This window comes from Myxocyprinus asiaticus, chromosome 26 (genome assembly GCF_019703515.2).
Source record: "Myxocyprinus asiaticus isolate MX2 ecotype Aquarium Trade chromosome 26, UBuf_Myxa_2, whole genome shotgun sequence".
Taxonomy (NCBI): Eukaryota; Metazoa; Chordata; class Actinopteri; order Cypriniformes; family Catostomidae; genus Myxocyprinus; species Myxocyprinus asiaticus.
In genome coordinates, this window is record NC_059369.1 from 3728205 (window position 1) to 3852500 (window position 124296).

The 124296-nt window shown below is 38.2% G+C and overlaps 5 protein-coding genes across 13 annotated transcripts in view; 2 read left to right on the forward strand and 3 right to left on the reverse strand.

Moving 5' to 3' along the window:
- Positions 1 to 213: 213 nt before the first annotated feature.
- Positions 214 to 63712, forward strand: LOC127417329 (golgin subfamily B member 1-like). Of its 7 annotated transcripts, none has more exons than XM_051657278.1 (28): positions 214 to 422; positions 1424 to 1487; positions 1850 to 2005; positions 3777 to 3920; positions 4469 to 4597; positions 5863 to 6012; positions 6094 to 6261; positions 6362 to 6484; positions 6560 to 6673; positions 9402 to 9684; positions 11725 to 11840; positions 11932 to 12058; positions 12143 to 12234; positions 14687 to 14844; positions 23270 to 23420; positions 26255 to 26378; positions 28717 to 28850; positions 37249 to 37290; positions 37537 to 37646; positions 37782 to 37950; positions 38704 to 38808; positions 38967 to 44810; positions 47139 to 47261; positions 47370 to 47522; positions 55629 to 55729; positions 55810 to 55923; positions 60184 to 60301; positions 62428 to 63712. In XM_051657278.1, the coding sequence occupies exons 2-28, from the start codon at positions 1443 to 1445 to the stop codon at positions 62584 to 62586; spliced, it is 9252 nt and encodes a 3083-aa protein (XP_051513238.1). In that variant the 5' UTR covers positions 214 to 422; positions 1424 to 1442; the 3' UTR covers positions 62587 to 63712. The 7 variants fall into 7 exon arrangements, 5 of the variants coding, with proteins under 5 accessions (XP_051513238.1, XP_051513240.1, XP_051513239.1 ...); XM_051657280.1 differs by having other exon boundaries at positions 55632 to 55729; XM_051657279.1 differs by having other exon boundaries at positions 47142 to 47261.
- Positions 63713 to 86609: 22897 nt separating this feature from the next.
- LOC127417337 (protein phosphatase 1 regulatory subunit 3E) lies at positions 86610 to 88549 on the reverse strand. The gene has a single exon (XM_051657303.1). It carries the CDS (start codon positions 88401 to 88403, stop codon positions 87483 to 87485), a length of 921 nt encoding a protein of 306 aa, XP_051513263.1. The 5' UTR covers positions 88404 to 88549; the 3' UTR covers positions 86610 to 87482.
- A 3508-nt stretch (positions 88550 to 92057) lies between these two features.
- LOC127416697 (uncharacterized) lies at positions 92058 to 93859 on the forward strand. Its single transcript, XM_051656207.1, has one exon. The coding sequence runs from the start codon at positions 92058 to 92060 to the stop codon at positions 93024 to 93026; it is 969 nt and encodes a 322-aa protein (XP_051512167.1). The 3' UTR covers positions 93027 to 93859.
- A 3228-nt stretch (positions 93860 to 97087) lies between these two features.
- atmin (ATM interactor) lies at positions 97088 to 110029 on the reverse strand. Of its 2 annotated transcripts, none has more exons than XM_051657297.1 (4): positions 109767 to 110029; positions 104321 to 104446; positions 101084 to 101292; positions 97088 to 100871 (listed from the first exon to the last, which is right to left on the reverse strand). In XM_051657297.1, exons 1-4 carry the CDS (start codon positions 109983 to 109985, stop codon positions 99128 to 99130), a joined length of 2298 nt encoding a protein of 765 aa, XP_051513257.1. In that variant the 5' UTR covers positions 109986 to 110029; the 3' UTR covers positions 97088 to 99127. The 2 variants fall into 2 exon arrangements, with proteins under 2 accessions (XP_051513257.1, XP_051513259.1); XM_051657299.1 differs by having other exon boundaries at positions 101093 to 101292; positions 109767 to 110028.
- Positions 110030 to 114890: 4861 nt separating this feature from the next.
- LOC127417335 (centromere protein N-like) overlaps positions 114891 to 124296 on the reverse strand; it is a 10300-nt gene continuing 894 nt past the window's right edge. Inside the window, exons 3-11 of one of the 2 annotated variants that reach the window (XR_007893257.1) lie at positions 124093 to 124152; positions 123939 to 124012; positions 123567 to 123740; positions 123215 to 123316; positions 121613 to 121667; positions 118725 to 118834; positions 118442 to 118565; positions 116330 to 116653; positions 115294 to 115420 (exon numbers count right to left, since the gene is read on the reverse strand). Coding sequence is in view for 1 of the 2 variants with exons in the window: in XM_051657301.1 (XP_051513261.1) it covers positions 115299 to 115420; positions 118442 to 118565; positions 118725 to 118834; positions 121613 to 121667; positions 123215 to 123316; positions 123567 to 123740; positions 123939 to 124012; positions 124093 to 124152 (821 nt within the window). In the remaining variant the exon portion in view is untranslated. Of the gene's footprint in view, positions 115421 to 116329; positions 116654 to 118441; positions 118566 to 118724; positions 118835 to 121612; positions 121668 to 123214; positions 123317 to 123566; positions 123741 to 123938; positions 124013 to 124092; positions 124153 to 124296 lie in introns of both variants that reach the window. The other variant, XM_051657301.1, reaches the window with a different exon arrangement.

Sequence of the window (124296 nt, forward strand, 5' to 3'; positions counted from 1 at the left end):
GTTTCTTCAAATCAGATTTCCACTTTGTTTTCAGTGTAATTTAACAACACTTCACTCTAGGATATTTTTAGGAAATTTCCAAAGCAAGAATAAATAATGATTTGATAAATTACTTGTTTTTGTTTGTTTTGTCCATATACAATCCAGTCCAGTAGGCGGAAATGCACCTCTTACGTTGGTTTGCCAACCGCCATTACAAGACCAGAAGAAGAAGAGGAAGTGCATGCGCAGAACGTACGCGTTTATCTTCCTGCATAGATAAAGCTTATTCACATTCATTAACTGAGAATAAAGTTACAGTATCTCCAGTGCGGAATGCAACAAATGTGTTAGACATGTTAAACATGTAAGAGTGAGCATATCGCCTTTGTGTGCTGTGGTCGAAATGCGACGCGATATATGTCCGTGTTATTGAAAGACAGGTAAGATTGTGTAAACATCTGAACACCCCTGACGTGTTTCATCATTTAATATTATTAGTCACGTCGGTCTGAACATTTTCACTTTTAAATGTATAAGGTCGTATTTTTTTATCTTCTCAAGCTAATGCACAGTTAAGAACATCTTTATATGTTTAATCTCGTGTTTAACCCGTTTTCTTAGTGTCTTAGTTAATTATATATATATATATATATATATATATATATATATATATATATATATATATATATATATGGTTCTTGAACAGAAAGTTGTAAAGGTAATGCCATGGTGTTTTGGAGGTCACATACCATGGTATTATTTGAAGTACCCTGGAATACCATGGTATATTAATGGTAATTTTTCAGTGCCTTGTTTGACCAGACTTATTGATATAGTTGACGTTGAGTAACAATATTTTTTAGATATTAAAAATAATTTTTTTTCTGACTGAACACAGACAGCATTATGCCCCCCAGAATTATAGCTCATGTTCATTGTAAAGTAATAGTTAACCTAAAAAATGAAAATTCTCTCATCATCCTTATGCCATCCCAGATGTGTATGACTTTCTTTCTTCAGCAGAACACAAATGAAGATTTTTAAAAGAATATTTCAGTTCTGTAGGTCCATACAATGCAAGTGAATGGTGAACAGACCTTTTTAGCTCCAAAAATCACATAAATTAAACATTAGAAACATTAAAGTAATCCATAAGACTTTAGTGGTTTAATCCATGTCTTCAGAAGTGAAATCATAGATGTGGGTGAGAAACAGATCAATATTTAAGTCCTTTTTTATTATCAGTGTCCACTTTCACTTTTACATTCCTCTCTTGTTTTTGTCGATTTGCATTCTTCGTACATATCGCTACCTACTGGCTGGTCTGAGGTGGACATTTATGGTAAAAAAGGACTATAAATATGTTTCTCACCCACACCTATCATATCACTTCAGGAGAACCTCATGATACTAAAACTGTTGCTGTGATATCTTGTCATAGGCCATAGGCTCTGTCAACAATGCTGAAGTGGTTTTCGGCAGATGAGGGCGGCTCTGCCCATGGAGTGAGTATTAATCAATTGTTTAAATGTCTTGTAATGTAGAGGATTTTCTGTGATGTATGCTGCCTCATTCTGGGAAACCAGCCTAACATGTTTAGTGTGGGACTGACAAGCAGCGTAGTGCTTCTTTTTTTATCAGGAATAGGTCAGGAAATGCCGGGTTTTTTTTTTTTTTTTTTTTTTTTGCTTTGTGCGCTGTAATAATTGACATAATCTTTTAGGGGGCATGGCGCTTCTTAGTTAGAAAAACCTTGACCAACATTTATGGAGGGCAAAGGAAATGTTTCTGTTGCATGTCAAAACAAAGTCAGAAAATGCCATGCTTGAGCTGAACACTTCATATTAAATGTTCATATCCGTCTCAGGCCCCTGGCTCTCCGCTGGTGGATGTGAGCGTCAATGCCCCAACGCTCTCTGAGGTCACTGAGCGGCTAATGCAGATGGAGGAACTGGTGACTCAGTTAAAAGAGCTGATCAGGGAGAAAGATGCAACACTCTGCAGCAAAGATGAACAACTTAAGGTACTTTTTCACAAAAAAAGTGGTGACTGAGACTAAACGTTTTGTTTAACATCTCCTTTTTTGTTCCATGGCAGAGAAAAATCTCAAAACAGACAGACACAAAACAGACAGAAAACAGACTCAAGGGTAACCAGTGATGAAAGACATTTCATTTTTGAATGAACTGCCCTTTAACTATCTGTTCAAGTATTTGTTAAAGGTATCTGCCAAGAAAAAATATATAATATAATAATATATTATTCAGCACATGCTAGACCTTATTCACAGATTATTAAATCTTTGATTTTTAATGGGAATGACAACGAGGCGGTGAGGGATAGACGTACAGTCTCTTCAATGAGCTGTATTGCAGTTTAAAGTGTTTTTGGATCGTTTTTGGATCGTTCCACGGACAAAACATTGAAAATATACCTTTCCAAGTACATTCAGTAGACAAGAAACTCCGGAAAACATGAGTTGTGGAAAATCAGATGGGATCTTGGAGCTTTTTACAGATTTATACCGTTCGTGCCATTGAAGAGATGTGAGTCTATCCCTCACAGCCTTGTTTCCATTCCCATTAAAAATCAAATATGAGGGGGCCTGGGTAGCTCAGTGGCATCACCCCTGGAGTTCGCGAGTTCGAATCCCAGGGCGTGCTGAGTGACTCCAGCCAGGTCTCCTAAGCAACCAAATTGGCCCAGTTGCTAGGGAGAGTAGAGTCACATGGGGTAACCTCCTCGTGGTCGCTGTAATGTGGTTTGTTCTCAGTGGGGCGCGTGGTGAGTTGAGCATGGTTGCCGCGGTGGATGCCGTGAATCCTCCACACGCGCTGTGTCTCTGTGGCAACGCGCTCAACAAGCCACGTGATAAGATGCACGGATTGACGGTCTCAGACGCGGAGGCAACTGGGATTCGTCCTCCGCCACCCAGACTGAGGCGAGTCACTACGCCACCATGAGGACTAAAAAGAACATTGGGAACTGGGCATTTCAAATTGGGAGAAAATATAAATAAAAAATCAAATATGGCGTAGTGTGAATAAGATCTATTGCGTCAAATCTTGCTGGAAAACAAGTGACTAAAGAGAAGGGTCAGAATATAGGCTACATACTTTAGGCTACATGCATTCATAATGAATTCATTTAGAGTTTTAATGTTGTATTATATTATTTAAAAAAGAAAACACATAAATGCACAATATACAAAACATGTCCAGAGACATCCAAGTAGCCTCAGTGGGTTTGTAATTACCTGCTAATTAACTATTTAATGTGATTTTGTTTTTTTGTTTTTTTTTTTATAGCGAATTTTTCTTTTATTTGGCCTTAAAAGTCTTAAAAAGTCTTACATTTTGTTCTTTCGAACCTGCAGATACCCTGTGTAAGCAAATTCAGTTACATTATAACTGAAATATTCCCATATGAATTGATATGGAAATGAATCGGAATCTAAATGAGAGCTTGTGAATGTGAATCAAATCGAATCGGGAAATCTGTATCAATACCCAGCCCATGTGTTAACATGACTCTAGTGAGTGATTTTATCCCACTAATCTTGTCTGTGTAAAGTTACATCCAATATTTCAACTTAATGCCAATAAACCCTGTAATTCTGTGATTTACACACAATCTGCATAGGATACCAAGAAGGGAAGTAATGTATCTTGCACTGGTGTTGCTTCATTTATCAAAGTCAAGCTATTCTCACTTATTTAAGTTTGTTGTTGAAGAGAATTAAGCTTTAAGATGTTGAAAGAGAGAATGATTTCAAATGAACATTTTCCCCTCAGGTGGAGAGGGAGTCATATGAATTGAAGCTTTCCAAGATACGACTGCAAAACAAAGCAAAAGTCACCTCACTCAACTCCCAACTTGAGGAATTACGGAAAAATCAAGAGCGCAAAGAGCAGGGCAGTCCTGCTCGTTTCAAACAGGTGAAACCGGTGAAGCAAACGGAAAAGAGGCGAGGCCAGGACATGAGCATTAGTCATTGTAAAAGTGTCTAATAGTAGTTCTACAGCAAGAGATGCTTTATTTTTTTATGTATTTAAATGGGTGGCATTTACATGTATGTATGTACATATCATATATTGATTGTGAATTGGACAATGTATGTTTGTTTTTGAGAGCAACTAACAAGCATAATGCAATAGAAAGACATGTTGTTTTGCCTTTATTTCACAGTACTCCCTCATTTTGTCTCATCACATTCAAATTGCAAGCTCACAACTCGGGTAAAATATCATTTCTTTTGCTGTAGTGCATAAGGTTCAGTAGCAGCGAAGCTGATTTAAAGGGATGTTTCGCCCCAGATCTGCTGATTTAAAAGAATAGTTCACCCCAAAATTACCATTCTGTCATTATTTTCTCATCAATACACCGGATTTCAGAGCAGTTATCATGGGTCAGCTCCTCTGTGTTCTTACTGGTTCTTGATGCCAATTTTGAAATGTTTCATGATGAGCTGATTTTGATTCTTTAGAGTGGCACTGGAGAAGCCGGTGATTCAGAATCGGCTGCTGCCAACCGTGGGAAAATTCTCCGGTTTAGAAAGAAGGTGGAGGATCTAGAGCAGCAGGTTGCTCAGAGAGACCAAGAACTGAAGCAAAAGGTAAAGGCCATTCACGGTTCTTAATCTACTAATCCTTCATGAGTGCTAAACGTAATCCTTTTTACCTCAATTAATCCTATGTTGTGCCTAGTGCTGCAACAACTAATCGCTAAAATCGATTAGAATCGATAATAAAAAACATCAACAATAAATGTCATTATCAATTAGTTGGGTAGTTGTGAAAATTGCTTTTCCATGATAACTCGTTTGAAAAATGATGGACAAGTTGAAGCAGCAAAAACCAACGCACGAGGGCACTTTATAAACACTTCAAAGATGATCATAAGCAGTCAGTTTAATGTGCCACGTTTACCGCGTCAGGTCTGTTGACAGAGTGATTGTGCTATTTGTTGCGCTTGAGAGTTGTTTCTCTCCAGCGCATAGCTTTGATTTTGCAGGTATTTTCTATGTTTTGTATACATGTATGAAATTTATAGATGTTGAGTTCAAAATCAGGCCGTATTTCCATTTCACAAAAGTGTCTGTCTTTACCACGAGCGAGTCTCCGCTAAACAAGCTCGCTCATCCACATCAATCAAACCGATCGCAATGGAGAAAGGGAGCACAATCAGTTGGATTAAAGTGTGCTTTGTGGTTTAGTAATCATGCAACATCATACCGTGATTTCAGTTTCAATGTACTCAGTTGTGCAGCTTTCATGGATATCACACTGATGTCTCAGAGGTCAAAGAGTGCCAGTTTTACAGTGTTTTAAAACCTGGATAAGCATACACTTCCATTCAAAATGTATTAATTTATGAATTAATTTCTAGGATACATTTATAATATTAATTGAAATCAGTGACAGTGTACAAGCATATGTATCTCACATAATTATGTGATTTTTAGCTGAGCAGAATGAATAATATTTCTATTCTGGTGTCACTATTGCCATGTGCTGGGCTGATTTTTAGTCCCACTCCATCCCCGATGGATCATTTTACACGTTAATGAACAGAACATTTTGCTACGTTTTACAAGTAAAGGAAAGGCACTATTTTGCCTTTGTCCTAAATGTAATAATAATAGTAATCATGATTCAGACTTTGTGAGTATAGAATTGTGAATTCAAATCGTAAATCAGACCAAATCCTTAAGCCCTGTATTATTTCTGTTTTTTAAAAATCACATTTGAATAAAAATCTGATTAATTAGTTAATCGAAGAAATAATTGAAGATTAGTCGATTATCAGATTAATCATTAGTTGCAGCCCTAGTCGTGCCATATTGGTGTTTGTGTAACAGATTTGCAATATTTTTTCTAGATCCAGGAGCTGGAGGCCCAGAGAGAGCGAGGTTCTGCTATGGATGCCATGTTGGCTGACAGAGCCAAACTTCTTACTGAGAAGGAAGCCTACATTGTGCACCTGCAGATGGCTTTATCTGGGGAACAGCCAGTTCCACAACAAAGCAATGTAAAGAACTAGATAGATCCTAATGAATGTCAATCACATGGCATGTTTGAATCCCCTACTAATAGTGCATTTTTTAAACAGGAAGGGTCTGTGAATGAGCTGAAGTTAATGGTGCTGAGCCTAACAAAGAATGTTGGTGATGGGGAGGAAAGGTGCAGCCTACTCCAGGAGCAGGTGGACAGCCTCCGAGAGCTCCTAATGTCTGAGAAAACCCAGTTTGAGGAAAAGGAGAACATGTACAAGTCCAATGTAAACAGTGTTTGTGTCTTTTTAAAATGCCACTGATTTATTTGTATTTTATTTTTCACTTGATGGTCAGTCTTAAGCAGAATTTTGTTGTGCTTTCTAGATCCAAACATTCAAAGATATCATTTTACAAAAAGACAACACACTAATGGAGATCAGGCAGACACACGAACAGGAGCTGTTCAAGCTTGTAGCAAAGTCAGACGCTAGCGCTGACCTCGAGCAGGTAAATCACACATCTCTAGAAAATGTCCAGCTGTTATTGTTCTACACAAACTGAACAATCCTTTTTCCTTCTCAGCTCCTGACTGCTCTCAAACAGAAACTCCATGAGAAGGAGGAAGTTCTTCTGGGTAAAACACAAGTGATTGATGTCCTGCAGGTGGAGGTGGATGGTAGAGACCAGCAGATAAAGGTGAAACACACACCACAGACAGTATTCAACTTCTCTGTCAGTCTCAACGGCAGACAGCATTCGTAAATATTATGATGATGCAATCATGAAAACTGAAATTTGGTCAGGTTTGATTTAATTGTTTTAGTATGAATCATAACTGCATTTAAATAATTTCACTGGAGGGTTAAATCAAATGGCACAAGTAGATTGGGCATCTGGATTTGGTGGATTTTTATAACTGAACAAAATGTAAAGATTGTATTTTGGATAAAAAAGGAATGTGTAATACTTTGGGTATTATGTTGTATTATATTGTATTTTCCAGAAAGTAAGATTCTACACTTTGGTTTGCATTCACAGTTCTGCGAGCACACAGCCAAAATACCTTAGTTTCTGAAATAATTGTACATTTCTTAAATAGAAGCAATGTAATTCATGGATTCAAAAAGTATTTATTAAATTGTGGTAGCATTGAAAACGAGTTCATCAAAGGATGTGAACATGTTGAGATTCAGGTATGTATTATTTATTTTACAAACTTCTCGAAGACTGTAAACACTTTGTCTCCGTGGTGCTGTGAATATCCTCTGTTTGTTTTGAGTGACCTGTCTATACAAACACAGTGACATTGACCAATACTGTGAGGTGTGGGTGGGACTACCTCTTTGTTTGACCAACGACAGATGGGGGGCGTATTCGGAAAGCTGTTTTGAAAACAACGTTTAGTTTTGCCATTCCATCTGGTGGCACTAGTGTTGCAGAAATTACGTACTTCAGCATTAACTTTCTGATAAATTAGAAGTGTTCAGTTTTCGTAACTTAGGAAATCTGATCATTTACTATACACGATACTGTCAAACATATGGTCAAAACATCATACAGATTGGAACGGTCTCGAGTAGAATACAACAAATACTGTTTCACTCACAGATGAATATTGAAGAAAAAAAGCACAGTTTATAAGTTGTAAACATGCATGGCTTTTGTTGCATTTCTGGTTGTAACAACATGAAACAAACAGAATATAAAAACGGCTGATGCTCCTGATTTTTCACATTGTATGGAAGGAGGAGCACAAAACTGATGTCACCTTCACCTCTGCTGGTAAGCACAGAAACAACAACACGGTCTTCCTTCAAAGTAAGGCTTGATAAAAAAAATGATTGGGCTTCTGCCAAAATAAAGGCTTGAGACTGTATAGCAATGTTGCTTGCTAAATTATTTTGTGGGCTGTCCATTTAATACGTGTGATTAATTATAGAAAAAATAACACGCTAAGAACGCAATTAATCTTGACAGGTATGTACATTCTGTAATAAAAGTACTGATTTTACTACCATATGAGCAATTCAGGCTTGAAGTACATCTGTTTTTACGAGCTGCGTCAATAGATGGCTGTGGGCCTCAACAAACCTCACAAGCAGCGCAGCCAGAGAATGAGAAGCGCTCACTTTGGAGGAAGCACAACAGAATACAGGAATCTTAAGAAGCAATTTTCAAAGTTTCCACTACTTGACGCAACATCTTAAAAATGTGCCATTTATGGTGCTGAATGCTCCAAACGTGTCCGTCTAATTAACAACAGCGTAGATGAATGCAAGAATGCGTCCTGTGAGAACTGGACACATTGATGAACTCAGTGCAAAACAGATTGCTGTTAACTGTAGGCTTGTTCAATGATATGAGAATAAAACAAACAATATATTGATTTCATAAGCCACTTTTTTATTGTCTAATCAATGCCACAATAATGCAGTTTATTTCAAACTGAATTTCGATCCATATTATATATTTATTATAGGCCCTGCATATTATATGTATAAATATTTGAGTTATGCATTGTTTGTATGAATTACCTTTATTTGTGTGACTTTCTCAGCAAATAATCGTAAAAAAAATGCAATTAATTGCGATTAATTTTATTCATTTGATTAAAATTTGTAATCCATTGACAGCCCTAATTATTACAGAAATATGTTGCTATTGTAAATTTGTATTGTGTATTGGAATATAATAATAATGTTAATAATAATAATTTAAAGAATGGATCTTAAAAGAGGACTCAAGTGTAAACACCCTACAGAGTATCTCTTTTTAATGGAAGTAAAGCATGGGCAAAACATGACAAATTTCTGGTCAAAAGGAATCATCTAGTTTTTCATTCTAACAAATTGTTGAACATGAGAGTGACTGTTTAATGTAATTTTATGTTGTTTTTTTTCCCCTTCTTTTAGATTTGATATCTAAACAGTGGCAACAGTATTTTTTTTTTTGGTTCAAATATTGCAGCCCTGTAATTATAAAAAAAAAAAATTTCAAACAGAAGAATGATCGTGATCAAGCTTGATTAAAAGTTTGAGCAAAACAATCATGATTATCATTTTATCGTGCAGCCCTAGCGTAGAGTCTCTGACTCAGGGGTGGACCAGTCGCAGCTGTTGTGGTCTACTTATTTGCGATGCATAGTTACATTTTTGGTGAGGTGCTCACAAGTCTATGCGTAGCCTACAAGTATAAACCAGCCTGAAGTCGCAGGACTTTTTGGATAAAAAAATACAATAAAAACTCACTCAACCTGTATTCCAAAAAAAGGAAAACATAATCAATTATTAAATTCCTTAATAGATTTTTACACACCTATTTAATAATTTTTGATAAAAGTGTTTAAACTCTAAAGGGTGTGGTGCTCACAGTTTTCCGATGTGATGTGTTCTGAATGTCAGTCTTCTCTGTGTTTGTTTGGTAGGAGTTAACAGAGGGAATGCAACACTTGCAGAGAGAGAGAGAGAACCTTCAGTCAAAGCTGGAGGCAGAGCGGCACATCGCTCGGGCCCGGCTTAGAGATCTGATGGAGAAACATGAGGCTGAGCTGCAAAGGGCTGCTGAGAAACACAACAGTGAGATGTCAGAGAAAGAGCAGGCACTGCGCAGACAGCTGGAGACCCTGCAGCGATCAACTGCACTGCCCTCAGACGTACCTGCAAACCCGCCCACCTGCATCACAGCTCAAAGAATCACAGAGCTGGAAGGTAGGCAATGACATCACGTTATGTGTGTCCATGTGTGCTTACAGAATGGAGCCTACAGTGTGACCTCCCTGTCCTACAACAGTGATTTGGGATTTTGTAAATTGTTTAGATACCTATTCATAGTGGATTATTTAAAGGAATAATTCTCCCAGAAATGAAAATGACCATAATTTACTACCTTTCATGTTGCTCCAAACTTGTATGACTTTATTCGGGTCACAGAAGGAGATTTTATTTAATGTATTGATAATCACTTGGTTACCCAATTATGCATGTGTTTATGAATGTCAGAGGAGGAATTTCACCAATTCACTGAATTGTAGGGAGTTGGTCATGAATAATCTGAAGGATTTGTGATATTCAGCCTAACCTTTAGAGCCTGAAAGACACAGATGTAATGAAATGACTTTTATTTACAAAAAGATAAGCAAGAAAAACAAACAACTACTAAATGGTACTACTATGCTAAAATGTTCTACAAATGGATAAGAATTCAATGAAGCTGTCAGCTGAGGACACGTGAGGTGTTTATTTCTCAAACTAGAGACTCTGATGTACTTATCCTCTTGTTTAGTTGTACATCTGGTCTTCCACATCTCTTTCTGTCCTTGTTAGAGCCAGTTGTCCTTTGTCTTTGAAGACTGTAGTGTACACCTTTGTATGAAATCTTCAGTTTTTTGGCAATTTCAAGCATTGTATAGCCTTCATTCCTCAAAACAATGATTGACTGACGAGTTTCTAGAGAAAGCTGTTTCTTTTTTGCCATTTTTGACCTAATATTGACCTTAAGACATGCCAGTCTATTGCATACTGTGGATCTCAAAAACAAACACAAAGACAATGTTAAGCTTCATTTAATGAACCAAATAGCTTTCAACTGTGTTTGATATAATGGCAAGTGATTTTCTAGTACCAAATTATCAATTTAGCATGATTACTCAAGGATAAGGTGTTGGAGTGATGGCTGCTGGAAATGGGGTCATGTCTAGATTTGATCAAAAATGACTTTTTTCAAATAGTGATGGTGCTGTTTTTTTACATCAGTAATGTCCTGATCATTTAACATGGTGTAATTCAGAAAAACAAGTGGTGAAAGTTATTTATTAAATGCGCCCCTGCGGTGTTCAGAGATTTAACACAGATCCACACATACTGGTCTGATAAGCTTCTGAGTTTCTTCTTCCACTTTACATTTTCTTTCCACAATAAAAACAGATCCTCACCCATTGGTTTGCACTCCATCTAAAACTGAATACTAATAGAGTAGAATTCAATGAGAATCAAAATATTACAAGTATTGCCTCACTTGGCTTTGTTTGAAAGCGTAGACGCCATGATATCTCCTTCTATCATCCAACACCTTGATGACACGCTCATCCACAGCATCCAGTTGTAACTGCGAGATTTGGTGAAAGATTCAGAGGGAAAGTGCAGCATAATTCCGCATTGCCTGCAGCAGGCAAATGCACAAAAAAAAAACAAATCAATTTGCGATATTCGAGTAGTGTTTTTAATAGTTAGCTAGCTGGTACAGAACAAGAACTTGATTAGTTGATTACTCGCGCACATCCCTAATATTTATGTGCAAATATTTATTATTTCTTTATTATACATGAGAATATGTATTTATTTAGTACTAAAAACAACTCAAGTTCCCGTGTGAGCCAGGACTACTTTTGGGATACTATGAGCCCTTTTAAAGCTTTAAAGTGAGTCACTGCCATCAACTGCCAATGTGTTGAATGGATGGGCCGCAATATTAAATATGAAAAATTAACTTTTGTGTTTCACATAAGAAATCATATGGGTTTGGAACTATTCTTTTAAGGCCACAGGGTGTAACATTGCCCTACTAGCGGCATCGAACCAAATTGCAAAAATGACCTTTAGCATTGATAACCATGGTTACATAGCCAGGCTGACTCTACGTTTTAATAGGAGGGTGTCTATTGATTTGGCACGTCAGTATTTTCTATTAAAGATGGAATTGTTGGCTGTGTTTTTATGTTTCCTGTCAATCTGTCCCTCTGTTTGATTTAGCCCATGCAAAACTGAAAGCAGACGAGGCCAGTAAAGCAGAAGCTAAGTTCTTAAAGATGAAAGCGTGGTCCAAGTCTCGTATCAGGCAGCTCGAGGAGGAGCTCAGGAAAGTTCAGGCAAGTGAAAGTATCATAGCAAGAATCATTTTTCCTCAGGTTCACAGAGGTGAATTTCTGGCTGATAAACTTTCTCTGTTTTTGAATTTAGTCTGGGATTTGTACCAATATGTCCCCTGACGTCACGTCCCTGCGCAGTCGTGTTACAGAACTGGAAGAGGAGCGAGAAGAAATGTTTTGCAAACTGGAACTGTATGAAGAGATGAAGGCTAAAAATGGTAAATAAAAAAGAAGCCAGTTAGTTTGAAATGTCATTTATTTGCATAGTGTCAAATGTTAAGATTTTGTTTGGCTGTTGATAGATGAACTGCAAAAGCAGCTCGTGGAGTATGAGGATCAGCAGAGGAAGATGCAGGCCGACCTGGAGCAGGTGACCAAGAGAGCAGCATCACAGGTCAATGACATCTTCTATTCCGACTGTATTATAAAGCAATATAAACCACACAGCCATGTGAACAGTGATTTTATCACGGGAAGGGGTATTCCATGGCATGACGCAAAGTAAAGTGCCTAAAACTAGGGCTGCAACAGTACATGTATCTGTGCCGAACTGATGGGATACAGGGTTTATATATATATATATATATATATATATATATATATATTGTGGAGCAAAATGGAAGTATGCAAAACCAAAGATTAGGAGAACATGGCACAAAAAGGCATCAGCTGCTCGATGTCCCCTTTCTGTCTTACATAATCCACATGTGTCTCTTGACCTTAGTGTTTCAAGCATACACAAATGCTCTTTAAACACTTTAGTTTAGTGCGGGCACTCTTGAGCGGAGTCTCACTATTCACACAGTTAAGAAAGCGTGCTCTTGCATATTTGTAGTGCTTCTGTTAATGATGGATCGCTGGGTGAAATGTAAATAAACTTTTTAATTTGACACGCAAATGGCAATGCAATAAAACTACGACTCCTGTTTATAATCAGCAAAGCAGTCTACAGTGCAAGCACACAACATTAGAGCGATCTAGGTTTGCCACGTCTCATCATGCTGCTTACTTGCAATATAGGATCTGCTTGATCATAAATGGCTCAGTCAGGTATGTTCTCTGTGTAATCACTGATTCTTGAGAAGGGACAAAACATGTTTAAAATCTATAATATTATTTCCATCTTAACCATGTGTTATACACTGTAGACAGTTTGTTTTTTTCCTCTGTTAAAGCCGACTCTGTAACCTAAACTAAAATGCCAAAATCATCCCACATTTCTAACAGAAATCATCATAACGGGAATGACGGAGTTGACATGTTGAAGCTGTGACCGCAGAGAATTAAACATTGTTTGTTTAAAATATGAAAAAATATAAAACTTACCAGACCACGTGTCCTACTGTTGCATCCACCATGAGCAGGAAATGGCAAAGGGATGCTCAGGGTTTTAGCTGACCGTGACATTGTCTGATTTATTCAGGATTATAAAAAGATCTGATGGAGTTGACACAAAGTGAGGACACAACATTGATAGGCAGTTTGTTTAGGGAAAATATCATTTAAAGTTTTCTTAATGTATTGTTTGATGTCTTACAGATCCCTACCTTTCATTTGATATTTATGAATTTGTTGCATTTTTAAACACTTTGTTAGGCAATTTAACATTTTGACCTCTTGCTGAGGACCGGTTAAGTTACATGTGCTTCCAAGTATAGAGCATGCACTTTAAAAAAATTCTAATTATTAAAATATATATAAGTTATAAATTGCCTTGCACATGTATACACATTTCCTTTAGATTGATCTTTTTCAGTGTTTTTATTTTTATGAATTTCTTAATTTTTAACATAAAGATGACTGTAATTAAGACATGTTTTGTCCCTTATCTCAAGAATCAGGATTCACGTAAAAAATCCATATGCATATTTTAAAAAAATTGCATCTTTTTATATATGTATTATTATCTATCTTCAAGTATAATACAGAATAACTGGTTTAGCAGCAAAGTCCTTTCTCTCAGGATCTGTTGCTGCTTTTGACACATTTTGTCAGCTTCTCACAAGTGACTGAAGGAAGGGCCATGATGCTGGCTGTATACTTCAATTGTGACTCCAAAACCAAGGTCCATACCAGACTGAATTTTGTGTATGGTTGCAGCCCTACCTAAAACCCCCTTACATGCTTTAAAATCACTGTAACTCACAGCCTTGAGGGGCTTATTCCCTTTATGAAGACATCAGTGTTCAATAAATTGTTACATATATTGTAATAATTATGGAAATAAACTGTTCTTCCGCCAGTTAATATAGTTCATTATCGTTGTTTGGCTGTTTGCCTTTGTCCACGCATTTTAGCAATGTGTGCATCACATATATTTTACTGCATTTTCAATTGCGGCTTATGCTATCAGAATTTAGATAGTGATACTCTTTTAGTACAGTAAATGACAGGCGAGGACTGTCCGCTGCTGCTTCCAAATATCCATACTTCTCTATACAGTATGCCAAAAACAGTATGCCAATGCATGTCAAGAAAATCTGAGCTGTGGACCGTGCTAATGACAAAATGTGCATCATGCATACTGTGCATGTTCCGATCAGCAACACGGACAATGTGGACTTTGGCCTTAAGGGGCATTGTTAGGATTTTAACTGGGGTTAAAAAACTGTTCCCTTCCTCTTGCTATTCTAACTACCAGTACATGATATACATTTCTGTTATAATACATATAACATTCAAATAGTTTTGTCTAGTGGAACAATCCTCTTCTGTTTTTGTACATTAGTGACTACACAAATGATGGTCAAATAGCACTTTAAAAGTGAACTATATTATTCCACCAGACCCACCGATGTCATATGAAATGAATTTGATTATGAATATATGTGTATTCCCAATGGCAGGCGAGTGAGACCGGCAGCATGGATGATTTTCAGAGTCAGGTGATGGAGTGGCAGGAGATGGTTACCATGGTGATGGAGTCAGAGGGGGTTCGGGATCAGGGTCACGAGAAGCATGCCATGGCCTTCAGAATGAGCCACATCGAAGAGGAGAGAGAGGGTGAGGATGACACTTTTAAATATTATATATTCACAAATATTTCAAACAGAAGAATATAGCTATAAAGTCACAGCAGCAGACCTGTAATTTCCACAACTTTTATTAACTTGGAAGCATGAAACTTGCTTCATATTTGCATAATGTTAAACTACTTTTGAACATTTGGTCTGATTTTTACTTAATTTATTCTCTGGGAAATTAAATTATACAGACACTGAGTACAAGTTTAAAGAGCCATATAGGTGCTTCTCTAGTTATTGGAATTATGACAAAAGTAGACTTTATAGTTCACCCAAAATAAAAAATTCTGTCATCATTTGCTCACCCTCATTTTGTTCCTTACCTGTATGACTTTATTTCTTCTGTGGAACACAAAAGGAGCCTTTAGTCTTTCATTGCATCCTTTTTCCATACAATGAAAGTGAATAGGGACAGAGGCTGTCATTCTTCCTCATATCTCCTTTTGCGTTCCATCGAAGAAAGAAAGTCAGATGTGTTTGGAACCACTTTAGGGTGAGTAAATGAGGACAGAATTTTCAGCTTTAGTGAATTGTCTCTTTAATACCACCAGAGAGGTCCGTGTAAAAGCAACTTGGCTTTCCATTTTGCACAAATGTTTGGTTTATTTTTTGATTGCTTTTGTTTTGTAACACTTCTCTCCCGCCAATCGGTTCCGAGCCCCTCCTCATCCCCACCTCCTCCTCTGCTCCTGTTCCGTGTGATGGGTGCAGCTACTGAGAACAGTTTCCCATCAGTTTTGTGCATGCAGGTTCCGTTCCCTCCAGCGTCTGCCTCCATCTGTACTGCCTGTAGTTTCCCGCAGCTCTTCATCTCATCCTGAGGAAACTCTGGCAGTACAGATGAGGCCAGCACATGGCATCCTCTCCTTCATCTGTGGTCTCTTTCTGTTTTATCATAATATTTCCTCCTCTTCCAATTCCCTGGACAAGACTTGTAACAACTGACCTGCAGTATTAACTCTCTGCATGACGTGTCTCTGTTGTGTCAGTACTTTTAATGTCCAACCTTTTCACCTCTATGAATGCATGAAAGTATCAGATTGAAGTTTTCACCGGCCTACTGATGCCCACTTAACCTCAGCAACTGTTCTAACAGGGTAAAATGATGATGAAACCAGCAAACATGAGAAATGTCAGTGTCATTTACCTTCTGATTGTTTTTTCTAATATAGTCTAAACACATTTTACTCTAATGCAAGGGTCGGCAACCTCGGGCATGTGGAAGGTTAATCATTTGTATGACATAAGAAAGAAAAAGAGCAACATTAATTTATTTGCGGATTTCTTGCCATTTCACTGGGTCACACAAATATGGAATGCTATCCAGTGAGTCACATAGCACAGTTCAGTTAGCGCAGCGCAGTTGGGTACTACGGTCTTACTTAATCTCACAGTATTGCTGATACAGTGTCACAATTTGATCTGATTTTGTTGTTGATTTTTTGCTCTCAAAAAGCGAAGGGATGTTAGCACAAGAAATGTTTTGAAATTTGAGGGAGATTGTGCAAATTATGGAGTTATATGGCACAGTGATTAACAAGAACAAGTAATTTTGGCTTATTTACCAGTAAAAATATCCTTAAAACAAGAAATAATTATTTGAGAGGCAGAATAACAAAGGTATTAATGAGTCTTGTTTTCTGAGAAATCTAAAGAAAATTTAGTGGGGTTTATGCATAAAACAAGAAGAAAATATTTGACAATGGGTTAAGAAAAATGGGTTTTTTTCTTGTTATAAGCATAAACATTACAAATTTTGTTAGATTGCTGTGGAAACAAGACAAAATATCTTTACTTCTATATATTTACTTCTCAAGTAAATTTATCTTGCTTTAAGAATGTTTACAGTTTAAGTCAGAAGTTTACATACACTTAGGTTGTCATTAAAACTCATTTTTTAACCACTCCACAGATTTAATATTAGAAAACTATAGTTTTGGCAAGTTGTTTAGGGCATCCGCTTTGTGCATGACACAAGTAATTTTTCCAGCAATTGTTAACAAACAGAGTGTTTCACTTTTAATTGACTATATCACAATTCCAGTGGATCAGAAGTTTACATACACCAAGTTAACTGTGCCTTTAAGCAGCTTGGAAATTTCCAGAAAATTATCTCAAGCCTTTAGACAATTAGACAATTAGCTTCTGATAGGAGGTGTACTGAATTGGAGGTGTACCTGTATATGTATTTTAAGGCCTACCTTCCAACTCAGTGCCTCTTTGCTTGACATCATGGGAAAATCAAAAGAAATCAGCCAAGACCTCAGAAAAAATTTGTTGAACCTCCACAAGTCTGGTTCATCCTTGAGAGCAATTTTCAAATGCCTGAAGGTACCATGTTCATCTGTACAAACAATAGTATGCAAGTATAAACACCATAGGACCACATAGCCATCATACCACTCAGGAAGGAGACACAATCTGTCTCCTAGAGATGAACGTAGTTTGGTGCAAAAAGTGCAAATTAATCCCAGAAGAACAGCAAAGGACCTTGTGAAGATTCTGGAGGAAACAGGTAGACAAGTATCTATATCCACAGTAAAATGAGTTCTATATTGACATAACCTGAAAGGCTGCTCTGTAAGGAAGAAACCAATGCTCCATAACTGCCATAAAAAACCCAGACTACAGTTTGCAAGTGAACATTGAGACAAAGATCTTACTTTTTGGAGAAATGTCTTCTGGTCTGATGAAACGTTTTGGCCATAATGACCATCGTTATGTTTGGAGGAAAAAGGGTGAGGCTTGCAAGCCAAAGAACACCATCCCAATTGTGAAGTATGGGGGAAAGTTGTGGCAAAATGCCTTAAGGACAACAAAGTCAAGGTATTGGAGTAGCCATCACAAAGAACTGACCTCAGTCCGATAGAAAATTTGTGGGCAGAACTGAAAAAGCGTGTGTGAACATGGAGGCCTACAAACCTGACTCAGTTACACCAGTTCTGTCTGGAGGAATGGGCCAATATTCCAGCAACTTATTGTGAGAAGCTTGTGAAAGGCTACCCAAAACGTTTGACTCGAGTTAAATAATTTAAAGGCAAAGCTACCAAATAGTAACAAAGTTTATGTAAACTTCTGACCCACTGAGAATGTGATGAAAGAAATAAAAGCTGAAATAAATCATTCTCTCTACTAGTATTCTGACATTTCACATTCTTGTAATAAAGTAGTGATCTTAACTGACCTAAGACAGGGAATGTTTTCTACGATTAAATGTCAGGAATTGTAAAAAACTGAGTTTAAATGTATTTGGCTGAGGTGTATGTAAACTTCAACTGTAGATATTTCTACTGAAAACAAAAATACTCTAATAAAAAGATTTAATGAAAAAAAAAAATAATAAAGACTTAATGTGAAAATGTTTGCCGACCTCTGCTCAAATAAAATTTAACTGCCCATGTCTCATTAAAATGCCTCTCTAATGACGACTCTAATGAAGCTCTCGTTCAGTGAATTGGCAGCTGGTGTATTTAATGGTTTCAGCATCATTTTCTTATACTTTGCATGTCAAACTACTGGTTTTCTTTTGCAAATCTGGATAATGGGGATAATGCACCCAAAAATAAAACTTGCCATCATTTACTCACCCTCATGTCATCCTGTATGACCCTATTTCTTCCATGCAACACAAAAGGACAAGATTAGGAGAATGTTTACACTGTTCTTTTTCCATGCAATGAAAGCATACAGTGAGCAGAGGCTGTCAAACTGCAAAATGATGATAAACACTTTACAGGCACCATAAAGGTAGTCCACATGACCCATCTCCTATAATATTTACAAAATAGATTTGCGTGAAGAACAGACCAAAAGTTTATCTTACGCCATAGCTAGGGCTGCACAATTGATCAAAAATAATTCATATTACAATCAAGGCTGCCGCAATTAACTAAGTGGGAAAAATGTCAATTACAGAATTCCTTTAGGTGTTCTCCAGACATATCAAAATGTTCTATTTACAGTGTGTTTTTCAGAGACATGTTCATTGCATTGATGAATCAGACTGTTTTGATTAGTCTAGCCCCAATCTGACTTTTTGACATTTTCTGTTCTGATTTTGTTGGAAAATCTACTAGGGATGTGCATTTTCATCAAATTTTGTAGTCGAGTGCTCTAACCCACACAAATCGAGATTAAAATTTAAATATAAGTTAAAGATAAGTATGACACGTGTGAAAGCTAACTATGCTTTTCTTTTGGGATAAAATGAAATAATATGCATTATTAAAAATAAACTAAAAAGGCTTAGACAGAAACCAATACTGATGGCATGAGGGTAATGCACATATATAAACACTGAGTCTATATAAAGGCTATCACATTTTTAGCATTTTACATGTTATTGTTAAGAAAAACAAGTAGTGAAAGTTGGATTTTTATAAAATGGGCTCTGTCGATGTAAAGAGCCTTAACCCACATACACACATACTGGTATGTGCAATATGATGCATTTTTAATGTTTCACATGAACAAAGTTCTCAGCTTGTTTTGGATGTGTATACTAAATAAAGAATATGGTATGCAGTTGCCCTAAACAAAATATATTTTTTAATGTAAATTATATTAGTCAAAATTAAATATTAATAATATTGCGATTATTAATTACAGTCGATTATATATATATTATTAATCGTGATTAATAAAAAAGATTTGTAGTTAATCACGATTAATCGCAGATTTTGAAAATGCTGAAATTTGACACCATATGTACAGTTGTGCTCAAAAGTTTGCATACCCTTGGAGAATTGGTAATCTATGTACCATTTTTAAAGAAAACATGAGTGAGCAGGCAAAACACATTTCTTTTATTTCTTATGGGATTCATATTCAACTGTAGGTTATAACAGAATGGTACAATCATAAAACAAAACATGGCAACAAAGGAAAAAATGAAATGACCCCTGTTCAAAAGTCTGCATACCCTTAGTTCTTAATACTGGGTATTGCCCCCTTTAGCATCAATGACAGCGTGCAGTCTTTTGTAATAGTTGTCTATGAGGCCCCAAATTCTTGCAGGTGGTATAGCTGCCCATTCGTCTTGGCAAAATGCATCCAGGTCATGCAAAGTCTTTGGTCGTCTTGCATGAACCACACGTTTGAGATCTCCCCAGAGTGGCTCGATGATATTAAGATCAGGAGACTGTGATGACCACTCCAGAACCTTCATCTTTTTCTGCTGTAACCACTGGAGGGTCAACTTGGCCTTGTGCTTAGGGTCATTGTTGTGCTGCAAAGTCCAAGAGCGTCCCATGCACAGCTTTTGTGCAGAAGAATGCAAATTGTCTGCCAGTATTTTCTGATAACATGCTGCATTCATCTTGCCATAAATTTTCACAAGATTCCCCGTGCCTTTGGAGCTCTCACACACCCCCAAAACATCAGTGAGCCACCACAATGCTTCACAGTGGGGATGATATTCTTTTCACTATAGGCCTTGTTGACCCTCTCCAAACATAGCGCTTATGGTTGTGACAATAAAGCTCTATTTTGGTCTCATCACTCCAAATTATAGTGTGCCAGAAGCTGTGAGGCGTGTCAAGGTGTTGTCAGGCATATTGTAACCAGGCTTTTTTTGTGGCATTGGTGCAGTAAAGGCTTCTTTTTGGCAACTCGACCATGTAGCTCATTTTTTTTCAAGTATCGTCGTATTGTGCTCCTTGAAACAACCACATCGTCTTTTTCCAGAGCAGCCTGTATTTCTCCTGAGGTTACCTATGGGTTTTTCTTTGTATCCCGAACAATTCTTCTGGCAGTTGTGGCTGAAATCTTTCTTGGTCTACCTGACCTTGGCTTGGTATCAAGAGATCTCTGAATTTTCCACTTTTTAATAAGTGATTGAACAGTACTGACTGGCATTTTCAATGCTTTGGATATCTTTTTGTGTCCTTTTCCATCTTTATAAAGTTCCATTACCTTGTTACACAGGTCTTTTGACAGTTCTTTTCTGCTCCCCATGGCTCAGTATCTAGCCTGCTCAGTGCATCCACGTGAGAGCTAACAAACTCATTGACTATTTATACACAGACACTAATAGCAATTTAAAAAGCCACAGGTGTGGGAAATTAACCTTTAATTGCCATTTAAATCTGTGTGTGTCACCTTGTGTGTCTGTAGCAAGGCCAAACATTCAAGACTGTCAACTTTTGATCAGGGCCATTTGGGTGATTTCTGTTATTATTATGATTTAAAAAAGAGCCAAACAACTATGTGATAATAAATGACTTCATATGATCACTATCCTTAAGTAAAAGACAGTTGTTTTGCATGATCAGTCATATTTTCAAAATCAATGCCACAATTTCTGCCAGGGTATGCAAACTTTTGAGCACAGCTGTACTTCTTTTCCTGTCAAAATGCATTTATTTCCATATTAGCAAAGAAAACAAAACAATATGGAACAATATAATGCCTTATTAACATTTTCCAAACAAAGCCTTCCACAGTATGAAGATCGAAATGCACTAAAATATAGCACCAATTCAAGTAACATTAAACATTTACCAAAGTCTAAGTGGGAGGTTGACACATTGAAAGAATTAGTCTCCATAGGTTGAGTTTTCATTCATATTTTTATTCATTTCATATTTCTATATTTATAATTTTACATTTAAAATATTCATAACATTATTTATGCATTTGCAACTGCTGTGTACATTTATGTGCATTTATCCCTGCTCTGTGAAAATACACCTAAATTACACTTCAGATGCAGCTTCTGTGACACCTTTGCTGTGTAATGGTGGCTTTAGCCCCCTTAGGTTTAGTATTTATTGCAATGGGCATTAAATCCCTTAAACTCTCATCCTCCACAATATTAATCTGCCGGTAGACTGTGGTTATCCGCTTTCCTACAGCAATCGTGAAGCTGCATTTGTGATTCGCATCAGGGCGGCAACGCCACCGCTGCTTTGAACTCCACATGAAAAGTGCTTGCAGACAAAAACATCTCATTCTGCGTTTTGGTGATAGTTAAGACTTGCCGTGCTTCTGTGGTAATTAAAATGCGCCTTACATTGGCTGAAAAATACTTGATTTCTATCACAAGTCCCATGTTTTGTACGTCAGTAGCATTAAGAGGTCCTTTCTCCATCATTTTATCATGGACAGAGAAGCGCTCTTGTGGTGTGTACATCAGTGTATTAACTCCAGACGGACTCATTACAAAGGTTCCGCCTCCCCAATAAGTGTGTTTGCTGGTTCATGCTGCATTAACGGTAAATGCGTTAATCGTGTTTAAGAAAAATTAGCATGTTAAACTTTTAATCGCATGCGTTAACGTGTTAATTCTGACAGCTCTAATTAATATTTGTTATTAATAATTAAGAACAATATCAAGGGGAAAAAAATCGACGATCGATTTATAATCGTGTAGCCCAAGTCATAGCTATCATTGACACCAAACAGCATTGTTTCTTGCGTGTCTCATGACTAATCTCAGTGGCCAAATTTTGAAAAACAAATGAGATTTGAGAGCTGCGGCAAATGGCAGGATTTTCAGTGAATTCTGGGAATATAGCACAATAGTCTTATGAACTATTAAGATGCTTTCTTGTAACATTGCAACCCCTGCTGCTCTCTATATGCTTACATTGTACATTTTTATTATGTTCAACGAAAGAAAGAAAATCATACAGGTTTGGAGCAACATGCAAGGGAGTAAAGTTTTGGGGGAACTAATCCTGGCTGGTGAACTTGAGATTTTCATTTTCTGTTCATGATTGTTCTCTCCATTAACAATGAGAACCTGTTTATTCCTGATCATAGTTCAGTGTTCATTGATCACTGTAATCCTGATGCTTTCCTTTCACTGCATGTTTAAACCTTTTTCCTGAACACAAAACAGATGGGACTGATTCCTTTTTCCTGTGCAGTGGCACAAAATTGTTGAGTTGATTTTGTGCTTTCTAAACTCCCTTAGAACAATCTGAGCCAAAAAAAATATATATCGTGGCACCCCGTCACATGAAATAATGTAACCCTCTCCTTTACCGTAGGATCTAAACTTGCTCGCTTGTGAATTGGTTAAGGCAATTTGATAATGCTGTCAACCTGAAAATGAGGTTGAAATGAAACCCTGCAGTGGATTGTGGGGTATTCTGATCTGGAGCAAGTGTGCATGGCTTTGTGTGAACTGCAAGTATTTTAGTCCACAATCATGCTGTTGACTTGAAAAACAAGTTTGCAATGTGTGCTCCTTACTGCTGCTTTCCGCACCCCGTTCACCACTTTCTCTGACCTGCACTAGAATTACCTCTCATTTTCTCTCTCTCTCTCTCTCTCTCTCTCTCTCTCTCTCTCTCTCTCTCTCTCTCTCTCTCTCTCTCTCTCTCTTCCACCCTGATTTTGTACCCTGTACTCCATTGCTCTAAATGTATTTGATCCATTCCCACTATCTTGTGGCACAAAACTGATTGAGGATGACTGGTTGTTTCCTGGCTGCTCCGATCCAGCATTAGCCAAACGGCAACAGGACGTAGAGGAGGAGTTGGCCCAGGCCCATGGTCTCCACCCACAGAAAAGCAGGAAGCCCAAACATTTCACTCCACGCAGCTTGCAGGTATGAACTTCAGTATACTACATAAATGATAGAGTCCTTCTTACCACTGTTCATTATTTCTTCTTGTGCTGTGTTGCAAAGTAGAATTAAAGGAATTGTTCACCCAGAAATTAAAATGTTGTCGTTATTGGCTCACCCACATTATTCCACACCCGTATAACTTCCTTCCATGGAATACAAATCCAAATGAGGCGACACTTCAATAAAATAAAATCTCATTGGTTGATGAGGTTAGATGTTATTGATGTGCCACCATATTTAATTTGTGTGCTGTTTAGGAACTGATGAATGATTTGATTGGATTTCATTTGAAGGTGAATTGCACCTTGAATTTTGGCCTGTTCATCACAAGAAGTGAATGTGTGGTTTCAGAAGACTTGGAAAATAGTGCACAAGTTGCATCGACTACTTTATCTGTGGTTTTATGGTGTTTTTTTTTTTACCTTTATGGAGCTTGACAGCACAGAGGCACTATGTAAGGGATAATGTAAGTCAGCTGGTTGTTATCGCAAAATAAATCCTGACATGTCTCACTCATTATCCAGCCTATTACAGGACTACTTACCAAATAAATAAATACATGGACATAAAATATTGATTTGCGCTGAAATTACGTAATTATGTGAGAACAAATAAATCGCTTAACAGCTGAAATCCACCTCTGGTTTGCGTCAGAGTTCTGCTGGTGTTTATTTTTTTAATTAATGATCGTCTGACTGCTCATTATGCTTCTTATTATAAGACTGCTTGCCAGATAAATAAATACACATGAAACATTGATTTGAGTTTAAATTATTTTATGAGTTTACTTGTAGAGATCGCACAGTGATCCGAGGAGCAGGTATGATGGCTCGCAATACCCGGATGAGCAGTTTGATACGTGGATGTGCGGTTGTTACTGAGAAATATCAGACAGCTAGATGGTGCCATTGACCAATCAGAATAGAGTATTCCAGAGAGGTGTGTAATAATCACTTTTATAATAGGTTGTATTTGAAGATTTTGAAGATCTTTTTTGGGTGAACTATTCCCTCAGTCAGATATGAAGTCTCATTTATTCACACTCATGTAATTTAGAACTTGCACGCTTGCTTATGTGGAACACAAAATGAGTTGTGAAGAATGTTCATGTTGTTCCTTTCATTTATAAAGCACACAACGTTTGTCAGATCTGATCGTTATTCCATGGATTTGATTCAGTGTAAAAAGTAAGGAATAAAACGTGTTTTATAAAGGCAGAAATTGACATGAATATAGTCTTATACGTGCCCCAACTGACAAGCATGCATACGGATGTTTTTTTGTGCTCATGCTTTGGTGTGCCATTGTGCCGCACTTACTTGATTTTTTGAAGACTTAGTGATGCAAACATGAATAAGTTAATACATGCATGATGTAAATGCATAATTTTGGAAATATACCGTAACAGAATATTTATTTATAGGCCTACCTGCACGTTTCCATAATAAGTTCATTTTGAGACCTACAAGATAACAGACAAGTATTGTATTACATACAGTATGTAATATGTCAAGTACATATTTTTGGAGTGAGGAGGAGAGAGAATAGTTTACAGCCCTTAAAACAGAGCTAAATCAGTAAACTGAAAGGTGAATGCAGCACAACATTTTAAACTCACCTGCATATTTTACTAATTTAACCTTCAGCCTCTTGTCTGATGTTGTTGAGGACATAAATAAAATGTACGATTTGACTAAAATGCAGTGTAATCAATGGTAAGAGCAAGCAGAAGAGAATAGCAGGAAAAGAATGTGTGTCTTAGTTTAAACAGGATATGATTAAAGGCCGATTTATACTTCTGTGTCGAACCTGAGTTACATTTATAGTTCTGCGTTGGTGTGTCTGTGTCATTCTGCGAGTACACAGCCAAGTGCTAGTATATTCAGAAAATGCCTTCATTTCTGAAATAATTATACATTTTATAATTGAACAAAAGCAATGTAATTCATGGATTCAAAAGTATTTATGAAATTATTGTATGTGAATATATTGAAATTTAGGTACATATTATTTATTTGCCTGTAAATGTTGTCTGCTATGCAGAGAGAAAATAAATCAGGAATATACTGTTTGCTCTTGAGTCGATTATATCATAAATATTTTTTTGGCATTCTTTTGACACTTGCTGAAAAAAGCAAATAAATTCATTAAAAAAACATGCCCCCGGGTGCAAATACAATGTGATACTATGCAGAGATCTTAAAATAATCTTGGTGAAAATGCGACGCTACCCCAAATATGTTTTATCATCCTAGGGGACAGTCTCGGCTTCAAAGTGGACCAATCATGACTGTTGAGGTCGGTGTAGATGTCACATACTGTTGCATCTTTAAAGAGGTGCACATCAGGCTATGGCGTAATGTGTAGCCTATGATGTAGGTTTGACGCAGAAGTATAAATCAGCCTTAAAATGTAGAGTAATGTTTCCCAACTTCCTTTGACATACCCCCACAGCACCATCAGTTACCCCTGGAACATGCTTAAATACCAGTGGGTCATTGATGTAGTCAAGGGGTGCTCACACTTCTATTGCATAAGATCTCATTTTTCATAATGCTATTATAGTAAGATCTACCTTGCACAATTTAATATACATTGTATTCAGCATTGTCATGATACCAAAAATGGCATATTCTTGTTATTGTTGTTTGATAAACAGCATAGACAATGACAGGTCTATTTGGCTGCATTTATACTGCAAGTCCTAATGCACAGATCCAATATTTTGATATAAATCAGCTTTAAAAAAAAAAAAAAAAAAAAAAAAAAAAAGATGAAATGGATGTGTATATTCTTTCTATTTCTTTCTACAGGAAGACTTGGAGTTTCATAATAGGCAGTCTTTCCCAGACCCGAAAGATTCCACTGGTTGTGATGTTTTCATGGATGGAGAGAATATGGGTGGATGGTGGCCAAAGCATGGTGCTGCAGATACAGGTGTGAAACCTGCTAGACACACTGTACATGCTGAAGATGTTTGCTGTGGGGCAGTCTTTGATTGTCATTTATTAAAAACTCAGTGTAAGCTGTAGTGCAGTGGACGATAGTACAGGGTTCATACAAGGTGCTTGAAGTACTTGAATTTGGCCTTGACAATTTTTACCAAGAGGTGCTTAAAAAGTGCTTGAATTATAGAGAATCGCTAAATACGTTGCTTAAATCATTTAATAAGTTAAATGTATTTTTTTATTTTCAGAAAAACACTTATACAATCCTGTTACAGCCAAACACCAGATCCCCCTCTTCCCGCTTCTTGCACTCACACGGCTCATGTCATGAATCATGGAGAATAAAGGATTTCTTTGAATATTTTTTGCATACTCTCTGTGTGCTGTATGCTTATTCAGAACCACTTACATAAAAAATAAATAAACACTGGATGATTTTCATGACTGTCGGTTCCGTGAACGGTTCTCAAACATACTGTACATTCTTTTGTTGGTGCAGACGAAACATCGTACTAACACAGTGTTTGGAGAAGCGCTATTCAGTTGCGTGTGCAGCAAGAAACATACAACGTGACCAGTAGAGTCAAAATGATGAACAAATGAGATGGTTCTTTTTAACCATATGGGCAGAGGTCCAGTCCACTGCTGAATCAGCGCATAGATGACGCTGTCGCGTGGCAACTGTTACCTTTGGCAGCACTGTTCAGAATGGACCAATCACAATTAATTGTCACTGGTTGAGGATTTAAACAAATATATTTTATAGATTCTGCTGTGGAGGATTTCACAAGTATGAATCCGTGCAACTATCAGTTTTAATTACAAATTACTCTCCAGAGTAAAAAAAATTCTCCAATGAGATGTAAAACATTCTGAGATTTGAATGTGGATCAATGGAGGATTCAGTTTTGTGATTCATCTAGCACCCCCTTATTTCACAAAACAGGTTGTTTCTGACAACATTTGGGCCAATATCAAAATACGTTGACAAACCTTGACTTTTATAGTCATAAAAAAAAAACTATCAACTAGTGAATCTAACCTTCAATAATGTGAAATGGCTTGACTCTGTTTTAAACATTATTTAGAAAATATATCAGAATTTTTCAATTGTCCCCTTTATAGATACATAACTTCTATTTACATTTACATATTTGTTTGTGTTTTTTTTCTCATTTTTAATACAAGCATTAGTGCAAGGCCGAACAAGTATGCAAAAAAGCAAAACAAAGTAATTATTAATAATTTAAAAATAATTTTTGTCCCTCAGTTTCATGCCATTGTTGTTATCAATGTTAAAACGTAAAAAAAAAAAAAATGTTTTAACATTTTTTTTTTAAATACAAAAAGTTTTGGAAAATAATTTAAGGTCACAGTTCAGAGGCTGACCCAATTATTCACTTTTGTTGGAAAGCAAAGTACATTTTAAGGGAGCACACTACAATTGCACATCAATTTCATCATGAATGAACCAGGAATTGTTACTGTGAGAATGTGTAGTTAAAGATGCACATTGAAATATGTTGTACTTGTAATAAGTGGTGTTTTATACAAATAAAGTGAATGAATAAAAGAATTAGTTTAAATGACATCTCGAGCATAGTCTTTGAAAACAAATAAAAATGTGCTTGAAAAGTCCTTGAAAATCCTTGAATTCAACTTTGAAGCATCTCTACAAACCCTGATCGTATTATGGATGTTACTGATTAATCAACAAGCAGTTAATTCTTGTTAATAATTTAATCAGTTAAGCTTGTCGATTACTGAATAATCAATTTCAGCAGAAGTGCATTTGTAATTATTCGAGCAGTGTCAGAAAACACTGTCTATACAATCATTTGAAGCTAGATTGTCACACTGTCACATCTATATTGTCACGTTTTCTACAAATATTGTTATTAACGGTAATAAACTAATGGAAAATTAAAGTCATTAAATGCATGCTGAACAGCCTACATTAAAATACAGTAAACTAAAAATGTATTTAACGGGAAATAAATACTAATTCATGCGTTTCTTAAGTATATGTTTTAATTGTAGTTAAAAATAGGTTATATGTACATGGTTTAGGGGTACTCCACAGATGTTTGTGGTATTAAAGTTAACAGTTAATCAGTTAATTGATCAAATTGTTGAATTTAAGAACAATCAACTGTATAGCCAAAAAATTGAATCTGAAAATTAGCATCCCTGCTACGAATATATATGTAGACATAGAAAACTGAACCCAGTGACAATATTATAATAGTATGTGGTAAAACATCTCTTTGAATATATTTGGAGGTTATTAGTGTAGATGCTGTATGCTGTTTTTTTTATTTGTTTAGATGGCTTACGATCGGTTGTCGAGGAGCTTGAACTAGAGAGAAACCAACTGCAGGAGCAGATTCTGGGACTTGAGGAGCGATGCCAAGATCTAGAGGACCGACTGCAACTTCAGGCTCGTATTGAATTGTTACAGGTACACTCAAACTCTGTTTGGATTGTATGTATTAATGCATTATGCAATTTCATCATCAACATTTATATGCAAAATTCACATAATGGCATAGTAACTTTTCATTCTGAAAGCATGCCAATTGACCCTTTGCTAAGCCCCGTCCCCTTTTGTTACTATTTCCAGGTCTGACATGCAGAACTAACATTAACATTTTCTCTTCTGCTGTCATTCATGGAGATATCTGGATATATAAAATCTGTATTAACTGTCCATTTAGAATTACTAGAATTATATACTAGCCAAAAAGTTAGCGATGCTATGGAAAGCTACATCCAAAATGTAAAATTGGCAAAGACATGCATGATTAATAGGTCTGCATAGGTTTTACATTTTTCAACTTAGGCAGCATAATTATTTGAATTAAAATAGAAAGTTTGATATAGCCGTGTTTAATTATTGAACCATGAAAGGCTGCATGCGCTGTGTGCTTTAAAGTGAAGGGGCGACACTCTATTCTGTATGGTGTTTCTGTGCACAATATGTGCACACTCCACAGAAAGTTTGGTTTGCTTAGAACATGCATTGTGCATGCAAAGCGTGCAACTCCATGTACACTTTATTTTCACACTTGCATAATTAAGTGGCTGGAGTAGCTCTGCAGAGCATCAGTAATAAAACAGGACGCTCATCAACTGAAGGCGCATCGCAAAACGGACAGATTCTGTCCAATTTGATGACAGTTTTTGACTCCTGAGTAACTGAATCATCTCCGTCTTACGTCAGCAAGTCTTGGCCTCGTACATGCTCAAACTGTTAATCTTACGACTCTTTTCAAACATAGTATCAAAACAATTTTTGTTACAACTTCTTATTCAGGGAAATAGCCAGTGCTACATTTACAGATATTTTCGAATGGGTCATGTTCATACATGACATCTAAACTGAAAATTGCAGTTAATTTTCTGTAAAAGGCTGTAACGTGTAAAAGCGACTATTGTAAAAATGTGCTATTTGTAGTCAGCCATGATTAATTCATTACTGGTCATACAATCTCAACATGCCGGCGTTAATGAATGTGCGCCAAGCACCATGTGTAGAATAAATCAGCTTTTCCTCTAAGACTGATATGACTAGAGTGCTTATTTTATGTGAGAGTACTATAATAGAATAATACTATTGTTCTATTACTATTTATTTCTCTTTCAAAAAAAAGAATGAGTGATCTTTAAAGAGTAACTATTTCTACCGGCAGAGTATGGACAAATATGGCTTATTTTAGTGAAAAATCAGCTAATTATTAATTTTCACTGTATTGAATATGAGAGCTACTGTTATGTAAATGTATGCATTTGGTTTTTATGTTTCGGCCTTGATATCTAGGCAGCAGCAAGATGAGATGTTAAATCAAATCACATTTCACATTGCAACATTTGTTAAAAAAATAAAAAATCCTTACAGTTCATTAAAATGAGAGAAGCAGCACTTGATTGTGATTACGATTGATAACAATAGTATACATAAAAAACCTGTTTGTAACATTTCTACAGTGTACCCAAAATGGTACTGTGAACTCTTTAGTTATAATCACCACTTCTCTGACCTGAATCAGTACTTAAATGTGTTAGCAATAACCTAGTAAAAATGTAGGTGGTCTCACTGCTGTTAAACGTCATTTGTGAATAAGAGCTGATAGCTTAATCCATATATACTTGAAAAAAAAAAAAAAAAAGATTTGGAAAAGGTATCCTTTCTGGGTACCTTGTGTCAATGTTAAAAGTGCCCCAGCAACAACGTTTTACCATACTTTTGAATGATTTCTGTAAAATGATGCTGTAAGACATGCCTAGACTTAAAAGGGCTTAAGCTTGTCAGATAATATGGCAGAAAGCAATGTTTGCAAAGGTAGGATTGGTCAGTAATGTTTTTAAGGTGGGCTTAGCGAAGAGTCAATTCCATATGCAGGGATGGGCGGATTACTTTAAGAAAGTATTCTGGTCTGAATACTGAATACTCTTTCTTAAATGTATTCAGTAAAGTATTTTGAAAACATAAATTAAAAAGTAACATATTCAGAATACAAGAATACTTTTAGAATACATATTTATAAAGGTAAGGCACAATTGGAGGAATTAACTGTGATATGTCATTATTATCTTATCTGAAGTGCTACACCTCCACTTTTAACTAATCTAAGTGAATCTAAATAGCTTGTTATTTTTAAATGAGATGTGGAGTTGGACAATAATGTTTTTCTTTATGGAAGGCAGAAGGCAAACAGAAGGCAGTTTGTGGTCAATTACAATATTTTAATATTTAAAAAAAAAAAAATTATTTTTCTTAATCCATTATTTGATTGAACTGACAAAGAAGAATACATTTTGACACAAAATTAGATAAGAAATGCAAATAAACTGTATTTATTTTTTAGATGAAAACTGGATGTCATAAAGTAGTGAGGTCATGCGTGAACAATTTTTTTTAAGGCCAGTTTATTTTAGTTTTCTATCTCTTTTATTACCAACAATTTTATTTTGGGTGCTTTTGATTCTTTTACTCATCCTTTTTGTTTTTTATTGTTGTTTTATATATATATATATATATATATATATATATATATATATATATATATATATATATACATACAGTGCCTTGCAAAATTATTCAGACCCCTGACCAATTCTCTCATATTACCGAATTACAAATGGTACACTGATATTTCATTCTGATTGATATTTTTAAACACTGAAACTCAAAATCAATTATTGTAAGGTGACATTGTTTTGTTTTTTTTTGTTTTGTTTTTTTCTTCATTGTTTTGGTAAATATTTTTATTAAAAATGAAAAACTGAAATATCTTGCTTGCATAAGTATTCAACCCCCACACATTCATATTTGGTCGAGCCACCTTTTGCTACAATAACTGCTTTAAGTCTTTTGGAGTACATATGTGTCAGCTTTGCACAGATTGACAAAGTGATTTTGGCCCATTCTTCTCCAGGTTTGCTCCAGGTTGGTTGGGCGACACTTGTGGACTGCAATTTTCAAATAGTGCCACAGATTCTCAATAGGATTGAGATCAGGACTTTGACTGGGCCACTGTAGGACATTTATCTTTTTGTTCTTGAGCCACTCCAATGTTGCTTTGTCCTTGTGCTTGGGATCATTGTCCTGCTGAAAGGTGAATTTCCTCCCAAGCTTCATTTTTTTAGCGGACTGAAGCAGGTTCTCTTGCAATATTTCCCTATATTTTGCTCCATCCATTCTTCCTTCAATTTTAACAAGATGCCCAGTCCATGCTGTTGAAAAGCATCCACACAGCATGATGCTGCCACCACCATATTTCACCGTAGGGATGGTTTGTCTTGAGGCATAGGAAGTGTTACGTTTTCGACACACATAGCGCTTTGAGTTTTGGCCAAAAAGCTCTATCTTGGTCTCATCTGACCACAAAACCTTCTCCCACATCACAGCTGGGCCACTCACATGGTTTCTGGCAAACTCCAGATGTGCTTTCAGATGGTACTTTTTGAGTAACGGCTTCTTTCTTGCCACCCTCCCATACAGGCCAGCATTATGCAGTGCTCTTGATATGGTTGACTGGTGCACCATTACTCCACTCCCAGCCACTGAACTCTGTAGCTCCTTCAAAGTGATTGTTGGCCTCTCTGTGGCTTCTCTCACAAGTCTCCTTTTTGTTAGAGCACTGAGTTTTGAGGGATGACCTTTTCTTGGCAGTGCCTTGGTGGTGTGGTGCAGCTTCCACTTCCTGATTATTGATCCAACTGTGCTCACTGGGATATCCAAACATTTGAATATTTTTTTGTACCCTTTCCCTAATCTATGCATTTTTATTACTTTATCTCTAACTTCTGCAGAATGCTCTTTGGTCTTCAGATTCACAGCCTGACCAATGATCCTTCAACAATGGGTTTTTTATCCAGAAAATGTGAATGCATCTTTAATGATTCACAGGTGGATGCCAATGGTAAAGTAATTGTGTCCTTGTTAGGGCAATTTCTTTCATCGGTGTAACCTGGCAGCTTCCACAGCACAGGGGTTGAATTATTATGCAAGCAAGATATTTCAGTTTTTTATTATTTTTTAAATATTTCCCAACATATAACCAATGTCACCTAACAACAATTGATTTTAAGTTCCAGTGTTTTAAAATAAAATATCAAACAGAGTGAAATTTCATTGCACCATTTGTAATTCAGTAATATGAGATAATTGGTCAGGGGTCTGAAAACTTTTGTAAGGCACTGTATATATAGTTGTGCTCAAAAGTTTGCATACCCTGGCAGAAATTGTGAAATTTTGGCATTGATTTTGAAAATATGACTGATCATGCATCCTTTTATTTAAGGATAGTGATCATATGAAGCCATTTATTATCACATAGTTGTTTGGCTCTTTTTTAAATCATAATGATAACAGAAATCACCCAAATGGCCCTGATCAAAAGTTTACATACCCTTGAATGTTTGGCCTTGTTACAGACACACAGGGTGACACACACTGGTTTAAATGGCAATTAAAGGTTAATTTCCCACACTTGTGGCTTTTTAAATTGCAATTAGTGTCTGTGTATAAATAGTCAATGAATTTGTTAGCTCTCACGTGGATGCACTGAGCAGGCTAGATACTGAGCCATGGGGAGCAGAAAAGATCTGTCAAAAGACCTGCGTAACAAGGTAATGGAACTTCATAAAGATGGGAGAGGATATAAAAAGATATCCAAAGCCTTAAAAATGCCTGTCAGTACTGTTCAATAACTTCTTAAGAAGTGGAAAATTCGGGGATCTCTTGATACCAAGCCAAGGTCAGGTAGACCAAGAAAGATTTCAGCCACATATCGCTTATGGTTGTGACCATAAGGCTCTATTTTGGTCTTGTCACTCCAAATTACAGTGTGCCAGAAGCTGTGAGGCATGTCAAGGTGTTGTCAGGCATATTGACTTTTTTGTGGCACTGGCTTCTTTCTGGCAACTCGACCATGCAGCTCTTTTTTTGTTCAAGTCTCGTTGTATTGTGCTCCTTGAAACAACCACACCATCTTTTTCCAGAGCAGCCTGTATTTCTCCTGAGGTTACCTGTGGGTTTTTCTTTATTTCCACTTCTTAATAAGTGATTGAACAGTACTGACTGGCATTTTCAAGGCTTTGGATATCTTTTTATATCCTTTTCCATCTTTATAAATTTCCATTTCCCACAGGTGTGGGAAATTAACCTTTAATTGCCATTTAAACTTGTGTGTGTCACCTTGTGTGTCTGTAACAAGGCCAAACATTCAAGGGTATGTAAACTTTTGATCAGGGCCATTTGGGTGATTTGTCTTACCATTATGATTTAAAAAGCAGCCAAACAACTATGTGATAATAAATGGCTTCATATGATCACTATCCTTAAATAAAAGACAGTTTTTTTGCATGATCAGTCATATTATCAAAATCAATGCCAACATTTCACAATTTCTGCCAGGGTATGTAAACTTTTTTATATATATATATATATATATATATATATATATATATATATATATATATATACACACACACACAGTTGAAGTCAGAAGTCTACATACACTTAGGTTGAAGTCATCAAAACACATTTTTTTAACCTCTCCACAGTCTTCATATTAGCAAACTATAGTTTTGGCAAGTCGTTTAGGACACCAACTTTGTGCATGACATGAGTAATTTTTCCATCAATTGTTTACAGACAGATTGTTTCACATTTAATCGACTATATCACAATTTCAGTGGGTCAGAAGTTTACATACACTAAGTTAACTGTGCCTTTAAGCAACTAGCCCTATAGGCAATAAGACAATTAGCTTCTGATAGGAGGTGTACTGAATTGGAGGTGTACCTGTGAATGTATTTTAAGGCCTACCTTCAAACTCAGTGCCTCTTTGCTTGACATCATGGGAAAATCAAAAGAAATCAGCCAAGACCTCAGAAAAAAAAATTGTGGACCTCCACATGTTTGGTTCATCCTTGGGAGGAATTTCCAAATGCCTGAAGGTATCACGTTCATCTGTACAAACAATAGTATGCAAGTATAAACACCATTGGACCACTCAGTCATCATACCGCTCAGGAAGGAGACGCATTCTTTCTCCTGGAGATGAATGTAGTTTGGTGCAAGAAGTGCAAATCAATCCCAGAACAACAGCAAAGGACCTTGTGAAGATGCTGGACGAAACGGGTAGACAAGTATCTATATCCACAGTAAAACAAGTCCTATATCGACATAACCTGAAAGGCTGCTCAGCAAAACAGGAGCCACTGCTCCATAACCGCCATAAAATAGCCAGACTACAGTTTGCAGGTGCACATGGGGACAAAGATCTTACTTTCTGGAGAAATTTGCTCTGGTCTGATGAAACAAAAATTGAACTTTTTGGCCATAATGACCATCGTTATGTTTGGAGGAAAAAGGGTGAGGCTTGTAAGCCAAAGAACACCATCCCAACCTTGAAGCATGGGGGTGGCAGCATCATGTTGTGGGAGTGCTTTGCTGCAGGAGGGACTGGTGCACTTCACAAAATAGATGGCATCATGAGAAGGGAAAATTATGTGGATATATTGAAGCAACATCTCAAGACATCAGCCAGGAAGTTAAAGCTTGGTCACAAATGGGTCTTCCAAATGTACAATGACCCCAAGCATACCTCCAAAGTTGTGGCAAAATGGCTTAAGGACAACAAAGTCAAGGTATTGGAGTGGCCATCACAAAGCCCTGACCTCAATCCGCTAGAAAATTTGTGGGCAGAACTGAAAAAGCATGTGTGAACATGGAGGCCTACAAACCTGACTCAGATACACCAGTTCTGTCTGGAGGAATGGGCCAAAGTTACAGCAACTTATTGTGAGAAGCTTGTGAAAGGCTACCCAAAACGTTTGACCCAAGTTAAACAATATAAAGGCAATGCTACCAAATACTAACAAAGTGTATGTAAACTTCTGACCTACTGGGAATGTGATGAAAGAAATAAAAGCTGAAAAAAATCATTCTCTCTACTAGTATTCTGACATTTCACATTTTTAAAATAATGATCCTAACTGACCAAAGACAGGGAATGTTTTCTAAGATTAAATGTCTGGAATTGTGAAAAACTGAGTTTAAATGTATTTGGCTGAGGTATTTGTAAGCTTCTGACTTCAACTGTATATACTGTATATGTACAATATATATACAGTATAAACTGTATATTGTGAATCACTGTGGATGAGATGTTTTTAAAAAAGTGAGAAATAATATTAATATGCCTGTATGTTACAATTTGTGTCACACTGAACTTTAGCCTCCCATCTATAAGCCGCAAAGATTACAGTAGTTATTTACCCAATGTGTCATTTGGACTCTTTTGGTCTCTTTGGTTCTTTCCCCTCTTTCAGTCTTTGCAGTAGGCCTACTTTATATTTGTTTTTTACCTATTCATTTTAGTCTATTATTGTCATTAATAACTGCTATTTCTCAACAGTTCTGCAAGTTTCTGATGTGGACGTGACTCACCAAATGCTTATCAAGAGCCGTCCGTCTTTATTCCTCCTTTACACAGAAGCCGCATCTGCAGATGCAGAAATGTATTTACACAGCAACAATTACAGGATATAATGTATCTTGCACGCAAATGTTATGTTTGTGGAAATAATTGCCGACTGCATTGATGCTGCTGCACAGCTGACAGTGCACTGATTGTTTAAGATGTGCGGGTGAGGTTGCCAAATATTAATTCCGGGAATCATTATACACGAATAAGACTTGCATTTCTATTCTTTAGTGCCCACCATCAGACCTTTTGGTGAACGCGGTCCATTTTTAAAGTATTCCAAAAACACAACCTGTGATTCTTTGGTTTGAACCCGTGATTGTGTTTTCAAACTAGCCCAATTTGCCATGAAACCCTGGCAACACTGCATGCCCTGCTGCTGATCTAAAGGAAGAGAGAGTGAAAAGACGTGTTTGCAGCTCGTATGTGTGCTGTTCAGAAAAACAATCAAGTTTCTCACTTGATTGACAATAATTTTTTTCTTTATGCCTTATTTTGTGGTCATTATGAGAGAAGTATTCTAAAAGTATTCTAACAAAACGTCATATAGTAACTGTATTCTGAATACAGGTGCTTGAAATTGTAACAGGGCTGAATACAGTTACTTCATTTTTGTATTCTGAATATGTAACGCAGTTACAGGTATTCCGTTACGGCCCAACCCTGTCCATATGCTAGGATCAAAATCAGATCCCCAAAATGAAAGCTGAAAGATGCAGGTCCTTTTTGTCTGATAAATTTATTGTCAGAAAAATGTTCTTGTCAAATGTTGTTTTGACTGTTTGAATCTTGTTGATGTGAGTGTTGGATAGCCAGTTAATCATCTGTACATTGAGTGAACTATAGGATTTTGCAACGCAGGTGACGTTTGGCATAGATGAAGGTGGTCGAGCCATATCTCAGGTTTGTTTATGCTTGTGTGAGCTTCTGAGCTTCCGGCCGTGGAACCTACTCTTACCTGTTTTATCACCGTCCTGTTCCCACTAGAAATAAGTGTGCAGTTCTCACACAGGGTGTGTCATAAAAATTAATTTTCACATTTTAATCAATATACAAACATGATGTGCAGGTGTGCAGTGGGGTGCTGCTTTGTTCTCATTGTTATGCTACAATTAATTGTTGTGATCTGTTTACTGGCTATTCCATCAGAATGAGTTGGAGCGCCTGCAGGCGCAGGTCACCAGCCTTCGCAGTCAGCAGGTCAAAGATGCAGAAAAGCACCAGCTGCTCGTCACCAGTCTGAATGAACAACTTAAAGGGTAACTTAAAACAAGCTTTAAGTGCTGTGATTTAGCCTTCAGCTAATTCACAATTAATGTATATGTGTAGTTTCCACTAATGCAATGTGTTGAAAAGCACAAAAAAAAAGCATCTGTTTCCACATGTTGACTCAGACTGAACAGCACACAGGAGTGTTTGGAGTCTTCCCTCATAGAAAAGGAGCACACTCTCGCTAAAACCTCTGAGAAACTGGAGTGTATTGAGAGTCTGAGAGAGGCTTTAAGGACAAAAGAAAAACAACACAAAGACACAGCTGAAAAACTGCTGCAAACAGAACACAATGTGAGTTATAATGTGAACTGTACTGTCATACACTGAATTTATGAAATTACCATGATGTCACACAGCAGGCAATCGTGCTTCACGGTTCTTTTGAGCAGCAGCTTTCAGTGGTGGATTTGAGCAGTGCTGCTTTATAGAAGCTCATTTTTGACCTCATATCTGTCACAACGGTTTAGAAATTGCTCTGAATATTGCTCTTTGGAAATTAAAAACAGCCGTTTGTGATCTGAGTTTGTGCAATTCCTTTGTGACAAGATCAAATCTAACAACTGCTGCTGCGGGGCAATTGGGATTTTTTAGAGCAGAGGCTTTCACAATGACGGTGACCCATGAAATGTCATAATTAATGAGAGTTTGTCCTGATTTACTGATCCTGATTGAAATGCAAAGAACCACAAATCTCCAATAATCTTTTGGAAACTTTATTTGAACCCCACTAACAGCACTTTTGAGGCGTTTTCAGCTCAATTTGAACAAAGAACCCATTGAAAACTGTTCTTTTCGATGGTGCCAAAAGAACCCGGAAGTGCAGAGCTGAGTGTTTGTTTATAAACAGTAACTTCATCTATAAGTTGGCATGATATTATCTTTATAGCAATAAATATTGTTCCATATCCTTAAACCTAACAATACATAAATGCATATCAAATAATTGCCTATTAAAAACAATCTCATAAATTATATATCAGATCTGACTGCTTCACTGCTTTTTTTGAGCCACATCTGAGTAAATAATATTGCCTTACTATATAGCTGGCTGAAGTTATGAAGAAATGCAGCATATTTGAAAAGGAAAACTCCGAGGTGAAAGCAACTGTTGCAGAACTGACGCAGAAAATCAGTGTGCTAAAAGACAAGGTAGCATCACTCTGTGGCTCCCATAACTCATATGTCCTTTTTTAATTTTTGCTTTATATATGACAATATTGTCATTTATATTTTTTCAGTTCAAGTGCATTGTTATATTTTGACTGAAGTTAATTAATTTTTCCTTGTATTCCATTCTCTTGTTTCAGATGCAGAAACATGAGGTGACTATAGAATCATTGCAGAGTGATCTGGTTCAAACAAACGATGAGCTTGACAGACTGAACATAGCTCATCTAGAAGAAAGAGCACAGCTCATTCATGACATGCAAAGCTGTGAGCGCAAAATTGACAGCCTTAAAGATATCATCACTGACAAGGACAAAGAAATATTAGCTCTGTCATCCAGCACAACTGAATATTCAGAGCAAATTCATGAACTAAAACAGCAAATAAAGCTCAAAGAGGCTGCACTCGCTAATGTTGAACCGGAAGTTCAAACCATTCGAGACCCACAGCATTCTGACCAACAGTCCTTTAATACCCTTATAGCTGAGCTGATGGAACAATTGAAGAAAACAGAAAGTGATCTAAATGTGGCTAAAATAGAAGGAGAATCAAAGAGTAATGATATTAAAGGCTTGATGAAGCAAATAGAAGAGGACAAGAAAACAATTCAAGATCTCAGAATGGATATACAGAAGTTGAATATGAATCAGAAAGACCAGCTGTTGGATTCAGAACTAATGCTTGAAAAAGAACTGAAATTCCTCAAGGAGGAACGTAATAAGCTTCTTGCTGAAGTGACCAAACATGAAAGTGAGCTACAGACTCTTTCTAGAGAGCTTGAGGAGAAGTTTGCATGTCAAGAACCGCTCAAGCAAGATGTCCAAGAAAAGTCAAAGATGATATTCTCATTGGAGCAGAGGCTACAAATTGTACAAGAAGAGGCAGAAGGAGAGAGGACTAGATATCGCACAGAACTCAAGACTAGAGATGAAACCAATGAACAGCTGGAGAAAGAATTGTCTGGTAAAAATGAGAGTATTACTAAGATGAAAGCCCACATTAAATCTTTGCAGAATGACAACCAGAAACTTAAAGACTCACTTGAGGAGAATTTTGAAGAGCTTGAAAAACAAAAGCAGCTCTTGGATAATGTCAAGAAAGAAATGCATGCTGTGCAAGATCAGAATTCCAGCCTGCTATTACAAGTCAAAAGTCTCATGGATGAAAATTGTCGATTAAAGCAGATAATTGAGACTGGGAGCCAATCTCTCTCTGATGTTTTGGAAGAAAAGAACATTTTGTTAGCCAAAATATCAGAGGCTGAATTGCAGCTTTTAGGAAGTAAGAAAACAATTGAAAACTTGCAGAAAGAAAATGAAGACTTAACACTCAGAGGAGCTGAATTGAAGAAAGAACTTGAGCAAAGTAAACAGTCAATGTCTGTGATGTTGTTAGAGAAGTCAAATGAATGCAGCCAGCATAGTACATTGCTCAGAGAGAGTGGAGAAATTATTTCATCTTTACAAGTTCAAATTGAGTCTTTAAACAATCAGGCCGACCAGTCAAACTCCTGCATGGCTGAGAAAGAAAGAACTATAGCTGAGAAAAATGCATTAATTGAATCCCAGAAATGCCAGCTTCTGCAACTCCAAGAGGCTTTAACTCGATTTCAGGAACAGGAAGCTACTTTGAAAGCTGAACTAACAGAGAAAGATGACACAATGAAATTCCTCAAGGAGGAATGTAATCAGCTTACTACTGCAGTCACCAAACAAAAAAGTGAGATTCATAATATTTCTAAACAGTTTGAGGAGCAGGTTGCAAATCAAGAACAGCTCAAACAAGATGTTCAAGAAAAGTCAAAGAAGATATTCTCATTGGAGCAGAGGCTGCAGTTTGTACAAGAAGAGGCAGAAGAAGAGAGGACTAGATATAGCACAGAAATCAAGACTAGAGATGAAGCCATGGAAAAGCTTGAGAAAGAATTATCTGGTAAAAATGAGAGTATTACTAAGATGAAAGCCCACTTTAAATCTTTGAAGAATGACAACCAGAAACTTAAAGAATCACTTGAGGAGAATTTTGAAGAGCTTGAAAAACAAAAGCAGCTCTTGGATAATGTCAAGAAAGAAATGCATGCTGTGCAAGATCAGAATTCCAGCCTGCTTTTACAAGTCAGAAGTCTCACGGATGAAAATTGTCGATTAAAGCAGATAATTGAGACTGGGAGCCAATCTCTCTCTGATGTTTTGGAAGAAAAGAACATTTTGTTAGCCAAAATATCAGAGACTGAATTGCAGCTTTTGGGAAGTGAGAAAACAATTGAAGACTTGCAGAAAGAAAAGGAAGACTTAACACTCAGAGGAGCTGAATTGAAGAAAGAACTTGAGCAAAGTAAACAGTCAATGTCTGTGATGTTGTTAGAGAAGTCAAATGAATGCAGCCAGCATAGTACATTGCTCAGAGAGAGTGGAGAAATTATTTCATCTTTACAAGTTCAAGTTGAGTCTTTAAACAGTCAGGCCAACCAGTCAAACTCCTGCATGGCTGAGAAAGAAAGAACTATAGCTGAGAAAAATGCATTAATTGAATCCCAGAAATGCCAGCTTCTGCAACTCCAAGAGGCTTTAACTCAATTTCAGGAACAGGAAGCTACTTTGAAAGCTGAACTAACAGAGAAAGATGGCACAATGAAATTCCTCAAGGAGGAATGTAATCAGCTTACTACTGCAGTCACCAAACAAAAAAGTGAGATTCATAATATTTCTAAACAGTTTGAGGAGCAGGTTGCAAGTCAAGAACAGCTAAAACAAGATGTTCAAGAAAAGTCAAAGAAGATATTCTCATTGGAGCAGAGGCTGAAGATTGTACAAGAGGAGGCAGAAGGAGAGAGGACTAGATATAGCACAGAAATCAAGACTAGAGATGAAGCCATGGGAAAGCTTGAGAAAGAATTGTCTGGTAAAAATGAGAGTATTACTAAGATGAAAGCCCACTTTAAATCTTTGAAGAATGACAACCAGAAACTTAAAGAATCACTTGAGGAGAATTTGGGAGAGTTTGTAAGACAAAAGCAGCTCCTGGATAATGCCAAGGAAGACATGCATGCTGTGCAAGATCAGAGTTCCAGCTTGCTATTACAAGTCAAAAGTCTCACAGAGGACAATTGTCGATTAAAGCAGATAATTGAGACTGGGAGCCAATCTCTCTCTGATGTTTCAGAACAAAAGAACATTTTGCTAGCCAAAATATCTGAGGTTGAATTGCAGCTTTTAGAAAGTGCCAAAACAATTGAAGACTTGCAGAAAGAAAAGGAAGACTTAACACTCAGAGGAGCTGAATTGAAGAAAGAACTTGAGCAAAACAAACAGTCAATGTCTGAAATGTTGTTAGAGAAGTCAAATGAATGCAGCCAGCATAATACATTGCTCAGGGAGAGCAAAGAAATTATTTCATCTTTACAGGTTCAAGTTGAGTCTTTAAACAATCAGGTCGACCAATCAAACTCCTGCATGGTTGAGAAAGAAAATACTATTGGGGAGAAAAATGCATTGATTGATTCCCAGAAATGCCAACTTCTGCAACTCCAAGAGGCTATAACTCAACTTCATGAACTGGAAGCTACTTTGAAATCTGAACTAATGGAGAAAGATGGCATAATACAAGCTCAGTCTGCGCAGGGCACCTCTTTACAGAGTGAGCTTCAACAACAAAGACAGTATTTATCTAAAGTTCAAAGTGAGTTTGATTCTCTAAAAAATGAATGTACACAATTAACTGGCAGTCTCCAAAAAAGCGAAACAGCCCTCAGTAACAGGACTCACGAATGCCAAACACACATAGATGAGCTCAGAGAAAGAAGCGAGTCTGTGGCACTACTGAGTGAGCAGTTGGCTGCAGTGAACAAGATCAATGTGAGGTTGGAGTCTGAAATCATGGCTATGAAGACAGCTCAAGACATTTTGTTTTCTGATAAAAACAAACTCGAAGAGGAATTGGCTCAGATTCAAGCTCGTGCCGTTAGACTCAATGACCACGTTCAGTCATTAAATAGTCAGAATCAACAATTACAAGCAATGTTTGAAGGAAAAGAAAAAGAAGTGCTTTTACTGACGCAGGTTGTTTCTGAAACAAATAACAAGGTAGCAATAACCACCAAAGAGAATGAAAACCTTGTTTCTCAAGTCGTCAGTCTCTGTGAACAGAATAAGAACCTTCAGGAACAAACGACCGAACAGACAAAGTCTCTCACAGAAATGACAAAGGAGACAAACGCTTTACAAAACAAAATTTCAATTCTTGAGACACAAGATGTGGAAAACAATAAAATCATTGAAGACCTATTTAAACACATGGAAGGTTTGCTTTTGCAGGCAGAGGAACTCAAAGTTTTCAAGCAGAAGCAGCAGTCTGGAGCCGAGAGCTTACAGGAAATGTCTTCAGAATGTGCAGCCCTCTCAAAGCGTCTTGGGGAGGCCGAAGAGGAAGTAGCTCTTCTAAAAGGGGAGCTTGAGTCCTCCAGTTCGCAGATCATTCACTATAACCGTGTTGTTCTTGAAAAAGACAAAATCTTAAAGGACCAAAGTACACAAATGGAGGCTTATCAGCACCAACTTGAGCATCTTCATGAGACTCTTTCAATACTCAAGGAACAAGCCAATGCTCATAATTCAGGCTTGATAGAAAAAGACGTTCTGCTACAGAAAGAATCTAATTCATGCAGTTTGTTACAAAAGGAACTTGGTCATGAAAGAGAACTTGTTTTAAATCTGCAACACGAGATAGAGTCTTTGAAAGTGGAGTGTTCTAGATTGAACCATTCTTTGGAAGCACAACAAAGCTCTTTAAGAGAGAAAACCCTTGAGAGCCAAAATCACAAAGAAGAACTGGTCAAAAGAAATGAGTATGTTCTTTCACTAACTGCTCAGCTTGGTATAATGAATGAAAATAACGTGAAGCTTAAATCTGAAAATGCTAATTTAAAATGCACTTTAGAGCAGCACTCAACAGAAAGTGCAAGACTTAAGGAGGAATTGAGACAGAAACAATTAGAGCTAGTAGAACATCAGGATAATGTTCAGGCACTTACTGAGCAAAATAGTACAATTAAATCTGAACTAAAGAGATCAGTGGCAGAATTGTTTAGACAGCAGGAGATGATCACTTCTCTACAAAGTGAATTGGCAACAAGAAATGAAAAACTGGCATCTTTGACAGAACAGATAGAAACGGAGCACTCTGGAAATGATGTTTTACAACTCACTCTGCAGGAGAAAGAGGCAGCTCTCAGAGCTCAGGAGATGCATGTCAATAAGTTGCAAGACAAACTATTGGAAAGTGAGAGCCAAATTAGCCAGAAAATAAAAGTGATTTCTGAACTACAGATAGCAGCTCAGAGTTTTCAGACAGCTTTGCAAGACAAAGATAATTTGCTGTTAAATAAAGAACAAGAGTTCTCTCTGGTAAAGACAGCTTTAATGGCTGAATCAGAAGCATGTAAAGCCCAACAGAAATTAGAGATGGATGCAGTTGCTACACTTCAGAGAGATTTACAGAACTTACTAGAAAAGAATAAGCATCTCATGAGTGTGGTTGATGAAAAGGATTTTTTATTGAGGCAGGAGCAAGAGAAGTATCTGTGCTTACAAGGTAGTGCAGCAGAACTGGAAAACACAAAATCACAACTAAACTGTCAAATAAAGCGACTAACTTTAGAGGCAGCACAACTCAGGGAAACACAAACTGAGAAGGAACAAGTTGTTTTTGCTGCTCAATCACAAATACAGAAACTGGATGAGCTATACAAGAAGCTTCAAGAGGAATATAATTTGACCAAACAAGAGCTTTATAAAGTTATCAATGAAAAATCATTAAAGGAAGAGGAGGTCTGTAAATTGGTTCTGGAAAAGGAAGAGATTTGCAGAAACTCCAGTCTTCAGATTCAGAGAATTCAGGAACAAGTACAACATGACCAGCAGCAATCCTGCACCATGAATGACATGGAGGAAGAAATGAAGATGGAGAGAGAACAACTTCACATCCAGGTTAGTGCTAAAAGTGAAACATTTATTTAATTGAAATGAGGAAATAAAAGAACTTGATAAACCTAGGGCCCTATTTTAAGAGCGCTAGCGCTAAGCGCAGCTCTATGCCATAAGTCAGTGGTTAGAGCTTCTCTCATAGCGCACGTGGACCATCTGTCAAAATGGGCCTTTCCTCTAATCTTCCTGTTGTCTCCTCCTATGTACTGTAGATAATCCCAGTTGTAGATCGGTTCCGTCTAGCATGTATACACTTCAGCTGGTCCAAAATAGGCCTCTGCGTTATGCACATGGTCTGAAAAACAGTGGTGCCGTGCAACGTGTATTTAATATCGAAGTTGAATGCAGCAAAAGCAGAGAAGAAGAAGAGCATAAACAACAACAGCAAAGTGGGTGTGTTTCATTCAGAAGTTGTCATCCCTATGGCCTATTCCCTTCGCAGACTTTACCATTCCACTGTGACAGCTTTGGAGGGCTGATGGGTGTGGGGCTCAAACATAACATTTATTTGGAACTCACTTTTTAATTAATTTTTATTGGAAATTCTGTTTGAAGCGATCTTACAGCATGGCAACTATAAATGTTCCCCCTTTGAAGCGCCATTCGAAGGCTAATTTATCTAATTTGTAACACAGGGACACATGGCAAATGCTAGAAATGTTCATTTTTAGATCTGCAGTCTGTAAACCTTTCACACCTGTGGCACATTGATGTGCCTCTAATTACTATTCTTTAGTCCATTGACTAATCCTCCTATCTGTCGGCCATAGCCTCGTGCGACCCTGCATCCTCATGCATGGACTTGACTGTGTGTTTTGTCTTCGCTATATGCTATGCATAATTTAATCTCATTTAAACTGACTGATCTCACTTCAGGAAACTCTAGGCTGTCAATAAGGGGTTAAACTCTTGACGCATCGAGTCATGTGACAATGATAATGCAGATAATGTAGATCTCATCGGAGTTTGTCTTTGGGAGAAACGGCAATAAAATTAAATTTGGTAAGAAACCTCAGTATGTTTTTTTTTTTTTTTTTACATTGAAACCTTTTACAAGCATCCTATAGCTTTCCTATGCAGCCAAGTGCATTCACTCCTAACATCCGGTTAAAAGTTCAGTTTCAGGCTAAAGATGATGTTTGCACTACTCAACCTGGTTGGCAGACATGGGACAATGGTAATCAGTACATAGATTCAGAATTCATGATGCTACATTTTATTTAAACATGGTTGGCAGTGATTTGATGAATCAGAAATAATTATGCTAATTTGTGATTGGTCAAATGCTTCAGCACTGGCTATCACTTGTTTGTTTGACAGTGCAAAGAGAGAACGCTGTTTTTTTTGTACTTTGGCAACAAAATGTCATTGTAACATAAAAGTCAAATCAAGTCAAATACATTTTATTTGTATATTTCTTTTAAATTGTTTTTTTTTTTTTTTTTTTTTTTTTTGCTTTTCCCAAAGCAGCTGTACAGAAAATCAACTGTAATGTTTGCAGCGTCTCAAAAACATGAATAACCAACACTCCATTAAAAAAAAAAAAATGCCGTGTGGCCCATATGGTTAATCCAGCCCTGTGTAGGAGCAATGTTAATTTATAACAGATCACCAAAAAATAAAAATTTCTGCCATAAATTACTCACCCACATCGTTCAAAACCAGTATGACTTTCTTCATTGGTGAAACACAAGATTAAGGAATGAGAGGATTGTGATTGTGGCCTGTCCAAGCTCCAAAAGCACATAAAAGCACTATAAAGGTTGTCCACAACACTTGTGCCTTATATTTCAATTATTTTGAAGCCATACAATAGTGTTGTGTTGCGAACAGACTGAAATTTAAGAGTTAATTCACCTTTTCACTCATTTGAAACTGGCGCTCGTGAGAATGTCTTTGTTTGCATACATGTTGCAAGCACACCTGAAACCACATTCACACATTGAGCTGTCAAGAGCTACACGTAGGGTGTGCGCATGATGTGCTGTGGCGTCAACAGAAAGTTTAAATGAAAAGGCAGAGCAGAACTTATTGTGCACATTGGTGTATTGTCGCTATTTTTGTGTAAAAGTGAACTAGTTTTGAGAATGGGTCAGTCTTCCACGCCCCCCTTACAATACGGGGACACGCCCCACACTTTGAGAACCACTGGCCTAAACTTACAACTGTTCCCTGAAATGGAACACAACATTTCATAATGTCATCATACTCTTCTATATTGGGCAACACAAACATATCAGTAAATGTTACGGAAAACTTTATTTAGTGTTGCATAACGCTTATGAAAACCACTAAAAAAGTAGGTGATGTGTATGTTTGTCTGTGTGAAAGCAGGAGTCTATGTGGGGTACAGATGTGTCTCCAGAACACTGGGTCCAGTTGCACAGCCGACTGCAGCATAGCCAGTTAGAGATCCAGCAAAGAGAATTTGGCCTCCAACAACTCAACATCAAGGTACACATCCGTCTGTTCTACCTGGACAGCAAAAATGAACTGCTATATTTACTGTCATTAATTGTGTTCTTTTGTGTCTGTGTATTATTATCCTTGCATATGTACTAGTTGCAACAGGCAATTGAGGAAAAGGCAGGGGTGTCTGCCCAGTTGAGCACTGTTTCCCAGATGCTCAGAGACACACAGGAAACTGTTAATGAGCTGCAGAACCGCTGCTATTGGCTGGAAAGACAATCACAAATTCAGTATTCAGCTGTACAGGTAAATTGAAGTCTCATTCTATAAATTTGGATTTGAAATACTGTGTGTGTGTGTGTGTGTATAAGATTAGTGCTACTAAGAAAAATGTTTTATGTTATTATGTTATGCCATTAATGCTGTCTTTATGTTCTGTCAATCAATTAAAATATTTAATCAAAATCACATAACTTTTTCATAATTAGCATGGTAACATTCATTTTTACGAAAACTAGGCTACAACCGTTTCTGTATTTCTTTCTGTATCAAAGTGCGGGAAATGCAAACATGGAACTCAAACCTGCAATAATTTAGTAATGAAACAAATTTTCCAACATTATGTAATTATTAATGTAATCATGTGTAGCGATTCTGCTGTCAGTGCACAGTCCTCTGCTGGTGTTTGCATTTCTATAAATGACAGGTGATATTTCATTGTTGAGCTTCAAAGATGATTGAACTCCACCTTAAAAGAGTGCAAATGACTGTAAAGACTTTTCTATGGCTAATCTGAAGGCTCTGATAAATTTTTTAGAAATCACACAGAACAGAATGAAACAGTTAAATTGTCAAACTGAATAAAGATGTAGACTGCTCTAGTTCTTCTATGCAATGTGTCATCATGTTCTCTGGGATATTTTCCCACAATCTTTACTATATTATGTCATATTATTTGTCCAGTCATAAAGTCATTTTTCGAGATATGTGGTGAGGTGGACTGGGGCTCATTTAAGTTTAACTTTGTTAATCCCCCATGACACAATTAGAAGTAGGGCTACAGACACAAACAAACAAAAACATTTTAAGACAAAATACAATCAACAATTACATACAAAAAAAATAAAATAACATATTGCAGGAGGTAAAAAATAATTAAATGTTAAAAAAACGAACTATTTATTTATTGTCTGTTATATAGGCGAATGGCCTCTGGCACAAAAGTAAATTTATGGCGATTAGTAAAACACCTGACAGTCCGTAGACTCCAGCCCAAAGGCAACAATTCAAATTGAGGATACTAAAGATGTGTATCAACTTTCATTATACTGTGAGCCTTCCTTATCACTTGCTGCTCATAGAATTGAGTTAGACTACGCAGAGGCAGTAATTTTTGAACAAGTCTTAACTATGGCATGCAGTCGGTTTTTATTCTTAAGAGAGAGGGAAGAAAACCAACATATAAACGAAAAACACAGAATACTCTCAATGAATGAGCTATTCAAAGTCATCGGGATAGAAATTGGAACACTGAATGAATTTAGTTTCCTCAGAACAAAGTTTTTGATGTCCCTTTTTAAAGATAGCCTCAGTGTTCTGCTCAAACTTTTCTGTTCAAAGATACTTTTATTCCTTCACTCTATCCACCCCTACACTGTGAATATAGACTGGTTGTAGCTCGGGAGCCCTTTATCTAAAGTCGACCACCATGTCCTTTGTCTTTGAGACATTCAGTTCCAGCTTCACTCTGTCACACCAGGTGATAAACTTATGTAATGCAGGGCCATCGTCCTGTTCTGAACTTGAAATCAGGGAGAGGAGAACTGTATCATCTGCACATTTTACAACATGACAGTTGGCATGACAACTTTAGCAGTCATTTGTGTAGAGTATAAAAAGAACTGGAGTAAGTACACATCCCTGAGGTGATCCGATACAAGTGTATAATGTATCCGATAGTACTGCATTTGCCCTTTGCTGCCTGCCTATTAAAAAGTCAAAAATCCATAAAACAAGCCTATGATTGACACTGATAAGTTTCTTCACCAGAATAATGGGTTGCATTCTGTTAAATGCTGATGAAAAAGCATTTTGGCAAAGACCGCCCCATTTTCCAGATGTTGGTGTAGGGTATTCAACAGAAACAGTTTTGCATCATCCATGCCTCATCTAGTGCGATATGCAAAATGTAATGGGTCCAGTACTACACCTATAACTGTAATGGACCTGTAATGGGTCCAGTTCTGTCACCTGGTCCTCGGCTGTGTGCAACACATGAACCTGCTATTGACTGTACTAAAAGAGTATCACAAAGAAGTTTTAGTGGGCATGCATCAAACGCGTTAGTATTCGCTCGCGGTCAGAAGAGTATACTCACAAAGGCAAGGACCTGGTTGACCAGGTGCGAGCCGATCCAGAACGTGCAAAAATTAATTATACCTGGGCCTTTAACCTCCCTCTCCAATGCTTTCATAACCAAAGATGTTAAAGCAGTAGGCTGGTAATCACTGAAAGAGTGAGTCCAGTGAAGCTTGAAACAAAGAATGGAACACCACACTGAACTGCTCCACACAGTGATTCTGGGTTCAACTACAAATACCATCTAGGCCAGGAGCTTTATTAAGTGGTGTAGCCTTCAGCTGTTTTAATATATCTAAAGGATGCAATTTCAAACAAGTACACAAACACAGGGTTTGTCTAAAATCCTCAATATCAGAGACGGGAACTGGCTTCCATAACATCTGTCCAGAATTTTATTAGCTCGGGTGGCACATGAAATATACAGATGATATCCCTTTAAAGCTTTATCCATGATGCAATTTTTGAAATCATTCAGTATGAATTTAGGAGAGTCTGGGGATATAGAACACATTTTGTGGGGTTTGTGTACTCATTATTGTCTCTGTTGCTATATCAGGTTTGGCCCGAGGGTATATATACACAACAAGAAACAATTGCTGAGAGAACTCATGTGGTAGATAAAACAGGCTGGTGGAGAATGGAAGCAACTCAATATCTAAAGCACAGATTTTGTCCCGCACTATCACAGTGTTCACCAAACCCACCTATCCGTAGACTTTTCATCCAAAAAGTTATCCAGTAAGGTTTCAGTAAACACCAGCAAGTGAACATTCATATTTTCATTCGAAAAGTTCCCATTAGCCTGCAACTCATCCAACTTGTAGCAAAGTGAGTGAATATTATCCAATATTATACTGGGCAGTGGAGTAAATTTTGGATTTGCCTTCAATCTGCACCTCACCCCTTCGCACTTGCCCCGTTTCCTTCTGATTTTCCTTTTAGGGGTCCAAGTTCTCTCTGGATGCCACAGTAATTCCTCTGGTGTATTCCAAGCGGGGTCTATGGGACTAGCTGCTAAACTCAGGCTTAGGATAAACTCCCTGGGTGAGCATTTAGGTACTCTCCGATTGTTCCTGTTGCAGAAAAACAACTTAAATAACAACTAAAATAAAGCACTAAAATAGAAAAGCACATGCGGCACATACTTTAAAAACAAGAAACACACAAGGGATGCCACACACAGCCCTGCCAGCTCGCCTCAAGAACAGTGCCCGGAAGTTACTGTGTTTGAGATGCAGTTTGACATTGATATTTTGAGACACAAACGCTACCCATCCATCCATCATTAATTTGGGTTTGTTAACTGAATGGAGCACCAATGTTTGTGAATCAACTTTGTGGAATTAGTGTAGTAGGACATAAAGGCTCAAGTCTGAACTACCATGGCACATTATCTTTACTAAGCACAGATAACAAACAGCACACCAACCCACAGTCATTTAGACATTGCAAAACAAGCACTGTCTTTGTTGTAAGAGCTCCTAGCAGTTTCAACCTTGAGATTTGATGCAAAGCACACCTTTCTTTTAAAAGCTCCTATCAGTTCCTGTCTTCCCCACCTGCCCTGATTCTGGGAATTCCATAGGCAGCCCTTCTGAGGACAAGCAAAACAGATGACTCATCTGCAGTGTCTGCGTCTGGCTCGCCAGTACTCCCTCCTGTTTCCCCATCGACCTTGTCTATGCCACCAGAGTGTGGTGCCTCCTCCTGCGATGAGTGATGTCTTCGCCCTCCCCCTCCCTAATTAGAGGACCCTTACAGTGGTATCAGGACTCGGTGTAGATAGTGGTGGGTTCACCATCAACATCACGTAGTGCCTCTTTGAGGGCCGTCAGTTCCGCATCCCCTCCTGGGAGGCTTCCCTTCCATATAGGGGAGAGGTTTTCCACCACGGTCCAACCATTGAGGGGCTTTCTATCCACATAGTATATGGCACCATCCACAAAGAACACCCGCACTCTGGGTAACAGTGCAGACCAGACAGTACAGGTCGGATCCTGATCAGGCTAGCGGGAACAATCGTGGTCAGTCTCTACGTCAGGGGCCAGTTCAGATGGGTTGTTTACTACTGATTGCAGCTTGTGCTGGGTTTCATTTAGATGGCGGTAGTCCAACATTAGCCGCCATCTGGCTTTTTGACAGGCCATATCGGCAAGTTACACATGAACTGACAGGGTTTTATGATCTCCAGGGCTCGTAGGTCAATGCGGTACTGTTTCTGCAGTGCAGAACCCGCACCAGGAGCATGTTGTCAGTTTTTTTGTGTGCGGCCCACACTTCGGGTACTTTGAGCATTTGGCTCCTCATGAACCCGACAAGGCCCAATCTCAGTGCAGCACTGTTGCTATGAATACCTTGGCTGTCTCATTGGCTGCTTTCAGCTTGTCTGCCTTCTCCCCACACCAGCTGAGGGTTACTTAGGTAGATTATGGCATTCATAGTCTGAGGAGGTCCATACCAAGATCAAACCATCTAGACTCAGCAGAACATAGACTTGTGTTGAGTGATCTCCCACTTCGAACTCAACAGGTTCTGAGAAGTAGGTCCACTCCCAATGTCCTGTCACCCCCTCGATTTTGATAGAGTAGGACACAAACTCATAAAATGTGCACGAATGGTCAAAACACATCACCGTTTTGCGTTTCCATCACCTTAATGCGCATTTTAACTAATGCGAAACTTGACTAGCCTGGTCAATTAAAACGTGGATTAACATCGTTGTTGTTTTTTTCAGTATGGCAAACAAATAAAATTATGAATGTTCACAATGTTTTTTCATTTATATTTTTAGGAATGTACATAGATAACTAATATCTATGAAGCAACAGTTTTTTATTTATTGAAAAAGGCTGACATTCTAAAAAAAAATTCTATATACCAATTAATGAGCTAACTAAGCTATAACTTTAATGCTGCCATTAATTTTGCATTGTTAGAGCACCTTCTACACATCAAAATGTAAAAAATACAATACAAATAATAATATTAACAATGTTAATCATAATAACTCTCACTTCACACTACTAAACGATGGCGACAAAAGTGTCCCTTTGCGCCTCCTGGCCGTGATTTTGCGAACGAGTCTCACGTGTGAAAATTTGTAGTTTTTACTAAAATGTGGAAACTGCTGGTTCCTCGTCATACTTTTTCATGGCTAGCCCATTCTGGTTCTTTGGGTTCTTTATCTGCGAGGATCCCACTTTCTGACACCAAGAACTGTATTAGGAAATAAAGACTCAAGTCTGAGTTACCTTGGCACATTGTCTTTATTTAGCACAGAGAACAAACAGCACACCACACCAGTTTTTTAAAACTTTAACGGGGTTTTTATGACCAGCAAAAATAATGAAGGAAAAATAGATTATTCCAAAAACTATCATGCGATTCAATGCTTCCCTACTAAAGTCATGAGACCTACATAAAATAAGCTAAGTACAGTTCCCTCTTTGCCTGAAAAAAAAAGTTTGATTGTTTTAATTTTGTGAGAACAGAGAAAAATGTCTGTATCAAGGAATTCTTTGTGATAATTCAGTGCTTCTCCTGCTTCCATTTTTCTTTCATGTTTTTGCCTTGGCTATTACTAAATAAAACGGATCAACCCCATTAAATACAAAAATAAAAATAATGTGTGAGGTATTTATTATAAACACTGACAAATCTGCGATTCACTTCAGTGAATAGATGAATTGAGAATACAGGATGATTTTAAACTGATTTCAGCTCCATCAGCTGAATTGTTATCTCAGTCACAGTCAATATCATGATTGTAACAGAAAATATTAGCACAATTACATAGAATGATAAAAAAATATATATATATAAAACTCACCAGAGCCTGTGTGACCTTGTTGACCTCATAGCAGCTGAATTATGGCAATAGGATCTTCAAAATGCATGCTGACTTTGATTGTGCCTGTTTTTAAAATGTTTCATAAATCTGACTGTGTTGACAAAACGTAAAGACAACTGTGAAACCTTATAAAAGAGTTTTTTATATGGACATTAAGTTTCATAAAGAGCATCGGTAGACTGATTCCATTATCCTTCAGATTCCAATATCCTGCACAATTAATCAAAGTAACATAAAAATGGCGAGATGGTCTCAGGCTGCGATTGAAGACAGACTTGTTCTGTGTGTATTTCATAATAAGCAGGTGATGCGCTGATCTGTGTGCAGGCGGGGGCTCATGGGTTCATGTTTTTAGCACATTAAGAGCAGTTCACAAGCATTGTGAAAGAAAAATACTGCATGATCAAGCATTCGCGCAATTGACCCTTTGGTAAGCCCCGCCTTAAAAGCGCGTCCGACCAATCCTGTCTTAGCAACTGTTGCCCTGCCATCATTACTCTGACACGCGTTTACTATTTTCCAAGGACAGTCTGTGGAAGTAATGTGTGTTGAGTACTTTAAGCAGGATTTTATCAAAATAATCCAAAAAATTTAAAACACATTGGTGCCGGGTCATTTGTAATAGTGACACGAGTTACCCAGAGAGGATACACGCAGTGTTTATTTTCTTTATTTAAAAAAAATAAATCTGGAGAAGAGCATGTTATGGATTAAACTGTGTCAGCCCTCATTCCTAAATGAACATATAACATCTGCAACGACACCTACATTTACTCCAAGGTAAATTAAAGCTAATAACTGAACGTTAATTAATTTATGTATTGATTCAAATCATAGTGAAAGCGATAATAAATAAACAGTTCTCATTTATAACAGAAAATTAGATGACAGCATTTCACTGTATGCGAAATATTGTAAACTACACACTGCACTTTCAGTGTCAAAATAAAAGCTCCAGGTGAATGTGAAGTGTCAAAATAAAAGACCCAGGTGAAGTAAATAGGAATGAAATATATTACTTCTCTATAAAACAAATCTAATCCTCAAAATAATAATGATAATTCAGTATTATATTATAATAATAAACTTGACTGGGTCCCATAGTAATGATTTAGTAATATGCAATATTCTGGAACTAGGTTCCAAAAAATAAATGGAGTAGTTTTAGGGCATGTTGTTCATTCACAAAAAAATTACTTTTGCGCCATTTCAGAGCATTTCGTGAGCATAAATACATAATTATGGTGATATATATTGAATATCGTCAATCGGCTAAAAAATTCCTAGATATAAGTTTTGTAGCCATATCGCCCAGCCGTGGCATAGTACTAATCTTTCATTAAAAGAGACATATTCTATCATTTCAACCTATGGCGTGAGTTTGGGGCACGACTATCTGTTTGTTCAGTCAACACAAAGTCTTTTTAGCAAATCAACACTCGATGACCACATTTGAAATGCTCCTGTGCAGGCTGAGCAACTATTTTTCTATGTTAACAAGCGGCATACAAGTGCAGCTCCTGTCTACTTGAAAGGGGAAACACTGAAATCCCCAATATGGTTGGTCAAGATTACAATCAAAGAACATATTTCAAATCAGTAGTAGAATCTGACAACACTGGTATCATAAATTGTGCTTCTTTATCTCATATTATGCTAAAATCAATGTTTTCCCAGATTGTCTAGCTAATGTGCATGCACATTCTCGAGTTGATTGACAGGCTATGTCTGTATCTAAAAAGTGATTGGCTCTTTTACCTGTAAGGTGGGACTTGCTTACATCCATTGGCCATTCCAATTTCTCCCATACATTTTAATAGAATTGATCCATCTCTGCAAAATAGTGTCTGGTCAACAGTAAATGTGGGATGTGTTCAGAAAGCTGTTTGAATTTGTTTATTTTTTCTATTCCGTTCAGTTGCGCTAGTGGAAATGACACACTTCAGCTTTAAAGAGGAATGTTTTAATAGCACAAGAGTGTTACACTTTTAGGTGAGATCAACCTACAATATTTTATAATATACAACCCTGCATATTAAGCTGGGATACAAGGAAATTTTTTAACATGGTTTATGTTCTTAAGAGCCAATGAAATGCAGTTACTGTTGCCTCTGGTCTCCCCTACATCTTTCTTTTAAACAGGAATGCAGAAAAGAGTCAATGTGTTAGAGTCAATATACATGTCTCTCTTCATTTCTCAGCAGGGTTCGGTCTCCGCAGAAGTCCCACCAGGAGCCCCCCAGGAACGGGTCAGTGCCTTACACATCCCAGATGCATCAGACAGCAGGGATCTCAGGATCAGGTTTGTTGGAGACTTTGTAGAAGTTTATTTTATGTTGTAAGCTGTTCGTGTTATTTGACTTTATTGAATGTTTTGTCCAGGCTGACAGAGGCTGAGCTTCATCTGTCTCAATTAAACTCCAGATTAGAGGAGGAGAGATCCAGGAGAGAGGCTGCAGAGGAAGCTGTGCGCTTGACTGAACAGAGAGTTACAAGGTACAAGATAAAAAAAAATATTTTTTATTTATTCATTACTGTTTTGGAAGTAACAAGTAGAATTTGAATAAGGAACCATTTACTTAGCTGTTTGTTTAATTTACTGACAAACACTGAAATTTGAAACACAAAAATTGAAATCTTCTCCCTTCAGCATAATGTAGTTATGCATAATGCAAGTGAGCAGAAAGTTATCATAAAATAAAAAAAAGCATACTTTGTGTGTTTACATACTAGATAAACATTTATGTGTGGTTATAAAACAGGGGTTATCAGGGGTTGTCAATTTGGGAAGAACCTCAAAGACACTGAGCTTACTCAAATAATAACTGACTTGTATTACACATAGATAACTAATATAACTAATAATATTATATTCATGCTGTATAGCCAGAGGAAAACTGGCTCTCCCAGCTGAGCCTGGTTTCTCCCAGGTTTTTCTCCAATAACTACATCTTATTGAAATTTTGGGATCCTTGCCAGAGTTGCCTTTGGCTTGCTCACTGGGGCCCTAAAGACAAATCATTTTTAAGGCCTGATTTTCAATCACATTTTTCATAGACGTTACAGAATATCTCATCTTGGTCAGAGGACTTGATGTCATTTGTTAATTTAGAAAAAACTTTCACATACCTCAGTGGACTCACCTTTTTTCCCCCCATCTGACATGCATTGACTTGCCCTCTTGCATAAATAGATATCGGAGGCACAGATATTACTATAAAGGTGGAGACATGGGCATTGTGTACATTGTCAATAGTGATGGGTCGTTCACAAATGAGTCGGCTCTAAGAGCCGAATCTATTTATAAAAAAAAATTAAGATATGAATAATCAAAATATTTAAATGTATAGAATTAATGAATTCAAAGAACGGAAAAATAAATAAAATAATATAGGCCTAAATGCACAAGCACACACACATTTGTTCTGACTGTCTGCTCAGACTAACAGCCTCACCTGTTGTTCCTGTCAATCAGACATGCAGTGTCAACCAATGAACCAAAGATGCGTGAGGGAGGAGCCAGCTTATTATGTTGTTCAGATTGTATTCGTTTTGAATTGTTACATTTATATGCACTTTGTTTATATACATTAAAAAAAGTTATACTTAAAATGTACATGTGTAATAGCATCCTTTTTTACATTTAAATTTGTGGGATGCTGCAGTTTTGCAAATTGTTATTTATATTTCTTTGATATGGTGCAATATTCTATTATGCTTGTAACACGACAGGCTAGGATGGAGGATCTAAGTGCAGCCTTTAATAGAATCAAAAGATGAACAAAGTAACTCAGAATAAGAAAGAAAACAAAACACAGGGAACCCGGTACAGAACATGATAATACATGTGAAAACTGACAAAGGAAACAGGGAAAATACGGGCTTAAATACACAGGGACAAACAAGGGAATGAGGAACACCTGTGGAAACAATCAGGGGAAAACCAATCATAAAATGAAACTACAAAAGGACTACAAACTAACAGGAAACAGAAACATGGGAATTAAACAAGAATTTCAACATAAGTCAATACAAAAAACAGGTGACAGAGCCCCCTTTTATGGAGGAAACAGATTGTCCATGGGGTGTGGGGGAAACAGGTAGTTCAGGGGGGCACAAGGGGTAAACAGGCAGTTCAAGGGGGTAAAGGGAGCAGAGGAACAAGGCAAAGTCAGGGAGGCTTGAAACAAAGGCAGAGACGGAGGGATGGAGAGCCAGGGCGATGCTGCAGGCTCGGAGGACCAAGTAGACCAGAGCAGATCAGGCAGACGGTCAGGAGACCAAGGAAACCAGAGCAGATCAGGCGGACGGCCAAGAGACCAGAGCAGATCAAGCGGATGGCCAGGAGACCAGGGAGACCAGAGCAGATCAGGCGATGGCCAGGAGACCAAGGAGACCAGAGCAGATCAGGCAGACAGCCAGAAGACCAGGGAGACCAGAGCAGATCAGGCGGACGGCCAGGAGACCAAGGAGACCAGAGCAGATCAGGCGGACGGCCAGGAGACCAAGGAGACCAGAGCAGATCAGGCGGACAGCCAGGAGACCAAGGAGACCAGAGCAGATCAGGCGGACAGCCAGGAGACCAAGGAGACCAGAGCAGATCAGGCGGACAGCCAGGAGACCAAGGAGACCAGAGCAGATCAGGCGGACAGCCAGGAGACCAAGGAGACCAGAGCAGATCAGGCGGACAGCCAGGAGACCAAGGAGACCAGAGCAGATCAGGCGGACAGCCAGGAGACCAAGGAGACCAGAGCAGATCAGGCGGACAGCCAGGAGACCAAGGAGACCAGAGCAGATCAGGCGGATGGCCAGGAGACCAAGGAGATGACATCAAGGTGGGGACTGACCAAGACAGGGTCAGGAGGCCTGGGAGGCGGCCGCTGGTCCGAGACAGGGTCAGGCGGCGGAGCCGCTGTAGGAGGAGTCTCTGGGGGGGTGGGCGGAGCCGCTGGAGGAATAGTCTCTTGGGGAGAGGGCGGAGCCATGGAAGACTCTGGGGGCAGAGCCGTGGAAGACGGAGCCGTGGGAGGCTCGAGGGGCGAAGCCATGAAAGGCGAAGCCGTGGGAGGCTTGAGACAAAGAGTCCTGGATGAATGGGAAACGACCTCCATGTTCGAGAACATGGGAAGAAACTCAGGAACGACCTCTGTGGTCGTGGGCATGGGAGGAGACTCGGGAACGACCTCCGTGGTCGTGGGCATGGGAGGAGACTCGGGAACGACCTCCGTGGTTGTGAACATGGGCTGAGACTTGGAAACGACCTCCATGGTCGTGTACATGGGAAGGGACTTGGGAACGGAAACTTTTCATCTCTTCCTCCTCCTCTGGATGGCTGAAGTTGGCAACGCTGGCTCTGGGACGGGCGAGGCTGGCAACGCTGGCTCTGGGACGGGCGTGGGCGTTGGCTTGTTGACCGTGGCAGGTGTGGGCGTTGGCTCGTTGACCGTGGCAGGTGTGGGCGCTGGCTCGTTGACCGTGGCAGGCGTGGGCGCTGGCTCGTTGACCGTGGCAGGCGTGGGCGCAGACAGTTTTTGAGGTCTTCATGGACCTACGCACCGACATTAGTGGCAGCTCATACAACTTGGAGACAGGGGCCATGGAGGGCTTCGACAAGGGAGCTGAAGACGTAGGTTTTGGCCCGGGGTTCCCGCCATAATCTACTGTATAAAGGGAACTGCAAATTTCCAGAGTCTTCTCCACATATTCGCAGAGCGTCCAGTGAGGATCAGATGGAGGCATGAGTTCTCTCAGTGTACTATTCAGACCGGCCCGGAAGAAAACCACCAGAGAGCGGTCTGGATAGTGCACTGCACTACATTTGCCAGCTCTGAAAACTCACGGACGTGATCCTCAACTGGACGGTCCCCTTGTTGAAGGAGCAGAATTCTTATGGCCGCTAGATCCATTTTTTGGTCAGTTTTTCTGTAACATGGCAGGCTAGGATGGAGGATCTAAGTGCAGCCTTTAATAGAAACAAAAGATGAACAAAGTAACTCAGAATAAGAAAGAAAACAAAACACATGGAACCTGGTACAGAACATGACAATACATGTGAAAACTGACAAAGGAAACAGGGAAAACACTGGCTTAAATACAACGGGACAAACAAGGGAACGAGGAACACCTGTGGAAACAATCAGGGGAAAACCAATCATAAAATGAAACTACAAAAGGACTACAAACTAACAGGAAACAGAAACATGGGAATTAAACAAGAATTTCAACACAAGTCAATACAAAAAACAGGGAATATGTGACAGTACTGTTCAGATTGTATTCGTTTTTAATGGTTAGATTTATATGCACTTTGTTTATATACATTAAAAAGTTATACTTTAAATGCAAATGCAAACCAGTGCATTTTTAAATACATTGTGGTTAAGGTAGAGTATGAATTCATTTAATATTTTGATTAGAATTGTTTTAACATCAATCATAGTCAAACTATTGCAAACTGTTTGACTTGAAAAAATACAAAACATTTTTTTTTTAAAGAGCCGTTTGGGAGCCATAAGAGCTGGCTCTTTTTGGTGAGCTGAGCCGAACGAGCCGGCTCACTGAAAAGAGCCGGAATGCCCATCACTAATTGTCAACTGTGACCTTGTAAAATAATTTTACATATGAAAGATACTTGTGAACTCATGAAATAGGAAGCTTAGCTTTGCTAGTTTGTATACACCATTTTGTTCCTTCCTCATCAGATTTTCAGTGTGTATGTGGATGTATTTGCAGTTATTCTGTTTGTGTTTGTTTCAGCATGGAGTCAAACACATCCTGGTCTTCTCAGAGGGACTTTAGCATTGAGCTGGAAACAGATGAGGAACAGTATGAAGCTCTTATTCTAGATCCAAACCAGCACCTACTCATGCGCAAGGTACTACTACACAACTCCCATTTCACATTACTGCTTCATTAAGGCTTCCAGTCATCACCTGCAGCTAATTTAACCAGGGCTGTCAATCGAAAAACATTTTCAATATAAATTAATTACATGATGTGGCAATTTATTACCAAAAAGGTAATTATAGAAATAGACAAAAATAAATAATAGTATACAATAATTAAAACAATGATAAATAAAGCTCTGGATAAAATTAAGAGACCACTGCAAAATTATCAGTTTCTCTGGATTTATTATTTATAGGTATGTGTTTGAGTAAATTGAACATTTGTGTTTTATTCTATAAAGTACTGACAACATTTCTCCCAAATTCAAATAAAAATATTGTCATTTAGAGCATTTATTTGCAGAAAATGACAGCTGGTCAAAATAACAAAAAAGACGCAGTGTTTTCAGACCTCGAATAATGCAAAGAAAAGTTCGTATTCATTTATCAACACAATACTAATATTTTAACTTAGGAAGAGTTCAGAAATCGATATTTGGAGGAATAACCCTGATTTTCAATCACAACTTTCATGCGTCTTGGCATGCTCTCTACCAGTCTTTCACATTGCTGTTGGGTGACTTTATGCCACTCCTGGTGCAAAAATTCAAGCAGCTTGGCTTTGTTTGATGGCTTGTGGCCATCCATCTTCCTCTTGATCACATTCCAGAGGTTTTCAGTGGGGTTCAGTTCTGGAGATTGGGCTGGCCATGATGTGGCTTGCTTCATGCATCCTTCACAAAGACTAATCTGCCCAATTCCAGCCTTGCTGAAGCACCCCCAGATCATCACCGATCCTCCACCTGGTCGTCTAATGGTTAGACGGAGACCTGGAGAGGCCTTCATGCCACAGTGTCTTGCACCCACTGTGAAATTTGGTGGAGGATCGGTGATGATCTGGGGGTACTTCAACAAGGCTGGAATCAGGCAGATTCGTCTTTGTAAAGGACGCATGAATCAAGCCACGTACAAGGTTATCCTGGAAGAAAACTTGCTTCCTTCAGCTTGGACAATGTTCCCCAACTCTGAGGATTGGTTTTCCTGCAGGACAATGCTCCATGCCACACAGCCAGGTCAATCAGTGTGTGGATGGAGGACCACCGGATCAAGACCCTGTGATGGCCAGCCCAATCTCCAGACCTGAACCCCATTGAAAACCTCTGGAATGTGATCAAGAGGAAGATGGATGGCCACAAGCCATCAAACAAAGCCGAGCTGCTTGAATTTTTGTGCCAGGAGTGGCATAAAGTCACCCAACAGCAATGTGAAAGACTGGTAGAGAGCATGCCAAGACGCATGAAAGCTGTGATTGAAAATCAGGGTTATTCCTCCAAATATCGATTTCTGAACTCTTCCTAGGTTAAAATATTAGTGTTGTGTTGATAAATGAATATTAACTTTTCTTTGCATTATTCAAGGACTGAAAACACTGCGTCTTTTTTGATATTTTGACCAGCTGTCATTTTCTGCAAATAAATGCTCTAAATGACAATATTTTTATTTGGAATTTGGGAGAAATGTTGTCAGTACTTTATAGAATAAAACAAACATTTTCATTTTACTCAAACACATACCTGTAATTAGTAAATCCAAATAAACTGATAATTTTGCAGTGGTCTCTTAATTTTTTCCAGAGCTGTATATAATACGTTTTATAATTCAGATTATTGAAATACATCTATGTATATAGTGGCAGTAAAGCATTTAGATAATATGAAAAGTAGCTTTAAAAGTCAACATTTTGTTTTTTATTTCCAAATTGAGCAAAACCCTATTTATTGGCCAAATTCCGTCTGTGCTATTTGTAATTGTTGGTTGATGTACGTCAGACAGACACTTTTGGACTGTCTCACTTTGGCTACGTCACACTAGTTTTCAGTGCCTCTAGTAATAAACATTGTGTTTTTAGGACTCTGTGGTAAGTTAAACACAGTTTAGTTCTTTAAAAAAAGGATCTTGAGATCCATGTGTTCTGTTGTGCACGGTCCAGCTACCTATGTGTAGAAAGAACTACCTACTGATTCCAAGCCAAACTTTCAAGTAATCTCCAATTTTTTATGTAATGCTCAATTTCAGTTTTGAGTGTGCCTAAATGTTGTGTTGTGTTTTTTAGATGAAGAGTGGGGTGCACTTATGCCGCCGTTGGCTCAAAGGAAGGAGCACATACTGTTCCAAACTGCTGACATCCAGGGCGAAGTCACGCTACATATTCATGGCATACCTTCTTACACTTCATGTGCTGGTTTTCATGTGCCTCAGTGGTGCCCTCTAGAGGACAACCACCATCAAAATTACACAAATGAAGCATTCACCATAAACTTTAGTCTGAGCAGTATAATGAGAAGGCCCTCAATCTACACTGCATCATAATGACGGTACAGGAACATCTCATCGGTTGCACACTGAAATGGTGTAAAGCAGAACGATTTACTGTAGTTTTCTGAAACACACTACAACATTCAGCTGAAACATACCCCAGATCACATTGTCATATTTCAAGCAAATAAATTCCATGTAGGCTTCAACATCAGCTTTTAGAATGCCAGAGACCTTGTGTATATTCACATACATACAAACTGTCATTAGACATTGATTTCTACCTGCTGAAATGGCTATGCACTGAAATCTTTAATGATTTAGTTTCTCAAGCAATGATGTTTTGCACATTCTACACTCAAATAAGCTGAAGATACATTTGAGTTTGTCAGTCTTGATTGGCTGCACTGGAAATAAATATGTGAGATCAAAAGTATAATGTATTTAAAGTTCTATATATACAGAGAGAATACTTAAGAGTAATTGTTTTGTTGGTACACTAAATGCGCAGAACTTTTCATACCAGTTCAAAGTACAAATCGGTTCTAACTTTTGATAAGCCTTATGTGTTTTACTTGCGTATTGCTGTGCAAAAACACTGGCATTAAAGGGTTCGATCACACAAAAATAAAAACTCTGTAATCATTTGCGCACAACCGTGTTGTTCCAAACTCTTTACTTTCTTACTTAAGTGGAGAAAAAAAAAAAGAGATGTTAGGGACTGAGAAAGCCTTAGTCATTTATGAATAGTGAATGAGGCTATCAGTCCCTAACATTCTGCTTAACATCTCCTTTTTTGTTCCACAGTCGAAAGAAAGTCATACAGGTTTGGAACAACATGGGGGTGGGTAACTTATTTGGGGTAAATTATTCTTTTGACACTACATTTAGTTGTGGACTGAGTTTTGCATGTTTCTGTTGCATATACTTAATAGCAAATACTCTGATTTATTTACATGCTGAGCCACAATGTAAACTGTGTACAGCAGTCACAATACCTTGTTGTGCATAAATATCTATAAATGGAGTATTATTCACAAGGAAAAGAGTGAATCTTTTTAAATTAAACTACTGAGACCTTCCATGTTGTCTGGTTTTCTCTTACACATGCACATGAATTACACATGAACATGCACTTTGACAAGGGCCAAATTGTTAAGGCCAGATGTCTGGGTCAGAGCATCTCAGAAACGGCTAGGTTTGTGGGGTGTTCCTGGCCAGCAGTGATGATTAACTACCGACAGTGGCCCGAGTAGGGACAAACCACAAACCGGTGACGGGATGTTGCTTGGGCGGCCAAGGCTCATCGATGCGTAAGGGCAACGCAGGCTATTCCGTCTGGTCCGGACCGACAGGAGGTCTACTGTGGCACAAGTCACAGAAAATTGTAATGATGGTTATGGGAGGAATGTGTCAACCAGGGGCGTAGTTATAAGGACTTGACTGAGACCTTTCTTCTTCTAAAAATATTTATTTGTGTTCTGCTGAAGAAAGACAGTCATACACATCTGGGATGGCATCAGGGTAAGTGATTTATGAGAGATTTTTATTTTTGGGTGAACCATTCCTTTAGAAATATGAAAATGTTAGAATCTGCTATGCATTTGACATTTTACTCAGATTTACACAAAATCTGAGCCAGTGCAGCAACAGAAGAGAAGCAAGAATATGTACAGGTATTTGTATTATGTGAGTTGATTTTTACATTTTCTAAAGCAAATGTGAGTGGTTCTGGAATGAGCCAAATTCACAGCCACATTGCTAGGGCAATAGAATATAGACACACACAGGAAAAAAATAAAACAAAACTAAAACAACAACATAAAATACAATAATCAAGTATAATAAAAAAAAATAAAAATAAAAAACTCTAAATTACTCCCTCCACCGCCTCTCCTCGAGAGTCCCCCAAAAATGCTAAGTAATTGCCCCATTTCTTATTGTAAGAATCCCTAACCCCCATCCTTATGCTCGACCCCCCCCTCGAAGGCAGCCACCCTCCCCATCTCCGCGCACCACTCCAGGAACGAGGGTGCTCCATCCGACTTCCAACTCCTCAAAATAACCTACCTACCAATCATCATACTGGTCAAAACCCAGTCCTTCATGTACTTATCCTTCAAATCCATGACCTCCCTATCTCCCAAAATACAGAGTCGGGGGCAGAATGAGACCCGAGTTCCAAACACATCACACACAAAACTTTGCACCTTCAGCCAAAATTCTTGGATCTTACGGCACCCTCAAAAAACATGGATGGTGTCTCCATCTTCAGAATGGCATCGCCAGCAGATGGATGTGTCCTTAAGACCAAGCCTATACAATCTAAAGGGGGTCCAAAAAAATCTATGTAAAATCTTAAATTGCATAAGGCGAACCCTTGCATCTCTAGATGCAGACTTTATGTTTTTTAGAATCCTAGCCCACACTCCCTCCTCCAATAACAGATTTAAATCTTCCTCCCATAATCTTTTGAGAGAGTTTAAAGCTCCATCCCCCAGACTCTGAATTAACAGGGAGTAATACACTGATGCCTCATGACCCTTCCCAAAAGCAGCAATCACCACTTCCAGAGTATCTGCCGCTCTAGGGGGGTTTATGCTACTCCCAAAAACAGAGCAGAGCAGGTGGCGCAGCTGTAAATACTTTTAAAATTGAGATCTGGGAATCCCAAAATGTTGGATCAAATTTTCAAAAGATCTCAATACTCCACCCTCATACAGGTCACCAAGTGTATTAACCCCCCTCACAATCCAATCTGACCAACAGAAAGGGGACTTATTAATACATAGTTTAGGGTTCAGCCATATGCTCGAGGCTACATTTAAATAAATATCAGAATTAAACACTCTGGACACTTTTGTCCATATCGAGTGCAAATGCAAAATAACGGGGTGTGACTTAACCTCTCCAGCTAGTTTAATCGAAAGGCTTTGCAGTGGCAAGATAGGGGCAAGAACTTCCTTTTCAATACAAAACCAGGGAGGAGCTCTCTCAGGTGGAAGCGTCCAATGAGCCAAATGTCTAAGACCGAATGCATAATAATAAAACAAAATCTTGGGTAGGCCAAACCCACCTTTGTCAATCGGCCTATGTAACTTACTGAAATTTAACCTGGCACGCTTACCATTCCAAATGAAGGACTTCGCTATGCGAGCAAATTGTTTGAAATAAGAGCGGGGGACATCTACAGGGAGAGACTGTAGCAGGTACAATTCATTTTAATAACATTAACCTTCCCAATCATCGATTAGTGTAATGAAGCCCACCTGTCCACATCATTCGAAAACCTTTTTATTAAGGGATCAAAATTATCTCTGACTAAATCAGACAAATTTGCTGGGAATAAAATTCCCAAATACTTAATTCCCTGTTTGGGCCACTGGAAGGCACCCGGCTGGAAGGCCGTTACTGGACAGTACGCTGTCAAAGCCAAAGCTTCGGATTTAGACCAATTGACTTTGTATCCTGAGAATTTGGAAAAGGAGTTAATAATTCTGTGGAGGCAAGGCATAGTTTTCCTGCTTTGTCCCCCGACTCAAAGTATGACTGTCTTGCCCTGAATAACCAAAACTCCATTTTCCGTGACAAAATAGTATTATATCTATATTTCAATCGGGTCAATTCTCTGAGGCCATCAGATGACATATGGCGCTTCAGCTCTGCCTCGGCACTTTTAACATTTCCTTCCAACTCCACAAGTTCTTGTGCTTTGGATTTTTTGGTGAATGAGGCATATTGTATGATCCAACCCCTAAAAACCGCCTTAAGTGCCTCCCAAGCCACGCCCACAGAGGATACTGAGGACCAGTTGGTCTCCATATAAACATTGATTTCAGTCTTTAACATTTGTTGCAAATCAGGATTTTGCAAAAGGGACACATTAAGGCGGCAACTATATGATTTCTTTTTCTCTGTATATGGCAACACCTCTAAACTCACCAGGACGTGATCTGAGACTAAGATATTTCCAATTGAGCAATCAACAACAGATGAAATGAGGGATTTGAATATTTAAAAAAAAACTATTCTAGAATAAATCTTATGGACTGATGGAAAAAAATGTATAGTCCCTACCGGATGGGTTCAAAAGTCTCCAAATATCCGTAAGACCAAGATTTTTACACATCCTGTGAAGCGTCGATGTTGCTCTAGGGGGTTTACACACTTTTGCTTCACTATGATCAAGGATTGAGTCCATCAAAAGATTAAAGTCTCATCCCAATATTATATCATGAGGGGTGCCAGCGGCTTGCAGCATCCCTTCAAGATCTATAAAAAAGCCCTGATCATCAGCGTTAGGTGCGTAAATATTAGCCAAAATCAACCTTTGCCCTTGAATTTCAGCTAAAACAATAATGACTCTCCCTAATTTATCTTTAGTCTGTTTGAGACATTTGAATTGTAGATGTTTATTAATCAATATAATGACTCCCCTGCTCTTACTTGAGCCAGCACAAAAAAAACATGTCCACCCCATATCTTCCCAATTTTTTTCAGCTTCCTGCGGGGAGAGATGTGTTTCTTGAAGAAACACTATATCATATTTCTTACGTTTAAGAAAAGTAATAACCTTTCTTCTTTTTATGGGGTGCCCCAACCCATTTACATTCCATGTGGAGAGAGATAGTACACTTATATTAACATTTGACATTTTGATATAGTAAAAAAAATTAATTGTGTGTCAAAAACAAAATTATACAGACCACATTCCCCATTAGTGAAACAATCAAACCCCGAACTTCCCCCCGAGCAAAACAAACAGAAAAAAGAAAAACGTGCGCATTAACCCCGCTCACGAAAGTGCCAACCGGCGACAATCCCTCTAAACTCAAAAGATCCATTAATGTCTACGAGCACCCACGACAACTTTGCCATCGGATTGCTCAATTTTGCCTCACAAATTTGTGAGGCAAAATTACATAACAGAAAATACTTTGTAAAATAAACCCCAGCAAATAGGAAGAATGAACACAAAGGACGTATAGATTCATTCACATAACTGTCTCAAAGGTGTGAACTTCCACAAAACAAATTCCAGCTGATATAAAACGTTCAGATATGTTCAGTGAGCCGGCTGTTATGAGTTCAGCGGATGACGTAATCATTCCAATGTCCCGTAAAAATACTCAACAAAACAAACTACAGCCAGCAGGAGGAATAAGCACGAAGAATGAACAGATTAATCCACAGCTGTTCGAAAGGAGTGTTATTAAATAAAGCAAGCTCCAGCTGCTAGGTGGAACCAATACAAAAAGAAACAAAACCGGCATCCCGGTTCCCCGGATGGTCGACTCAGTTCACTCGGAAGCCGCATAAACGTTTATACCATGACTTACACAATCCGTCAACTTTATAAAAGACATCCTTTGTGTGAGCATGTAGATATTTTGCGGTCATCCGTAGTGTCCACTCTCAAACTGGCCGGGAACTTCAATGCAAAAGTAATCTTTCATCAATGCAAAAGTTTCTTTAAGGCAAAGTGTTATTCACAAAACAGGCTCCAGCCGCTCGGCGGAGCCAACGCAGTTTACTCACCCATTGATTCAATAAAAGACATTGCCTGATTGGGACATATAAATACTTTGCGACCGACCTTCATTTCTATTCTCAGTTTGGCCGGAAACATCAGAGCAAAAGTGATCTTTTTCTGATGTAAGCGTTTCTTACGTTCCTTGAACCGATCGCGTTTCTCTCTTGTCGAACTCGCAAAGTCCGGGAACAAGAAAATACTGTATTATGGTTCTTCCAAGAAAGCTTCTCTTTGTTCCTCGCCTGGCGCAACACAAGATCTTTATCGGATGATCTCAGAAATCTGGCCAGATTCGATCTCCCTCAGCAAATCTGTGAGCCGGGACTCTGTGAGCTCGCTCGATTTCCAGCTTGTGGCCTGTTATGTCGAGCAGACTCGGGAAAAGCTCCTCTAGGAATTTCACCATATCTCTGCCCTCCTCATGCTCAGGAATTCCAACAATTCGAACATTATTCCTGCAGCTTCTATTCTCAAGATCTTCAGGCTTTTCAAGAATACATTCCAGATCAACTTTGGTCGCGGGCAGATTAGCGGTTAATTCCCTCTCCGAAGATTCCATAAAATCGATTCGTCTCTCAACATCAGTCTCTCTTGTAACTATCTCAGAGAATTTTATTTCCATCACCGTAATCGATCGACGTATTACAGCGAGATCCTCCAAGTCAGCAAGATTCTTCGTCAACATCACCAACATGCTGGACAACTGATGCTGGATCTCCTCTCCCGCCGCACCATCCAAATCGAGTCCCCGGTCTGTAGGCCTGTCGGGGCTTTCATCCTGAACACGTAAGTGTCTTTTAATGTCTCAGAGCCCGAGGATTTTGACTTCTTTGCCATGTTTTGCTTCAAAGAGCAAATGTGTAACTGGGAGTATCAAATTTCACCAGATTATAACATGAAAATAATAAAAAATTTAGCAAAGTGCGCAGAGCTCGTCGCTCCCACATCTGCTTCTTGCATGGCGTCACGTGACCTCTCTGGAGGAGGCTTTTATAAATGTGACATTACAGTCACAGCTATGAGAGAAAAATCACGACAGATACTCTGAGCTCAAACAGGAATCCATTTACTCACCGAATAGTCCACAAAATTATCTCAGTTAGGTTCTGATAATACTCTTAAGAAAACTTTACAACTCAGCATCATACTTTGAGTGTCTTCCAACCCCAAAGGGGTTCATCGCTCAGAGATTATTCTTTTAAAGCTCAGGAGACTAAATGGAGTTCTCAGTAATTTTTTCTCAGATGTTTATTCAAAAATTCCCTCTGAGAAATAAAGATATACACCAATGAGTCAAGTGTTGACATAATGTCAACGTGAATAGCATAGCTCAGAAAATGTGCTTTTGGAAGAATTTGATTTACTGTAATATTGAAATCTTTTATTGCAGACTTTGGTGTCTTGTCAAATCTGAGCACAGTTTGAGACACTGAGATCTCTTCTGAAACTGCAGAGATGGCACAGAGGTGACTTTCACAGATTACTTGGGGTTGGGGTCTTTTTCTTAAGAGAACCACCTGAGAGGCAGGAGACTTAAACAAACTCTCCAACTGATCTCCATTTAACCTCATAGCTGTATAGGAGAATTAATTGAGAAATGAAAATATAACATGATTTCATTTGTGATTTTTAAAACCTGTGGGAATGGCTCTTTATGGTGCATTGTCTATGAAGCCCATGTTTACAATGCATTGTAAAAGTATTATAATGCATTCGTAATGTCTCAAAGCCAGTGCCACACTAGCAGACTCCAAACAACTAGATTTTGGCTGAGGGTGTCATACATGCAGACTGATCTCGCTCTCTTCAGTTGGAGGTATGACACACTTGCCGATTAAGAATGGTAGAGTGGTGACAAACATACCGACTCACTGCAACACTCTCTCTATTAATCCCTGTCACGTGGAGATTACCGAAATAACAAGATATAGCTCATACATCGATATACCTGTAAAAATGATGGTAAAAACGTGTCAGCGGGAACAAATATTTGAGTATCACTTGTCACAGTCATGCAAAACGTCGCCACATGGTACAGAATGCGTGTTCCAGTCAGAGGTTGCAATGCAAATATGCATCCAATACAAGGATGGGTATGAGTTGTAAAATTTTCGTTGTGGTTATTTTTAGCCCTCATACGTTGCTTTTGCATTATTTCTGCATTGAAAAGTGCCTGTTCTCATGGTCACAGAGCTCTCTCTCCCTCCCACGCCCACACACATGCACGCACACAAATACACACATAAAGAGTGAAGCAACCTTGATTTCTGTCAAAAAAGTGACGCCATGCTACCTGTGACTGTTCTGCCACTATCCAAAAGAGAGAAGCGATTGTGTGCTCCAAACAAGCCAGGTGTGTGATTCATGGATTAACTTTATCTCGTGGAAGTGTGTGATTGTGTATTTATCCCCTTCTCGAGGCATATGTCCATATGCACCTTTCAGTAAAGAAAACTGTTGTGGGGGGTCACATGACGCCATGCAAGGAGCGGACGTGTGAGCGACTAGCTCTGCGCACTTTGCTGAATTTTTGTTTATTCTCATGTTATAATCTGGTAAAATTTGATACACCCAGTTGCACATTTGCCCTTTGTTCCAAAACATGGCAAAGAAGTCAAAATCCTCGGGCTCTGGAGACATTAAAAGACACTTACGTGTTCAGGATGAAAGCCCCAACAGGCCTACAGACCGGGGACTCGATTTGGATGGCGCGGCGGGAGAGGTGATCCAGCGTCAGTTGTCCAACATGTCGGTGATGTTGACGAAGATTCTTGCTGACTTGGAGGATCTCGCTGTAATACGTCGATCGATTACGGCGATGGAAACAAGAGTGACTGATGTTGAAAAACGAATCGATTTTCTGGAATCTTCAGAGAGGGAATTAACCGCTAATCTGCCCGCGACCAAAGTTGATCTGGAACATCTCCTTGAAAAGCTCGAAGATCTTGAGAATAGAAACCGCAGGAATAACGTTCGAATTGTTGGAATTCCTGAGCATGAGTAGGGCAGAGATATGGTGAAATTCCTAGACGAGTTTTTCCCGAGTCTGCTCAACATAACAGGCCACAAGCTGGAAATCGAGCGAGTTCACAGAGTGCCGGCTCGGAGATCTGCTGAGGGAGACAGGCCCAGATCGATTCTGGCCAGATTTCTGAGATCATCCGATAAAGATCTTGTGTTGCGCCAGGCGCGGAGCAAAGGGAAGCTTTCTTGGAAGAGCCATAATATTTTCTTGTTCCCGGACTTTGCGAGTTCGACAAGAGAGAAACGTGATCGGTTCAAGGAATGTAAGAAACTCTTACATCAGAAAAAGATCTCGTTCGCTTTGATGTTTCCTGCCAAACTGAGAATAGAAACGAAGGTCGGTCGCAAAGTATTCACATGCCCAAACCAGGCAATATCTTTTATAGAATCAATGACTGAGTAAACCATTGGATGTTTCTCATGAGAGTGGGCCTGACTCACTGTACTAACTCTTGAGGAAGCTGGGCGACATTTTAGGTTTTTTGCGTTGGCTCCACCGTGTGGCTGGAGCTTGTTTTGTGAATAACACTTACCTTAAAGAAACTTTTGCATTCAAGTTCCTGGACAGATAATAATAATAATAATTATATTTATTTCTCACACATTATACATTTGCACATATAGAGTGAAATTCTTTTTTTCACATATCCCAGCTAAGCTGGGGTCAGAGTGCAGGGTCAGCCATGATACAGTGCCCCTGGAGCAGATAGGGTCAAGGGCCTTGCTCAAGGGCCCAACAGTGGCATCTTGGCAGTGCTGGGGCTTGAACCCCTGACCTTCTGATCAGTAACCCAGAGCCTTAACTGCTGAGCCACCACTGCCCCCCACCTTTTCTTTTTCTTTTTTATTTATTTTTTTATTTATTTATTTATTTTTATTTTAATAATTATATAAAGATTGATAGTGGACACTATGGATGACCGCAAAATATCTACATGGATGTCTTTTATAAAGCTGACGGATTGTGTAAGTCATGGTATATACTTTTATGCAGCCTCTGAGTGAATTGACTCGATCATCCGGGGAACCGGGATGCCGGTTTTGTTTCTTTTTGTATTGGTTCCGCCTAGCGGCTGGAGCTTGTTCTGTTGAATAATATTTCTTTGGGACAGCTGCTGATTCATCTGTTCGTTCTTCGTGCTTACTCCTCCTGCTGGCTGTGATTTGTTTTGTTGAGGTTTTTTTTTTTTTTTTTTTTTTTTTTTTAATGAGACATTGGAATGATTACATCATCTGTTGAACTCATAACAGCTGGCTCACTGAACATTTGTTTGTCTGTCCGAGGAATCTGAATGGTTTTATATCAGCTGGAATTTGTTTTGTGGAAGATCACACCTTTGAGACAGTTCTGTGAATGAATATACACATTCTTTGTGTTCATTCTTCCTATCGACTGTGTTTATTTCACAAAGTATTTTCTGCTATGTAATTGAGCAATCCGATGGCAAAGATGTCGTGAGGACTCGTGGGCGTTCGTGGACCTTTTGAGTTTAGAGGGATTGTCGCCGGTTGGCGCTGTCGTGCGCGGGGTTAATGTGCACGTTTTTCTTTTTTCTGTTTGTTTTGTTCGGGGGGATGTTCGGGGTTTGATTGTTTCACTAATGGGGAATGCGGTCTTCATAATTTTGTTTTTGAAACACAATTTATTTTTTCTATTATATCAGTATGTCAGTTGTTAATATAAGTGTACTATCTCTCTCCACATGGAATGTGAAGGGGTTGGGGCACCCCATAAAAAGAAGGAAGGTTATTTCTTTTCTTAAATGTAAGAAATATGATATAGTGTTTCTTCAAGAAACACATCTCTCCCCACAGGAAGCTGAAAATTTGGGAAGATATGGGGTGGACATGTTTTCTTTAGTACTGGCACAAGTAAGAGCAGGGGAGTCATTATATTGGTTAAAAAACATCTACAATTCAAATGTCTCAAGCAGATTAAAGATAAATTAGGAAGAGTGATTATTGTTTTAGCTGAAATTCAGGGGCAAAGGTTGATATTGGCTAATATTTACGCACCTAACGCTGATGATCAGGGCTTTTTTATAGATCTTGAAGGGATGTTGCAAACTGCTGGCACCCCTCATGATATAATATTGGGATGAGACTTTAATCTTTTGATGGACTCAATCCTTGATCATAGTGAAGCAAAAGTGTGTAAGCCCCCTAGAGCAACACTGACGCTTCACAGGATGTGTAAAAATCTTGGTCTTTCGGATATTTGGAGACTTTTGAACCCATCAGGTAGGGACTATACATTTTTTTCATCAGTCCATAAGATTTATTCTAGAATAGATTTTTTTTTTTATATATCCAAATCCCTCATTTCATCTGTTGTGGATTGCTCAATTGGAAACATTTTAGTCTCAGATCACGCCCTGGTGAGTTTAGAGGTGATGCCACATATCGAGAAAAAAAAATCATATAGTTGGCGCCTTAATGTATCCCTTCTGAAAAATCCTGATTTCCAAGAAATGTTAAAGACTGAAATCAATGTTTATATGGAGACCAACTGGTCCTCAGTATCCTCTGTGGGCGTGGCTTGGGAGGCACTTAAAGCGGTTCTTAGGGGCCGGATCATACAGTATGCCTCATTCATCAAAAAATCCAAAGCACGAGAACTTGTGGAGTTGGAAGGAAATATTAAAAGTGCCGAGGCAGAGCTGAAGCTCCGTATGTCATCTGATGGCCTCAGAGAATTGACCCAATTGAAATATAGATATAATACTATTTTGTCGCGGAAAGTGGAGTTTTGATTATTCAGGGCAAGACCGTCATACTTTGAGTCGGGGGACAAAGCAGGGAAGCTTTTGGCTAGATATATAAAGCAGAGAGAGTCTTTTTCTACCATTCCATCAGTGAAATCTGCTGGTGGTGAAATATTTACCTCGGCCATTGATATTAATAATGCCTTTAAAGAGTTCTATATTGATCTTTATAGTTCCACATCTTCGTCTACTGATGAAGATATTAGAAACTTTGTGGAACCATTAGATCTTCCTAAACTGACGATTAAGCAAAAAAACTCTCTTGATTCTGAGATAACCTTGGAAGAGCTTGACGAGGTAATTAAGTCCCTACCTACTAGCAAGGCTCCGGGGCCAGATGGTTTTGCCGCAGAAGTTTTTAGATCCTATGCTACAGAACTGGCTCCACTTTTGTTAGAAGTTTATACTGATTCATTAAAGAACGGAAAACTTCCTCCAACCATGACACAAGCCCGGATCGGTCTGATTCTTAAAAAAGACAAAGATCCAAACAAGTGTAAAAGTTACCGTCCAATTTCCCTGATCCAACTAGATGTAAAAATATTATCAAAAATTTTGGCTAATCAATTAAGTAAAGTTATGACATCACTTATATATATAGATCAGGTGAGGTTTATTCGGGGTCGCAGCTCTTCTGATAACATCAGGTGTCTCATCAATATCATGTGGTCAGTAGCGAATGATCAATCTCCAATCGCTGCCATCTCACTTGATGCCGAAAAGGCATTTGATATGGTAGAATGGGATTATCTTTTTAAGATTTTGAAAATATACGGGTTCAGGAGTACATTTATTGGTTGGATTAAGTTACTTTATAGACACCCTGTAGCAGCGGTACAAACAAATGGATTCATTTCCGATTATTTTACTCTGAATAGGGGCACTCGGCAGGGTTGCCCTCTTTCCCCATTATTGTTCTGTCTTGACCTGGAACCATTAGCAGCCACGATAAGAAAGGAGGATGATTTTCCAGGGGTGGTGGCAGGAGGTGTGCAGCATAAGCTTCTGCTTTACGCAGATGATATTTTATTATTCATCTCTGACGGTTATTCAGGGTAAGACTTTGAGTCAGGGGACAAAGCAGGAAAACTATGCCTTGCCTCCACAGAACTATTAATTCCTTTTCCAAGTTCTCAGGATACAAAGTCATCTGGGCTAAATCCAAAGCTTTGACTCTGACAGCGTACTGTCCAGTAACTGCTTTCCAGCCGGGCGCCTTCCAGTGGCCCAAACAGGGCATTAAGTATTTGGGGATTTTATTCCCAGCAAATTTGGCTGATTTAGTTAGTCAATTTTGACCCTTTAATAAAAAGTTTTTCGAGCGATGTCAGCAGGTGGGCTTCATTACATTTATCGAAGATTGGGAAGGTTAATGTTATTAAAATGAACTGCATTCCAAAATGTAACTACCTGCTACAATCTCTCCCTGTAGATGTCCCCATCTCTTATTTCAAGGAATTTGATAGCATAGCGAAGTCCTCATTTGGAATGGTAAACGTCCCACATTGCATTTTAATAAGTTACATAGGCTGATAGACAAAGGAGGGCTAGGCCTTCCCAAGATTTTGTTTTATTACAATGCGTTCAGTCTCAGACATTTAGCTCATTGGTCACTTCCACCTGAGAGAGCCCCTCCCTGGTTTGTTATTGAACAGGCAGTTCTTGCCCCTATTTCGCCATTACAAAGTATCTCTATCAAACTAATCGGAAAAGTTAAGTTACACCCCGTTATTTCGCATTTACACTCGGTATGGACTAAAGTGTCCAGATTGTTTAAATTGGACACTTATTTAAATGCTGCCTCAAGCATATGGCAGAACCCAAGACTGTGTATTGGAAAGTCTCCTTTCTGTTGGCCGGAATGGATTGTGAGGGGGGTTGCTACACTTGGTGACCTATATGAAAGTGGAGTGTTGAGATCGTTTGAAAACTTGGTCCAACATTTTGGGATCCCCAGCCCTCAGTTTTATAGGTATTTACAACTGTGCCACCTGCTTTGCACTATTTTTGGGAGTAGCACACATCCTCCTAAGGAGGCAGATGCTTTGGGAGAGGTGATTGCGGCTTTTGGAAAAGGTCATGAGGCATCAGTGTACTACTCCCTGTTAATTCAGAGTATGGGGTACGGAGCCTTAACTTCTCTCAAGAGAGTATGGGAGAACGATTTCAACTTGGCATTGGAGGAAGGAGTGTGGGCCATGATTCTTAAAAACATTAAGTCTGCATCTAGTGATGCAAAGGTGTGTCTTATACAATCCAAACTTTGCATAGATTTTATTGGACCCCCTCTAGACTGTATAGGCTTGGTCTTAAAGACACACCCACCTGCTGGAGATGCCAATCGGAGGATGGAGACATGGCCCATGTTTTTTGGTGGTGTGTCGAGATCCAGAAATTCTGGTCGAAGGTTCAGAATTTTGTGTGCGATGTGGTGGGCACTCAGGTTTCGTTTTGCCCCAGACTTTGTGTTCTGGGCAATGGGGCGGTCATCGATGTGGGGGATGGCCATATAGAGAACTGGACTTGTGTGATGATCGCCAGGCGTTGATTGTTGTAAATGTTGATTTTATATATATATATATATATATATATATATATATATATATATATATATATATATATATATATATATATATATACACATGTTTACATTTCATTGTAAAAAAAAAAATAAAAAGAAAAATAAAAAAAAAGAAAACCATTGTGGCTCCCACTGGCAGACGCTAATGCGTGCTCCAACTCTCACCTATTGACTGCCGATTATGTAAATGAAGCTCACACATGAAAATTCACTGGAAACATCGGCTAGCTGGGCGCCGGCTTAATACGCCTTATAATATGATTTAAATAAATACTTGTTAGCATAAGCATAATACATTATAATACTTAACTATTCATAGTTAAGATTATAATGCATTAAATTGTGACCAACATAAAAATTTTATCTGTAGAAGTTATAATGTATTATACATGATGCAAACATCATCTGCAGCCTGAAACGGAACATTTGACCGTAAGTATTTCTAAGGTAAGTAAGGCTCATTGTCCTCGCTGGAGGTCATTGTGATTAAAGGGAATTTTAAAATAATTTTAAAGGGATAGGCTTTGTGGTTAGGTTTAGGTTTAGGTTAGGGGCTAAATTTGTAAGAACGCTTGTTTAAAACCCTGATGCAGTGGCGGATTTAGGCATGGGTGACATGGGGAGTTGCACAGGGCGGCATCTTGTGGGGGGGCGGAACCGCCATCTCTTACTATTATTGTGTTTATTATTATTACTCCTCTCATGAGATCGGGTTTCACCAGCATATGTTGTGTTTTGAAAGCTGGTCCACAAACAGGATGGTGGTGTTCTGGTGTTCCAACAAGGCTTTTTGACTATCTTAATCAGAAAGAATTCCTTGGTTAACCAGCATTGCGAAACTACACGGCTATGTTTGTCCTCCAGCAAGACCAGCATCAAACCAGTACTAACCAGCATAAACCAGTCTTGATCCCCATGGGAATTGTTGGGTTAGATGGACTTTTCAGCAGGGTTATTTCAGTGTTCTCTCAGAATGTTGTACACCAGTCATCCATCCTATAAATTTGCTCAGTTGCTTGTATTTTGGAGAGCAGAACAGCTTCAGCATATTCATTATTTATGGCGAAATATAATGCAGTGATGCTGCTGCTGTTTCTCAGGCTGAGTGAGGGACCACCACACACACACACACACACACACACACACACACCGCACAGGAGTTTTATTACTTAGCCTCTGGAGACAGACACTAGAGAGTGAAATAGAGAGGAAGGGGGTTTGGAGGGAGAAAGTAAGAATATAATCAAACATAGCAAGGCAAAGATAAGGACAGCAGAGTGTCTAAAGTTATAAATGTTGAAATTGGCAAGAAAGATCACTTTCTGTGCTGTTTCTGCTTAAAATAAGACCATTTTCTTTCTGACCACGTACAACGTCAATATTCTTTGTTTACTACAATATTATTAGGTCAAGGTAATTTACCCTCTCTACCTTTAGCTTTGTTGCCTCAAAAATATCTGAAGAGTGAGCAGAAAATGTCATCACTGAAATGTATGTGAGTACAGGAATAAAAATAGTCTCAGAAGAAACACAGCGAGTCTAATTCAGATTACCACAACAACACACGCAACAGTCACTAATTGCACATCATTAAAACTTTTCCTAAGCCTCTTTACATGAAGTTTAACCTAAATTAGACACAGATCAAACTGTGTGGTGAACAGGAAGTTTTGGAAACGTGAGGGGAAATGGAAAATCTGCCTGCAGCTCATGTGGTAGCAGGCTGCACAGATCACTTGATTCAGAACTATCAGAGCCATCCAGGCAGAGAGCTGCTAAATAAAGAATGTATTTTTTAAGGCCTGGAACAGGTAGCAGGTGAAAGAAAATAGAGGCACGTGTGCCCAGCTTTATCCCATTGTACTGTATCCTCCTGAGACCCGAGTGTGACTGCTGTGTGCATTTTCCATTTCCCTTTTTGATTTGAAACTAGTAGACCCTAAGAAACATGAAAAAAACAAAAACAAAATTGAAGAGCAAATAATATTCCTAAATATTTATGTTCTCATATGGCAACAGCGGGACTAAGTTTTGAAATTTTAAATAATAAAAGCTATAGAAAGTCCGATTTTTTAAAATCAGATTGTTTATTATGTTTCCAGGAGTGTTGGTTATTCATGTTTTTGAGACGTTACAGACATCACAGCTGATTTTCTGTAAAGCTGCTTTGAAACAATGATTATTGGGGAAAGTACAAATAAAAATTGTTTGACTTGATTTGACTTTTATGTTAAGGTGTTTTTTGTTTTTTACTTTGGCAACAAAATCCATTTTCCAGCTTTTGGATGCAACCATTCTCAATGTGATAATGCACATTTATTATAGGATTTCTAAGGTAAGTAAGGCTCATTGTCCTTGCAGGGGGTCATTGTGTTTATCAGTGTGCTGTTTCGTAATTAAATTTTTAAATTTTCAAAATAGCACATCGGAGGAAACTAGAGATGTTATTCTTTTGAAACAAACACGTTTCAGTATAAAAATGAAGTTTCTTACCAGATGCAGTTTTGTTGCCATTTCTCCCAAAGACAAACTCCGATGAGATCGGCGCCATGAGTTTAGAACACACACACACACACACACACACTCACTACCGTATTACTCCAGTATGTGCTTAAAAGCAGCTCAAGCCTCCGTTACTAGTTCTAAAGTGATGCTTTTGAACTAGCAACGAAGGCTTGGGCTGCATCAGAGCAAGACGCTAAATCCGTGGCGTAAGAAAGTTGTTCTAGTCACAAGAGTGTTTAGAGATGAAAACCTGAGAATGTCTTGAAATTAAAAACTTGGAAAGATCTTGAGGTATGGTAATCATGGTATAAGTGGAATAAGTGACTCCGGCCCATTGAATTATTGGAAAATAATGCTAAAAATATCTAATTGATTTTTGATGAGAACAAACCAAATTATGACTTATTTTTTCACTATAAATCTTGACATCAGCAATCTCCGTGGAGACTGATTACACTTCCTAGTATTATCTAGTGCTCTGCGTAAGAGTCAAGCACTAGGAAGTGTAATCAAGCTTGAAATCATAATCATGCCTAGAGACTGCAATGGCAAGATGTAAAGTGAAAATTGAGTTATATTTTGGTTTGTTCTTACCCAAAACTGATTAGATCGTTTTAGAAGACATGCATTAAAACACTGGAGTCTTATGGATTACCATTGTGTGACCTTTATGTGCTTTTGGAGCTTCAAAGTTCTGGTGACCATTCACTTGCATTGTATGGACCTACAGAGCTGAGATATTCTTCTACAAATCTTTGTTTGTGTTCTGCAGAAGAAAGAAAGTCAGGCATATCTGGGATGGCATAAGGGTGAGCAATTGATGAGAGAATTTTCCTTATGGGGTAAACTATTCCTATAATTAAGCCAACCAGCAACACATAAGAATTAAATTAGCTTTAAACCTTACTATGTTATTAGAAAATGTCACCTCACTTTGGTTGTCACGGTTATTTTTGACCAGCAGGGTTAGACGTGTAACCTTTTTTTTTTTTTTTTTTGATGATGATACTAATTATAAAAAATGTTCTTCCCTGAAGAACAATAAAATTATGCATTAATGCCCTGGGGCCAGTTGCACCAGCTATATGTAAGTTACAACTTAGCCTAGTTGTGGCGTAAATGGGCTCTAAGTCACAATTTACGCACTACTAAATATTTGAGCGTTGCACCATTAAACTTAGGTAGAACATAACTCTACGTATAAATTAAATATTTACGGCAGCCTCCGACCAGGAATAATGGATAGAATAATAAAACAGAATGATATTTTATGACATCAATGACCTCATGTTTTGCGTGACAGGCATCAATCATTTCGACATACAGTATGATGTAGACATTTACACTCGTTTACACAAGGGGATGAATGGAAGACTGCCTTCCTCACCACTAGGGGGCATTATGAATAGGAGGTCATGCCATACACTCGTTTCTCTCGTTCACGAGAGAGAAAAAAAAACTTACTTTTAAGCAGCTATTCAGCATGAAACCGATCTAATGGTGCAGTTTTCAGGATGTGTCGCCCGGTGTCAAGTTTCAACACATTCAATATATATATATATATAGGATATTAAAATGAATAAATGTCTATTTTTCCAGCCTGTTTTATTAATATTTATTTATCACCCCTTATTTATTTTAGATACAGTTCCTATATATTGTTATATACACAGGGCAAATATACTATTTATCAAATGTACTTTTATTACGTATCGTATTTTAATGGGGATATAATTTATTACAGCTGACAGTTACATGAGCAAACAAGGTTTGAACATCAACCGTAACAAGATAAAACTGAAATTCACGGCTTTTTAACACTTCTGTGTGCAAATTTGAAGGCTGTTTATTGGATCAATACAAGTAAATGTCATATTATGTGACTACGCATTACTTTACAGAGAGCTTACGACCTACTAGTTAAGTTTTGCCTTAAGAACAGGGGGTGCAACCAAATTAAGCACTGACTTAGTTACAAACTAACTAGCAGTTACTAAGCCCTTAGTGTGAACTTTACGTCCCAACTTACGTTAGAACTTACGCACAGCTGGTGCAACCCTACCCTGGTTCTGTGTATGTGTGTTCTGCATTGTGAGTGTGTTATTGTCTCACCCCTTCATTTCTGAGTGTGTGTTTAGCATTGTGACTGATTTTTTTTTTGTTTTTTTTTGACAAATGTAAAAAAAGCTCTGTGTTATTGTAACATTATTGTAACCACTTCCTCTCGTCCCTTCAGTACTAGAACAACTCCGTGAGGCATGAATATTCACCAAACTAGATCATTCACATCAGAGAAGGGGATGAATGGAAGACTGCCTTCCTCACCACTAGGGGGCATTATGAATAGGAGGTCATGCCATATGGCCTTGCTAATGCTCCTTCTGTCTTCCAGTCTTTCATCAATGAAATCTTCAGAGACCTCTTGAACCAGTTCATCATTGCATACATTGATGATATCTTAATCTATTCCCAAACAAAACAAGAACACTTCCAACATGTCAAGACAGTCCTAACCCGGCTCCATCAGAACCAACTCTACATCAAAGCTGAAAAATCCATACAACCAGTACCACGTTCTTAGGGTACATCATCAGCCATCAAGGTGTGGAGATGGGCCTATCCAAAGTCAATGCAGTCACCAAATGGCCACAGCCTTCCACCATCAAAGAACTTCAATGATTTCTTGGTTTCGCAAACTTCTACCAAAGATTTATCAGGAATTACAGCATCGATGCAGCTCCACTAACATCACTACTCAAGGACAAACCCAAGAAACTTCAATGGAACAAATCTGCTAACACCGTCTTCAACACCCTTAAAACCAGCTTCACTACTGCACCCATCCTTAAGCATCCTAACCCAAACTTACATTTCATAATTGAAGTAGATGCTTCAAACTGCAGAATTGGGGCTGTTCTCTCTCAAAACACGGTACACCAGGCCGAATGTACCCACGTGCCTTCTATTCTAGAAAACTTACGGCTGCTGAAAGAAACTATGATGTGGGCAATAAAGAACTACTTTCCATGAAAGCTGCAATGGAGGAATGGAGACACTGGCTAGAGGGAGCAGAACATCCATTTCAAGTTATCACCGACCATAAGAACTTGGAATACATCAAGAGTGCCAAGAGACTCGATCCACGACAAGCCCGTTGGTCTCTGTTTTTTACCAGATTCCAGTTCACAATTACCTACCATCCTGGAAGCAAGAACAGCAAGGCAGATGCTCTCTCTAGAAGGTATGACCCTACATACATTCAAAATAACCAAGTTTCCATCCTTCCCCCATCAGTGGTTGTAGCCCCCATTCGCTGGTACATCATGGAAGAGATCCAATGGGCACAACAAATAAATCCTGTGACCTATAGACTTGAGCTTCCTGCTAATTACCGGATCTCTCCATTTCATGTATCACTGCTGAAACCGGTCCATCCTGCATCTGGCCCTGAAACCATGGAACCTGAACCTCCACCACCCTTGGAGATTGATGGAGCCCCAGCATACTTGATAAAGGAAATCATGGATTCAAGAAGAAGAGGGGGCCAGATGCAATATTTGGTGGACTGGGAGGGCTACGGACCAGAGGAGAGATCCTGGGTAACTGCCAGGGACATTCTGGATCCTTCCATTATCCACAATTTCCACCGAACACACCCTGACCACCCAGCACCCAGACCAAGGGGACGCCCCAGTCAAAGAACATTGGGAGGTGTTCGTGGGGGGCGGGGGTGTTATGTAACATCTACTTCCTCCAACCACCAGAGGGAGCCCTCACCTGAATATTGATCACACTCCATTTTCTTCTACAGTCATTTCCTGTTTGCTATCTATAAAGAGCCATGCTTTCCAACAACACATTGTGAACTATTGCCAGTCTTACCTGCCTTACTGAGCGTTTTCTCCATTGCCATTGTGACCGCTTCATGTTATGACCTTTTGCCTGTTTATTGGACTTAACATTTATTGGTTTATAGTTTTTGTCTTGTTTGCCCATTTGGACTGTCTATTTTGATTCTCGACATTTGCCTGTATTTTTGACCATCCCTTTGCCTGTTGATTTGGATTTATTAAACTTTTGCAAATGAATTCAAACCCACCACCAAGCCTGAATTCCTTACATAAACACTGGCATGTCAGAACACTTGCTACTGTATTGTTTCCACATGAAAGGCATGATTTCACAATCTAACAGTTTGTTGACTGTAGCTCAGACCATAATCAAATGGTCTGAGCTACAGTCAACATGTCCATTGCCTCTGAAATTTGGTTTTGTTCTAAAAATAAAATGTGTATCTTCAATAAGTAGCATCTGAATTAAGAGACAGTAAATCTGTATTAGCTGGAAGAATTTGAGGGCTTCTTCACAGTAGGCCTACATTTGTTTTTGGTCAGAGCTAAGAAATCGTGTTAGTCAAAATAAACCCCAACAGGGTCAAAGCCAAGGGGCTATCTCTTGTATTATCCTGAAATGGTTTATTATGATAAGGACAAAATGACTGTACATTACCCCACTTATTACACGGCAACCAAAAAATAGACAAAAATTGATTTAAGGTATTTATTTATTTTTATGATGTGAGACTGCAGCGTTATACGAGAGATATGTCCCTATGCAGCTAGGCAATTATTTGCCTGGGAGAACAGTCAATTATACAGTTTAGTGGTCATTCTAACAAAAATATTTGACAGCACAATGACTTTATTGCGTATGAAAAATATGATTTACCTTTATAAGTCCAAAAGACCTCATGTTTAATCTTTTAAATCTTGGAGGAGTCTGAGGAGTATGGTTTAGCCATCTATTCTGAATCTGCTAAGCACAAACGACATATTGTCATTTTGTTGTTTTTCCAAAAGAAAATAATTTCTTTATATTTTGCAGAACTCTACAGAGCCCCTTAGGTGTCAAAAATGATATGATTTTTATGGTGCCTCAACTCTGCCATGATCATTAGCCATTAATACATTAAAAATAACCTCTACAAATGCACAATTGACAGTACTTGCCTATTAGACGTCTGCAACTCGACCCGGGCCCGACAGGACCCAAGAACCCGACAGGTTTCAGGCCGGGTTTGGGTCAGTTTTTCAAGTAGGACTTCGGGTTCGGGTCGGGTTTGTAATTAATGAAAAAATAAACAGGCTTACCGAACTTGTTTCGCGCACGTGCACGCGCTCGCACTCACAGACGCGCGAATGGCTGATTTATGGGCCGTTCACACTGAATGTTTTTTTGCGCATGTCTGTTCTGTTTTCCCATTGTTTAAACACATGCTGGACGAATGTCTTTGACATTTGCACCACGTCTCGCTTTTTCTTCAGCGTCTCGCACAGGACTGGCACATTTTAAACACCATGTCATGTTAAAAAGAACTTCACATTTTCAAAAACGCATGTTGAGACACCTGTGCTCTGTTTCATTCTTTGCGCTGCGTCTAGATTGTTTTCAGCGCAGTTGTCACAAAGATTCAACAATCTGAACAAGTTCAGGCCGTATAGAGGGGCTGTTTCGTATTATTCCAGATTATTCTGCACCAAGTGAAGTTTCAGTGAATAAATGGCAGGGCAATACTTTTTTCCCTTCTGCTCTAGTGTACTAAGGGGCTGCTGTGCCTTGTTAAAACTGTGTATGTTTACTGTTTCAGTAGTGTTACAAATGTTGCCTGTATGCTTACATAAAATATAGCCTATTGCAACAGTACTTGCAAGGAGAAGAAATTAGATAGTTAGCAATTTCGTGTTCAGGTCGGGCTTAAAATCTGACGGTATCATTCGGGCCAGGTAGGGTCGGGCCACACAGTCTCGGGTATGGGTCAGGTTTCATTTTAAGGCCCGTGCAGACCTCTAATGCCTGTATAGGACCTGCTCCACTCATGATTGCAAAAAACTGCTGAAGATGGTGCAGTCAGGCCAGTGAGCTACCAAACATACAGTATATCATACAGAAAATCAACATACAGCTTTGTTTTCAAAGCTTTCTACCGTCTTGCTTACAATATTACATGAACTGTTTCATTCTTACTCCCACCCTTAGGCACCCCGGGGCCAAAAAGCATTGCCAGTAGACTTTTGAAAACATTCCCTAGTATCTCTGTAAAATGTAATCTCTTCCCACCTTCAAAACTAAACTGAAAATTCATCTTTTGCACAATGTTACTGAAATTTGTTTTTGGCCATCTTCAGTTCACACAAATTTTTGTTGTATATGTTTTTTGAATTTTGATTTATTTTTGTGTTCAGTCATATTTGTTTCTGTGTATTTCGTTTCTTGTCATGCATTTAAAAAAATGGTGCTATTAAAAATTAGTAGAATAAATATTCAACAAGATGCCGTAAGAGCGCCGTGTCTGTCAAGGAAATTTCCAGGTTAATTCGACAGTATTTGTGGCATAATGTTGATTACCTCAAAATAAAATGCTGACTTGTTCCTCGTTTATTAAAAAAAAAAGGAAAAATGACAGTTACATGGTAGTGAATGGGGCCAGTTTATAAATGCTTAAATGCACAGTTTCAAAACTATAGCCAAGACATTATATGTTCATTTAATTTCCGGGTGATGAAATCGCTTACTAACCTTATCCTTGTTAAGTTATAACAAATAACTTTGTTGTCATGGTGACATAATGCCAATAAACACTCAAATCATGTAGAACAGATATTTATCAGACTAAAATCATGTTAACATGTATTATGTTTGTGTATTGCAGCTATACATTTGTAACAGTGTGTATTTTAACATTTACGGACTGGCCTCATTCACTCCCATTATAAATGCAGTAACACTTTACAATAAGGTTCCATTTGTTAACATGTTAGTTAACAATGAACAATACTTTTACAGCATTTATTAATCTTGGTTAACATTAATATCAACATATAGTAATACATTTTGAAAATCAAAAGATGTATTTGTTAACATTAGTTAATGCACTATGAACTAACATGAACAATGAACAACTGTATTTGTATTAACTAACATTAATAAAGATTATTAAATGCTTTAAAAATATATTCTTCATTGATTTATTTTTATATTCCCTAATGTATTAACTAATGTTAACGGATGGAACCTTACTGTAAAGTGTTACCGTAAATGCCTTAGTGTAACCACGATTTGCTTTTCTTTTCTTTTCTTTTTTAAGAAACCATGGACAAGTCAAAATTATTTTCTGAATAATATAACCCTGAACATTTCTTTACAGACACCAGTCATAAACTGTTTTCTGAATAACCATATAGCGGTATCAAAGCACCTGTCACCTTCAGCATCCAGTCTAATAGATCATGAATAATTAATATATTATAATTGAATAGATTTAATTTTATGTAAAGCTGCTTTTAAATTATGTTTGTTGTGAAAAGCACTAGACAAATAAAAATTAACTGAAAAAAGACTATACAGTATATTGAATTTTTATTATATTATTTCTAACACCTATTATATTACAAATTATACCTATTATATTTTATTATATTATTTCATGTAAATATATTTGTTCTTTAATTATTCTCCTCTCCTGGAAATTAACTTTTCCTTGCGAAAAAAAAATAAATACAAATCATTTATTGCCAGCTGCCGCTTGCTGCATTGTTGTACATTGATGAAATAAACTTGTTTAGACTTGGTTGTTACTGGAAATTTACACAACGGTAAACATTCTCTGTATTTCAAAATGTTAAATACAAATTAGTCACCAGCATGGAAGAGAAATCATGCGCTCGGTTCATTGATGTGCATGGATGACAGCACGACACCTGCTCTGTCTCTTATTGCATCCCTCGCCTAACTGCAATGGCATTTCAGTTTAGCAACATTTTACATGAACTGTCTTCCAAAAAATATAAAACCTTTAATTACTATGTCAGAAACAAGTTTCTCGGAGGTAAAGCCAATCTTAGCAGCAATTTGATGTGATAAACAAGCATCTGCAGCACAGAAATGCCCAAGCGCCATGATTCCACACGAAGAATAACGCGCGCTTGGCGCAAGCATGGGACCACAACTGAATGCAAGCCGGGCTCGTTTTGTTACTCAAATTAAAATGCTGCTGCTTATTTTGTTGAACACATGACAGCAGTTATGTCTGCATGACCATCGATCCTTGTACTGCGGCCAAAATCAATCGACATTTTACGGACGCAAAAACAAAAAAGCCGGTTAATTTTAGTAGTCACCAATCTGACTTCAATTCCCTATCTTCTACCTGACATCAGTGCGGAAGTGGCATAAGCACAGACAAACAATGCTGTTGCGTTTTGCGCATTTGTGGTACATAACATAGACATGTTTCTGTAAGGTCAGTAAATGCGCATTCGCGGTGCACCGTCGGCGAAATTACGAATCCTACTATGGTGGCGAACTATACGTCACCTAATTAATATTCAAGAGCCGCGCCTTCGCCGTAGTGGAATTCATAGATTCGCGCCTGGCTCACGCGCGCACTAAATGAAATGAATCCACCCGTTTTCCCATTCCCTCGGAGGAGAGATTTTAAACCTGTGGCGTCTCACTTTGTAATTATTCCCATTGTTGTTGTCCCAAAATTCTCCCCCTCCGACACAGTACTTTACGGCAAACTGCAGGGTTCCTCCACACTCCAGAAAGTTCGGGGTGATTATTTTGAAGCTATACTTGTCCGTCAGCCCGTCAGTTGAATGGGGGATGTAAGATGCCAGAATATCCATAAATGTCGTCCAGTTATTTAATGTGTACCTCAAATAGACGCTTTTCTCGAAAGCCAAGTTGAGAACCCGCACGATCCCCGACAGGCTGAATTCATCCGCATGAACAGACTCCAGCAAAACCTTCACTTCCTTCACTCTGTCTAGGAAGTGTGGCAGAGATCCTGGATTTGTGAAGAGCAGCTCCAGGAACACGGACTGGCTCGATGTGTTCGACTTGTCGAAGTTGTTCAAGTGGAGAGCTCTGGCTTTCTTGAATTTGTCAATGATGCGCTCTGGTACCTCAGGCATTTCCGTGTCATCAAAGTGTTTGATAGAGATCAGGTCCAGACCGAGAGAGTCTGCGAATCGGACCTTTTTCTGAATGCTCGGGCTCTGGCTTCGTGCGATCTCTAGTTTGGCTCTTTCGGCCGGTGTGGGGAGAGATTTGCACCTGCGGCGCTGCGCCGGGCTGTGCGGGGGCTTCGGGAACGACTCTCTTCCCCTCGGTTTCTCATTCACTACGCTGATTTCTAATGGTTCGCAGTCTCCATGGGTGTCCTTCTCTCCCTCCATGTCCCCGTCTCCGTCCTCCAGCTTCTGCTCTGAATCTGACAAGCTCCCGAACAGCCCAGCGATACAGCTGTAGTTTCTGGGGATGCAGTTCTTGGGAGGCAGCATTGCCACAGTCTCGGCTTCCATAAAAGAGTCGCAAAATCCGTTCAAAATGTTAAAGTCGAGGTCTGATTTAAGCAGCCGGTCGGGTTAAGTGTACTTAAGCATGATACTAGAGGTCGTCGACTGCACAGCTGGTACCTGAGCCGATTTTTGCCGTGAAGTCTCGTATCGACCGGATGCATAATACCGGTGAGCATTTGTACAAATCCTACTATGCCAAAGCCTCAGCGCATGAATATTAATTTGTCAAGCCGACCTTTCTCGCTAACCTTAAAGCGTGCAGTCAAGAACCCTATTTAATATTCACGAGAAAAAAACTAGTGACCAGTGCGCGCTTACCAGCGTCTACATTTCAGCCAATCAATTAGACGTACTAGGCTAACGTCATTTACGTATTTAATATTCATAAGGAAAGTCGTCGCCATAGTAGGATTCGTAAGTCTTGCCGGTTAGAGAGTCGCACCCCTTTAGTAACAGTGCGCTCGATCACGTCTCACAGTAGAAACACAAGAGCAGTTTTGAGAACGCTTGTGATATTCATGATGTGTGTATATGTCAACTCATAACTGTAATAAATGTCAATATAAGAAAATTTAAATACGTGTAAAATATTTAGGCAAATGCGCAGTTCAAATAATACATAGTATGGAGAGCAAACAACTGCAGTATAATTTCGAGACGCAACAATGTTCATTGCGCACTTTTGCTGGTCTTTTCCCATCACGTCATGCTCTCTCACGCGCGTAGCTGCCTTCTGGTCGTCATGACAACAACGTTCAAAACAGCCGGTCACATTGTGTTTATTTCAAAACAAATGAAACTTCACTTTATGCCATTAATCGCAGTTTATTCTTACAATGTAACCAACGCGTTTACAGTGTCAGTCTCGTCCAATTTAACGGTAAGTTGGCAGTGTTAAGTCTGTTGAAAGTCTTAATGCAAGTTCATTATTTTTTGTTGTGTTTAGTCAAGGTGTTCAGTTCATTAAGTTGTCATACAAATCAGTCGCTCCTCATTTACAGCTCATCGGACATCTAGCCTACAGTCTTTTCTGGCTTTCCAGAAATGTTTTCTTTGTTGTGCCACAGGTTGCTTTGTGATTGAAGCTTCCAGGAATGAATATGTGGGAATGCTGTGAATCAGACTTTACTGATGCTGACAAACCGCATGTGGTTCTGGATAGCACAGATGGGGACACAGAGTCATTGGACAGACAGTATGTCCATGTGCTGTTAGATATCAGTGAAGAGGATGATTGGAGGGAGCAGGACATACATGAGATTCAGAGGCAGACTGGCTGGGAAGATGCTGTGAGTCTAATGAACACAAATTGTATCATTTAAGTCCTATATTTTGCTGTGTTATTTTGGCCTAAATGTTAGATTGTAAACTATCCTTGAACTTGGGAATGACACAATGAGTACAATATAAAATAAGTAGGGAATAACGGGGCTAAAGGTCCCCTGGGAAAAAAGGCACATTTGATTTGATTTTCTCCCAAAACACTAAATAGCAACAAAAACTCCCACAGTACTTTCCTAAACACCTGTTTGTCACTATACGCTGCAAAATATTCCTGTTCCATGAGATCATCACGTGCAGTTTGATGTAATATTTAATTTTTTTTTTTAATTCTGCAAATTTATGTAGCTAATGAGAATCCCTGAAATTCTCACATTTATTTTGAGACAAAATACGGGGGGACCCTGTTGCAGGGGCCCTTATAAAATGTTGTTTTTTAAAAGTAGGGCGAATAGATTTGTTCTGAAGAATATTCAAACTGGGCTCACATTGACTAATCCAATCATAATGGAGATTCATTTATAAAAAAGTTGAGATTTAATGAAGTGCCAAATGTGATTGAAATTTAAAGAGGTGACCCTTTTCTGAAGAAGTTATTTTTAATTAAACGTTATCTTAATTTGTTACTCAAAAAAGCAACTTATTCAATAAAAATGAATATATATATATATATATATATATATATATATATATATATATATATATATATATATATATATATTTGTTTTTTATACATTTTGTGACCAGAAAAAAGCTAATTGTCCTTAAAGGAATAGTTAACACAAAAATGAAAATTCTCTCATCATTTACTCACCCTCATGCCATCCCAGATGTACAGTGAAAAAGGAGTTATATTTTGATCTTCTCACCCAAAATCAATTAGATCACTTCAGAAGACATGGAGAAAACCACTGGAGTCGAATGGATTAGTTTCATGCTGCCTTTATGTGCTTTTTGGAGCTTCAAAGTTCTGGACATCATTCACTTGCATTGTATGGACCTACAGAGCTGAGATATTCTTCTAAAAATTTTCATTTGTGTTCTGCAGAAGAAAGAAAAGTGATGCACATCTGGGATGGCATGAGGGTGAGTAAATGATGAGAGAATTTTCATTTTGGGTGAACTATAGCCTTTAGCCCTGTTGTACCCTATTATTAGAAGACAGGGAGGGATTTTTTTTTTTCTGAAATAGTTTTACATTCCCTCACAAAAATGAATTATGGTTTTGCTACAGTAACCACATTTGAAGTATGATATTTATAGTAAAACCATACCTAGAAAATTACCATGGTTTTACTACATTAACCACATTTTAACCATAAAAATCATAGTAAAACCATTGTAATAATGTTTTAAATGAATGTGTGTTTTGGAAAACCAAAACTATGGTAATAAAAATCATAATCATTCGAGAGAGAGAGAGAGAGAGACAATTTTACAGTTTTTATCATGGTACAAGTGTCAAAAACAAAAAAACAAAAACAAGGTTTCACTAATTTCATGGTAACACCTGCAGTAACTATGTAACCATTTTTTGTTTCATGGTGTTGATTTTTATTACGATAGTTTTACCACAAATATCAAGGTTGAAATATGGTTACTGTAAAGCCATGATAAATTTTGTGGTTGCAAAGGTTTTACTTTGAACACCATTCAACTAGATGGTTACTGTAGTAAAACCATGGTTAAAGAAATATTCAGGTTTCAGTACAAGTTGAGCTCAATCGACAGCATTTTGGCATAATGTTGATTACCAAAATAAAAATTCAACTCATCCCTCCTTTACTTTAAAAAAAGCAACAATCTGGGTGAGGCACTTACAATGAAAGTAAATGGGGCCAATCCGTACACATTAAAATACTTACTGTTTCAAAAGTATAGACACATGACATAAACAATATTCATGTTCATGTTGCCATGAAGACATATCACTATAAACCCTAAAACAACAATTAAAACAACAATTTAAACAACTTTACAACTTAAATAATACACCATTTTTAACAATAATACACATTTCTGCCTTTAAACCCTCCAAAAATTGGCCCCATTCACTTCCATTGCATGTGCCTCTCTGGAACCTCAATATTTTTCTTTCTTTCTTTTTTTTTCTTTTTTTTTTTTAAAGGAGGGATGAGTCAAAATGATTTTTTTGTGGTAATCAACACTATGGCACAAAAGGAATATTCCTTTAATTTGTATGAAAATTAACCAAAGTTTTACTACAGTAACCCTAGTTTAACCATGGTATTTGTAGTAAAACCATAGTAACCAAAAACAATTACCATGGTTACTATAGTCATGGTTACTACAATACTACTATAGTAAAATCATGGTCCTGACCTCCCTGTCCTCTATGGGGCTCCATCTGGATCTATGCCATTGATTCAAAATATTTATTTTAAAGTGAGAAACTCACAGACTTTATTTCAACAGGTTGAGGGATGGGGGAGATCTCCTCTTGCTTTATTCCTTCAAGCACAAAGGAATGGGAAGAGGATTAAGCAAAACATCTTAGACTCTCACTGCGTCCTGTGTGCCGAGCTGAATCTCCCCATCTACTGTACAGCTGGAAGTGCTCCCAAACCTTGCTATGACATTTCAGAGGAAAACTACAGAAAGACTGCCAAAACATCTCTGGATATTGTCAAGAAAACTCACAATACCCCTTCCTCTGCCTCCTCAGATGAAATGCACTCGCTTCAGCAAAAGAAGTCATTAGTCAACAAATTGCCATCTGGAGATGAACAACGTGCACATGACAAATCTCTTTCAGTTTGCTATTACCATACAGCTCCATGTTTAGTGCTGAAGGAAAAGGGAGTTGGTCAGGGAGCTCTTAGTATTAACAGCTTCAGTGTGTTGCCACCAGTCAAAGAGTCGAGAAATCTGAGGAGCTCCAATCTTTTTAAAAGGATGGCGCCGACAGACTGGTGCCCAGCAGAGGAAGGAGTCACTGAGGCCATGACACCTGGTGCCACAGGTGCTGTCACAGCTGGTGAAAGAGTGGGTGTCAACGGTGAAATCGGCTATCAGGGGTCTCCCACCTCAAAGCAATGGCTGGGTCATTACGGCAGTCACTTGCCGTCTACTTTTAAGATCGCTTTGAACAAGAAGTTTGAGCGGTCCTCCTGCACTGTAGCTGATACATTACCCCAGACTAGCTACTCCCTGGGACCTAACCTCAGGCAGGATGAGCTGGCACGGCCTTCCCCAAGGAACAACACCAGTTATGGATTGTATTCTGGACACAAAGTGAGGAGTCAAGGAAGACCTGAATTTCAGCATTTAATGCTGACTGGAACGAGACTTCCCATAGCTGTGTGTAGTCAACGAATATTATAAATGTTATCACTCTCTGTATACTTTCAGCTCATTGCTTTGTTGGTTGAGCAAAGAGAGACAAAAAGAAGTATTGTGATTGTGAATAGTTTTGTTTTGGGTTCCCTTGCCTTACTCTACCTTCATCCCTTACAGAACGTACCAAGATTTTATTACAGTAAATATACTTCAACTGTGGTATTTGTAGTAATATCCTAACCACAAAATTTAACATGGATTTACTACAGTAACCATCATTAACCATGATATTTGTGGTATAGTAATAATACCATAGTGATAATGCAGGAAAACCACAACTGCAGGGTATTTGCAGGTTTTATGGAGCTAGACTTTTTTAAGACCAACTAAAGGAAATGTAAGTAATAAATTCAAGGGAACACAATATGTCATCTCATCATTCTCTAAATGTAAATAGCTAGGGAGCACAAGAACAGTCATATATGCTGTATACAGTTCAAAGTTTAAAAATGCAACTTAACAGATCTCCAATACTTTTTAATTAATTTTACAAAAAGTAACACAATAAGGCTCATACTTCTCTGCCTCTAACCACCAGAATGTGGAAATTACTTTTACCTTATGATCAGACCCATTGTACCAGCTATATTCCTCTACAACACTGCTGTTTCACTTGAATAGTGTTTAAACAACACCCAAAAATATACCTCAAAACTTTGGAATAAAATATAAGTGATCACCACCAAACATGTAAAAACAAGATTTTTGTTTCCCAAATACATTTTGGTAATTAAATCTAGAAGCTCAACAAAAGGAGCATATATGATTTTCTTTTCTTTTTTATAAGTACCGCCCCATGATTCTGCAATCTAAATCCATTGTCCTAGATTAGCCAATAATATATACATTTACAGAAATGTACACACTGTGCCACTCAGTTGACATGATTTACAAACGGCAAAGAGACATGCCAAGGTTGGAGTCAGCACACAACTGTGGATTACATTTTGAACTATAGGTGGCGCTGTATTCAAAGGGCTTGGGTATGTTCAGGACGTGATGTCAATGATGCATACCAAATTTCTTATAAATCTGACAATGCATTCAAAAGACATTTAACTTTTTAATAAAAATCAATATGCAAGTCTCTTTGAAATCCACATGACCCAAGGAATCCAAAGACACCATACTCATAATTTTAGGACATATGGTTAAAAAGTTACAGGCAAAAATACAAAATTTTCACATGTCTTGACCCATATGTGGTGCTGTCATCAAACTTTGCATTTACACTCAGGTCATGGCCCTGATTAAGCATACTGTACCAAGTTTCATTTCAATACAAGCCGTTGCCGGGATATAGCCTCACTTCCTGTTTTACATCGACCTCTTTAAATTTGTGTTAAACTAAATTTTCAACAAAATCAAAATTCTGTGTTATTCATTCTGTGCAGATCAGTCTGGAGACTATTTTGAACCATTGTTTAGGCAAATCAGGCAAACTTTGAAGGAATAGTAGCGAATAAACGATAAACGACATTATCCAAGATGGCGGCCACTGTAATGGGTGGAGTTTTAATTTAAACGGTCCATTTGTATCATCAGGAGGAGTGTAATTACATGCAAAAATATTTTTCTTTCTAGGACAAATTGTTCAAAAGATAAGTGCAAAAGAAAACTGAATATATAAACTTGTGGGGGCACTATAGAGTGTCCTAGAGACCACAAATTTAGTATGGGGGCTATACGTGCCAAGAAATTACTCTTCACTTTAAAACAACTTAAACGTAATGAGAAAACAATCCCTCATGCAACATTTGATACCGTGACTTTATGAATTTAAGACTTTAAGATTGAATTAATTTGCAAAAGGGAAATTTAAGACTTTTTCAGACAAATCTGCAGAATCCCTGCAACAATGGTAAAAAAAAAAAACCCCACCAAATAAACCATAGTTTCAATGTAGTAAACGATGTAACAATTTTTTTTTCTTTTTTTTTGTAAGAACCATGATTTAAAAAACCATGGTGTTACTGTAGTATAACTAAACTTTTTGTTTGACAGAATCATAATTCTTATTACCATAGTTTTGGTTTTCCTATTATTACTTTAGTTTTACCATAAATATTATGGTTAAAATAAGGTAAAACCATCATACATTTTGTAGTTATGGTTTTCTAACAAATACCAGTTCAAAAATGTTTACTGTAGTTAAACCATGATTAATCCTCACGAAAATTAACCTTGATTTTACTATAGTAACCAAAGCTTAATCATGGTATTTGCAGTAAAATTATAGTAACCACAAAATTAACCATGGTCACTACAATCATAGATACTGCAATACTATTGTATAGTAAAACCATACATTCTATATACAGTGCTGTGAAACTGATTTCTTCAGTTTTTGTGTATATCTCATACTAAATGTTTTCAAAAATGTAAACAAAATCTAACATAAAACAAAGGCGATCTGAGTAAACACAAAATACAGTTTTAAATTATAATGTTATTTATTGAAGCAAAAAAAGTTACTCAATACTAACTGGGCTTGTGTGAAAAAGTATTTGTTACTAAATCTCCAAATCTATGAAACTGCATTCATCACGGGGTTCAGCTGGACTAGACACACCCAGACCTGATTACTGCCAGCCCTGTTCAATTAAAATCAACATCTAAATAGAACTTTTTCAGCAGCATGAAGTTGGCTAAAAGGTCTCACCCAGTAGCACACTATGCCAAGGTCGAAAGAAATTCCAGAAATGATGAGGAAAAAGGTGACTGAAATACATCAGTCTGGGAAGGGTTACAAAGCTATTTCAAAGGCTCTAGGACTCCCAAGAACCACAGTGAGAGTCATTATCACCAAATGAAGAAAACCTGGCACAGTAGTGAACCTTCCCAGAAGTGGCCGACCTTCCAAAATTCCTCCAAGAGCACAGCGACGACTCAACCAGGAAGTCACAAAAAAGCCAAGGACAACATCCAAGGAACTGCAGGCCTCTCTCGCATCAATAAAAGACACTGTTCATGACTCCACTATCAGAAAGACACTGGACAAAAATGCCATTCATGGAAGAGTGGCGAGGTGAAAACCACTGCTAACCCAGAAGAACATTAAGGCTCATCTGAATTGTGCCAAAACACACCTTGATGATCCTTGAAACTTTTAGGAGAATGTTGTGGTGGTAGTGTGATGGTGTGGGGATGCTTTGCTGCTTCAGGGCCAGGGCAAATTGCAGTAATTGAGGGAAACATGAATTCTGCTCTCTATCAGAAAATCCTAAAGGAGAACTTCTGGTCATCAGTCTGTGAGTTGAAGCTCAAGCGCAACTGGATTATGCAACAAGACAATGATCAAAAGAACAGGAGTAAGTCCACCTCTGAATGGCTCAAAAGAAGCTAAATTAACGTTTTCGAGTTGCCTAGTCAAAGTCCTGACTTGAACCTGATTGAGGTGCTGTGGCAGGACCTTAAAAAGTCAGTTCATGCTCGAACACCCTCCAGTGTGGCTGAACTAAAGCAGTTCTGCAAAGTAGAGTGGGCCAAAATTCCACCACAGCGTTGTTAAAGACTGATCTCCAGTTATCGGAAGTGTTTGGTTGCAGCTGTTGCTGCTAAAGGTGGCACAACCAGCTATTAAGTTTAAGGGGGCAGTTAGTTTTTCACATGGGTGATATGTATTGGATAACTTTTTTGCTTCAGTAAAAAAAATATATATTTGAAAACTATTTTGTGTTTACTCAGGAGGCATTTGTTTTATGTTATATCTCATTTGAAGATCTAAAACAATTTAGTATCAAAAAAAACAAGAAATCAGGAAGGGGCAAATATTTTTTCACAGGACTGAAATATACCATGAGTTGTTTGATTGTTCTACATAAATATTACCTGCTGAATGTGAATTAGAGCACAGTCTAATCAGGAAAAAAAACTTCATGTGTTTACATTTACTGACATCTACAAAACTTGCTCAGGACAATTATTAAATTGTTGTCATTTTGAATGTCCATACTAATAGAGCAGAGAAGAAAAGAAAATCTAATTATGGTGTTGGTGTAATATAAACATTGATATTATGCTTGACTCTATTAATGACCCATAAAAATGTTCTCTGTGGTTTTATTTTTATTTTGAGGTGCTGCAGCATACTAAACAACAGAACATAACCAATGTTCAAAAGATACACACGGCCAGCCCCTAAACAATTTACAGAATCATCTCAAACCATAGCATTAATAATATACATAATTATAAATAATGTCTCATACCAAGTTACATAAGACACATACGTTGATAATGGCAAAATAAAATAAAAGCAACTCAAAATATATTCTTGGCATGAAAAAAACTGCATGCACTCTTAACAGAGAAACACTTGAGCTTAGCTGGACTCTTTCAAGTTTTCTATAGCAATTGCTTTTACTATGATATTAGTACATTACCTAAATATAATGATCATGTATTAATTTGCAAGATCTAATTTCAGATCTAAATTATACATTTTAATTTGTAGTGGCTGAATATGAGAGTCCCTAGAGTTTAAGCATGAAAACACTAATAACTCTTTAGCGGTTACAATGCTGAGAAGCAGCCAACTCAATATTGTACAGTGAAAAGACACAGCGTCACTTACATTCTACTTGTTGTCGAAATTCCACTATATAGAGTACTAGAGTACAAATGAAGGGAAATTTGAGCTAAAACACTGCATAACATACAATTAATGTTTCATATACACTGAATGAAAATGAGGCTATGGTTGGCTTTTATATTTTGTGCAGTAAGGCCAATAAGTAGTGAATGAGCTGTCACACTTACAGATGAAACATTCAAAAGAAGCATACACATATAAACGCACAAATATCCTAACAAAACACCAATAAAAGGAAAGCAATTCTGCTACTCCTCCATTAAGCAGCATCAGGAATTATATTTCAAGAAAAGCATGGTTACTTGTTACTGAAGGCACCAACAAAAAGCGTTATATGAGTAACTGAAAATTAAATGCATAAAGGTGGCTAAATACATTTAATATGAAAATTAATACATGCTTTCAAAGAAATATTAAATATTTATTTCACTGTAAACTTTTGTGGTTTGCATATTTTCATCTACCACTCACAGTGCAGAAATGTAAATCATAGTAAATAAAAGCAATGCCTCAGCTCTGGTTTTCAAGGAAATGTAACATCTGAAACATGCATAAGTGTGCAAAAGTTAAAGGAATAGTTCACCCAAAAAGGCTAATCCTCTCATAATTTACTCACCCTCATGCTGTCTTTATGATTTTCTTTCACAAATGCAAACAAAGATATTTTTAAAGGATGTCATATGATTTTGAGATGGCACGAGGGGGAGAAAATGATGAGAGAATGATCATTTTTGGGTGAACTATTCCTTTAAAAAGTGAGTTCAACTGGTTTAATATATAGAATTTTTAAAGTTATTTTGCCATAACAGTCTACAAGAAATATCTGCATGGATTTGGTAATAAACCAGGATTTTCTCACAGTGACAAGAATTAGGTGGGTCTAGAGCATTGCACTAATAAACATCATATAAGTCTGCTTTACACCACAAAGCAAATGACCAGTCCAAGGCAAAAAAATAAATAAAAAAAACATGCAGAAAGACTCCAGTTATCTAAACAACAGCAGACTAGAAAGTATGCCAAACAAAGCTTTTTAATAAAATTATGTAATTCATGTTTATCTCTATCCAGCTTATTGAATTTCACACACACACAAAAAAAAATAGTAGTAACATCAGTATTCAGCACACGCCCACGAGAGCCTCGGCCCTGACCTACTGTATCAAACAAAATACTTTAAGGATCACTAAAATAAGATGAACATTAATTGAAATGAAAATAAAACTAGAGCAGTAAAATAATGACATTGAGGTGATAAAGTGCTATAAATGTCTATCTTCTATATATCTTTAAATCTGGGCAGATAAGCTTTACCTTATTATGGAATGATGTCTGAGATTCTACATTTTTATGAGCATGCGGCATTATCATCTGACAGAATGTGCTCTAGATGATGAGGGCCATTTTTGAACTCTGCCACCCTTGCCGAGCGAGATACCAGGAATGACTCCATTACACTGCCCTAATTGCAACTGCCACCTTGACAGAGCCCTCAGCTATTGGGTTTCTCAGCGTGTGGAAATAGCGCGATGAGCTCCTCACACGTTTGGGTTTCCACAGAGCTAAAGTGAGAGTCCATGTTCCAGGCCAAATCCGCTGATAGAAAGTCATCCACCGCTGTCTGGGTCTCATTGCTCGTGTGGAAGAGGTGGCCTAGGCTGTGAAAGGAACTGGAGACGGTCTGGGTTTCGGCACTGCTGAGCTGGACCTGACCATCATGGGTGCAGGGCAGAGGCAGCGGTGTAGGTCTGATGTCAGTCTGCGTCTCTGTGTCTGAGGACTCGGTGCTCATGCTGAAACTAGACTGTCTGAGGATACTGCCGAGGGGCATGTGCCCGCTTGTGTCAAGCAGGAAGTTGAGGTCGGTCTGGGTCTGGGTGTCGAACATCTCGAGCTCAAGATCATTTGGTTGCACCCTTGTTCCCACGTCGCTATTGTGTCCATCACCAAGGTTATCGAAGAGCAGAAAGTCAGTCTGTGTCTCGATGTCTAGGAGTTCCAATGTCGTCTCTGAATTCAGGCCGTTCAGGCTGCTTTCTTCCGTTTGGGTCTGAATGTGCGTTGCATTAAGGAACTCCTCGAAATCAAAATCAATGCCAGTGTGATGTGGTTCGTGCACAGGAACTAAACCTGAAGTGCAGCTGGAAGCTGCCCCGGCCATGCTGTCCGACAGTATTTTCTCCAGGTCTCGGAAAAGTATCATGGTCTGAGTTTGGTTGTCTGCTACTGGGTTTTGGTGTAAAAGGTCAGTCTGGGCCCCAAAACACATGGATGCGGCAGCCTTGTCCTCAAAGAGGCCAGATCCAGTGCTGGTCAGGGGATCTTCTAAACCACTGTTTCTGAAAGACGCATCAGTCATTGCAGTCTGAGTGGAGACGCTGAGTGTATCAGTATCGAAGATATCTGTACACATTGCTTGGTCCATCTGGCTTTTATCCACTGGGGCTACCACAGAACAACTTGTCTGTGTTTCTCGAGTCACATTAAAGGACGAGAAACTGAACAAATCTGTCTGTGCCCCAAAGGAAGATGTGGCTCTGATTCGTGAGGGTACGGTCTGGGTTTGCACGCTGATGGGCAGCTGAATCTGAGCGCTTACACTGATGTCTGTCTGAGAGCAAGAAGACACTGAGACCTCACAGTTGGTGGGAACAGTCACTGGACCGGCATCTGAACCCCTGTTGAGGTATGAGATGTTGGTTTGAATGTTTGTTGAAGTGCTTTTGCTTCTGGATCCAATATCAATCATTGGATCGGCAAAGTTCTCAAGATTGACCTGTACTCCTGTGCTAATGGTTTCTGGGCCTGATCTAGTTACAGGGAATGTATCTCTGAAAGTCACTGTTTTAGTGTTCAGATCAGGCACCACCGCACCAACTGACGGTTGTAAAAGTTGCACAGTGCTTATGGACCCTTGTGCATCTATAGCCAAGACCAAGGACCTCAAGGCACTGCTTTCTGTGGAGGGGAGGAGGACGGGCAGGTGGGCGAGCTGCATGACAGGGAAGTTGACTAGGGCCACTTTGGGCTTGGGAAGCAGGAGCTTCTGGATGTTTCTAGGGTGGTTAGTGTTGTGTTGTGCTGTGTCTGGGGCTAGAGAGACTGTCTCGATTGGAACCATTCTCTCAGTGAGCTTTTTCTTAGTATCTGGTGTTTCATATGTTTGTTTGATGGGTATAGCGTTTGTTGCACTGCTTGACAATCTTTCCATTTTCCTCTTTTTTACAGGTGGATACCTATAAGACAAACAAAATATTGACACCTCTTTAGAATTTCAATGAAAATATCAAGTAAAACAGCTTAAATTGGCATATCAATTAGCACTGAAAGACAGAAGGCTACTAATTAAATGACCATACAATTTTCCTTTTCACGTTTTGCCCATTACAAACTTTACCATCACCATTTACCATTTTCAATCATAGCTAAATATTTCTCCACAGCTTACACCGTGTACCTGTGCTCCTTGGGAACCTCGTGGCCCATCCTGTAGATATGAGACAGCAGTGCTGCTCTACTGGCATAAGGACAACCACATGTACAGCTATATGTCCTCCCACAATCTTCAGCATGCCTCCGCAGGTCCCACTCTGTGCTGTAGCTATTACTGCACTTCAAACATTTGTGCTTCTTCTCAGCATGCATCTTCATAAAGTGCTACACCATTAGTAAGATTAGGAAACATATTAGTTAAATCCATACATGAGTAAATAACTAAATATAAATTAAGCTGTCAATTATTTATATTTTTTAATCAAGTTATTACATGAAATTCTGATTAATTAATAGATTAAAATCGCATATATAAACATTTTCCGAGAAAGGCCCCCAAATAAACAAATCAAAATAATTATTTTGTATGCAATTTTAAATTTTTCTTGGTCTATATACTAATGCGTCAGATGGTCTGACTGTGGTTGTGTCGCATTCCTCTGGCTTTCAGAATCCTGCACATAAATGTTGCATTTTTAGGATGATGTGTCAAGTTTAACCCCTGCATTTAGAGTTGTCACGCAAGAACTTGTCCTGCTGTGTTGTGCTGACTGCGACTTGCAAAAACATGAAGGTAGTGCTTCACTGTTATTTTAATATAATTAACTACACTGAATTAACATTAAACTGACAGCATTAATATAAATATTGAATATATATGACTATATATTAGGCATGGGATTGATGCTTTTTTCACACACTGATAATCAGAAAATGTTCCCATTAATTATCAATCTACTGTATATGATAAATTTTTCAGATATACTGTAAATAGGGCTACTCCTTGCCCAAACATTTGTCTCTTCATACATATTTATCAACAAAACTCTGGTAAAGTGTGAGCAGCAGGGTAACTTAAAAGGGATCACACCCCGGACGCGTCTGACAGACGACATGGTGCGTTCTAAAATTAGAAACAATTATCATCTATGAAGGTACGCATACTGGCTGTGTGCAGCTATGACTCCAGATGCTGCTCAGAGTTCTGCAGCGCCACGGACCACAACTCACATAATTTTCCATTAAATTAACAGTGCATAGACTTACTATTGTAGTATTACGGTTCAATTGCATAATCAACTGAGACTATAGATTTAAATATAAAGTATCTTTATTTGAACCCTTTTCAGCCATATCACGAGTTTCACCTCTTTAATTGAGATGTTGAACAAACATTGTATGTGTGTATTGTTTAATGGATAAAGCACTTGAATAATCATAATATACAGTGCTGTGAAAAGTATTTTCATCCATGCTGATTTCTTCTGTTTTTTATGTATATCTCATAATAAATTTTTTCAAAAATTCAAACAAAATCTAACAAAAGGCGATCTGAGTAAACACAAAATACAGTTTTTAAATGATAATGTTATTTATTGAAGCAAAAAAGTTATCCAATACCAAGTGGGCCTGTGTGAAAAAGTATTTGTTACTAAATCCCCAAATCTATGAAACTGCATTCATCATGGGGATCAGCTGGACTAGACACACCCAGGCCTGATTACTGCCAGCCCTGTTCAATCAAATCAACATCTAAATATAATTTTTTCAGCAGCATGAAGCTGGCAAAAGTTTTCACCCAGTAGCACACTATGCCAAGGTCGAAAGAAATTCCAGAAATGATGAGGATAAAGGTGATTGAAATACATCAGTCTGGGATGGGTTACAAAGCTATTTCAAAGGCTCTAGGACTCCCAAGAACCACAGTGAGAGCCATTATCACCAAATGGAGAAAACCTGGCACAGTAGTGAACCCTCCCAGAAGTGGCCGACCTTCCAAAATTCCTCCAAGAGCACAGCGATGACTCATCCAGAAAATCAGAAAAAAGCCAAGGACAACATCCAAGGAACTGCAGGCCTCTCTCGCATCAATAAAAGACACTGTTCATGACTCCACTATCAGAAAGACACTGGACAAAAATGCCATCCATGGGAGAGTGGCGAAAACCACTGCTAACCCAGAAGAGCCAAAACACACCTTGATGATTCCTCAAACCTTCTGGGAGAATGTTCTGTGGACTGATGAGTGGAAAGTGGAACTGTTTGGAAGACTGTTACATCTGGTGTAAATCAAACACACAGAATTCCACAAAAAGAACATCATACCTATGGTCAAGCATGGTGGTGGTAGTGTGATGGTGTGGGGATGCTTTGCTGCTTCAGGGCCAGGGCAACTTGCAATATTTGAGGGAAACATGAATTATGCTCTCTACCAGAAAATTCAAAAGAAGCTAAATTAAAGTTTTGGAGTGGCCTAGTCAAAGTCCTGACTTGAACCCGATTGAGGTGCTGTGGCAGGACCTTAAAAAGTCAATTCATGCTCGAACACCCTCCAGTGTGGCTGAACTAAAGCAGTTCTGCAAAGTAGAGTGGGCCAAAATTCCGCCACAGCATTGTGAAAGACTGATCTCCAGTTATCGGAAGTGTTTGGTTGCAGCTGTTCCTGCTAAAGGTGGCACAACCAGCTATTAATTTTAAGGGGGCAGTTAGTTTTTCACATGGGTGATATAGGTGTTGGATAACTTTTATGCTTCAACAAAAAAAAAAAAATTATATATATATATATATATTTGAAAACTGTATTTTGTGTTTAGTCAGGTGGCCTTTGTTTTGTTGTATCTCATTTGAAGATCTAAAACAATTTAGTATGAAAAATACACAAAAACAGAAGAAATCAGGATGGGGCAAATACTTTTTCACAGCACTGTATGTAATAAGAGTGTTATCTTCCTCAAAGCAAGTAATATCTCGGTTATAAATGTTTAACCGAATGACATATCAACATGAAAACAGCACGCCATGACTTTGGTTTGCTGGTGAAAATCTCCATGATCACAGGCTAAGCAAGTAACCTCAAACCATGAGATTCATCTGCCCGAACAGCAGTGCCGAATCACAACTCACATAAAAACTTCAACCGCTAAAGGGCCAAAACTAACATGGTGTAGCTATAAATCTCGGCTAATGTTCATATATCGATGCCTCAAAAACTTAGAGAAAATAACGTGCCAATCAATAATCGATGTATCAATATTTTAGGACATTCCTACTATATATAAATTTTACATATACAAGGTTCTACAAGCTGTTAAACATATATATATATATATATATATTTTTTTTTTTTTTGGTAAATTACACCGAAGGAAAGATAGAAACAATGTTTTCCAGGTTGCGTGTTTATGGCAGGTACCTGTTTAACAAGTGAAAATTGAGAAAAGGGTCTGTTTGGTCCTCTTGGGCATCCCTCTATTGGGCAACAATAGAGCTTCTGTGAATCCTTTATGTCCTTCCTGATTGTAGGGTTGACCAGACCCTCCTGAAGTCATAAAAAACAAAGTGAGAAAATATTTTAATCATGGTACTTTGTAGGGAAGACATGAGAATTGTGTGAATGGCAGGTAAACCATATAAACGTTTCTCAGCTGTGTCTATTGTGCACTCATAAAATGTTCTTTTTTTGGGGTAGGTTACATGCATTCGTTATTACCTCACAAAATGCGAGTCTCATCAGTGCTCATCTCAACTCTAATGTCTAATGTGTGCATGCAACTACCATTATAATTCAAACGCAATCTCTCTAAGGAGAGTAAGGGATATCCTGCGTATCTAGAGAGTGCCATCATAAAAAACCCTTATCAGCTTTCAGCTCAGTCTGACTGTATGAACAGTATGACATTTATGTAACATTGTGGGGCTGTCAGTCTGTGAAAGACCTCTCTGCAGTTGCAATCCCCTGCAAACATAACAGTAAGAGTATGAGAATATCTTTGCATTAAATTCAGTGTCATTTTTAAACCAAACACGGTCTCTAACCTGCATGTTAGTTTCTCAATGGGAGGGAGACTGGCCCTCAAATGTAGGACTGGTTGTTTTGCAGTCGTGTGGGTGAAGTGCTCCTCATACAGGAGGCCATCAGATGGAATGCACTTCAACTGCACCGCTAAATAATGCATCAGCTCTCCATGCCTGCGCCTCATCCTGTGTTGCAGACTGGGGTTGAGTTACTCCCGTTCAATGCGCAGTCGACTCCATTAAGAGTTGTCAAGGAGGCTGATAGGAGATATTTAACATCCCCTGGAAAGCGCTGTCAGCATGCAGGAGGTATTTGTTCTCTGGGGTTTGTGACTGTAACTAGTGTTCAACAAATATATTGGTTTTACAAATTAACCGGTGTCGATAATAGCTTTTTGGAACTATCGGTTTTCTGCCAAAAAAGAAAAGAAGCTGATAGTTGCCAAATGTTTTTTATTCCTCTGTGGCCAGCACTGGAGTATTCTACAGTTAGAATGGCTTCATTCTACAGTATAACAGTGGCATCTAGACAATATAAATCTTTCATCACTGACAATATTCATCCATATTTTTTCCTCACTTCATTGCATATTTTGATTGGATAACCATATTTAAGCGAGGAACTGCAAAGAACATTGCGACTTTATAGAAACATGTTCTGTCAGCACATACTGTACATTGTGTCTCCAACTTCATATCTTGTGAATAATAATAATAAACCTTATTCCTCATCAAACTTAATCTGGTGAAATAGATACATATACAAAACCAGTTAATCTGGTGGATATATAGGATATAAAAAGCTTAATTTGATAAATACTTATTATAAAGAATTGTAACAGAGCCAAATCTCTGTCATTTCAAAATAAGAGTGCCTTTTGTGTTTTGGGCATGTTTATTGTTAGAATTTCTACACTATGCACCAAATCTTCCATTTTTTTCTGGTTATTAATTATAAGGATTGGTTGAACCATAAACTGCATCTGGGATTTTATTCATTCTAGACTCTTGCTGCCTTTATGTTTGTGCCCGTCATAGTAATAAAAGACAATGAAAATCTTTTAACATTCAATAAATCTTTTTTTTTTAAAACTATCGACCCAGTAATCGGTTATCTACCTTTTCCATCATCTTTATTGGTATCGGCAAAATCCACTATCGGTTGACCTCTAATTGTAAAATTGGGTGATTCTCACGAAACTTGGTGAGAAAATTTACTCTTATCTATTTTACTCAAAATCAAAAGCAACAAATAAGAAATTCTATTTTACACAGATTCTGGGACCTTTATCCTCTAATTTACATAAGCTAGAAGTTGCCATTTTTGATTGAGCCATAAAATTGATAAACACATGATGGTCAAAAGCAGCTTTTTTCAGCTGTAAATTAAAATCATTTCTGTCTTTTTAAGATTTGGAGACTGTGATACATGCTTCTATTTCATCCAGACTTGATTTTTGTAATGCACTTTACTTGAGAGTTTTTTCAGTCCTCTCTGTCACGCCTTCAGCTGGTTCAAAATGCTGCTGCACGGCTTCTGACTGGAACCAAAAAAAAAAGTATTTCACCTGTGCTGTGCTATTTCTTCACTGTTCAAAACAGGATCCAGTTCAAAGTTGTATTTTTGTTTATAAGGGCCTGCATGGCTTGGCACCGCATTGTATTTCCAATCTTCTTTCTCAATATCAGACCACAAGGCCACTACGGTCATCAAATAGCTTGCAGATGACTGTTCCCAGGTCAAGTATAAATGGAAGGGTGAACAAGTCTTCTCAGTTGCAGCCCCACAGCTTTGGAATAATTTGCCGCTCCATATTAGATCCTCTCCAACTCTTGATGTTTTTAAATCACTTCTTAAATCTGACCTGTTTTCTGTATCGTATGAAACGGTGCTACTTAGCATTATTACTCTTATTGTCCTGTGTATGTGTAATTAATTTTTGTCTATTGCGTTGTTATGGTGAAACTTGTAATGCTATATTTATTTTTAAATGATTTCATCTTACAGCTTTTTTGGTCAACAGTTGTTGCTTTTAAATGTGCTTTAAAAATAAATGTGACTGACTAACTGACTAGAGGAAATGAAGCCTATTTTTATAGTAAATATATGATTTTTTACATTGTTGTCATGACAGTTATGCACATTTTCCCCCCAATTCTCATTTTCATTGTGAAAAAATAAATAAAAACAGTATATTATTTAAAGTGTTAAGTATTTATGCAACAAAGTAGCTTTCCCTTGACACAGCCTTTTAATTGAACTAATTTTAACTTTAAAAATCTTTGCATTTACAGCACTGCAGTAGAGTAACGCATTTGTTTTGCGTTGCTTGCGGCGCTGTGCGGTTGAGCAGATGACAACCTACAGTTTCTTTTATTATTAGTTGCTTTTTGCTTTCAGAACAACAGCTTACTTGCCTAAAGTTACCGCTGAGATTATCAAGATGGCATACATGGTCCTTAACGTTCCACACACACAAGACGGTGACTCTCAAATCAACATATTTCAAGGTGCACTCAACGTTTTTCTCATTACAAAGTTTTACTCCTAATGAAATTGATCACTCACATGAGATGAAGACTCCATGGCCTCGTTTCCCAATAACGACCGATCTTAGCGATTAAGAGCGTTTTCCACGAGCGATTTTACGAACATTACGAATGTCATACCCAAAAAGTGCTGTTTGTGGGGTTGAAACACCCTGTTTTCCATAGATTACTGGAGATTAGGGCTTCTTCAAATTCGTAGCATCAGGAAAAACTCAGCATTTTACATAAATTATGATAATTCATGGGTCAACATCACTGTTATCACGACTGCTCTATTAGATACAATTGTCCCGCAGTAGATTGGTAGTTAGTGGTTGATATTTTTTAAAACGTTTTTAAATGAATCACGCACACTCTGATCGCAAACAGCTGTTTTTAAGTTCCAAAGTGCTGTCACTGTGACAGATATGAGGTCAAATATGATCTAACAATGATCTTATCTGATCAAGACCACCATATATGATATAACAGGAGGAACAGAACCAGTCTCCACCACCGCAGAACATGGACTGCTGTTTGTGAAAGGATAAGTGAATAAAAATAAAGTCATACTGCTAAAATGATGTCTTTGAATTTATTTTGAATGCAGTAAATAATATTGTTCTATTGAAAATGGCTGTTATTAAGTTCTGATATGGAATATGATCATACTGAAGAATATTATTATTTATTGTATGTAGGTTAATATTTTAAGCAGTTAAGACATATTGAATGTCTGATGGTAGTTTTCATTTCTAAGTACACAAATTCTTAGGCTTCATAAGTGTGTTAAACATGTGAGGATGTGTATTCATCAACCTGTTACATGTCCGACATAATCATACAGGCTCACTGAACCAAGTTTAAACTTGTTTTGCTGATATTTTAGAAAAGAACCCACATCATTTCTTCACTGTATACCACAGATAAACCATTTATAATAACTTTTATTAACATTAACAGACATTGGAGGGTCTGGGTATCTCAGTGAGTTTTGACGCTGACTACCACCCCTGGAGTTGTGAGTTCGAATCCAGTGTGTGCTGAGTGACTCCAGCCAGGTCTCCTAAGCAACCAAATTGGCCCAGTTGCTAGGGAGGGTAGAGTCACATGGGGTAACCTCCTCGTGGTCACGATTAGGGGTTCTTGCTCTCAATGGGGCGCATGGTAAGTTGTGCTGGATCGTGGAGAGTAGCATGAGCCTCCACATGCTGCGAGTCTCCGCGGTGTCATGCACAACGAGTCATGTAATAAGATGCGTGGATTGATGGTCTCAGAAGCGGAGGCAACTGGGACTTGTCCTCCACCACCTGGATTGAGGTGAGTAACTGCGCCACCACGAAGATCTACTAAGTAGTGGGAATTGGGCATTCCAAAAAATAATAATAATAAAAAATAAAAAAAATTAACAGACATTATTACATTCTATAAAGCTTAAAAGATTATTGAAACTGCAGCGCTACCTATTTCCACCATTGAAATCTGCAGCTCGAAAGAACCCGGAAGCGCGGTTTCCTGCGGTGTGACGGTGAGAGTTATTTCATCTACAGGTATTTAAATTGTATTATGTGTAATTTCGTGATTGTCCTGCAGGGGTCTAAATAAGTCTGTCCTTACGATGTTCTTAGCGCTGTGTGATTACTCCAGATCACTCGTTAATCTACAAGCATTTAAGTACTACTAAAGTTACGATGCTTTTGGAAAACGAGGCCATTATTAGTAACCTTATAAAAAAAATTATTCTGCATGGACAGGGTTTGTCTATCTGTCTATTTATCTGTCTGTCAGTGTCTATCTGTCTTTTTCTTTTTATTAAGGAAGTGGTATGGAACAGTGACTAAAAAGGAAAAAAAAAATGTCACTTTATGTCAGAAAAGTTGCAGACCCCTGCTGTACATTAATTATTATTTCAAAAGCTTTGCAATATAAACATAATAAAGTATGTACATACAATAATATAGTAGCCTATCATACACAATTTTATAGGCATGAAACGCAACACTCAATCTGATACAATATGTAACATGGGGTCCCGGCTCCGTCTCTCTACCCACCAAGGGGTCCTTAGTCCGAAAATTGTTGGAGACCCCTTAATTAAAGAGATGTTACTGTAATTAACACTGTTATACCAATATGTTTTATTCTTTTTACCACAAGGAACGCAAATGACACACAATAGACTGAAAATGCACGAAATCAAACCTCAAGTGAATTCAGACTCTTCATATACAGGGAAACACCTGGAACAACCAGAAGGACTGAAAAGGAAATGAACGAGCACTTGGTGTTGCTGAAGGGTTGTGTAAAGGTTGTACCTTGACTCTGTGAGACTTGACCAGATGCATGTTGAGTGCTGGAGTGTTGGGCAGAATCTTCCCGCATCCTTCCACAGTGCAGAGGATGTTGGTGCGCACTTCTTTGGTCAGTTCAGTTATGGAGGGTTTAATGATCTCTCTGTCCAGTGCGGGCGTCTGCTCGCTGCATTTCTGCTGCCTGATGGTTCGGTTGTTATTGTTATCTGCAGAGGCAGCCATGATTCAACGCAGCACAGCACACGCTGCAAACACACAAACACTTCCGGGAGACATCGCACGGCAACCAAGACAACACGCCCATTTACTTCCGGGAGACGTCGCATAGCAACCAGCATACAGCGCAACAGTCTGATTCCGGAAGAAATGTCATAATTTGTATTCATATTTTGAAATGTATTATCGTCAGGTGGTTGTCGTAAAGCTTAACAACTCAACCCTGTCACGTGAAATTAAGATATTATATCAGTACTTTTCAAAATGCTATTTTAATCCATAAATATATAGAATATATTAATTTCATGAATGCTATGTGGTCTTCTGTTCTACACCACACGAGAAACAGTGGCTGTTTTGAGAGAAATCCATAACCGTCACATTTCTACTATCAACCTGTGCCAGGGTTGAGTTATTCACTACATTTATGAATATTGTAACGAAAATATGAAATAGTCAATATATAATACATCTGTAGGTCCAATGCAAGTGAATGGTGGCCATAATTCTGAAGGCCCAAATATCACATAAAGGCATCATAAAAGTAATCCAGTTGGTTTTGGGTGAGAACAAATCAAAATATAACTATTTTTTCACAGCAAATCTTGCCATTGCAGTCTCTAGGGACAATCATGATTTCAAGCTTGTTTACACTTCCTAGTGCTTGACGCATGCGCAGAGTGCTAGATGGGGCTATAGGTTTTGTAATCGAGCTCGAAATCACGATCGCCAAGGAGACTGCTGTCAAGATTTATAGTGAAAAAGGAATTATATTTTGGTCTGTTCTCAACCAAAAATGACTGAATCACTTCAGAAGACACTGATTAAACCACTGAAGTCTTATGGATTACTTTTATGATGCCTTTATGTGAGATTTGGACCTTCTGAGTTCTGGCCACCATTCACTTGCATTGTATGGACCCATGGAGCTGAGATATTCTTCTAAAGAAAGTCAAATACATCTGGGATAGCATTTTCATTTTTGGGTGAACTATCCCTTTAAGGATTGTACACCACTGAAATATATACACTGATCAGCCACAACATTAAACCCACCTGCCTAATATTGTGTAGGTCCCCTTCGTGCTGCCAAAACAGCGCCACAATCATCCATGCAATTATCTAATCAGCAGTAGTGCATAAAATCATGCAAATATGGGTCAGGAGCTTCAGTTAATGTTCACATCAACCATCAGAATGGGGAAAAAAAATGTGGTATCAGTGATTTGTGCCATGGCATGATTGTTGGTGCCAGATAGGCTGGTTTGAGTATTTCTGTAACTGCTGATCTCCTGGGATTTTCATGCACAACAGTCTCTAGAATTTACTCAGAATGGGGCGAAAAACAAAAAATATCCAGTATCCAGCAGTTCTGTGGACGGAAATGCTTTGTTGATGAGAGAGGTCAACAGAGAATGGCCAGACTGGTTAGAACTGACAAAGTCTACGGTAACTCAGATAACCGCTCTGTACAATTGTGGTGAGAAGATTATCATCTCAGAATGCTATTCTGAGATGCGGGTTCTGAGAAGTATTTAGACCCCTTCATTTTTTTTTTCACATTTTGTTATGTTGCAGCCTTATGCTAAAATGCTTTAAATTATTTTATTTCACATCAGTCTATACTCCATATCCCATAATGACAAAGCAAAAAACAGATTTTTGATAACTTTGCAAATTTATTAAAATAAAAACTGAAATATCACATTGACATAAGTATTCAGACCCTTAACTCCGTACTTAGTTGAAGCACCTTTGGCAGCAATTACAGCCTCAAGTCTTTTTGGGTATGATGCGACAAGCTTTGCACACCTGGATTTTGGGATTTTCTGCCATTCTTCTCTGCAGATCCTCTCAAGCTGTGTCAGGTTGGATGGGGACCGTTGATGGACAGCCATTTTCAGGTCTCTCCAGAGATGTTTGATTGGGTTCAAGTCCGGTCTCTGGTTGGGCTACTCTACACACATTCACAGAGTTGTCCCTAAGCCACTCTTGCATTGTCTTGGCTGTGTGATTTGGGTCATTGTCCTGTTGGAAGGTGAACCTTCGGCCCAGTCTGAGGTCCTGAGCACTCTGGACCACGTTTTCATTAAGGAAAATGAGATGCACCTGAGCAAAATTTCAAGTGTCATAGAAAAGGGTCTTAATACTGCTGTCATTGTGGTATTTCAGTTTTTTTCTTTTTAATAAATTTGCAACATTATTAGAAATCTGGTTTTTGCTTTGTCATTGTGGGGTATGGAGTGTAGATTGATGTGGGGGAAAAAAACTATTTAAAGCATTTTAGCATAAGGCTGCAACAACAAAATATGAAAAAAAATGAAGGGGTCTGAATACTGTATGAATGCAATGTGTGTATATATATATATATATATATATATATATATATATATATACAGGTGCATCTCAATAAATTAGAATGTCGTGGAAAAGTTCATTTATTTCAGTAATTCAACTCAAATTGTGAAACTCGTGTATTAAATAAATTCAATGCACACAGACTGAAGTAGTTTAAGTCTTTGGTTCTTTTAATTGTGATGATTTTGGCTCACATTTAACAAAAACCCACCAATTCACTATCTCAAAAAATTAGAATATGGTGACATGCCAATCAGCTAATCAACTCAAAACACCTGCAAAGGTTTCCTGAGCCTTCAAAACGGCCTCTCAGTTTGGTTCACTAGGCTACACAATCATGGGGAAGACTGCTGATCTGACAGTTGTCCAGAAGACAATCATTGACACCCTTCACAAGGAGGGTAAGCCACAAACATTCATTGCCAAAGAAGCTGGCTGTTCACAGAGTGCTGTATCCAAGCATGTTAACAGAAAGTTGAGTGGAAGGAAAAAGTGTGGAAGAAAAAGATGCACAACCAACCGAGAGAACCGCAGCCTTATGATTGTCAAGCAAAATCGATTCAAGAATTTGGGTGAACTTCACAAGGAATGGACTGAGGCAGGGGTCAAGGCATCAAGAGCCACCACACACAGATGTGTCAAGGAATTTGGCTACAGTTGTCGTATTCCTCTTGTTAAGCCACTCCTGAACCACGGACAACGTCAGAGGCATCTTACCTGGGCTAAGGAGAAGAAGAACTGGACTGTTGCCCAGTGGTCCAAAGTCCTCTTTTCAGATGAGAGCAAGTTTTGTATTTGGAAACCATTTGGAAACCAAGGTCCTAGAGTCTGGAGGAAGGGTGGAGAAGCTCATAGCCCAAGTTGCTTGAAGTCCAGTGTTAAGTTTCCACAGTCTGTGATGATTTGAGGTGCAATGTCATCTGCTGGTGTTGGTCCATTGTGTTTTTTGAAAACCAAAGTCACTGCACACGTTTACCAAGACATTTTGGAGCACTTCATGCTTCCTTCTGCTGACCAGCTTTTTAAAGATGCTGATTTCATTTTCCAGCAGGATTTGGCACCTGCCCACACTGCCAAAAGCACCAAAAGTTGGTTAAATGACCATGGTGTTGGTGTGCTTGACTGGCCAGCAAACTCACCAGACCTGAACCCCATAGAGAATCTATGGGGTATTGTCAAGACGAAAATGAGAAACAAGAGACCAAAAAATGCAGATGAGCTGAAGGCCACTGTCAAAGAAACCTGGGCTTCCATACCACCTCAGCAGTGCCACAAACTGATCACCTCCATGCCACACCGAATTGAGGCAGTAATTAAAGCAAAAGGAGCCCCTACCAAGTATTGAGTACATATACAGTAAATGAACATACTTTCCAGAAGGCCAACAATTCACTAAAAATGTTTTTTTTATTGGTCTTATGATGTATTCTAATTTTTTGAGATAGTGAATTGGTGGGTTTTTGTTAAATGTGAGCCAAAATCATCACAATTAAAAGAACCAAAGACTTAAACTACTTCAGTCTGTGTGCACTGAATTTATTTAATACACGAGTTTCACAATTTGAGTTGAATTACTGAAATAAATGAACTTTTCCACGACATTCTAATTTATTGAGATGCACCTGTATATATATATACACACACAAAGGTGTACACTACAGTCTTCAAAGACAAAGGACAACTGGCTCTAACAAGGACAGAAAGAGATGTGGAAGACCAGATGTACAACTAAACAAGAGGATAAGTACATCACAGTCTCTAGTTTGAGAAATAGATGCCTCACATGTCCTCAGCTGACAGCTTCATTGAATTCTACCCGCTCAACACCAGTTTCATGTACAACAGTAAAGAGAAGACTCAGAGGTGCAGGACTTATGAGAAGAATTGCAAAGAAAAAGCCACTTTTGAAACAGAAAAACAAAAAGAAAAGGTTAGAGTGGGCAAAGAAACATACATTGGACAACAGATAATTGGAAAAGAGAGTTATGGATCTTAACCCCATTGAGCTTTTGTGGGATCAGCTAGACTGTAAGGTGCGTGAGAAGTGCCCAACAAGACAGTCACATCTATGGCAAGTGCTACAGGAAGTGTGGGGTGAAATGTGGACAAACTGACAGCTAGAATGTCAAGGATCTGCAAAGCTGTCATGCTGCACATGGAGGATTTTTGATGAGAACTCTCTGAAGTAGTTTAAGAAGTTCTGAACATTTTTTTCAAATTGTAACAGTTGAATGCCACTTTGGTGAATAAAAGTACCAATTTCTTTCCATTCTAAGATGCTCTTCTTCTCACCACAATTATACAGAGCAGTTATCTGAGTTATCGTAGACTTTGTCAGTTCGAAACACTCTGGCCATTCTCTGTTGACCTCTCTCATCAACAAGCCGTTTCCATCCGCAGAACTGCCGCTCACTGGATGTGTTTTGTTTTTGGCACCATTCCAAGTAAATTCTAGAGACTGTTGTGCATGAAAACCCCCAGGAGATCAGCTGTTACAGAAATACTCAAACCACCAACTGGCTACCACAATTTTATTGTAGTAACAATGACGTCATGATGCGATGCAATGGTTTGAGGCTGTCTACACTGGAAGATGTTTTGCCATCAAAGAGCTCAACAGAGCAAGCAATGCGCAATTAGTAACACAGTACTATTGAAAATATTAATGTGGGAAAAAAAAAACATTTTATGATTTTATTTTTGTATCAAAACCTTTATTTAAAATATTTTTAAACTGTCAGGCTAAAAATGTAATACATGCTGTATTACTAAAATTAAAATGTAAAAATGTTCTCTCATACTGATGGAGCAGTAATCACTATTAGTTACGATCCAGGGACATTTCTGATAACAATGAGACAATACACATTGATGCTCTAATGTTTTCAGGTTGCACAGTATATTCTCATGCAATCATGTCACTGCTGAAGTGAACATCTGCGTCCACAGCCTTTTTTGTCATCAAGCTTTCTGTGCAGACGCTTGGCTGGCAACAGCAGGGCCTTTGTCTGTGATAACAAAATAGTTCCTCCCTCTCTGGGTGATGGCAGACAGCAGAGGAGTGACAGGGCCTTCAGCCATGCCTGGCAAAAAAAAAAAAGTGAGAAATTATTTAGTGACTACATACTTTCAGGTGTCAGTTCAGTTATTCAGGTCTGCCCGAGAGTCAAGGGCAGATACAGGTAAAAGTCAGATCTTGTGACTCCACCTGGTGGTCATATGTAATATATCTACAGTACAATAAGAAGAAGCTGGACTGCCTGACTGCATTACAGCATTAAAACAGGGGTTTATGAGGATTTTGATTCACCCCACTGACTTGATTCTTTTGAATCCATGCACTAACGAGATTCGCTCACTTATGCGTTCAGTAACCATTTCTGTAGATTATATCTTATGCCAGTAGGTGTGTAATGAGTGAGTCACTGAATCATTGATTCATAAAAAAACACAGAAACGTTCACAAATAAAACAATTCAAGGGACTGAGAACAATTTGTTCACGATCAAAACACTTTTAGGCATACACTCAAGAGAAGTGAAATAGACTGGATCAAACAAAGGAAGCATGACAAACAGTACATAAAATACAGATTCACCTGAATCATGCTACATAACCATGTCCAAGGGGTAATTTATAAACCAATCTCCCGACCTTCAAAGATAAAGGGTCAGGGTTGATAAACCAAAAATTAACAATGACCAGCCAAACCACAGACAGAGTGAAGCCATGTTCACAATACATCGAAAACAAGTACTGCTCATGCTTACTGACAGTAGAGGATGATTTACAACTAGCTGTGGCGTGTATTGAACCACGGATTGGCATGATGTGCTCTCTGAAACATCCTCAACTATCACACTGCATACGGTAAGTGATGGTCTATATATTTCATACATTGAATGCATACAGCATGCATAACTTACGTTATTCAAATAGTGTGTCAAGTAATAGTTCAACCAAAAATGAAAATTCTTTAATCATTTACTCACCCTCATGCCATCCCAGATGTGAATGACTTTCTTCTGCTGAACACAAATAATGATTTTTAGAAGAATATTTCAGCTCTGTAGGTCAGTATGATGCAAGTGAATGGTGACCAGACCTTTGTAGCTCCAAAAATCACATAAAGGAAACAGAAGTAATCCATACGACTCCAGTGGTTAAATCTATATCTTCAGCAGCGATATGATAGATGTGGGTGAGAACCAGATTAACATTTAAGTCCTTTGTACCGTAAATCTCCACTTTCACTTTTACATTCTTCTTCTTCTGTTTTTCGGCAATTCACATTCTTCGTGCATATCGTCCGCCACCTACTGGTCAAAAATGGAGATTTAATGAATTTTTTTTAAAAAAAGGACTTAAATATTGATCTGTTTCTCACCCACACCTATTATATCACTTCTGAAGATATGGATTAAACCACTGGAGTCTTATAGATCACTTTTGTGATGGCTTTATGTGAACTTTGAAGATTGAAAGTTCTGGTCACCATTCACTTGCATTGTATGGACCAGCAGAGACGAGATATTCTTCTAAAAATCATAATCTGTACTCTGCAGAAGAAAGAAATTCATACACATCTGGGATGGCATGAGGGTGACTAAATGATATGAGAATTTTCATTTGTGGGTGAACAAACCCTTTAAAATCACGATAGTGCTTAGAGACTGCAATAGCAAGATGTATAGTAACATTTTGATCTGTTCTCACTCAAAACCGACAAGATCACCACTGGAGTCTTATGGATTACCTTTATGCTGCCGTTATGTCTTTGTATTGTATATTCACATCATTTCTCCATCAAAATATATATGTGTGTGTGTTACGCAGAAAAAATAAAGTCTAGTTTGAGACGACATTAGGGTGAGTAAATGATGAGAGAATGATAACGTTTGGGTGAACTATTCACTATTGGCTACAATTTCCTCGGAAGTTAATTGAAAACGTTTCTTTGATGCTTGCATATATTTCTTCAAAGTGTAGTTTATTCCCAACTCTGCTTCTTATTTTCTATCGTTTTTCCAGCATGCTTGGCATTTTCTCAAAAACAAAATGAATGCCATCTAATGTGACTGGTTGGACAGTTTCTTCTTTTGATATAAGCTCTTTAATTTAGGTTTCACTAATACTGTAGGCATTGATAAATCATGTTCAGTTGATAATGTATGATTAATGTTAATGTTGTTAAACCTATAAATAAACACGTCATGGGCAGGTGCGTTCACAATTCCACCAAAAATAGAAAGAGCCTTGCACACTGTCATTTAGCTGGCCAGTCTTTATTAGCTGACAGCGTTTCGGTCAAAGAATCATGCATTACATTCATTTCTCTGAAGATTCTTCCAGTTCCAAGGCAAGTATATCACTGTTACCATCATAATTTACCATACATATTTATGAAGGAGTGAAATTCACAAACATACACACTAACATGATGCATTTGTGAATCAGGAGGAAAGTTTTTGAGAAGGTCCATTGAATGAAGCCCATTGTGTGTGTGTGTTTTTATATATATATATATATATATATATATATATATATATATATATATATATAATACATTAAATTCACAATTTGGATGGTAACAGTTATTGTCAAATGCTCTTTATGTTCATAATCTGCTGGTCTTCTGTACTGCACAAGAAAAGGGACTTGATTTTGACTTCTCTGTCAAGTAAAAAATCTTTCACACGTCTCACCCAGGGCTATCATTGATTTGAGTTTTTAAGTTTCAATTTTATTTTTAATTTGTCCTTTCAATTTAGTTTAGTTTTCACACCATGAGTACTGGATTTGTAGTATATTTAGTTTTTAATTTTGTTTTAGTATTTTAGGGCTGCCAAAGTTAATGTGTTAACTGATTTCATTTAAATATGTTTAACAGAGTTAATTTTTTATGGCTGTCTAGCATTATCTATTTTATCTATTGGCATTTTCATGATTAATGAAATTGGGTTGCAAAGGGTGTATCAAAAAAACTAAAACTAAAATTAAGTGGTAACATTTTTAGTTTTGGAGTCATGGAAATTTATGTTTTCATTTTTATTTCAGTTAATGGAGATATTTTTAGATGTTGTTGATGATAACTCCAATCTCACCTGAAGCAACACAGTGACGTAAGGACTCGAGCAGACTGCTGCTTGAGAACTTTACAACCCCTCTGAAGAACTCCTCTCGCTCACTGAGGGTGTTGTTGCCATTCCCTCTGAACCTCGTCTCAAGCTGGGAGAAAAACACACACGAGCCCATTTGCAAATGTCAAACAGCCTGTTTAGGTGTGCATTTGGTTTTAATGAAATGCTAAATTAGTTAAATGAAATAAACAACCGACGACCATCTAAAAAAAGTTGACGTGAGATCAGGTGTAGTTGAGCCTCATACCCTATAAACTGCTGTTTCGAGCTTTGGCAGAGGGCCGTCTCCAAATGCCTCACAGGCCATCTGATGTCTCATCTCTTCATGCTCAGCGTGTTCCTTTTCAATACATGGATCTGTAAAAAGACCAGCAAAACTTGGTCTAACAACAAAATTGCACACCACGACAGTTTAAATATACAGATTATTTAAGCAAGTCTAAGTAAGGTTTTTTTGTTACAGTGCTATAAAAAGCATTCACTCCCTCTACACATTTTACAGTGATGTTATATATGTTTTAGTATTTATACAGTGCATCCGGAAAGTATTCACAGCGCTTCACTTTTTCCACATTTTGTTATGTTACAGCCTTATTCCAAAATGGATTAAATTCATTATTTTCCTCAAAATTCTACAAACAATACCCCATAATGACAACGTGAAATAAGTTTGTTTGAAATCTTTGCAAATTTATTAAAAATAAAAAAAAATAAAAATAAAAATCACATGTACATAAGTATTCACAGCCTTTGCTATAACACTCAAAATTGAGCTCAGGTGCATCCTGTTTCCACTGATCATCCTTGAGATGTTTCTACAACTTGATTGGAGTCCACCTGTGGTAAATTCAGTTGATTGGACATGATTTGGAAAGGCACACACCTGTCTATATAAGGTCCCACAGTTAACAGTGCATGTCAGAGCACAAACCAAGCCATGAAGTCCAAGGAATTGTCTGTAGACCTCCGAGACAGGATTGTATCGAGGCACAGATCTGGGGAAGGGTACAGAAAAATGTCTGCAGCACTGAAGGTCCCAATGAGCACAGTGGCCTCCATCATCCGTAAATGGAAGAAGTTTGGAACCACCAGGACTCTTCCTAGAGCTGGCCGCCTGGCCAAACTGAGCGATCGGGGGAGAAGGGCCTTAGTCAGGGAGGTGACCAAGAACCCGATGGTCACTCTGACAGAGCTCCAGCATTTCTCTGTGGAGAGAGGAGAACCTTCCAGAACAACAACCATCTCTGCAGTACTCCACCAATCAGGCCTGTATGGTAGAGTGGCCAGACAGAAGCCACTCCTCGGTAAAAGGCACATGAAAGCCCACCTTGAGTTTGCCAAAAGGCACCTGAAGGACTCTCAGACCATGAGAAACAAAGATTGAACTCTTTGGCCTGAATGGCAAGCGTCATGTCTGGAGGAAACCAGGCACCGCTCATCACCTGGCCAATACCATCCCTACAGTGAAGCATGGTGGTGGCAGCATCATGCTGTGGGGATGTTTTTCAGCGGCAGGAACTGGGAGAATAGTCAGGATCGAGGGAAAGATGAATGCAGCAATGTACAGAGACATCCTTGATGAAAACCTGCTCCAGAGCGCTCTGGACCTCAGACTGGGGCGAAGGTTCATCGTCCAACAGGACAATGACCCTAAGCACACAGCCAAGATAACAAAGGAGTGGCTCCGGGACAACTCTGTGAATGTCCTTGAGTGGCCCAGCCAGAGCCCAGACTTGAACCTGATTGAACATCTCTGGAGAGATCTGAAAATGGCTGTGCACCGATGCTCCCCATCCAACCTGATGGAGCTTGAGAGGTCCTGCAAAGAAGAATGGGAGAAACTGCCCAAAAATAGGTGTGCCAAGCTTGTAGCATCATACTCAAAAAGACTTGAGGCTGTAATTGGTGCCAAAGTGCTTCAACAAAGTATTGAGCAAAGGCTGAGTGTACATGTGATTTTTTTTTTCCTGTTTTTTTATTTTTAATAAATTTGCAAAGATTTCAAACAAACTTCTTTCACGTTGTCATTATGGGGTATTGTTTGTAGAATTTTGAGGAAAATAATGAATTTAATCCATTTTGGAATAAGGCTGTAACATAACAAAATGTGGAAAAAGTGAAGCGCTGTGAATACTTTCCGGATGCACTGTATATGTTTGCTATTCAATACCAAGAACGTTATTACAGACACAGGTATGGAACAGAGTCTGTATAAGTCTATCTTCAATCTATATATATTATTGCTGTCAGCATTAACGTGTGCAATTAATTTAAAATGTTTATCACGTTCATTTTTTCTTCATCGTAATCAAGGCATGTACCGATTTGACATTACATTCTGACATTTTATTCAGCTCCGTGTGAGTTGTAAACACTGTTAGAGGGCAGGGCCTTTGCGATGTGTTTAGTGGGGATATTACACTCAATCACACAACAGTGAGTCCTTGCCAATGATCAAGTTCTGGAGAAAGAACCTCTTATGACAGGAAATGAGCATATATATATATATATATATATATATATATATATATATATATATATATATATATATATATGTGTGAGTCAAAATGTCCCACTTTTAAAATCTGAGATTAATTGCGATTAACTATGAAAAATTATGATTAATTGCGATTTAAAAAAACTGTAATCTACTGACAGCCCTAATCGATAGGTATCTAAAGATGTATAGATAATAAAGATCAAAAGATCTCAATCCCTGTTGTACATCTCAATTATGGCTGCTACAAGTAATCAATAAAATCGATTCAGAAAAAGCTGACAGTGAATTTCATATTCGTTTGATGTGGGTAGGTTGTTTTTCAGGTGCTTTGACAGATTGTTTGTGCTGTCCGATATGGTTAGAGGTGTTTTTCCGCAGCACATTATTCACATTTCATTGTTATATTCTTTTGCAAACGTTATCATATGAGTATTTCCATATTGTAAAACAGCTTGTCCCAACATCAAGTGAACTGTCATTACATTTCAAAGACCAACCAGAGCTCAGAGGAGTGCAGTCATTTTGACTAAAATATTCATTTTAAGTAAAGATTTGTTGTTAGATGTTGACAGGATGTAAACAAGTTTTAAAGGCACTATCATTGGAAGTGTACAATAATCAAAACAGATACATACGAGATGGAAGAGTGTTTCTTTCCTGTAGGATCCTTGAGTGAGTATTTGGGAAAACCTGTCAGTTAAAAAGTTATTTTAGTTTTGGCAGACACGCATTGTGTAGTGCAAAACTACAAAAAAGAAACATGCTATGTTACCTTGAACACACAACAGTACTTTGGACAAAATTCTACAATATTTGTATATGTCCCTAAGGATTTCCTAAGCCTTCCTAATGTTTAGATGAGAAGTGTTGAGTTGAGAATGTTTCAGTTCATCTTCATGGACCAATAAGACACAAATCACATTATTTTGTTGGAAATCCAAACAAAGACACACACAAACACACTCTTCAAATTCAGATTATGTGAACATCACATTTTCACTTCAGCACCTTTGCTCTTCTTGCAAAAATAAAAGCTCTAATGTGACATGGAAAAATATTGTAAATGGAAAGACAGTCATTGTTATATCTCTGCAACAGTTTAATTTAACTAAGGTTAGGCCAACCAAAGAAATGTGATTGGTTCAGCAGATGGAAAACAATGCATGCTCGATTAATGTCATTTAAATATGTATATGGGTCATGACAAATAAGTCTGAGGTGATAAAAAATATATATATATATCAATATATATATATATATATATTGAGATATAATGATATGACAAAATAATATATATATATATATATATATTTTTTTTTTACTTCACACACAGTCTTAAGCGTGCAAAGCAGTCCTCTGTAATTTATGTATTATTTATTTATTTTGTCACATGCCAACAAAATGGCTACCACCATGTTGGTTACACCGCATGACTTTGCTGTGGTGGACAAAAGTTTCTCAAATATTAATAATATTTATAAATAAAACTGTTTCATTGCTTATTTCTTAAGAAATAATAATAAAAGAATATTCTGCACTACTCATGCCAACATTATTTTTATTTCATTTTTTCAAAAATGTCCACTTTTGAGACTTTTTTTTACTGTCTCCAGATGGTTACATGATATTTTTTACTTTAAGCACCAGGAAATCAAAATGACTTTTAACTTTTAACATGTTCATCACAGAAGAGGGGAATTCAAGTAATTGTTGTGTGTGAATTGCATCATGGAGTAGTGGTGGTGGTGGTGCAGTGGACTAAAGCACTGAACTGGAAAACAAAAGTTGTTGGTTCAATTCCCACAGCCACCACCATTGTGTCCTTGAGCAAGGCACTTAACTCCATGTTGCTCCAGGGAGACTGTCCCTGTAATCAGGGCACTGTAAGTCACTTTGGATAAAAGTGTCTGCCAAATGCATAAATGTAATGTAAATGCATCTGTAATGTATTTTTGAATAATTTGATATGAAAAAAAAAAATGATTGTCTTGTCATTGAAGGGATTAGTATTAACAGGGGTTATTTTTACCAGGCATTATATATAAGGTATTAGACGCCGTACTGGCACGCGAATGAGCAGTCCATAAAAAAATTCTGGAAAAATGATTGACATGAACGATTCACACAGGATTAAAATCATGGAGAAACTCCAGTAATTATTACAGTACACTACCCCACGTCCCCATCTAAATCATTTGAAATGCATGCAGGCAGAAAGAGGTTTGGATGAATCTTACCTGCTGATATCGTCTCAGAAGCAGGTTCCTCATTGCAGTGAGACTCCTGGTGCTCAGGTGGGCGTCCTTCATGAAGCCGTGTTTAGTGGCCACTACTAAAGCCTATGTGAGAGAACAACACCAGACAGACAGACAACAAAATCATTCTTTCATTCAGGTGAAAACAATATTTCCAAGTTATTCATTAAGATCAAATCTGTCAAGTAGTTTAGAGGGAGACCACATGTTCACCAAGTTGCCGCATCCACAGACTGCTAGAGTAGTAAGTTTACATAAATTACATCACATTTACTATCAAATGACAAAGCAAGGGAAACCAAAAAGAGAGATTGCCAGTGTTAAGAAAAGTCACCTGATACAGAAAGAGCTTGTGTTTGGCCATGAGGTTGGAGAAGAACACATAGGAGGTGTGCAGATGGTGCACAACATAAGTTGGCTTGAGGTGGTTGGGTTTGCTGAAGTTGTCTCCCCAGGCAATCCGAATCCATAAAGCCTCATCCTCATGTTTCTTTATCTTAATGGAAATCTTGAAAAACAAAATCAAAAGATTTTAGTCAACAGGCCACACTGGCTTTCTGCGGAAAAATATATCAAAGAAATGAGTTCATTGACTCAGCACGCCGAGTACAGTTAAACAAGTGCTATATCACTTCCAACGGTCATAAGAAATTCAATTTAGTTGGTTTTGAAAGCTTGAATGCAAACTAAAGTTGTGTGTTATTACATTTCGGACGACCCCGTGTAAATGTGCTTTAAATTGTTCTTTAAACTGCGTCAGCTCCACAAAAAGTGCATCATCTGTGGAGAGGAGAAGAATTAGAGTCAATGACTTGTTAAATCTACAACACAGTGTCCTTAACATTAACCAAACTATTTACCCTGTGCCTCAGTCAGCTGACATGCGTGCCAGGTTCCACGATCAGGATTTTCTATATGATCTAATGGTAAAAAATGACCAGTAATACATTTGAAGTGTTTATAAAGGGCAGAATTTAGTTCAGGATCATTATGAATTAGAAATAAAGTTGATTAAAGCAGATTATAAGGAATGTTACAAAATAAAAATAAAAACATTTTACTCA

Coding starts and splice junctions, on each gene's coding strand:
- LOC127417329 (XM_051657278.1), top strand. CDS start 1,443: ATGCTGAAGTGGTTTTCGGCAGATGAGGGCGGCTCTGCCCATGGA. Junction 4,598..5,862: donor ACCAAGAACTGAAGCAAAAG/GTAAAGGCCATT, acceptor TATTTTTTCTAG/ATCCAGGAGCTGGAGGCCCA. Junction 55,730..55,809: donor AGCAGGGATCTCAGGATCAG/GTTTGTTGGAGA, acceptor TGTTTTGTCCAG/GCTGACAGAGGCTGAGCTTC.
- LOC127417337 (XM_051657303.1), bottom strand. CDS start 88,403: ATGGAAGCCGAGACTGTGGCAATGCTGCCTCCCAAGAACTGCATCCCC.
- LOC127416697 (XM_051656207.1), top strand. CDS start 92,058: ATGCCATTGATTCAAAATATTTATTTTAAAGTGAGAAACTCACAGACT.
- atmin (XM_051657297.1), bottom strand. CDS start 109,985: ATGGCTGCCTCTGCAGATAACAATAACAACCGAACCATCAGGCAGCAG. Junction 104,447..109,766: donor TCAAGTCTCACAGAGTCAAG/GTACAACCTTTA, acceptor TTATGACTTCAG/GAGGGTCTGGTCAACCCTAC. Junction 100,872..101,083: donor AAGGAGCACAGGTACACGGT/GTAAGCTGTGGA, acceptor TTTGTCTTATAG/GTATCCACCTGTAAAAAAGA.